The sequence below is a fragment of the Vipera ursinii genome (genome assembly GCF_947247035.1).
Source record: "Vipera ursinii genome assembly, chromosome: 2".
In the NCBI taxonomy this organism is placed as follows: domain Eukaryota; kingdom Metazoa; phylum Chordata; class Lepidosauria; order Squamata; family Viperidae; genus Vipera; species Vipera ursinii.
This window is the reverse complement of record NC_139513.1, coordinates 134,922,017-135,066,195: the sequence shown is the minus strand read 5'-3', so window position 1 is coordinate 135,066,195 and position 144,179 is coordinate 134,922,017. Positions and strand designations below refer to the sequence as shown.

Genomic DNA, 144,179 nt, shown 5'->3' with positions numbered 1-144,179 from the left:
CAGCTCAACTCAGCTCAGCTTTAATGACATAAAAACATTTCCCCAACAGATGGGAAACGCAGAGACAAAAGTAAATACTTTCCACACCTTGACCTTTGCAGAAAGAACCTATGGATCCGACGTGTGGAACTGACAGAAATCAGATGTAGAAACGTTTTGAGCCACACAGCGCACAATGGAAAGATAAATGCTAAAGATCCCTCTTTGAAATAGAACTGGAAATGAAGAAATTCAACAACAATTTCAAAGATGTCATAAAAACAGCATTAAAAATGGAAATACTGCATAAAAGGGCAAGGCACATTGTATATTTATCTGATACTAAGTGGACACAAAAAGTGACATGATAGTGGATGTATAATTACATAAGCCTGTTTGGAAAACTCATGGATGGCGCCCGATCTTCGCTCCTTTTGCCGCGATCTAAAAACATTCTTATTCGAACAAGCCGGCCTGGCCTGATGGGGGATTGGTGGGGTTTTTTACTGTTGTTTTATTGGGGTTTTAATATTGTATTGATTGTTTTTAGTGGGCATGTATTTAATCCTTTTTTAATTTTTGTAATTCTGTATTTTTATTCTTGCCCTGTTCACCGCCCTGAGTCCTTCGGGAGAAGGGCGGTATATAAATATTATTAAATAAATAAATAAATAAATAAAAATGGTTGGGTGAAACGGATGAGATTCTGCAAAAGGGAGAGATGGTATGTTTAAGGAGAAAAAGAGAAAATGTGAAGAGGTTGATGGACATAGTGGCAGATTTCCAGACATAGAAAGGTATGGAGAGGTAAAATGGATATAATAGCACAGCTTGCATCAGCAGAAGGGGACAAAAGTTACTTTATACCATATCATTCAGAAGTGTGGCAGTACAACATTCCATCAGTTGGAATTCAATATCAAAATGAAAGCTCCAGGAAGCAACAGCAGTAGTTTGGATTGGGAAGAACTGAATTAATTCTTCCTCTAAAAAGTGCAGGGTTTTATTTTTTTATGTGGGAGAGCTCTTGAGCAGAACTTTAATGGTTAGGTTTGGGGGATGAGATTAATTCTGTTGTATCAAATATCAATCCAATAAAGATAGCAACAACTGTCAGGAATCACTGGCACGATTGTTGTCTAGTAAGGGAGAATGCACTGACAACAGTTGCAGCTACCAAAAAAAAAAAGAAGAAGCTAATGTTTAAATAGCAAATGCCACTTTGCATTGAGTCCAAAAAAGAGATATGCTCCAAGTCTATATTTTAAATGCCAAAACAGATACTGTGTCTGCAACTGCAAAGACACATTAGCATCAGCACAACTGACTTGCAAGCCTCAAGGACTGTAAAAGTAGAAAGAGGGTGTGAAAATCCAGTTTACCAAACTGACTGATGTCTAGAAAATAATAATAATAATAATAATGAGGTTAATTTGAACAATGCCATCATTAAATCTTTAATGAAGTCTAATTCTCTTCAGGCCTCCTTCCCCTCTGTCCCCGCTGGCCACAGCTTTCATGAAAACTCTTAGCTGCAGTTGAAACACACATACGCAGGCATGCACATGTGTGCGCACGTGCACACACACACACACACACACACACACAGACAAGTGTCTAGTTGTTTAATATTCTCGGCACATCTTCCATATTTATGCTTCAAACAGGTTATTCCATCCATTGAAACTTTACTGTCTCATTGACATGAATAAGAATTGCAGATGTTTTCACGGTGGGCCACCTAAACAAGGACAACAATTGGCTATGAAAAGGTCTGTTCTTGCCTTCAGTTCAAGAATTTCACCCCAATGGATTCATATTCGTTCACCCCAAGACCTTAGATTATGATAGAAACTGCAGGAGAACATAGGGCATTGGTTAGGCCAGGGGTCGGCAACCTAAAAAAGAAAAAGAGCCACTGGGAACCGGTTCCATCACAAATTAAAAAAAGAGGGAGCCGCGTGCGTGTGTCCATGCACGCGCATGCGCAAAAAGGTTTTTTGCGCATGCGCGGACGCACGCGGCTGCCATTTTTTTAAAAATGAGATGGAACCGGTTCCCGGTTGCCCGATGGCGACGGCCCGTCTGCAAAGCTGCCGCTTTCGGCAGCTTTGCAGATGGGCCGTGGCAGCTTCCTCAAAGAGCGGCGCCCCTGCCCATTCCGAGGTGCGCGCGCACCTCTCCGAACGACCGGAGTTGCGCGCGCACCTCCCCAAACCTTTGGGGAGGTGCGCGCATACCTCCGTGCGAAGGGGCAGCGGCGCCGCAGCTTCCTGAAAGAGCGGCACCGCTGCCCGTTTGCGCGGAGGTACGCGCGCACCTCCCCAAAGGTTTGGGGAGGTGCGCGCGCACCTCCGGTCGTTCGGAGAGGTGCGCGCGCACCTCTCGGAATGGGCAGGGGCGCCGCTCTTTGCGGAAGCTGCCGCGGCCCGTCTGCTAAGCTGCCGCTTTCGGCAGCTTCACAGACGGGCCGCGGCGGGCTTCCTGAAAGAGCGGCACCGCTGCCCGTTCGCGCGGAGGTGCGCGCGCACCTCTCCAAAGATTTGGGGAGGTGCGCGCGCACCTCCGCCCATTCGGGGAGGTGCGCGTGCACCTCTCCAAACGGGCGGTGCCACTCTCCATTTGGAGAGGTGCGCGCGCACCACTGCCCGTTGGAAGAGGTGCGCGCGCACCGGGCGGCTGGGAGCCGCAAGAGACGGCTCAAAGAGCCGCATGCGGCTCCGGAGCCGCAGGTTGCCGACCTGTGGGTTAGGCCAAGCAAAATGTCTCCTTTGCTGAATTACCAGTCCAAGGACTTGTAAAAGAACCAGCTTATCTGTCTGGCCACTCATAAGGCCAAGGGATGTTGACAAAGCTGGGAGAAAATACTAGGAGATGAGCAAAGGCTTGCAGAGCAAAGGCCAGCATAAAATAAATCCATGGAAATAACTTCTTAGAAAGTAAAAGTGTTTATAAAATATTGCCTCATAGTTCTCTCAATACACAATTGCTTTTAATTCCACTTCATTGTCTCAGAGATTTGCTGCCATACGTGACATGTAGCAATCACATGTATGTTTAGCCCAAACATACATACATATCTCTGTGTGTGTGTGTGTCTGTGTGTTATTCTAACCTGTATATCTCTGTAAGAAGGAGTTGAATTCCCACCTCTTTTGCTGACTCCAGTGCCATAATAAACTCTTTGTGCTTCATTGGATGGGTGTTCCAGTCTGTTATAACTGAACTCTTGGGGAAATCTAAGAAATTTTTCTTACAAACCAGTGTAACATCTTCTATCAAGAGTCAGAAAAAGCCTCCAAGTACCAACCAACTCTCAAAAACAGAATTATAGTCTGAATTTCCCAAAGTGTACCTAGCAATCTGAATTCTTCCCTGGGAGGGGATACAGCACAACTCTGTTCATCCTGGGTTATATGTGACGAGGGATGAGGTGTTAGCAGACAGCCCTGCTGGCAGCAACTAAGCTTGTTTATCCTTACGAAGCCAAGGAGAATGTGGCACTCGGACAGGTGCTGCGGCTGCAGAGACCAAACCCGCTTTTGGCTCACAGCTGAGTCTAAAGTATCCTGTTCCTCCTACATAGTCGAACACATGGATGGCGATTTCACAAAGTCCCCCTGGCACATAATTAGCACATGACAGCAATTATCGAAGGGCAAAAACATCAGAGAAAGGAGAGGCAATAAAGGCAATCCTCAAGTTACGACCACACAAATTTATCTTGCTCAATGAAACATTTGTTTAGTGAGTTTTGCCCCTTTTTACAACCTTTCTTGCCACGGTTGCTGAGTGGCTCACCGCAGTTGATAGGTTAGTAACACGGTTGTTAAGTGAATCGGACTTCTCCATTGACTTCGCCTGTCAGAAGGTCACAAAAGGTGATCACATGATCCCGGGACACTGCCACCGTCATAAATATGAACCAGTTGCCAAGCGTCTGGATTTCAATCATGTGACCATGGGGATGCTGCAACAGTTGCAAGGGAGAAAAACGGTCAAAAATCACTTTTTTCGGTGCCGTTGTAACTTGGAATGGTCACTAAATGAACTGGTTGTAAGTCGAGGACTACCTGTATAACGTACTGGTGTCAGGCACTCTAACACTCACAGAACCAATCTGCATTGGGGTGGGTTTTGTTTGTCAAAACCGGCTGAAAGTTAAAGTAAAGCATTAAAGAAATATGCTGATGCCAGACTGAATTATTTTGCTGCCTGAAACGAGGAACCAAATGTCGCTGTTTGATACCCTGTCCAAAAGCTACTTGAGAGCTGAGCCCTTCTTCGACAGTGCTGTTGGGGCAGGGTCTCCCTCCTTACCCCCACCCGAAAAGGCAGTACAATGTGCTGACTGACCACGACATCATTCCCTCCTCCAGCACCTGGGTAGGGGATGAGCTTGCCAAACGCTTTCCATACAGGAAAATTCTCAAGAGTGATACGGTGCAACAGGATCTCTGTACATTTCTGAATTGCCAAGGCGCCATAGATGGTTTTCACGAAGGGGCTGGGGGAGATATTTGTGAGGGTGGGGGGAGATATTTGTGAAGAAGGCAGGGCCCTTTCAAGCATGACATCAAATATCCATTTAGAAGGAACTCAGGGTTTTTCTACAGGGTGGAGAATACTGGGTTACTGTCCCTGGAGTTTGGAAATTTACATTACAATTGGCAGAAGTGGACACTGGAGAGAAGGAACCAAGAAAATCTATGGGGGTGTTTGATTTGCAAAGTGCTAAGTTAAAAACTCCATTGAAAAATGTACAGGTAGTCCTCGACTTACGACCATTCAGTTAGCGACCGTTCAAAGTTACAATGGTCTTGAAAAAAGTGACACGAGTGTTTTTCACACTTATGACTGTTGCAACATCCTGTGGTCACAGGATCATAATTTGGATGCTTGGCAACTGGTTCCTGTTTATGACGGTTGCAGTCTCCCAAAGTCATGTGATCACCTTTTGTGACCTTCTGACAAGCAAAGCCAATGGGGAAGCCAGATGCACTTTACAACCATGCTACTAACATAACCACCAAACTGATTCACTTAACAACTGTGGCAAGAAAAGTTGCAAAGTGGAGCAAAATTCACTTGTCAACTGAGCAACAGAAATTTTGGGCTCAATTGCGGCCATAAGTCAAGGACTAGCTGTATTGTTTGTTCTTCCTCCTTCATATTTCTCTGTCTTTGTGAGGGTCCCAAGAACTGGACACAGCACAACATAGAAGATAATGGCACCCAATGTTTTATTGCAGCACACACCCTTCCTGTTGCCCTCCTAGGCTTTGCAAGTTGATGCAGCTATGTAAATAAGTCTTTGATGGTTAGTCCGTAGAACAATTAGAAATATTAAAGGCACAGGTGTCAAACATGATCATGTATTGTGATGTATTGCAATGTTTTTTACCTTTGTGAAGCTGGGGTGGGCATGGCCTGCATGTGAAGCATTTGACACACCTGGCTTAAAGGGTCACACAGCTGTTGCTTCCCTCCAATGTTCGTGCACTTGTTGGCATTAGGTGCTGCCTCAACATGGCTGCTCCTCTTCTGGTTGCTGCTGACCTCCAGGCTAAGTTCTAGGACCAGCTCCAGGAATCACACCACAACGGGCTGCTTACCATAACTTGTGGACTTGGCAGTTGATTGACAGCCCTCTTGCTTATGTGTAAAAAGTTGTACATTCCAGATGTTGCTTCCTACTGCCACGTCTGTTTGCTATTTTCAAAGGAAATCTCCTACACGCCCCCCCTCTTTTTGTAAGCGTGGGTGGATTGAAGCTGGACATGGAAATACTTGAAGGTACTGGGATCCAGCAAGAACCCCTCTTGATCTTGGAAGGTCAAATTTAAATGCCACTCAGAGATGTATGGCTTTTCTTTTATTTCTGCTATTGGTTGTTTAGTTTCCCCTACTGCAAAAATAACAGAATAACAGAAGGGACCTTGGAGGTCTTCTAGTAGTCCAACTGCCTGCTCAAGCAAGAAACCCTACACCATTTCAGACAAACAACTGTCCAATCTCTTCTTAAAAACCTCCAGTGTTGGAGCACCCACAACTTCTGGAGCCAAGTTGGCCCATTGATTAATTATTCTAACTGAACAATTAAAGAAGATGAAAAACCCTTGGTTGTTTTGCAAAGCCAGTCTTCTGAAATTTAACAAGCAGACTTCAAATACTGAACAATCTTGTCTGGAGCAGTAGACAACTTGAATACCAGATTTAGTTACATGTGAATGGAAGAAGTCCCAATTATTTAAGCTCTCAAAAATTAGGACTGATGAAAAGATGGTCCATCTAAGCCTTGACAAAGGAAGCCCAGCCAGATTGTGAAAGAGTGACAGACAGTAGATGGCTTGCAGACCCAGCATCCTTAGGGCTGTACTGCTCATTTCAAACGTGTGCCAATCCTCAGATAATAAACCATAGAATCAATCATTTTAGCCAGACTAAATGTTTCTTTCCGCTAGCATGTTGAAATTTGGTGTGCTTTCCACATTTCATAAATGCAGAAATTCAGGATGCTTTAGGCATATTTGCCAGTCTTCACTGCTATTTATTGTCAAGAATTTTCTATCTACCTAACTCATGTTGATAGTTCCAAAACTCTCTCTTATCTTGAATGTTGGAAATATGAATTCTCCATATTTTAGTTCCAGGTTAGTTTATTCAAACATTTCCAAGCAATCCTATATCATGCATCTCAGGATAGAAGGTAAATTCTGTGGGTTGTTTCACATAGAAACCTAGCCTTATACATTCTGCATAAGCTGTAGTTTCCACACCAGTTTCAAAAGTAGAGAGTGAATTGTAAAATAATCTAGATGAGATGCTCCCAGAACATGAAGTACTATCACTGTCCAGGAAGATTCATAGCTGGTAGTTATCCAAAGTAAAAAAAAAATATTTATGGCCACCAAACTTACTTCGCTCGGGTAACAAAGATGAATCAGAGTGTTTCCATGCTACATATTGACTCCATCAGTGAAGGTGAGCTACAGATCTATTAAGAATAAATTTTACCTACTATTTGGAACTGGGAGCTGTCAATCCTTGGTCTTTGAGGGAATCTGCTTCTATTCCTTAGTCCAAATCATGGCAAGTAGGATACCACAGCACTAAGGGCAGGGAGAAATAGGGTTAAGCTTCATCTGTATATTTTATATTGATGACTTCTGAAAGCTTCTGCAGTTTCAAATAAATACCGTGTTCCCCGAAAGTAAGGCCTACCCTGAAAATAAGCCCTAGCTTGGTTTTGTGGGGTGGGCCTAATATAAGCCCTATGCCAAAAATAAGCCCTAGTTTTGGGGCAAGGCACACACCTAAAAATCAAGCTAGGGCAGGGGTGGGTGTGTAGAGTTACCCCACGTGCCCTGCACTCATTTACCTCACAGACAGGCCTCTCCTCGCCAGCCCACATCTTCTGCAGTGTCTTCTGCAGCCAGGCCTGCATTTCTCAGTCACAGGCCTTTCCTGAAGGCCACTGCAGCCAATAACTGAGCTATGGATTGAATCTGAAAAGGCCTGACTGCAAAATGCTGGCTGGGATGCAGCTGCAGAATGAAGCTGCTCCGTTGGCTGCAGAAGAAATGGACCAGTTAGGTGTACATTAGAACATTGACCCAATGATTGCTGTTATAAATCAGCCTACGAGCATCACTGCAACTCCCAGTGGGCCCTTGTTATGCCAGTCTTCTCCATAGCTCAGAAGGGTTGCACACTCCCTGGGGATTCTGGGAATTGCATTTTCAACCCACTCCCCATGGCAGTGACAAACACAATCATGCAACCCCTCGATCAGTTCTAAATCAACCTGGGCCCCCCAGGCCCTGGGGCAGAACTACAGATAGTTCCTCAACTTATGACCACAATTGAGCTCAGTGTTTCCAGTGCTAAGTGAGACAGATGTTAAATGAATTTTGCCCCATTTTATGACCTTTCTTGCCATGGTTGTTAAGTAAATCACTGCAGTTGTTAAGTGAATCTGGCTCCCCAATTGACTTTGCTGGTCACAAGGTCTCAAAAGATGATCACATGACCCTGGGATACTACAACTGTCATAAATATGAGTCAGTTGCCAATGTTGCTCATGTGACCATAGAGATGCTGCAATGGTCGTAACTGTGAAACACGGTCATAAGTCACTTTTTTCAGTGCCGTTGTAATTTGAAAGAGTCACTAAATGAACAGTTGTAAGATGAGGACTACCTGTAGGTCTTCAGTCCTTCCAGAAACGCAGCAAGGAGGGGGCCAGCCTTATTTCCAAGGGTATGATGTTCCGAAGGGAGGGAGCCACTACAGAGAAGGCCCTTCTTTTATTATGCATTAAAAGTTGTGTTTTCCAACACAGGCAGAAATGGCGCTCTCAGTTCACCTGCTGTGCCCCATTTCACCTAGGAAAATCACTCTGCTCAAATTGGCTACACTGTACTGTAGCAGGCATATCTCTCCCTTCCAGTCCCTGTTGCTGTCCTCCAGGGGCATTTTGCCCTGAGCTACCAGAGTGAACTTCACTTTATTTCACTGGTGGATTGATGAAACAACCTTTATTCTACAATTTCACCAGTGAAAAAGTGGGGAAAGTGGTGAAAAACTAGGAGTTCCTTTCTGTACAATTTCTGTGATGGAAAAGTGACATGGCACGGACCTTTTCAGTATATGAAAAGTAGGCTAGAAAAATGCAACAGCTTTCATGAATATATATGTTTGCTGAACATGGTAACAGTAGTTTAGGGTAGAAAAAAAAGCATGTGTGAAAATAATTGAAATGCTAACAAAAGGTTCAGCATTGAGCTGGGAATAACACAAAAATGTGTGATGTCTCCTTTACTGTTTAATGATTTATGGAGAGATGTACAAGCTATACTCGTGGTGACATTCAAGATGCGTCGGTTGGCAATGTGGATGAGACGAGTGTGTTGTTCACTCTGAACCCAATTAATTTGTAGTGAATGTTGTATCTACTGGATGATATACAGTAATGAACAGTAAGAAGCTGAAACTCAATTTTCCAAAAAACGTAGTTGTGCCTGAAAGGGAAAACTTCAACTTATACATTCACTGCAAAAATCTAATGTGAGTAGATGAAAATAGGTATCTTGCTTTGCTAAAGAAGGAAAGATGATGGAGACATTTTAAAATGTAGTCTGTTGCAGGAACTAGTTTGTTAAAAGAAAGGAAAAAGTCTATATACACCTGCTCATTTGGGTAAATGGACGTAGGAGTTGGGTAGCTCAGAAAAAACATAAACGTTGAATAATTAGGAAGCAGGGACCTAAATCTGTGGTACAGAATGTAAATTAAGACTGTAAGACTGCAGAATGAATGAAGTAAGCACAGATCTCCACAACTTCTAGATGGCAGTCAAGAGATGGCAAAAAAGTCTAATTCATTATTGCCACCCAGTGGCTGATAGATCAACCAGTCAATGGATTAATAGGCCTATAATCAGTAAATAGAAATTATGTGGATATCCCTCAGAGTACCTCATTGCTGAACACTACTATCATGTGCATCAAATTCCTTTCTTCACACACACAAACACACACACACCCCTCTTAAAGGTCCAAGAACATTTATGTAGCAGCAATCTCTTTACCTTGGAGTTAAGAGACAAACTTCCCATTTTGTAGCTGTTAGATTAATATGTCAGTGGTTCTTTGGGGATAAAGCAGGGAAAACATTGATTGGATAGGGATTGGATGGAGCTCCTAAATCTTACAAATACCACAGTACATACCTTTCAGGGCAAATGGTGATGTTCAGCTTTCTGCTGAAGAGATCATTGTCTTCATAATTTTGTAAAGAGAGTTGAAGAGGCAGCAAACCACTATAGCCCACTCCGACAAGTGCTGTGGAGACAGTAGGATTATGGCTCCATAATTTCCCCTGGCTCTAAACCCATAACAGTTGTGTGTATGAGCCCATAGTGTTTGGGGAAGGAAGAAGTTGCCTTGAACTCTGGAACATACTGTAAGTCTCCATTCCCAAGACTCCAGTTCTCACTATCTGAGATTTCATTGTCCACATTTTTATGCCAAAATAGTGAAGATCGTCTGTATTATTGTTGCTTAATGTTGTTGTTATTGTCTTGTATTGATTTGTTCTAGATGTCTGCAAATGTGGGGACCCCACCCAGGAACTGTGGTTCCACTGTCTAGAAATAATTTGTTTTGCAAGTCTTCTATGGTACAGAGTTAACTTCTGCCTGCTGTGCTGCCACTGAAGATGTTTTCTTAAAATAATAATAAAAAAACGAGACAAAACCAACAGCATTTTATTTTCTACTGGTTTTAATTGGCAAGAGGAGTAGGCCTGGCCTTCAAAAACGTAGTTCAGAAGGGAGGCTGATGACTAGGAATCTGAGCTTGCTAATGTCAGATACAAGCAACCTGTGATCTGAAGGTACTCAACGGACAGCTGGTGAGGAGAGAGGCAATACGCTTTTAACAGAATAACAGATTTGGAAGGGACCTTGGAAGTCTTTGAATCCAACCTCATGCTCATATAGGAGACCTTACACCATTTCACAAACACTTGTCCAATTTCTTCTTTAAAACATCCAGTGTGGGAGTACCCACAATTTCTGGGGAGAAATTGTTCCACTGATTAATTGTTCTGCCAGGAAATTTCTCCTTAGTTCTAGGTTGGTTCTCTCCTCGATAAATTTCCATCCATTGCTCCTTGTTCCGCCTTCAGGTGCTTTGGAGAATAGGTTGAGCTTCTCTTCTCTGTGGCAGCCCCTCAAATACTGGAATACTACTAACATGTGACCTGAGGTCTTTCTTTTCATTATACATACCCAATTCCTGCAACTGTTCTTTATATGTTTTAGCCTCCAGTCCCCTGATCATCTTTGTTGCTCTTCTCTGTACTCTTTCTAGAGTCTGAAAAACGTTTTTATATTGTGGCAACCAAAACTGGTTGAGGTTGATGAGAAGGTGCTAGGATTCAAAAACCTGTGACTTACTGAGTGTTAGGAATTTGACATTGTGCAGCAATTTAACAGGTTTGTAATTTTAAAGCAGAATGGGGAAAAAAAGATGGAAAAACAGGTGGTTCCCAATGGAAGTGAACTTCAGGGGAAAGCTCTACCAGATCCCATGAACAAGAGGAAGCAAAGGCATAATAAACCTTTTATTGAGAAGTACCCTTGGTAGCCTCTTCTATGACTGAATTTGGAAAACTGTTCACGAAAGCAGGCAAATGGAGTTTCATGTGCAGCCATTTTGATGCCAGCCTAGAAACCAGAAGATTCCGAGTTCTTTTTTTTTTATTTAAAAAGTTTTACAATACATTTTGACTTTAATCCCCCCCTCCCCCACCCCTATCCCTCTCCCCCACTCCCTCCTCCCCCCCCCCCCGACTTCCCAGAGCTAAATACAGGGCATAAAATCAAAAAACAAACATAAACACCCCTATATTATCAACAATAAACTATAAATTCTATCTCTCTCTAGCTCATATAAACTGAATACAAACAATATTAATATTACAAATAAAGTAGAAAAGAAAAAGAGGAAAACAGAAAAAGATCTTTACTCAAAATAAATTTTCTTAATCCCAGTCCTTATTCATATTAATTTCAAAAAAAAAGGGAAAAGAAAAAAAAACTTTCACCTGCTATTTGCATTCTCCCACCTTTCTCTAATTTCCAAACAAATTCTCAGTTACGCACCAAAAGCGCTTATCTCTGTTAATCTTAATAATCTCCAACCAAACTAAACTATAATCTAAAATAGTTCTTGCGTGTATCACGCCAAATGTCTCACAGTTCCAAATCATCCTTAAGTTCAAATAAAAGTTCAAATAAAAAGAGTATATATATAAAAAAAATTTTAAGCAATCTCTAAGACAACTTGTTATTAATTAGGAGCTTACATACCCACTCTTAGTTCAACACATACTTTAAGTCCGTAACCCTAATATACTTTTCTAACAAGCAAATAACATCAATCTTAAATTGTATAAAATATTAAAAAAAAAGAAAAAAAACCCTTTCTTTCTCCTCTATAATAATTTTACTCCATTGACATTCTAATCTAAAAATTTAATCAGCAATCTTAACGCCCCAAAACTTTTGGAGCACCTCTGTCATGACCCCCAAAACTTCTTTAGACCGCTCTCCTCCTACATCTTCATTGTAAGCACACTTTGAAGATTCCATAACTTTCCGCTGGTCTTGCTCTTGCTCTCGTCTCGCTCTTGTTAGGGCGGCACGCGTCATCTTCTGGCCTCCTGCAGCAACCGATGAGACTGTAGCTTGATCCCCCTCCACCACCATTGTCCTCTGTCTGTCTGTCTGTAACATCTTGAAACTTTCCCACACCGTGTCCTTTTGCAACTTCCAAAAATGATAGGGGGGTTGCTTTTAACACATTACTATAAAAATCACGTGCCTGAGCCACAGTAACCAAACGATGTCTTTTACCTTCGTGCGTTGTCACCAACCCAACTGGGATCTCCCATCTGAACTTAATATCACGTTTCTTAAGTTCCTGTGCTAGAAATGCGAAATCTTTCCTTCTCCTTAGGATCTTCGGAGGAATCTCTTTTAAAACCAAAACTTCTTGCTCAGCCACTACCAAATTAGTATCATAAGCAGCTTGAATGACTTCATCTCTAATTACTCTCTTTGTAAAATAGACCACCACATCTCTGGGTAACTTTCTCTGTCTTGCAATCCATGAATTTACACGAAAAACTTTGTCCATATTTCCCTCAATTTCAGATGCTGACTGACCCAGTACCCCTTCCAGAGCCTCAGAAATCAGCTGCTTTAAATCTTCTTTACCATTCTCCTTTAAACCCCTAATTCTAATAGCATTCTGCATCTGATTATACTGAACAAGGCTCAATTCTTCATCCATTTTATCCCTTATATTTTCATTTTCTAATACCTTTGCTTCTAATATAGAGTTCTTTTGACTGAGATCCTCCACTTTTATATCCAGCTGTAGCACACATTCAGCTACGGATACAACCTTAGACAAGATGTCCACCCTCATTGCTCTCAGCTTCTCTTCCATCTTCTTCTCCAGTTTCTCCATTTTCTCCTCCATTTTCTCCTCCAATTTCTCCTCCAGCTTTTTCAACTTTTCATCCATCATATCAGACATCAGTTGTGCGTGCTTTCCAAAAGCGTCTTGTAAATCCTTAAGCGTCAATACCGGAGGAGATGCAGGAGGAAGCAAAGCTTGCAGTGAGGTCTCTTGCACCAGGGAAGACCCCGCATTCCGAAGAGCTTTAGAAGTTTTAGCCGCCATCTTCCCCCACTTTCACTTATTACGCACTTTCACTTTAAAGCTATAAAATCCTAGAGTCCACTTCACCTTGACCTCCTGTACCGCTCTGCCTGCATCTTGATAATCAAAAGTATTTCCTTTTGGCAGGGGTGGTTGCTAACGCCTGGCTCTGCTCCAAGAATCCCAGAGCAGAGGCGCTGCGCAGCTCGGAGCAACCCAGGCTTCGGGGGGGCTCATCCTTCAGCTGCCCAAGCTCTCAGCTCAGGCGGCCCCAGAGAGCTCAACCCCTACCTGGGGCCTCACCCCCTCCTCTTCTCCCGAGGAGGGGGCTTCAAATCCATCTAAACAGCTGATAGACGCTGTTTACGATGGAAAAACACAGCTGCGGAGCGGGCAGCCCGAAAACGGCTGTCTTTCGACGTCGCGTCGCCACCGGAAGTCCCAGATTCCGAGTTCTTATCCTGCCTTAGCCATGAAAGCCAGCTGGGTGACTTTGGGTCAGTCACTTTCTCTCAGCCCAATCCACTTCCTAGAGTAGTTGTTGTGTGGAAAATATTAGGAAGGAATATTAGCAATGTCCGTTGCCTCGAGTTACTTATAAAGTGATAAGGGCGGGATAAAAGCCTAATATATAAATAAAAATAAATAAAAGAAATGCAACTGAGACTAATCTTCCTCTTTTGAGTGAAGGGGATAGTCAAGTTGCATCTATAAGGAATGAATGAAGAGCTAGGAAAATAAACTTCATCTTAGTATTCTTGATATGACATACTGAAATTAGATTTTTTTCCGGACAGTCCTGCTGGCTGGAACAGATCAGATAATGGTGAAGGTTATTATAGAGTGAAAATCAATTTCTTACAGGATACTGTAAAAACTTGAAAGAGGGAAAACAATTAGCGCTACTGCTGGCCAAAACTGCATTGCATTGTTCAGATTTAAGGAATGCCATGTCTTTAGCATTGCTGATTCGATAAACATGCATCCAAACATACATCTTAAAATGTTTTTATTTTAAAAATAAGTACAGTGAATACATTCTGATTATACTGAGAAAAGCAAAGCACATTTAAAACATAGAGACTTGGAGAAGAAGGAGCCCTTAGCCATAATACAGATAGTCCTCAACTTATAAGCACAATTGGAGCTGGGACTGTCGTCATAAGTCAGCTGTAAAGCGAGATGCCACCTGACCGCATCAATTTACGATGGCAATCCTGACATTCCCCATTGCAGGCATGAACCGAGATTTGTGGGTCATTTGCAATTACCATATGTACAGAGAAGGAAATTTCAACACTGCCAACCATGGAGCAATGGTTGGTGAAGTTGACAGATTTTGCTGAAATGGATAAACTGATTTCTTTGATTAGGGAAAAGGTATTACTGTACCCATTTATTGATGACCGGAAGCCTCTTATGGGCTTTCTGTGTAAAAATGGGAAAAATAAACTTGTGATTTAAGGTTTTGATTATTAGAAGGATAGATTATTGAAAGCAGAGCATTGTGGTGTCACTTTAGAGACAGAGATTAAAGAGATTGTAAAGAAGATCGGAAGCTACTTCTTTATATTTCCTTTATATTTATATTTCCTTCTTTACTTTTCTTGTACTTTTTGCCTTTAAATTTTTTTTTCTTCCTTACTTTCGATTAGTTTGTGCTAGCTTTTATCTTCTTGTTTAAAAGTTTTGAAACAGGAATGTGAGTTAAACTTAAAATCCACACAGTGCAAACATAAGATATTCAAGAGGATCAAAGACATGAAGGTCATCCACTCCCCATATCAACTCTCACAAATCTATAAGGTTGGTTAGATTTCAGAAATAGTGACCCATCCATATATCATCCTATGAGTTTTAGGGATGTGTGGAGATTTTAGTTGGCTTTATCCAACTCTAATTTAGCTTTTGGAGTCACCCTTCCCCAACACATGTTTTCTAAATGCATTGGAGTACTGTATATATCCTGTCAACCCAAGCCAACATGTCTTTATTAGAGAAGACTGTGCTAAACATCATACCACAATTGCAAACATACATAACTGTGATTAACTTTCTAGAACCAAGACAAACATGTGAAATATTTTTTTTCATATTCTGACTAGCTAGACAGGGAATGGGTGACAGAGTCCTAAACTTTATATTTTCATCTATGATCCTGAATACATATGCTGTACATTATAGCAGAGTTTTTCAACCTTTTCACCCATTGTACCACTTTTAGGATATGGTAACATACGAGTACCACCAGTCACCTAGCAAGGTGTCAAAAACTTGATGACAAAAAAAAAAACTGATGAAGTACAGGTAGTCCTCGAATTATAACAGTTCGCTTAGTGACTGTTCAAAGTTACAGTGGCACTGAAAAAAGTGCCCCCCAAGTCACAGCCAAGCAAGACACCTGCCTGCCTGCCCGACGGCGCTCTTCCTCCTGTCCGAGGTTTTCATTGTTGTGAGCATTTCCGTTGAGGATTGGCTGCGGGGGTGGGGTGGGGGGTGTTTGGTTTTTATTCCCCCTGTCTGCTGGGATGTTGCAGCAGGTTTTGGTCACTTCACATGACCCTGGGACACTGTGACCATCATAAATATGAATCAGTTGCCAAGCATCTGAATGTAAATCACAAGATCCTGGAGATGCTGCAACATTCCAGCTGATCGGCGCTTCTTCTGAGCTCAGCAGAAGTGCCAGGATCAGCACCAAGCTGCAGCTGGAGCTCGGCGCTGATCCTGGCGCTTCCACTGAGCCCTGACAACTCCGAAGAAGCACTGATCCTGGCGCTTTCACTGAGCCCTGACAGCCCTGCAGCTCCAGTCATCTCTTGCTCAGGCTTGTGCGGTGCTGCCACCAATTCAGCTCATTCCCCTCCCCCGCTACCCCTTTTCTAGGATGTTCACGTACCACCTGCCAGGTGCCAATGTACCACAGGTGGTACCCATACCACTGGTTGAAAAGCCCTGCATTATAGCCTGTATCAAAATTGTCAACATGATTAACAATAATTAACAATCATTTCTAAAGCACACAAAATGTGCCAGACATTTTACATAGCATTTTTCATCCTCCACAATTTAACACTCATTCTGATTGTGCCTTAAATGGACAAATTTAAAACAAAAACTACACCAGTTAGTAATACTGCAAATGATAGCAATTTTAGCCTCCAATCCTAAATGTGGACTAAATGTGGATATTATAGCCCCATAGGGTATACCAGTACATCTGTAACACACTTTTTAATAGTAATTTTATTATTACAATTAAAAAGATAAAAACTATTACAAACTAAGAAAAATGATTAGAAAGTGCAAAAAAATAAGAAAAGAAAAAAAGAAAATTAAGAATGTAATAAAGAAAGGAAAAGAAGCATATAATCACAAGTAAAAACATTTTTTAGTAACTTATTACCTTAAAAAGTGCCTTGGTGGAGCAGTGGGCTAATGCCTCCTTAAGTAACACCAGCTGCCTGCAATTAGTGCAGGTTCGCATCCCACCAGGCTCAAGGTTGACTCAGCCTTCCATCCTTCCGAAGTAGGTAAAATGAGGACCCAGATTGTTGGGGGCAATAAGCTGACTTTGTAATAATGCCGCTTGGGGTGTGTGTGAAAGCCCTAACAAGCAGGCATATACATAGAATGAAGGCTACTGCTAAGCTTGTAAGCCGCCCTGAGTCTTCGGAGAAGGGCGGGATATAAATGGAATTAAAATAAAATAAATAAATAAAATAAAATAAAATAAAACAAATGATGTATTCTTCTCATATCTCATCCCTTTTATAAACAAATCCTTAAAACCTCATCACTGAGTCCTGATCAGCAAAAGGTTATAGAGATAATACCATATCTACTTTAACCTTGATCAATTAAACCAACTTTATACTCCTTACTTTTACTTTTTACAATCTTGATCTTTAATTCCTTCAAATAGTGCCCTAGTACTTCATTTCTTTTTTTTCTTTACCCCTTCTCACAAAATTCTTCAAAACTTTAATAAGTCCTTAATATATATGTTTGTTTGTTTGTAAAATTTATTGGCAGCCCATCTTACCACAGGGTAACTCTGGAAAATAGGAAAATAATCTAGGGTTATTTTTTAGTTTGTTTATATATCCCTTTTACTTATTAAAACATCAGCCGGTTTCATTTGTTTTTCCATAGATCATTCCAAGTCCAAGTATTGTCTGGTAAAACTTATTCTTTTTCCATAACATCATTTAAAAACAATTTATCTATAATGGCAGGCATTCTTAATGTCTCGGTCCATTGTTCACAAATATCCCTCAATAAGTTGTGTTAAAATATTTTGCTGCATTCTATATTAGTAAGTCAAATTTAAGTCTTATTCTCCTTTGGTTGAAACCTTTAGTTCCTTTTGGTTCCCTCTGGTTTTCAATCTTCAAAATCCCATCCTATCATTTTTTTTAAAGAATTGAAAGCAACAGCATTTTCTGTAGGAAAGATCCTTATAATTAATTTCAAAATCTTATTTCAAATCTATCTGGACTCTTAGTTCATTTGTAACTTTCCAAAATCAATATTCTAATCACCTTTTTCGTTTTATTAAAAAAACATTGTAAAGTTCCTTAAACTTGCACTTAAAACTTATTTAGCTAATGATTGAAGGAAACTCACCTGGTGTGAAATATTGTCATTTTGAAGGTTCCTAATATCTGAAAAGCAGTTAACAGGCACTGATGGGGAAGAAATGACAAACTGAAGACAGCTTTTTGGGACTTCTCTCTCAACAAGGAGAGGATTTGGGATTGCCCACAAGGGGTCCAGACAGTTACTCATCACGAGGAGACAAGATGATGGTCTTCGGCAAGTTTAAAGCTCTCGGAATTGATTTCTTTCTTGAAATCATATGGCAATATCGTCTTTTCATGAAAGGGATAGGAACTTTGGTCAACTTGTTCAGTAGAGAGTTCAGAGTGGTGGTGGTAACATAGCTCCTTAAAAAATGGACTGAAACACTGCTCACCCATTGAAGAGAAGCTAATCATTACATGATGTAGCTCTCGTATAGATTTCTTTCACTTTAAAGTTTATACGTGCACATAATAAAATTGAAACCGTACATCTGAACATTCTGGGAACTGCAGATCAAATTCCCTTGACAGGTTCTTAGAAGTATGGGAAAAGATTTGAATTTATTTTATTTCCCCCCCACATTGTATAACAAGATTGTGAAAAGGATATTGCAGTACCCTATGCAGGTAGTCCTTACAATCATTTGTTTAGTGACCAAAGTTACAGCATTGGAAAAAGTGACTTCTGACTATTTTTCACATGACTGTTGCAACATCCCTGTGATCAGGTGATCAACATTCGGACGCTTGGCAGTTGGTCTGTATTTATGATGGTTTCAGTGTCCCAGACTCATGTGATCACCATTTGCGACTTTCTGAGAAGCAAAGTCAATGTGGAAGCCAGATTCACTTAACAGTCCTGTTGCTAACTTAACAACTACAGTGATTCACTTAACAATTGTGGCAAGAAAGTTGTAAAAGGGGACAAAATTCACTTAACAACTGTCTTGCTTAGCAATGGAAATTTTGGGCTCCATTGTGGTTGTAAGTTGAGGACTGCCACTTTATGGAATTCTTAAATTTTGTCTACCAGACAGCATTTTGTTTCTCTTGTCATAAACATATCTGGTGGTTCTTTTTCCTTTATAAAAAAAATAGACAACATATACAGTGAGGGGAAGGGAATCACTCCGAAAAAATTATCAATCACACATTTAAGCTCAAGGAGATTTTACTGAAGAGAACCATTGCTAGCTTCCTACATGTTTAAAGAGGGAAAATAGCAGTTTTAGATATGCATAATAATATACAGGAAAAGAGAAAAAAAATACTTCACAGGAATAGAATCATTCCTAAACCAAGTGCAACATCATTAATCTTCTTTCAAGTGTCATAATAATCTCAGTAGCTGAAACATCTGGTGCTGTTGAAGAGTTACAATATTCATTGGATGATCCGTCATCAGACAAAAACCTTCAGAAGCAGCATCTTATCCCATGAGGATTAACTTCTGGCATGGGCAGCTTCCAAATAGCACAAAATACCAAAATATATTCCAATGATTTACAATTTTCAATTACATGATAACAATCAGATTCCATCCAACAGACACATACAAAATATGCAACTGGAAATTCTACAGTTGGGCTTCAGGATACATTTGCTGGCATGTCTATCCAAATTAGTTTTTTTCCCTTAAAGGGAAGCAGTTGATCCATTTTAAACTAAGATTTCAATTTTTCTCTTTCACCCTTGGTTAATTGTTCTTGGCCTCACACTGAGAGAACACTGGAGTTCTTCAACAATACACCATTTAAACTGTTTTGTACAAGGTTATCATGTACACCAATTTATCTGGTCAATTGAAAATTGTTCTTCCTGTTTTACATGCTGTGACATTCTCTGGAAGGAAAAATTAATAACCAGGAAGCTGTTTAGAACAGAGAAAGGCCAGGCTGCTTTCAGGTTGGTAAGATCATCTGTTGAATTAGGACTTCAACTCACTCAGAAGTTAAGTAGCAACCACCTTTTCTCTTTTTGACTATTTTAGGGCTTAACTGGTAAGCAAAGACATTTTCCTCTGTAAAATTTTGATTGGTGATATCTCTCACCTAATTTATGATATGTTCAAAGTTAACAAGAAAGAGAAAACAAGAATGTCAACCTCATTTCTGGAACAGATATTAAACTGAGTTTCTGCTTTCAAAACTGTTTCTCTTGATATATAGGCTTTTAACATAATTTTATGCATATATATATATATATATATATATATATATATATATATATATATATATATTTAAAAAAGCTTATACAGGTAGTTGTCAACTTACCATGCAACCAGCGACCATGCAAAATTACAATGGTGCTGGAAAAAAACTGACTTATGACCTGTGCATGAAGTAATGACTGTTGCAGTGCTCCCTTGATCATGTGATCAAAATTTGGGCACATTGCATGCATTTATGACCACAGGGGTGCTGCAAACCTCCTCATCTGCCTATCTACCCCTCCTCAATCTATGCCCTTTTAGCTGAACTGCACAGCAGCAGTAGCACTAGGGCTGGGCTGAAGTAGAGGCTCAGGGCATTCAGTAGTCTCAGCTAGCTGCCACCTCCTCCGGGCCTCTATTGCATCTCCAGGACCACCTCTTGTCGCTGAGAAATGCCACTTCAAGTCCCACCCTGCAGCATGCTGGCACAATTCAGCATAGCCTCAATTGCCCTCAATTGTCTCCACAGGATCTCCACAAGCTCCAGTTAGCTTTGCTGTTTTCTCCAGCTGCTGACAGGCATGCCCAGCCTATTTGAGGCAGTTGCTGGATGCACCAGGCCTTCTTTCCGAGGCTACCTCACTATATTGCCCAAGAAGGCATCACATTCTCACGATCGTTCCGAAGCTTCGTTCCACAAATAATGTGATATTTTTGCATGATTTCCCAAATCACACCATTTGAGAAATGAAGCTTCCAAAGGTTTGTGAGAATGGAGCCTGCTATCATAGTGTTTCAGAAGCCCAATTCCCCAAATTGCACTGTGCGGGACCAACAAAACGGCATACACAGATGGGGGGGGGGGAAAGATAGGTGTGTGTTTGTGGGGGGGAGGAAATTACAGCCCCTCTCCATTTTGAACTGCTGCTGGGCTGGACTGAGACTTCCAGGGGTAGCTGCAGCTTTGCATTGCATTGCACACACACCCCCAAATCTTTTGTGGCCTGCAGCAGGCCTCTCCCACCCACCCACCGCGAAGGCACCCTTGTACTCCTGACCTGTGATTCCATCTGCTTTACAATCCACAATTCTCATTTTACAACTGCAACCCGGACTACTGGGATTGTGGTTGTTGAGTAAACTGGTCATGTGACTTCTCAATTTACTGCTTCCCTTAACAACTGAGATTCCAACTGTCGTCATAATTTGAGGACTGTCTAAACCAGTGGATGGAGGGGAATACAAACTATTACATGCCAGTGATATCTTATCTTATTGATAGTCATATATTTTGTATACCAAAATTTGCTGATATTGTGCAGGAATTTCATAATTTAATGGGTCAGTTTATTGGAGAAAATATGTTTTCTATAGGTTCCAAAGTTTCTTTAGTAATTTGTCAAAATTGGGGGTTTATTTGTTGCCTCAATTCTTTTAAATAACTTCATTTGAAAGAAACTTTCATGTGTGGATATAAATATATCATTTTCACAAAATCATAATTAAATGTTTCAAAATCCCATTGTGTCTATGGGAAAACCAGTTAGAAAAGTGAATATTGCTTCAAGTTTGATGTATTTATTTAAAGGTACTCTTATGCTAATACCTTTAATTTACTTTAAGCAGATTGATACGAATATATTTTCTATGGAAAAGATAATCCCTTGGGTTCTTTTTAGCTAAATCCAGGGCTTTTTTGTCATAGAACACCCAGAATGGAGTTCCGGCACCTTTTTTGGTTGGAACCTTGTAGGGTAGGCAAGGTGTGCTGTATGACGTGTGAATTCCGGCACCTTTTTCTTTTACAAAAAAAGCACTGGCTAAATCTCACCTGTCATATGATGATGGGTCACATATTTTAAATCTAATTTCTGGATGGAATACAAAGGATCCATATTCCAAAAACTAATATGGTGCAGTTAGAAAGATGTGACCCATCCCAACATCATGGAGGCATCCATGTTTAGCCATAGCTCTCTTGCAATATATCTCAACTTTGGCAACTTTAAGATGTGTGGATGTCAACTCCCAGAATCCCCCAGCCATCATGCTTTATGTACTTCCTACATTAAAGATTGCAAAATAAACTTGGAAGGTGTTGGGGGGAGTGTAATTTTTGACCCATATTCATGACAAGCTTACATCCCAGTTTGAATTTATTAAATCATAAGTAAGTGGGGGTATTTAGATGAGCTTCCTGCAATCAAGTTTTTAAGCCATTTGAGGTTTTTTCCTGAATAATTTGAATTGGCTCTAAATGTGAAAAGTTACCTTTTATATCAGATTTTGGTCCATATGCATTAACAGAATGTAAAGTTTCTGAAGTATTATTAGTTTTGGAATGTATTTTGGACTGTTCTAAGTTTGAAATAATTTTTTAAAACAAAGTGTCTTCCTAAGGTACCATTGGTTATTTGCAAAAATTCTGAAGTAAAAAAGTTGGAATGTTCCATATGAACAAATCAACAGCTCTTAGAGAAGATTACTGGTATGTGTGCTTTTTATGTTCTTAACAAGATTTAAAGAAAATGTTGCCTCTTCCTTTAACATTAACTGTACAATTTAAAAATTCTCTTTTAAAAAGGGGCTGGTGTCAATCAGTATATTGGAAATATAAGGATAAAGAGTTATGGCTATGGCTATTGTTGTTTTGGTATAATGTGCATGTGTTTCATATGGTGTTACAAAAATCAATATAACCTAAAGGTGCAAATGTACTCTTGAATTATAGACCAAAAGCTTTGAACATCACAATATCAAAAATTATGGATTTATCAAATATTGGGAGCTGCAAAAGAAATTCTTTCATGTTAGAAAAAAGTATGAATCCAGATTTACTTAATAAATGTTTATAAATAAGTTTATTGACTGTCTACTCTATCCCAGGAAAGAGCAAGTAGTATTATTCCATGTAATCAAGGTTTAATGGTTTATTTAAAAATTGGACTAAATTATATCCTATATAACAAAAGAAAGCAGAAAGGGCCATTAATTAAAACCAAGTAAAAAGTTTCATCAGCCTCTCTTATAACATATGAAGGATTACCCTCAGTCCTTATAAGTAACTACTCATGTACAATTTTCCCATTTTTAAAATGATAGTAATCCTTCCTTTCAATTTATAATAAGCTTGATGGACGTTTTTTAAATACAGCCTTTTTTTAAAAGTCACTATTACTGTTTGCATGCAACTTTCAGTAATTCTTTCTTCTGGAAGATGAGTGCACATTTTTGATTGAAAAGATTTTCTTCAGTAATAACATCTACCCCACTGTGAAGTCAGATAGAATGACCAATTTCATTTCCTGAGGAATTTATACAGTAGTCTTTCATATCCCTACCTGAGACAATTTTATACTAGTTATTTCTCTGATTTATGGCAACCCAATGAACATATTTTTTTAAGTAGATTGTTGATCAAACTGTTTTTGCCTCAATAATTTTTATTGTATGGACCAAATTAGAATGAACTGTTGCAAATACCTCTTAAAAGAATTATTTTTCCTCTTGGGCAGATAATAATAACTTAAAAGTCTTTGAATTTTTCAAAAGAATACTATATGGAAAAATAATGTATGTTCTTTGCCATCCTCTAAGGATTTTCCCTTCCTTCCCTCTTCTCAGTATTTGAGTTAGGAAGTCAGGCTTTGTAGTCAAAGATTAAGAACTAAGCACTTGAACTCAACCTTGTAAAATTTCAGAATAATCAATGAACACTGCATTTTAATTAAGTTTGTCATAAGCTTTTTCGAAGACTTGCTTTTAGCTGACAATTCAGGCCAAACATTACAAATTGGAAAACCTGCCATTTTACACTCAATTATCAAAGAGCAAGTACAACTGAATTCAACATAAAATAGTTATGGACAGACACACATCAATTTGTATTGGAAGAGAGGAAATAGCCCACATATATATAAAAAAGGATATATGGCAGCATTCCTTCTTTGTATGACATTTTGAGTAATTCTGGGGATTAAACTCTTTTTAAAATTAGCAGTAAGATAAACAAACATTTGGTTTCTTTACTTCTCATGTATAATACAAAGTAGCACAGCGCCAGGCGATATCAATGCACAAAACATGATACAAATATATTCATATATATGTGGAATGGTGCAGGAGCTAGTAAACTATCAACAAAAACATAGCCACTGGAAGAATATGTTCAATTTTACAATGCAACAAATACCCAATCTTAATGCAGAAAATTCTTAGACAGTGCCATCCCACAATATTCAGTTTCAAAGGGGGATAATTTCATTAGATATGTATGGATACTCTAATTAGAGCAAATACACATGAGAACTAAATTCTACCTGTTAGTTTATTAACACAGTAGGAAAACATAATTCAGAAAATCACACTTGATATACAGCAATGAAAAGAGATATAAGCACTTAATAATGACACAGACACAAACTGCTTCTTTATGTACTCTTATCATAGCTTTATACTACCCCTATCAACACTTTATTTTAAGACGTCTCAAAGAAGAAATAACTTATCATTTGTAAGAACATGAACAGGTATACAGACACAAATAACCTCTCTAGTGTTTTAAAGTAAATCTTGAAATAAATGTAACCTTCGTGCAGACTCTTTTGTCACATGAAAAGGGTTAACGGACATTAGCATCAATTTTACATAAGATGTAGTTGCATCCAGTTGTTTAGATGGTTTTGCAAAAGGCCTACAATGGTAGGGTCATGTGTGGCCCTCCAGATGTTGCTGAACTGCACTTCCATCATGCTTTACCATTAAGTGTGTTGGAAAGGGCTGATTGGACGGCTTTGATGTTTGGTTGGCATTCATTGCTGATGCCTGAACTTGTCAGAATCATGGTGGAGACATCAATAGCCATTAACCATAACATCTAAATGAAGCCTTAGTTGCTATAAAAGTAAGAGCAGGCAATTGGTTTGCTAGGCTTTGGTCTTGCCAGTACTGGCTGAAGACTGAATGCTGGAAACAGTGGAGCTTGTTTTGATTTGGAAAAGGTGCTTTTACAGTCTCAAAATACACCGTCCTCCAACATTCATTTCAGTCCCTTCTTTCCTCTCTTTTAAAAAGATCATCTTTTTGAACCGTTAAAGTAGCTTTTTCTTAAAAAAGAAGAAGTTATCTTTACAAATATTTCTAAAATGGGTTCATATCAGCTCAGCTTTCTATTATGAAGTAGAAACTGAATGCAATGCAAAAGGATCCTGTAGTGGTTTTAAGAGAACATAAGGCTTTGCAAGAGAACGGATAAATTTAATTGGCATTAATTATAAACCTAGGAAATCTGAGGTGGGGAATCTCCAATCAGAGGGTGAGAGGGGAAGGTCTTCCACTTAATTCCATTCCTTCCCTCTATCAGTACTTCTGGGAAGTTCCTTTGCCCCCTTAAAAAAGTAGTCATAGACATTTCCAGCAACCTCTTGCATGCCTTTCCAAGAATGTGAGAGATTTTTCCCTAATAAAAGCAGCAAGGGTGCACATGTCTCCCTTCTCAAGCAAGAGCTATAGTACTTTTTTCCCCTCTTGGTCAACTAATGCCCCAACAGTCTTTTTCTAGGCATTAGATAATTATTTTTCAAAAGCTGTAAGAAGTAAGAACCTATAATACAATTAATTAGTATTCAAATGTGGAACTAAATTAATAGCTTGTTCCTGTTTGGAATCAATAGCCCTTCACAGGAAAAAAAAAAGTTCTGCAATTCCTGCCATTAACACAGTCAAACTGCTACTTCCTAACTTTGTTCTAAGCCTCTGGTCAATATTTAAAACATGTAAGAAGGGGTGGAACTACAGTTTAGCATGCTAGAACAGGGGCCTTGTATGTTTCACAGCAGCTCAAAGCAAAGGATTACTTTCAGACAAAGTGCCTAGAAAATTATGGCTGCAAATGATTAGTTTAGTAAAGGCCCCCTTCCCCAATCACCAACACAGGTCTATTCATGTTATGAGTTCTGGATTATTATTATTATTATTTTTTACAAATGTTTGAAATCTAGAATAGGGTTAGCTAAACTTACCCGACACACATTTGCGAAACTTGCTTTACAGATATATAGCATCAGTTCATACCATCTCATCCCCAAATTTTGACTTTGCCATTCACGTTTTTTCAAACCTTTGGGGATGGCTATTCATTTATATACAGTAATAAAGGATGGGCAGTTTTTAAGAAACTGATATTCTTCACCTAATCACAGTCTTTACTTAAGAGTGTGCAGCATAAAAAGTCAAAAAACTACTGGGCAATCCAGTAAACAAGGAAGAGAAGTCAACGGAGCCTACGTCTAGATTCTCAGCAATATTATAGGGTATTTAAAGTCAGAAACCAGATCGTTTCCCAAGAATGCCTAAGGCTCAGGAGCAGAACTCCCGTTTGAATGGTTCCCCTCATTGGTCTTCAAAAGTTGGAACCATCCATACGTTTCCTCCCCACCCCGCTGTTTGACTTTTGCTCTAAAAGAGGGGTACCAACCTTGAGAACTTTAAGGTCTGTGGACTTCGACTCCCAGAATTCCCCAGCCAGCCATTCTCATTCATGCCTTTTTCTTCTGCTCTAAAGAAACATAAACATTAGGCAGCATTTATGATGAATTTCAGATTGTACCAAAGGGCCAGGTTATAGAAAAAAGTCCACACTGAAAATTTATAAATCTATTTCCACTAAAATATTTTCCAGGACACAAATTACACAATACATACTACAAAAGTGGAGGGATTGGAATGGCTGATTTTAATTTCTGTATGTATTTCTTCAACGTTATTTTCTTAATCAAATTTTGAAAGAGCTTATAAAAATCAGCTAAAAAGGTATTGTTCCATCTCTCCAGGTCATTGTGTTATGTCTCTGTCTGCAACTTCATTCTGGGATTCTTATTCCTGAAGTATGCAAGCACATTTTCAAAAGACATGCTTTTCACATACAGTATAAAGGATCTGGATTTCGCTTCCCCTGCTTTGTTTCAGAAACGCCCCCCCAACAAATCCCTTCAAACGGGTGTTGTTCTCCTGTTGACCATATTGATATGAAGTCCCTCTTTGAATTCCTTTTGAAGGAAATTGTGGACTTGAAGAAAACCAGCGTCTTGTTCTATATTGTAACTTGCTGCTGTGGTGACTTTCAAAGGTTCCCTGGAGAGGGTGTACATGGAGATTTCATTCATCGGAAGAGAACCTGCCATTTTCATCCCAACTGGAGAAATGTCCCTGGATGGAGAAGGTTCTGTGGATCGAGAACTGGATCTGGATCTTCTTCTTCTGTATCTGTAGCTTGGCATCCTTGCGTAAGGGGAAGCAGAAGTCTTAAGGAACTGCTTCTTGGTCTTAAACCTCAGCTCTTTGTTTTTATCAATATAAATGTTCACAGCCAGCACACCAACTGTTTCTGCCACAATAAAAGACAAGGCTCCAAAATAAAAAGACCAGCCGTAACTGTATTGGTTCTTTTTATCCTCATCCCGCTTGTCACTAGGATCGCCTGCATTGCTGGAGATGTAGACAATAATTCCTATTATGTTACTTAATCCTGGAAAGAAATAGCGGGGAGAAATCTAGTTAGGAGAAAAGCTCTAGGAGACAATTATCACGATAATTTTTTTGCCACATCAACTTGCATCTTACTCTTAATTACTCCGTAGGCTAATTCATTTTCACACAGTTCTGAGCATGAGTTTATTTGCTTTATATTGTTGGACTGTAACCGTAACTATATATATATAAAATGAATAGCTGCCTAGACTTGAAGTACAAAATACTCGGAGGGCATCAAGAGCTTTAACTCTGCTTATGTTATCTATGTGGTTTAAGGCAATATTTTCCAACAAACTCTAGGAATGTTCAAGAATGAAATAAATAGTATGAGATAAGTCACAGATAACAACAGTTACTAAAGTATGTTCAATATGTTTGAAGGCTTGTCTTACTTAAGGTAGATAAAAGGTGAAACCATGGGAAGTGCCTCCAGTGAAATCATGGGAAGTGCCTCATGTTATTTAAAATTGTGTTTAGATCCAGTAGAATATATCTTGTACTACACAGGATACAGTGAACCATCTGCTTAGTTTGGAAAGAATGTTGTGGCAAAACTCAGAGAAGGACAAATCCTGATACAGGGTACACCTACTTTATGATGATGAGAGACAGCATTCTTTTTTTATGTGTCAATAACTGCTATGAAGGAGCTGGACATCCGGTGACCATCAGGGAAGATTCTCAAGATTCTCACAAGTGGAGGAGAGGACACACAGTGTACATGTGCGTGCGGATGTGCACGTGTGCACACACACACACAAACTATGCCTCAAAAAAAATCTGTAATAATAAGTTTGAGCCTGGGTAAGGTAAGATTTAATTTCCAAGGTTTCACTTGTTAAAACAAAATGTTTATTGCTCTGTGACTCTAATTAAAATTCCAGGTCTCTTTGGGGTTCACATTATAACAACAGTAATAATGGAGGTTGTCTTCACATTTATTATTGGTCTGCTCCCTAGTTCTCTTCTTCATACCTGTTGATTAAAAAAACCCTGCAATATTTTATGCCCTTACTTCTGAATGAGAGATGACTGAAAACAGTCCATGGAAAAGGCTGAGTTAACACTTGGAAGGTTACAGGATTGGGGTTACCTAATCAGATCTCATTATCTTCTGAACAAGAGGCTAGTTAGAAAAATGAGCACAATAAATGACACCAAAAGGGCACTAACTCTGTTCTGTTTACCTCCAGTCTTGTCAATCAATCAAGAGTCAATCAAGATCATGTGAGGTACTAATACTACTGTATAAAGCCTTGGTACGACCACACCTAGAATATTGCAATCAATTTTGGTCCCAACACTATAAAAAAGATGTTGAGATTCTGGAATGAGTGCAGAGAAGAGCAACAAGGATGATTAGGGAACTGGAGGTTAAAACATATGAAGAATGATTACAGGAATTAGGCATGGCTAGTCTAGTGAAGAGAAGGACCAGGGGAGACATAAGAGCAGTGTTCCAATATTTGAGGGGCTGTGACAGAGAGGAGGGGATCAAACTATTTTCCAAAGCACCTGAAGGCCAGACAAGGAATAACAGATGGAAGCTGATCAAGGAGAGATTCAACCTGGAAATAAGGAGAAATTTCCTGACAGTGAGAACAATCAACCAATGGAACAGACTGCCTTCAAATGTTGTTAGTACTTCATCACTGGAGGCTTTCAAGAAGAGACTGGGCTTCCATCTGTCAGAAATGGTGTAGGAACTCCTGCTTAGGCAGGGGGTTGGACTAGATCACGAGTCGGCAACCCGCAGCTCTGAAGCCACTTCAGTCCTCCTCCGCCATTTGCAGAGAGAGAGAGAGAGACAGAGACAGAGAGAGGCACTTGCACTTCGCTTCCCTTCTCTCTCTCTCTTGGGGCTGATTGGCCTTGTGCCCAGGCACCCTGGCCCCTGGAAGAAGTGCGGCCAGGAAGTCCCTTTCCCAGGCTGGCCCCGTCCGAGGCACACATGACTGGGGAGCTGTGCGGGGCAGCCCTGGGATCCCCCCTGGGAGCAGCCTGCCGGAGCCTCCGCTGAGCAGACCAGCCCTCCCACAAGCTACAGCCCCGAGGGAGCTCAGCCCCTGCAATCTCCTGCCGGTGCTACTGTTGGCCCCACTGACCGGAAAGGCATGCTGGAGTCCTGGCTGCTGCAAAGGCGATCAGCCTGCTCCTCTCCCATCACTCCTTTGGACTAACAAACTGCCTGCTAGCTAAGCACTCGGATCTGGCATCCTGGCAAGCAAGTCTGACTGCACACCGCAGTTGAGCTGCTGCCAAAAAGGCCACTCCCATTTCTCCTCTGCCCCTTGCAGCAGAGCCGCCTTCTGCTAGCGGCGTGATGCCCGCGGCACTTCCACCCTCCCTGGCCCGCTTGCCTTTCCCTCGCTCCCCCTTTCCCGGGTCCCGCTTCTTCGGCAGCACTTCCGCCCAGCGGAGCTCCTCCATCTCCTGCAGTTGGGATGCCACTGCCTCCTCTGCAGGAGGCAAGCAAGAGAGTGCACGAGGCTGTCCCAGGAAGGGCAAGCAGCAGAGGAGAAATGGGGGTGGCTTTTTTGGCAGCAGCTCAGCCGTGGCCTGCAGTCAGACTTGCTCACTAGGCTGCCAGCTCTGAGTGCTTAGCTAGCAGGCAGTCTATTAGTCCGAAGGAGCTGCCCCAGATCCCAGGCTAGACGTTGGGAGTGAGCCCTGCCTGCTCCATCTGCTGCCTCCGCTTGCTTTCAATGCCAGCGTAATGCTGCTTTATCTGCATATTCTGATCACAGCTATTTTGGCTACAGCCTGGGGACCTCGGTGAGATACAAAGCAGTTGGTTGGAACCTGCAAGAAGAGGGAGATCCAGAAAGTCCGCAGCCTTAAAGAGAGAGGGGGGGGGGGAATAAAGGTAAAAAAGAATATATGCAGTGTTTTCTTCATTTTAGATGTCAAAAGAGTTCTGTGGCTCCCAGTGTTTTCTTTTCTATGGGAAATGGGTCCAAGTGGCTCTTTAAGTGTTTATGGTTGCCAACCCCTGGACTAGATGATCTACAAGATCTCTTCCAAATCTGTTATTCTATTCTTATTCTATTCTATCATGTTTCCCTGACAGTAAGCCCTACCCCCAAAATAAGCCCTAGTTCTGGGGTAAGGCACAAACCTAAAAATCAAGCTAGGGTGGGGGTGGATGGAGCTGCCACATGCACCCACACCCACTTACCTTGCAGCCAGGCCTCCCCTCGATGGTCCACTTCTTCTGAGGCATCCCCAGGCCTGCATTCTGCAGTCACAGGTCTTTCCAGAAGGCCATTGTAGCTGAGAACTTTGCTATAGATTCAATCCATAGCTCGATTCTGCAAGGCTTCTGCAGGGGACCAGATCACGTGCCTTCCCCCGCCCCCTGTGCCTCTTGTCTCTGTCTGTTGCTTGGAGGACTGGCCCAGCAGCCACAGTGCTTGGAACCACCTGCGCTGGGTGGGCTGCGGGATCCCGGGGTGTGGCGGCCAATGGGTGGCTGAGGGGCTGCTGGGCTGCGGCTGCTGCGCTTGTTACTTGCTGTGCATGCACCCGGGGGGGGGGGACACCCAGCCAGCTGGGCCGGGACTGCAGGGGCCACTCCCTCACTGTCTCTGGGGCAGCCCCGCAGACTTCGAGTTTGACATCTCTGCTCTAGAGTTACCCTTTCAATGAAGACCTACCAGCATTCCTTCAAAAAGGATGGCTGTTCTTTTAGGTGTTCATAAAGAGGAAGAAAAGAGAGAAGTACTATGATTTGTCCTTGAGTTTTTAGAGGAAGACAATGGTAGAAATACCGTGAACGATTTCATTTTGCTTCTCTAGAAACCTAAGGCCTCCTCCGATTCCATTCAAAAAGCTGTGTGAAAATTTGGAGGAGGGTTTTCCATCAAGGTGTTTAGAAAGTGAGTGGACACCTCCTTTCATTGCCTCCAGGCTGTTTAATTGTTTTTACATTTTTACATAAAGCGAACTGTCAATTACATTGTCGCCTTTCAAGGTTGATTCTTGATATCCTGATTTGATCGATGAGCCTGATGGATGGTTTAGCTTAGAGCTGATTTGGAAATGTGTCCACCTTCCCCTCAGGAAGAATAAAAGCAAGCAGGGGTCGTAAAAAAGTGTTTGGGGATGGGGACTCCAAATGCCAATCGGTAGTATTCTGCTAAATCCATGCTTTGCAATTTATTCCGTTACTCCAATCCTCCTTTTTATAGCCACGTTGGTAGAGAGACAGGTTTGTAAAACACTAATTGTGCTTCCCAGCCTGAAGTCTGCTAACTTTATACGATGGCACTTGGGGCTGTGGGAGAAGGGCTGAAGAAAATAACATTTTTTTTCAATTGCAGCAGAATTGGCTCAGTGAAAGTCTGAACCCAATCAGTAATCATAAGATCCCTTTGCTGATATTATTTGGAGGACATGACCTTTTCCATTCCCAAAGTCCACTGAAAAATTAAAGAAGAAGCCTATAAAATAAAGAGGGTTACCTGCTGCTACAAAAAGAATTCCAGCACTAAGGATAATGTTGTTTTTGCTGCTATAAATCCTCCCAGCTCCAATGCAGAGCCCTCCCAGTAACAGCAAGATTGTGCTTAGGATGGGAAACACGCTGGAAGCACGTACTACACCTGAGAAAGAAAGGGGGTGGGAGAGACACAGGACCGTAAGAGTGCAAGGTTGTTTTATTATGGGTTTTTAAAAGAACTGTAGCCATTAAAAAACAAATTCATATGATCAGAGACAATTTATTAATCAAATAATGTTTACCCTAAGCACTTTGAGCATGTTACTGAAGCTTCCAAAAAAAACCCTACATCATTGTCATCAACATAATCAGGCATTCATAGACGCTGTAAAATTGTGGCATCGACAGAATAACATAAAATTGCAGCAAATACTCTCAAGAAAGGTGAAAAAAGCCAAATGGTTATCAACATCCTTGAACCTGGAGCCCACCAGATAATTTGTCCAGCAGTGCTAGAATCACCCCAGCCAATATAATGATAGGGAATAATAATGCAATTGGACTACAAGTTACCAGAATAAGGAATGTTTTGTATTTAGGCAAAATGTTTGCCTCTGGAATGGGGAAGCTTCCCCCAAAACATTGTATCTTCCATTTGCTTTTTTTTCTGATGAAGTTTTACACTTCCTGCTGGAAAATTTATGAGGTTATTACCATAATCAGCTTTCTACAGTCACAATATGGGGAAACATCTTCTGACAAGCTACCAGCTAAAGGGGTTATAAAGAATAACCCAGAAATTAATGCATGGAAGAGTCATGAAAAATGGATGAGCAGATGATGGCAGAATGCCAGACAGGCAGTATTATGAAGAGACACTTGCAGGCATGTGGATTTGGATAATTTAAGACTACTGACTGTATGGGAGCTGTCCTGCCCCATCCAGCCTTCTCTGGGGCTGAAGCATGAAAGCCCAAGCACCCACATTTTAAGGGGGAGCTTAGAGGAGAAGGGGCACTGGATAGCCACTCCCTTCTGAGTCACAGCAATAATCAGCCTTCTTTGTCACCCCTTCAAGGTCTGGGTTGATTGATCCATTTGCATGGCTTTGGCGTTCTTCTTCTTCTCTTTTGGTTCCACAGAACTCTGTTCCTTTGCTGCATGTTTGCTGATTTACTTATTTGTTGCTTTGAAAGTCAGGCACTTTTCTTCCTCAGCAAAATCTCCAACAGCACTGGGTGAAAAGCCGTAAAAGTAAAAAGAATCAGAGAAGCCACAGAAGAAAAGAGGGAAGGGAAGAAGAGTAGTGCTGAGGAAGATTGACAGGGGGGGGTGTCTTTGGAAGTGGAGAAAAAAATTAGATTTCCAGCATCTTGGAAATTGGCTCTGTCAGGAAAGATCAGCACTAGAGCTTGTTTCACAATGTCTCTTTTGCAGATTTTACCGTTAAGTAATGGCCATTTTTTATTCTACACTAAAGGATAAATTGCAATTACAGTGAGATGCTTGCTTATTTGCAAGAGAATTACCTCAGGCAAGAGCTTCAGAACAGGCTCACAATTACCTAGAGACAAAAAAAAAAAAAAGAACAGTGGTGCTCATAACTTGGTTTGGCATCCTAGGATGAAATGGATTGAGGACACAAGGCCCAGGTTTATTTAATATGATAGAAGTTGACGTGGGTTTGTTTGTCAAAGGAACTATTTTAGTATGGTCTTATACAGATCATATTAATTATGTTGGTTACTTAAGCAATAATGGGGCATGCTTTCCATCCTCTGTCTAAAAAGCTAAATCTGTTAGGGGGAATGAGTAGGTAAAGGCTTAGGTAAACATTATTAGCCTCAAGCGCAGAAGGGCCCAGATTGAATCTTATGCTTCTCAGGTGGGACTGAAAAATTCTTTACCTGAAATCTAGAACTGACGTTTACAATCACGTTGACCAGGATGGGTAGCCAAATTTTGCCAAAGTACAATAATAAGGAAAACTGGGAATTGTACTTCAGTGTAGGCCACCAGTTCCCCATTACACTAAAAACAATGGATAAATAGCTGACTTACTTTAAGATATTTTTACACCAGTCCCCCACTATGCTACAAACAATACTGAGCTAAATGTACTAGTAGCCTGACTTAGTTTGAGATATTTTTAAATAAGTGTAAAGATATCTTCTTGGTTAATACTGTTTGTAAATGTCAGATCCAATTTTAGGGAGACAATTTTTCACTTCCACCTGAGAAGGACAAGACTTAATCAGGATTCTACTGTACTTGGGGCTAGTAATCTTTATCAAAACCAGTCTTTTCTTATTTTATAGAACATTTTATATTATTTTGTGTCACATAAGATAAATGCTAGAATAGTCTCCTTCCGCTAGATCTTTGTTTAGGCCATAACCTAACAATGTCCAATCAATTCTCAAAGTTTACCAAGTTTTGCTTGGACAGCAAGGGGAGGGTAGCCTTGTTCTGAATCTGGATTAATACCAGCTGTGTGAACATGTCTAAATTTAGTATGGGCAATATGTGATCTTCCAAGTATTGGGGAATTCCAGTAACAATAAGTCCTAACCAATATGGCCATTTGTGAAGGATATGTGCAATATAACAAATTCGCAATCTAGTAATTCATTGTAATTGCTAGGAGAATGTGTCTTCAGAGAAAAAAAAAATCCTCAAGTATTAAAAAAGGAAGCCAGAAAGAAAATCCTAAAGACCTGGTTCCCATATAATTGTGACTGAAATGATTGTGTTCTATTTTTTTTTAATCCCATTTATATCCCGCCCTTCTCCGAAGACTCAGGGCGGCTTACAATCTAAGAAGCACAAATCAATGTGCTTAGCAATAGCCTTCATTCTATGCATATGCCTGCTTATTAGGGCTTTTGCCCCCACCCCCAAGCAGCATTATTACAAAGTCAGCTTATTGCCCCCAACAATCTGGGTCCTCGGAAGGATGGAAGGCTGAGTCAACCTTGAGCCTGGTGGGACTCGAACCTGCACTAATTGCAGGCAGCTGGTGTTACTTAAGGAGGCATTAGCCCACTGCTCCACCAAGGCTCTATTTAACATCACACTGGAAATCTATGGAATGTTTGCTCTTTAAACTCAGCACTTATTTTCTGATTTGTGATCGTCAGTACAACTCTCCATAAATATACTCACAGCACACTCCACTGTGTTTAATGGTCTCTATTCTAAGATTCATAACTGTACTTTGATTTAATCCCTTTGCTGCTTCTCAAACATTTAAAAACAACTTATAACAGGAATAGGTGACAATTAATTCCCATCAGTTGTAGATGGCAAGGCCACCTGCAAGGAATATGGGAAGCTGCAGACTAGTAGAATATAGAGAACAATATAATATTTAAACTTGTTGCAACAGCAAACAACCCAGTGTCATTCTTCCACATTACATTGGATTACTGGTCAGTCTAATGCCTGACAAAAAGTTAAGTATATTCCTATGATTCTTGCCCCTTACATAAGTATTTTCAATAGTGGAGATTCTGTCAATTGAAATAAGAATAACAGAGATTTAAACTCGGTCATCAGCAGCATTGTCATGAAAATCTTAATAATGTTGCTTTAGCTCTGAAGCTAACAAATGACAGGCCTCTATGATTACAAACTTGATCTCTCATCTGAGAGCCATGGAATGCTGGTAGAGATATCTAATTCCTCCTGTTTTAATTAAAATGTTTATAAATGAGGGAGGGACGTACCTGTTCTGGCAGCACTGTTTACACATATTGATAAATCTGGCAATGTTTGTAAGAATTAATGCACAGCAATTGTAGTCACCATCTTCAAAAAGTAGAAGAGATGTTCCTGCCTGCCAGGCGTCTCCAAGGGAAATTAAGGGATTGGGAAATGAAGAAAAATTGGTAGCATAAGCACAAGCTGGTTTCACAAAGGGTCAGTCTACTATGAGTCTTTCCTGCTACTCAAACATCTTATTGAGAAATCCCAAATGCTATAATCTCCTCACAGGTAGCCTCCACAGACTTGCAATCAGTACTTGATTCTATTTCCAAAAGAGAACATTGATAGTCCATTGGAAATCTTTGATTGATCCCCATTCATTATTTCTTATTTGGATTCTTAACAGCACCTCTCTGAAGATGAAAGGAGATATTTATGAAATGCTGTTCCAACATATAAGGGTGTTTAAACAAGGCTGCATGCTTGCTCTCCTTTCATTTAATAATAGTATCCATGCCATGGTGGGTCTTTTGGCAACCCGAATGTTCATGTCCTAAGCTGGCAGATATGCTTATCTCCATTTTACTCTATATGGATAACACAATGATGTGTCAAGCTCCCAAAACACTTTAGAAGAGCCTTGTGTGTCCTGATTCAGTATTGCCAAGTCACAATTAATTGTAACTATATTTTTGCAAAGACATAGTCCATAAGTGCAATATTTTGTCATATTTCTAGTTATAAATTTATATAGAGAGTTATAAATTGAATATTAAATAGTTTCTTATTTGGAATTTCTCCTTTTATATACTGAAGTATTCTTCATTGTAACCTAAGCTGTAACCTAAACATAGCAGAGATGATATTCGTATATCCAGGCTAAAAACCATAATAATACCTTCTTGTAGTGGTTTTCTTCTTCTTCTTCTTCATCTAATTAAGTTATTTCAAGAAATAATGCTTCCCCTTTAATAATAAGGATCTGTTTTTTCTTCCTTCCCTGCAAATGACAACTGCACCCAATGTTAATTTTCTAGAATTGCAGACTTGATTCTGATTATCATGAACAGAGACAAGTGAGAATGTAGCTTCCTCTTGAAAACTGCCACAGAATATAGGTTGTGCTCCACATGTCCAGAAATGAAGCAATGTGAGCAGATCATGCTCCAGTAAAAGTCCCCATAAAACATTGCTATTCATTATGCAAGAGTGGTAGAATGTGGCAGCTGTTCATTCCACTTGGTTTCTTTCCAGGCTCTAGGAAAAAGGGAAGATTAGCAACCAAGACTTGCTATCCACTCAGTCACGCAAGCTAAGACATTTTTTGTGCTAACTATAGTCTCTTGATGCCTGAATATTTTCAGACAACATCATACGTGAACGAAGATTGATTTCAGCAAAGTTGCACCTGCTGTAATGAAAAGGATAAATTGGTCTCACTCTTCTGGATGTCAAGGATCAGCTCAACTTCTTGGGCAATCTCAGAAATCATATTACAGTCAAATGAATATTTCAGCATGACAACAAGTTGCTTTCGTGTTAGCTAAAGTTCTGGGCAGAGCAGAACATGGAGTATCTTATATTTTTACTGATGATGCCACATAGCAAACTCTTAGTCAGAAAGATAGTATATTTATGCTCCTGTGCACATTTATGTTACCCTCTTTCCTGAGGTCCAAGAAAGCTCTTAAAACCTGGTTTTCATCCCAGAGGTCTGGATTTAATATATTTTTGGGAGCACTGTTGTGATTTCATGTTGCTGTTATGATTGTTTTAGTCTGGGATATCTGTCCGGTTTTATTTATTTTTAATTGTTTTTACTTTTTTTGGTTCTTTATGCTGGTCTGAGTCCATCTGAATTGGGTGGCTATAACAAAGGAAAAAAAATGCAATCACAGTTGCCAGTTCTTTAGCTGGCTTTTATATGCATTGAATTCTTCCCAAGAACCTAAGATATTGTAATGTATCAGCACAGTATATATGTGGAACTAAGCAAGATGGCCATTTGTAATTGACAGACAGAAATTCTGTCAATGTACATATTTTCTAAGTGCCATCCAAGAGTTTTTTGTATGGCACCCAGTGTGCTAATACCCACTGGGGCCACTTTCAGTTTCAATTTTGGGATCTTGATACTCTGTGATCTTCTCCAATTATTTGTCTTCTATTCTTCTACCGTATCTCCTGATATTGCCACATCTATTATCCACACTTTATTATTATGAATCATTGCAATCAGCCAGATGTTCTGATTGGATTTGGCATTTTTGTCTACCTATTGAGGACCTGGGATAGGCAGATGTTGATGTTGTTAGAGGTATCATCACAGGATGTAAGCTGTTCTGAATAAAGCTGCCTTTTGCAATTGACTGATGGTGAATTTGTCAATACCAATGTTGTTGAAATAATGCTGCAATTGTTTTGGGATTGCACCCGAGGTGCCTATTACTACTGCCACTATGTTTGCTTCATTTTGCCATAGTCATTCTATTTCCATTCACAGGTCTTTATATTTTGTGATTTTTTTCTCCTGTTCTTTCATTTCTATTCTGCTGTCTTCAGGTACTACCATATCCATTATCCAAACTTTGTTTGTCTTTCTTATCTACAATTGTCAAATCTGGGGTATTATGTGGGAAGTGCTTATCTGTCTGATTTCTAAAGTCTCAGAGCACTTTAGCTTCTGGCAGCTGTGATCTCACGTTGTTGTGTGTATCATAATATTAATACCTGGCATTTTTCTTTCATTTTGTGGAAGCATCATTAAGTAAAAGAATGAGAGAGTAATAATGGACAAAAGGAAATAAGGAACAAAAGCCTCCTTTTCAAAATAATTGAGGAGTGACTGACACTGAGGTCCAGCTGTGTATGGGCAATGTAAGAACAATAAGTTCCAATAATATTCATTCTTTAGTGCTTAGTTAGAGAAAAAAGACTTCTCATAAAAAAGGTAACGAAAGGCTTTATTACTATTGTCTATTTCAACCATTCAGCAAAGGTTAAGTAGACTCATGTTTATCATAATTTCTTGATGTCATCCTCTAGAACAGCATATTTCAACTAGGCAATCTCTGGATACTTCATTATTACATTTATATGCTGCTACAAATGGGATAATAATTTCCATGTCTACCCACTGGCTATGCTAGCTGGGAGATTTGGGATTTTTGTAGCCATAACTCATTTGGATGGGAACTAAGCTGAGGAAGGTTGCTCAGTTAATATGTAAGTATTTTTAAACTTTTAAGAAAATTAAAAAAACCTATTCACTAAAAGACTAAGCTGACAATATACAATTTTTTAAATCTCATGCAAGACTAATTAAATCTTGGAATTCAAGTCTTTGCATCTTAAAAAATGAAGAAACTAATCCACTCTGGTCTTTTTATGAAGAATAATACCAGAACATTTAATTATTTACAGTTTAATTCTTTTTACTGAGGAAACAATCTTCTAATTTGTCTTAGCATAAAAATGAGAACCAGGTATCCTACCATTGTCTAACTGGTATATTTTACTGTGAGGTTTCCTGCTAAATAATTTGATATAGGACATACCAAAAGAGTTACGTAGTTGTACATAGCAAAACCTGCTATTCAAGCTTCCTTTACTGCCTGGGTGGCATAGAGGTTTGTTTTAATTTGTCTGCAGAGAAGGTTGTTTTTTTTTTCCATTTTGAATTACAATTCCCTCATTTTCCTTAAACCTGAATCTTGAAGACTGCTGGATAATTTGAAAACAGGGGAGGGCATGTTGCTGTCAGCCCTTCTATAGTTACTCCATTAGATCAGTGGCCTACAGCTGAACTGATTAATGAACATGTGCTTTGTATCTTAGCACCTTTTTGTTCTAAATACCATGACAGAACATAGTATTTGCATGTCACTGCCTGTACATTTACATTTTTGTCTAGTTGCTTTATTTTATTTATTTAAAATGGCTTTAATGCTACCTCAGTCTTTCTCACTACAGAGCTAATGGCAAAAAACAAAAAAAAAAAACAAAACAAAAAAATAAAATAAAATACATCCCCCAATAAATAATACATATAAAAATAATATCCGTGGTATTATAACATAACATCCTTAATTTAAAACAATCTATCAGAATACTCAATAAATTTCATCTATTCTGATTGTGCTAACATATATCTCAGATAATCTGTTCCTTAATTCTACCCTCCCAGAGCATCTTTGAAAAAAGCAAAATTTTAATAGCTTTGTAAGAATCACAAATAGGAATATAGTTCTAGCACTAGAGCTCCTGAAAACAAGTACCTTCCTGCTTAGTGTGAGAAGATACGGAGAGACTCAGCAAGCATCTTCTGCAAGTACAGTATGCCTTGGGATGGGTAGATTCTCTTTGTGTCAACTCTATATGGTAGATCAAACTAAGAAACTAATGCCATATTGGCCAGGAATACTTTTTATTGTCACATCTGTAGTAACAGCATCTTGCAAGTCTGAAAGTGCTACCCCCTCCTTCATCAATTTATCTTTGTGTAAATTAGGGACAGGCCTAGATCAGGAGTCTTCAAACTTGGCCCATTTATGACTTGTGGACTTCAACTCCCAGAATTCCTCAGCCAGCATGCCTGGCTGAGGAATTCTGGGAGTTGAAGTCCACATGTCATAAAAGGGGCAAGTTTGAAGACCCCTGGTCTAGATCTATCTAATTAGTTTCTTGGAATGGGCTCAAGACCACCTTATATGACTGTTGCTTTTGTAGCAGCTCTTCCTTCTCTCCTTCAAGACCATTGCCAATGCCCTCTACAGCATGGGTGTCAAACTCAATTTCATTGAGGGCTGCATCAGCATTGCGGTTGCCCTCAGGGGGCCGGGCGGGTGTGGCCTGGGTGGGCGTGGCCTACTGGGTGGGCGTGGCTAAAGTGCATATGGCCTACTAGGTGGGCATGGCCAGCTCTACCTCGTTGGCATCAAGGGTGCCTATGGGGGCCTGGGCAGGAGTGGGACAGATCTGAGGGTCTCTGGCAGGAGGAGGGTCTCTGGGCCAGGGCGAAGGCAGTGGGGGCCGTTCCCTCCCTGTTTCCAGGATGGCTTCGCGGGCCGCATGAAACCACTTTGCGGGCCGGATTTGGCCCCCGGGCCTTGTGTTTGACATGCCTGCTCTACAGTTTGGAGAAAACCAGACTCCTTAAGCCTTGTAACTCTTTCTAAACTATTACCAATGTCCTGCACTGTGCTAAAAAAATAATTGGGCAGACAATGCAGCTGCCACAGTATCATGTTATATTGGCTACAGCTAGTAGATCCAGTTAGCATGTAAGCAGCTAATTCTACACCCATTGAGGTTTCCAAATGGTCTTCATATGGAGTGCATTACAATTGCCCATACATGTGGGGGAAAGGGCATTGCCAAAATCTCCTGCCCCAAGAATGCTAGTGAAGGGATTTTTATTATGCTTAAGGTTGATGTTAGTAATATTGATATTAGTAGTGATACTTTGTAATCATCTTTATGTGCAAGCAGCTTTGTAGGTGCTTTATATTGGGAAATTAGTTATATAAAAGCAAATGTTTCATGCTTTAGGTACAGGTGATTGCTTACATGAAAAGAGCATGGGGAGGGGAGGGGGGGAAAGGAGCTGTGGTGGAGCCTGGGTTGTTGTGCATGAGTCATCATCTAGGAATTATTTTTCTGTACCTTTTGGTTTCTAGTACCAAGACCAGATCTCTTTCTTCTGGAAAGGTATAAAAGGTGGAAGACATCTTTCCTGGTTGTTGCCTTCATCTCTCTACCAGCCACGAAGAGAGATGTGGCCACCCAACTCTATTTTGATCAAAATAAAAGTTGTTTGCTTGCTGAAACCTCGGCTCAGGAATTTCTTTTGGCTCTTTTAAATTCCTGAGTAATGCTGGGGCAATTGTGAGGCTAAGTGTAAAACCTTACACTAGCAATTGGCATCCCAGCTGTGGTTATTTAGCATCTTATTGTTACAAGTGAATGTTAAAAGACAATTCCTACACTTCTACCATTTATATAGCTCTATATAAACTTGACTTCTAACAGTTTTATAGTATAAATGTTTTCAGCAGCATTAATGCATGCAGCTTTTCAAGTAGCTGTTAACTCTTCCAATATGAGAAAGCTAAAAAAAAATAGGTTTAGCTATCATCTGCAAATCATCTCTCTTCTTCCCTAGGCAGAAAAAAATGGGTGATTTTCTAATTTTTCTGACGGATTGGCCAGTATTTAGAAAATTGAGCTGAAAAATCAGCCGGATAACCAGAGAAGCTTTTAAGCAGAGATTGAAAACACTGGGGAGAAGCAATATAGATCATGGTTGAGAAACAAGAGTTCACAGAGAAGAAAATTAGATGTAAGATAGGAGAGGAAAACAGTAAATGGAAGCATGCAAATGTGGATAAATCGGGGAGAAAAGAAGGAGGTTCACCGAGATAACATGAAGGTGATGCTGTGTTTACCCATTTGTAGGGAAGTCAGAATATAAATGAAAATAAACAAGTAGCAGAAGCAATAAATGATTATTAATCCGGAAAGAAATGTGTATAAGCAGCAAATCTAAGAAGAAACCAACTGACATTCAGGAATAAGTAGTGGTGGGATTTTGCAGATTTGCCCCTAACTGACCTGGATCAGTGAGAAATAGTGTATGATTTAGATCAGGGGTAGGCAACCTTGGCTCTTTTATGACTCATGGACTTCAACTCCCAGAATTCCTGAGTCAGCTGACTCAGGAATTCTGGGAGTTGAAGTCCATGAGTCATAAAAGAGCCGAGGTTGCCTACCCCTGATTTAGATATATGTAGTCATGACTTGGGGGACGTGGTGGCTCAGTGGGTTAGGACACTGAGCTTGTTGATCAGAAGGTCGGCACTTTGGTGGGTCGAATCCCGAGTGCCGCGTAGCAGAGTGAACGCCTGTTACTCGTCCCAGCTTCTGCCAACCTAGCCGTTCAAAAGCATGTAAAAATGCAAGTAGAAAAATAGGGACCACTACAGTGGGAAGGTAACAGCGTTCCGTGTGCCTTTGGCATCTAGTCATGCCGGCCACATGACCACGGAGACGTCCTCGGACAAGTGCTGGCTCTTCGGCTTTGAAACAGAGATGAGCACTGGCCCCTAGAGTCAGAAACGACTAGCATGCATGTGCGGGGGAACCTTTACCTTTTTAGTCATGACTTGTTGGTCAAATTCACTTATTACCCTCACTACCTCTGTTTGGTAAGACACATCCTCTCTTTAAATCAGCTTCCATGAGTTGTCAGCTTCATATCCTGTCTCTGCAAACTGAAGTTGGGTCTACCTCCCACACAATACCTGGGAATAATCTCTTTTGGATGCTCTGCAAACTTTCTTGGATGGAAGAAAGCTGGAAGAAGGTTGTGGTAACAATTCTTTGGATCTTTAGCAAATGGGGCACTTCTTTAATGAGTGGGGAAGGCACTTAATAACAAGGACTGTTACTTTATTCTCAGGATCTTGGAATATAAGAATAACATTTAGGGACTTAAAATGTACGGTGGAATCCAGCAGCAGAAACCTGATAGAAACTGTGTAAAATCATTGCAAAACAAAGGGAGCCAATGGAAACCACGGTGGTGCTAAATAGCCATATTTATTCCCTCTCTTGTTGCAGACTGTTACACTGAGGCATTGCCGGTTACTTCTTTTATAGAACTTCATGGGAGATTCTGCCAAAACTAAACAGACCTAGCCATAGAAATTTGGCAGACAAATAGGTAGAGACTCCAGGGGCTGCCCAAAAACTGATTATATTTTATGGACTATTCACCTTTGGTACAGATATACGTGGGTTTTCAACTGTGTAAAATTGAAATCTTGTTAATTAAAATAGCAAAATGATTGATTCAAAATTTCTGGGGGGGGGGTAATACAATGGATCACATTCATGTATGAAAATCCAAACATTGTTTCTCTAAAAAGAAACAAATCACACAAAAATCCTTTTCTAACCACCAATGCCCATTTAGATAGGCTTTGGGTTTTTCACTTACGGAGAAGATATTCAGAGCTATCATGATCATAGTCGTTGTCTTCGGGGAAATGGTTGATTCGAAAACAGTGTCCCTTGTATAGCCCTGCAAAATAAGAAAACATCCAAAGAAATCAATTGAAGGAGGCTTTCCTGGAGATTTATTCAGCCAAAAGAATCAAGATTTCTGAAATATTTGAATTCTCCCCTGATTTCAACAAGTGATTTATAATAATATTTTGGGAGACTTATTAAAAAAACAGAAAGAACTCTGTTAATGCAAACATACCTCATCTTGTTGGCTTTGTCCAAAAGCAAGACTAGAACTCATAGCCTCCATGTGTCTAGCCCTGTGCCTTTAACCGCTATGCCAAACTGGCTTTCAATTTCATTATATAATGTTTGAAAAGTTTTGATTTTACAGTAAACTTTTTGAATTGATGGTGTATCTGGCCCATAAACTCTTCATAATGCTCCCTCCCTTCCAATATATGAACATTCAGGAGTCTTAAAGTACAATTTTTTTCTTTTATTTCCTGTCTTTTTTTAAATTGGATTTGTACCGTCGTCTACATTAAACTTCCAGACTTGTGCCATAGTCCAGGGCCCATTTGACTGACATACTTAAATTTTTTCTTGAACAGAACAACATCTGCACAAGATCTTTTAATTCCTTTTCACAATAAGGCAAGATGGAATTGGTCTTTTCACAGCCACCTCACATATAGTTGATGTGCAAACCAGTGAATGCCTTGTCATATTGTGCTTCAATGTGATTCTGCCATCTAGGAACACCTACCTAGTTAAGAAGAATATAAATAGAAAATCCTGAAGCACAATTTATTTGTCCCCATAAAAAGAAATATAGTTTTATTGCACATTTTTCATGAAAGAAGAGCCAACTTGCTTTTCACTTTTTAAAAACTAGCTGATAGGATCTTCACACATATTCATTTTAGATTAGAACATATGCAGAATTGGTTTATATTAGCAAGCAATCCTGTATCTGTCTTTTCAGAAGAAAAATCCCTCTCATGGACAAGGTAAATTGCATAGGATTGAATTCTTGATATACTTAATAGCTGTGCCATAAACAATTAAATTTTACATTGTGTCAAAACAGGCAAGCCCATAACATAACCAGCCAGTCCTTTGGTTGCAAGTAACAATAAATTTAACAATAATAATTATAGCAATAACAACTCCCGGTTTGGAGGCCCAGTACATATTGTGCAGGGTCCAATTTCCTCAAACCCTTGTTTCCAATCTTTCTCAGGCAATCTGCTGTTATAATTTGCACATTGTCAGCTCATAAGCAACAGGTCTCTTGATCTGAGCCTCTCCTTCTTGATCTCTTACAGAAGTAGACCATCTTTCCCCACTCTCTCCTTCAAAGGAGGCTTTAATTTAAATGTCTTGATGAAATTTCAGTTTTGTGAGATTCTGTAAGGAGGTGTCGTAGGCATGGTATGCACACCAAGGTAATTGGCAGGATGTGCTTTGTGGAGATTGAGGCACCACAGATTTGATCTTTGGAATAACAAGGGGAAAACAGTGGTTGGAGGGAGATGAAATCTGAAAGGAAAAACAACTACTTGGAGCAGATAAACACTCACACATTTGGTTTTGAGATGATGAAAAGAGGAAGTTGCTCTGTGAGTTAGGAAATAATATTTCCAGGAGGAAAAATGCACAGAAGGAAAGAAGTTGCATCAACCAATTATTGCTTGAGATCCTGCAAGTTGGGATAATTATCCAGATGTCTGACCACATGCTGCTGGTTGGCATATGGTCCATCTTAAAGTCTTAGCCATACCAGAGACAGGGTTTTTACTGGAAAGAGACTGTAACTGCATCTGTGTGCAATGACAAATGTTACCATATATTTCATGAAAAAGCCTTGGAGCATGTGCTCTCTTGCCCCTCCTGCTCCTGCAAGGCTACAGGAGGAGATAATCCATCTTTCTCTTCTATTTTCAGTTATATTTAATACATCTGAATCCTAAAATGTCTGTTGAAACAAGCCAGTTTTGCAAGTCATTGAAATGGGCTTGCTTCTTCTCCTAAGCTAGAGACTTTCCTGTGAGCCCATTCAGACAGCTTAATGGCTGATCAATCCATTCTGCAAATGCTGATAACATAATTATGAAAATTTGTTAGTAAGTAGATATCAGGGAAGATAATTACAAGCATTTGGAGTTATATCAATCAGCTTCCATTCTTGCTGTGTTAATAACTCGACTGCATTTCAAATAAGCTCTTTTCTTATGGCTGCTACTCCCAAGTGTGATGATGTCATTGTGCTTATTAAAAAAAAAGGAAAATCACATCCCAATCCTTTACCTTGTTATGAATCCCCTTTCCACAGATAAATGTGATGGAAAGGATTAGTCTAATTACAAAAATTCTCATTTGGGGAATAGGAGTGACATCAAAATAAAAACTCAGTTGCAAGTGACCTGTTATCTGATCAAAACAATGTGATGATCTTAAGAGGCAACCTACATCTGTCTCAGAACCAAAGAGGAGGCTGTTAAAACTAGAGCATTTGCAAAAGAATTATAGGAAAAAATAGAAAACACTGTAGGCTGGAGTAAAGGAGAACAAAAAATCCCAATCTTACATATTCTCCAGTTGATTGAAGGATGGTGCCCATCATAACTATTGATTTGAAGATTTCCCTGTTGAATTTATACTGTTTTTTATAGTTACACGTTATCCAGAATTCACCAAGAAAGGGGCAGATTATACATACCATAAACAAACAAGCAAATAGAATTTTTTTTAAGTTTCAATATGTCTTTTTATTATTTTCAACTGTTATCCTCCTTAAACTACTGGTGCTTATGTTTACAGAGTCCTCCTGTCACAAGTCTCTACCTCTACCCTTATTTCTTCCTACAATCCTGTCTGTTCCTTATGTTCATCTGAACAGAGCTTTGTTTTGGTTTCTCACTCCAGGTTGCTGTATCCAGGATTTTAGCCTTTAGAATCTGGACCTACTATTCTGGAAACCAGCACCTTAACGTCAGGCCCAAAGAACCAAGCACAACACACGCAGTTACTATTGAATAGTTTCTGTATTGTTCTTCATTTACAGACAAAATCTTGCCAGACTAAAGCAATTAGCTGCATAACTATAGATGTACTGTGCGAATTGCAAGGGATGGTCTATCCTTGCCTTCTTCCTGCCTACCAGATATTCCACGTTCTGCCTTCTAGGAAAGAGCCCCTCCCTTCTGGGACTCCAGACTACACCCTACCACACCCTTCTCTGTAGAAATCTGATGGCCTTTAAAATGGACTTAAATACATTTTATTTCATTAATGTGTTAATGAAATGTCTGTTTGTTCCACACCCCTTTTATTTATCTGATGTTCTAGGTAATAACTGTTTACACTAGACGTACATTCATTCAATTCTATCCCCAGGATGTTTTTAAAATTTATCGTGATATTGGTTTGCTTTATGTTAATATTTGTTTATTGGAATCAAAATTGTTTTTATGGCTCGATTTGTTATCATTTAGTAGCACACCTGGATAAATGAGGACCCAGAGTGTTGGGAGCAATATGCTAACTCTATAAACCACTTAGAGAGGGGCTGTAAAGCACTGGGAAGTGGTAAATAAGTTTAAGTGCTATTGCTATTAGTATGGTTAATCACAGAGTCAGCCAAATGTTTAGACTGGGTTTGGCATTTTCATCCACCTACTGAGTCCTTCCCAAGGATCTGGGGTAGGCAGACATTACTGTTTGATGATGTTAAAAGTATCATTGCAGGACATAAGCTATTCCAAGTAAATATGCCTTTTCCAATTGACTGATGGTGATTTTGTCAATGCCGATATTTAAGTAATGTTCAAGTTGTTTTGGGATTACAAGGTGCCATCACTGTTCATATTTGTCTTTGCATTCTTTTTCGGTTTTATTTTTACTTGCAGGTCTTTGTATTGTGATTTTTTTTCAGTTCTTTCTTTTCTACTCTGCTGTCTTTAGGTTTGACCATATCCACTATCCAGACTAAAGGAAAATAAATAAAGGTTATTCTTTTATAAATTGTATAAAATGTAACACCAATGAATTGTATAAAATGTAACACTAAGATGTGGGGCTATCTACAGTATTTCCTGCTTAGAGAATTCACACATGGTAATCAACAAAGTTCTTTTGAAATGTTAAAAAGGATACTCACCTCAAGAAGGTGAGTAAAACAAGATAGTGTAGTGACGGATGTAAGGAAGTTGCTACAATAAGTCTTTTGGATGTAAAAGTTCAAAGAAGATATTTTAGAAATGTAAATGACTTCAAAGACTAACTGAAGTTTCTTAGGGGGGCATGTATCGAGAAAAGAAAGTATAAATGCCTAGTTTGAAACTTGCTCAGGGCGCTCTTTGAACTCAATCCAACTTGGGAAGGGTCTAAGAGGCCGCGTTTGCAAACGCTTTCTTTCTTTCTTATTTTCTTTCTTATTTTCAATTTCTTTTCAATAAATCTTTGTTTTTGTTAACCAGACTTGTCTTTGAGTTGTGAGTATCAAAAATTGGGTTTTTAAATCTCACAAGACTTTGACAATTGTTATGCCTGAGGTGATGTTATCATCATCATCATCATCATCATCATTTTATTTATAAGTAGGCTTGATTTTTTTTATCTCCACCTGAGCTTGAATTTCGATCTGAATAAAATTCTGGGTTCCACAACAGATAGTCTCTTAGTGATATTCTAATAACTTTGAGCTAGACTGAATCCAGTCTTTCTCAAGTTGGTGCCTTCCATTTGCACTTAGATTACTATTCTCATTAAATTCAAGATGTCATGAAAACAGCCAATGTGACAAACATATATTTATCTGTTTGTTGATATTGCTGTCAAGTCTGGCATTATAATAAACTAAACAAACTGGCAATACTATAAAATAACCCGTGCTCTGAGTATCAAAAATTTCTTTATACTGTTTGCTCAAATTGGCACAATCTAAAATATCTGCAATTTGAATACAATTTTGGTCAAATCTATGATACTGCACTTTGCATTTTGCCTTACTGGAAGCATGCAGAAGCACTTAAGCAAATTTTCACTCTCTGTACGTGATATGTCTGTAGTCTGAATTCTGGTGGCACAAACTGGTCACCACGCTGTGGCTACAGCAAACAATGCAACAAAAAGGCTGCAGATTCAACTTTTGGAATCTTTACAGTCTGAAGTATTTCAGTTCTAATCCAGAGGATCCATCAAATCTTTTATAATACAAATGAAATACAACTTTTGCCCTGTACCAGGGCTTTATATAATAGCATTCCCTAATAGCCATTTTGTTTGGTGGGTCGAATCCTGAGTGCCGCGTAACAGAGTGAGTGCCTGTTACTCGTCCCAGCTTCTGCCAACCTAGCAGTTCGAAAGCACGTAAAAAATGCAAGTAGAAAAATAGGAACCACTACGGTGGGAAGGTAACAGCGTTCCGTGCGCCTTTGGCGTCTAGTCATGCCGGCCACATGACCACAGAGACATCCTCGGACAAGCGCTGGCTCTTCGGCTTTGAAACGGAGATGAGCACCGGCCCCTAGAGTCGGAAACGACTAGCACGCATGTGCGGGGGAACCTTTACCTTTTTAATAGCCATTATAAATCAACGTAACTCAGTGATATATATTGTTTTTGTTGGTTATACTAGATGGAGCATTTTAAAAAATTCCTTTCATTAGTTCTTTCATATGCCAAGCATACAAATTTCAATATGCATTCTATTACTTAGGAATGCCTTTCATAAAATTCACAGTTGGAATATAACTATGTCAGGTTTCAGACAGACAGAAACTTTTGTTCCATCATTTTCTTTACAGATGCACGTTTTTTTTCCATCAAAATTGGCTTCTCTATGAACATAAACATCCATCCCTTTTTATTTGAAAAATAAAATACTATTTTTCCTGATGATAGCAAAGATAATATCAGTGTCCCAAAATATTTAAACTGATGAACATTTCAAATGTTCTACAAGTAGAGCAATGTTGCTGTTAGTAATATAACTATAACTACACTATATTCCCCCTCCTAGGTATTTTTCTTCTACTCAGCATGTTGTGTGCTTATTGGACTACTAGGATCCTGCCCATTTACTTCAATGTTTTTGTATTCTATATTTATGTATCATGGTTGTCCAAGCTTTTGGCTTGCCTTGGCTGCATTGAATAAAGAGGAATTGTTCTGGGCCACTTATAGAATATATATTATAGTTAATGTATAGTTAATGTACATTATATAAATAACAAACTTCCTTTATGTTTTTGTATTTTTTTATTATCTTGTGGGGATGCATCACTAGCTGTTCAGGGCTTCACGTAGCCCAGGGGGTTTAGGATCTTTAGGTTCCCACCATTGGTCATGCCTCCTTCATCTCCAGCCACCCGCCTCGGCCCATTTACAGCCAGCTTTCCTTCTCTGCTGGCCCTCCCGCGGGCCATTGTCCCTGGGTAATGGGCTGCTGGTCTTCTGCCCCTGGCCCATTTGCCCAGACTCCCTTTGGCTACATGGGACAAATAGCCCCCAGGCAATCAGATGGCAGGCAGCAACAATGGTGCTGGGAAGGGCAAGTGAGGGGGCTGTGAGCAGGCTGTAATTGGTGACAGGTTACAGGAGAGAGCAAGATCTTCTGAGGGGAGCGGCAGGCAAGCGTTGCCTACGTGCGGCTGCTGGGAGTGCCTGGGGGGCGCGGTGGGCAAACAGCAAGGGCGGCATGGCTTCTGGTATTGCAGGGGGGCACCGGTGAACGGCAACGCCAGAGTGGCTTCTGGTGTTGCTGTGGGTTGGACATGCCTGGTATATATGATTATACCTTCTAACCATTATTAGTCTCCTTGATAGCTAAGTAGCCATCATATCTATATTAATCTACAAGGTTCCAAGCCCTGTACTGCAAATAAATCATTTTATGACTGAAAGTTACAAGGTGAATGAATATCATTATTAAATATCTGCTGTCCACCAAGTTTCTAGTAATAGAAATAGACACTGTGGACTATGCTACAGGAATGGTTTCCATGAATTAGAGAGACCTAGTTCATCCACTAGTGACAAATTAGTAATGTGTTTCTACAAATTATGATATTTATTTACTTATACAGAATGCAGTATTGCAGGCTAACTGAGCTCACTGCCAGGAGTTCCATTTTCACTGGCTCAAGGTTGACTCAGCCTTCCTTCCTTCCAAGGTCAGTAAAAAGAGCACCCAGATTGTTGGGGGCCATATGCTGACTCTGTAAACTGCTTAGAGAAGGCTGTAAAGCATTAGGAAGCGGTATATAGGTTTAAATGCTATTGCTATTTGTATCCCACCCCCTTTCACACATAATTCATTGTGCATCTGAAAAGTATAAGAACTATACTCATCTAACATTTGCCCATCCTAAAATTCTAAAACAAAACCATCTATTTCAGGGGTGTCAAATTCGCAACGTCACGTGACGTGTCACGACGTATTGTGACTTTTTTCCCATTGACGGCAATAGGGTGGATGCAGTTTCACCATGACGCATAGAGCCTGTGGGCCGGCAGTTTGATATCCCTGATCTATTTCATTTGAAATAATCAAAGTTCCTGGCTAACTCTTGTCAATATGCAAATCAGGGTATTTTGGAAAGCTGTTTTATCTTGAGAAAAGTATCAATGAAATTTATTCATGATGTTTGCTGAGAACACTTTATTCCATGCTCAACAATTTCAATTTACTGAATGCTTATCATGAAACTGTTGGTCCTGTTCAGAAACCAGTTATGGCTCACTGCATATAAGGAGATTATTGACTTTATTTAAAAGTAAGCATATCTATATTTCTCCCTTTTAACTTTTTGCAATGTTTTCAAAACTTTACTTCAGTCCAATTTTTTTTAAATTAAAAACGCAAGCAGTTTGAGGCATGGATGGAAAATGGTGGCAGAGAAGACAACATGAGGGCCATTGTAATATTGGCTTTTAAGAAATATTATCTGGAGGTCTATAGGCAGTCATATTTTAAAATCTTCTTTCATCCCTCTCCTTATCCCATGATTCAGTCAAACGGAAGTAACTCACTGGATGCACCCATTATACCAAGTCCTATTTTATTTAACTATGCTTTACCGAATAGACTGCAACTGGCAGGGTCCATGTAGGATACTTGGCCTTAAATGTTTGATTACATAGCATAGTTTCATAAAACGTGTTAAATCCAGTTCTCCATACTGTAATTTAATATTTTGGGAGAACCTAGTCATTCACTCATTCACACTTACATCAAAACAGTACTTTGCTTTCCACCTAATGCCCAGCTAGATAGAGTAAGGAGATTTCAATCCCACTGTAGCCAGGAATTCATGTTGAAAATTAAGCAATAGGATAACGATAAGGATGAATTAGTCATAGTGACAATAATCTCATTGTTTTCTATCTGATGTCTTATTCAAAGCCAAATTATGAACTGAGCCAAATCTTGGGCAATTCAGAGGACCCAGTGCTAATCAGCCTAAAACTTTCCTAACCTTCTGTACAATTAACCCTGGTTAATAAGTGACCAGCAGTTTCCATTTATTATCAAAGTTAGCAATGTTTTCAAATTGCTTATTTGATAAAGAATCCCAAAATGCAGCTGTTTTTCATATTTTCTAGTCTCCTATATCTTTCAGAATACAGCCTTGCTTTTTAACTATGTTAATTGAGACCCCAAAATGCCTGATCTGTCCTGTAGAACTACTTTTAATGCTGATCCATTTCCTTCCTTCTGCTTCTTCTTTGTAGTTTTGCGAAAGGAGGTGGAAAGAAAGTCTTCTCTCATTGCTGGATTGAATTCTCCTGATGAACCTTTTCTGCTGCTGAGCCTGCTTGACAGAAGCTGTTTTATCTTCATTCCTGTTCTTTTCACTTCACATCTTCTTCCTTTCTTTACAATTCATAGACTTCAAACACTCTTTAGCCTCTCACATTGACTTTGCCTGCGCCAGCTGGATTGCAGCAGGATGAAATAACACATCAGGACTTTTATTCCCCTGCACACAGGCAACAACTATCTTTAATTTTTGCTTCTGGCTTCCAGTTTGTACGATGGCTGATTCTGGCAGTGGCAATCTCTCTCTCTCTCTCTCTCCCTCTCTCTTTTTAAACAATTTTCATCCTTTACTAGGGATTCTGATACTTTTCCTTCCTTCCAAATTTGATGTAGCCGCAACAGATTCCAAATATGTCATCCAAATAATGCTGGATAAATGGAAGGTAGACATGTCTCAACATGTCCATCAAGAAGCAACAGATGGAAACTAATCAGGGAGTGATCCAATCTAGAACTAAGGAGAAATTTCCTGACACTTAGAACAATTATTCAGTGGAACAACTTGCCTCCAGAAGTTATGGATGCTCCAACAGTGGAGGTTTTTAAGAAGAGATTAGACAACCATTTGTCTGAAATGGGTAGGGTCTTCTGCTCAAGCAGGATGCTGTACTAGAAGACTTCCAAGATCCCTTCCAACTCTGCTATTCTGTTATGCAATGGACTTACGGTATGGCGATTGTCTGTATTAGGTGCAAATGAATCGTCTCCTCCTCCTCACCCCACCATCCCTCCACTCCTGTAATGGCTTGGATTTCCAATAAGATAGCCCATCAGAGGTCATAAGTATCACACCAATAGTCCTTGAGAAAAAGCTTCTTTTCAATGGCATGTTGTTTTATTAGGATGTGTTGTCTTAAGGGAAGGGGAAAATAATCTTCCTCTCCTCAAGACTGGTGCTGGGAGAAAAAGTTAGGGATGTTTGGGGCTGGGTTAGATTAAAATGGGGCCACTTCTAATATAAAATCTAAGCTGGAAAAGAACTTAGGTTGCCTTATGAGCTCCTTTCCCTCCTGATCTCTGGATATGGGAGTGCAGCTGATACCCCATCTGCACTTGTCGTAAATGAAAGTTATAAAGCAGTTACTAGACACAAATATCTAATAATCAGTTGGGGAGAATAACGTAGCGGAGTTGTCCTTTCCACAATTGTCTCAGAATACAGCAAAAAGGGTTAAGATACCCATTCAGCAAATATTTTTTAAAGTCATATTTAAGTCAAAAGACATATGAATCTCTGCCGTATGTACTGAATTCGTGAGTAGCCGTTGATGGAAAAAAAGATCTCTGTCCAATTGGCCACAGTGCCAGGGCTTCTATACTCCGCCTTCCAAGTGTGGGTCATTGAGAGATATACCTGAATCATTCCAAGCACAGTGCACAAAAGCTGTCATAATTCTCATTTTCTTGAAAATGATTGCTTTGAAATGGTCTTATAAATAAGGTGAACAACAGTGATGAGATGTGGAATCCAGCCAGCTTTTCAACAGGATATTTACATGCTTCCCTATCCAATCCCTCACCCACCCCTCCACCAGAACTGAAGTTTTATTTCCTTGGGTAACATCGGCACTAAATCTGAGTACAAGCTGACACCCACAAGGGGATGATGGTAAGGGGAAAAAATACTACAAAAGCATTGCCCTGGAATAACTCCACCTTTTCCAATATCTGCATGATGTGAAAGCTTTTCTCTCTAATTAAGCCTAGAGAGCCTGTTTGTTGTAATAAAGATGTTCAGTTGGGAGCAGGGCAATCAAGTTTTAGTCCAGCCACAGCCTGCTTGAAACTTTTGAGGCAGAGCAAGATCATATTCTTTCCAGATTATTCTCCTTTATTTGAGTTCAGAAAGATAAGTAAATTCGGAAAGCAAAGCAAATGAAGCAAAGCAAGCCATTTGGACATTAACCAAGCCTTATCAAAGCAGACAAGTGCTTTCACTTTTAATCAGCTTCAACATTAATTGTTTGCATTATTTAGCACACAGTTTCTTGCCTGCCAAGTGATATTCTGATAGTCTAAAAGTACCAAACAAGCATAAAACGGCTTGCTCTTAAAAGCATTCTATTACCTAGCATATCTCCCTGTAACATGATGTGTATCTAATATATGGTTGTTCCTAACATTTGTTCACCCCCACAAGACCTAATTAATACTTTTGCTTCTATTTACCACTCTAGTTCTAGGAAAAGGTGTAATTAATTGCATGGTACCATCTGCTTGCAGACTGTAGTGATGATGATGGCTAGTTATTCTGATAGGTAAGCCTTTGATCTTATTTGCTATCATCTTCAAGCCTATCCTTAGGATCATAAAGCTCATATCCCCAAGACACTATCACTCTTCAGTACTTTTCTTCCTAGGATGTAGTCTTGAACTCTTTAGCATCCTAGCCATGTTCTAATTCCTAATTGGAGTCAGCAGTTTAATCCATGTTTAGATATACTAGCTAATGTTACTCTGGATAAAAACCAATTGATTAATATTTTATTTTCAAAAGCTAGTAGAGTTGCCTAGCCCAGGGGTTGGCAACCTTAAACACTCAAAGAGCCACTTGGAACCGTTTCCCAGAGAAAAGTAAACACTGGGAGCTGCAAAACGTGTGCATGCATGTACACGGGCAAGGGGGGGAAACTTGATTGAAGAGTTTAATTAAAAAGAAATAGAGGCTGCTGTGCATGAGTTTGTTCTCTCTCTATCTCTCTCTCCCCCTCCCTCCCTCCCTCCCTCCCTCTCTCTCTCCCTCTCTCCGATCTTCTGCTCACCTGGCAAGCTGGCCTCACACTGTTCTCTGACAAGCAACACACATTCTTATTGGGCTGGCTCTCTCCTGCCCTTGGTCTGCCAGTTCACTCAGTGTGAGTGTGTGTGTGTGTGTGTGAGAGAGAGAGAGAGAGAGACAGAGAGAGAAACTCAAGTGCCTCTCTCTGTCTCTGTCTCTCTCTGCAAATGGAGAGGATGACTGGGAGTCGCAGGAGAAGGCTGAAAGAGCCGCATGCAGCTCCAGAGCCGCCAGTTGCTGACCTGTGGCCTAGCCGATTTCAGCCATGGTAGGACTGACTATCCACCAGCAAATCCATTACTCAACTGCTTCTTTCCAGAATCCTCTCTCTGATGGTAGCTGTAATGTATTGGGTTTTTGTCTTACTAAAGAGCATCACGTGGGGTTAATTGCGGGAAGGTTGTTTAAGCAGGGAAGCTGGCTAACGGCTCCCAGCTCCTCAGATAACCGTCTCTAGAGCAACCATTGGCTGCCTGTAGGGTGGCAATAGGTTGCTTTAAACCTATTGGCCACCACCTAGAGGCCAGGGAATAAATAGCTGCATTTGCAGCCCTGTTTCTCCGTTCAGTTCCTGCAACCAAATAAAGAATGATTCTTGCTGAACTCACTCGCCTCGTCTCATCAATCAAACAATGAACCCAGTATATAATACTGGCGACGAGGATGGGATCCTGCTTCTCCAACAGAGCTAAGAGTCACTAGGGGAAAGGCCAAACACGCCTGGCAGGAAAAGCAATTCCCCCCCTACAGTTGGCCTAGCACAGCCACGCTAGCGACCACGCACCCAGAGGATCAGTCCCTGGGCATACAGAGGAGCAGGATAAGAAGACGATGAGCCCCAGCCACGAAAACCAGCAGAAATGGCAAAGGTCGGAAAGCTGGAAGAATTTGATATAGCTCAACTGGAAGGGTGGTCTTCATATCTATTGATGGTCGAGAACTATCTACTCACGAATCAAGTCGCCGAGGACAGCCTGAAGGCCGCTACACTCCTGTGTGTGTGCGGCCCAGCCACATTCGACATCGCGGAGAACTTGTTCGCACCAACGCCATTGGAGTCCGTAACGTTCGTGGACTTAAAGAAACAGCTCGGTGACCATTTCCAGCCCAAGCTGTCAGTAATCGCTTGGCACCACGCATTCGAACAGAGGGTTCAGCAACAAGGTGAAACAGCGTCTGAATTCATCGTGGCATTGAGGCAGGCGGCACGCATGTGCCAGTTCTCCAACGTAGAGGAGAGGCTCCAAGACCAGCTTGTCTGCGATCTCCAAAATCAAGAGTTACAGCAAAAACTCTTCACCAAAGAGACTCTGTCGTTCCCAGATGCGCTGAAAGAGATCATGGTGGATGAAGCCATCGGTGGAGCCGTTCGAGCCATGCGGCCCGCCAAAACAGCACTGCACAAGGAAGCCATCCACCACGAGGACGCCGAACACGTGGAAGACCCCAAAGACAACACGGAAGTTGACAAGCTGCAAAGGCACAATGACCAACAGCGTCACAGCAACAAACAACAAGGGTCAACTTACAAGGCAGATCCCTTCCTTAGGTGCCCAGGGTGTGGCGGCTGCCACCAATGCATGGACTGTAGGTTCTGGACAGCCACGTGCCAGGCCTGCAGAAAGACCGGCCACATCGCGTCCATCTGCAGAGGTCACTAGAGGGACCGGCAATCAAATCGCCAGTCAGACATTCTGATTAGGAGAGGTACTGGGGCCCCAGGGCAGTATAGCGTAGGTGTCGGGCCTCGGCAGCCCGACACACGAGGGGGGGCCCCTCCACCTCCCCGGCACACCCGGCTTCCCTCCCGCCGACCCCACCTGGAACCAGCATGGCCCGGAGGGTCCGGAGGCCCGCGACGCTCCTCTCGCCGCCTCCAGACGCGCCGCGGCTGCTTCCTGCGCCCGGCGGCACGTCGACACGCGGCTCCCCGGCTCGGACGGCTCCGGGGCCCGCGTCGCCTCTTCCGGTGCCTCCAGACGTGCCGCGGCTGCTGGCCTCGCTCGGCGGCGCGTCTGCGCGCGGTTCTCCGGCTCGGACGACTCTGGGACCTGCGCCGCGGCTTCTGCTCCCTCGGACTGCGCCGCGGCTGCTGTGCTCGGCCGGCGACACGTGTGAGCAATGGACCCCGGCCTGCAGCCTGCCCGGTGGAGGCCTGAGCCGACTCAACGACTCTGCGGCCTGGGGGGACTCCGACGCCATGCCTGCGCGGGACTGTGTGGCGACGCTGATGGGGGATGGGTCCCTCCCCCCTATGATGTCCGGGTGGCTGGGTGACAGGGGGCTTCGGGGGTGGGTGCAGCAGGGAGTGGGTGAGGGAGAAGGGCACGGTGGTGGCGACACGTTGGGGGGGTCTTACCTGCCTGAGCGACGGGCGAAAGGCCTTGTAGGGGAGGGGTGGAGAAGTTATAGGGAATGGGAGGGCGGAGGCTTGTTTGGGTGGAGTTTGGGTGGGGTTTTTGGATGTGTATATAGCAGCGTTGGATGCAGATAGCAGCCAACGCTGGCTTTGAATCTCGTTGCGGCTATTGCTCTGGAGAATAAAGCGCTTCTAGACTGCATCAGAAGTCTCTCGTTCCTGTGTTCGGCATCTACCCTGCTTGTTGCAGGACGAGCTTTGACAGAAAGCCAGCGTTGTACCAGCATTGCGGCCCTATTGCCTTTCAGCTGTGTTCCGTTTGTGCGCCATGGCAGAGGGTGTGCAAGGGGCCGCGTTGGAGACTGCTTCGGAGGAGGCTGGTGTGGCTGGGGCGGAGGTGACAACCCCTGTGGAGAGGGACGAGGAGGACGTCCAACCTGTTGTGAGGCCCAAAGTGCGGGACGTGCAACCAACAGACCCTGCGGTGGAGTCCCAGGGTGTTAGTAGCCAAACCCAGGGAGGGGAGTGGTGGCTGAGCTCGATCCTGGGGCGCACGGGGCTCGAGCAAGGACGAACGGCCCGGCCCGGTGGGGCTCCACTGGGTTGGAGGGAGCGTCGGCTTACCGATGATGATGGCGAGGAATACAGCTATTCAACTGCACCCGGGAGCCAAACCATGGATGTGCTGCGCGAAAGGTTCGGAGAGGTCGGGGCACGTGACGGCGGTTCCTGGGGAGCCGTGGCCCCTGAAGAAGACACGGGACAGTGGTCCCTTGGGGGGGCACCCAGTCAGTCAGCAACGTCCCGTTTCCGACTGGCTAGTCCAAAGTTCAAGGTGCCTGGGGAGGGAGGCGTTCGGGGCCCATCTACACGAGCACAAGGGGGCCGTGAGGCTTGGCCAACGCCTGACCGGGGCCCTGGACGTCCCGCACCCAGGTCGGTGGGGGTGTCCCAGGCTCAGACCCGTCCACCTGTTGGGCATTGGGGACCGGGCGTGGTGTGGGGACCCCCACCACTCACTACAACCTATGATGGGCATCCCGACCGCCTGGCCATGTTCCTAGGGCAGGTGATTAACCATCTGGACGGGTACGCCCATACCTATCAATCACAGTGGGCGATGGTGGTGGCGGTCACCGCGTGCCTTCAGGGCGAGGCTGCAACCTGGGCAGCGGACCTCTACAGTGACCACGCCCGCGAGCTCGGGGACGTGGGGATGTTTCTGGAAGCCCTACGCGTCCGCTTCGAGGATGTGTCCCGCTTACACCGCGCGGAAGCCGAAGTGTTAGCCATCAGGCAGCGGGGACGGCCGGCAGAGGAGTACGTGCTTGAGTTCCGCAGGGTTGCGGGCAGGCTACGCTCGTGGCCCGAGCGCTTGCTGGTGCACCACTTCCGGGCCGGTCTTGACGGAGCCCTCCGGCGGGCATGTGTGGTGCGGGGGGTTCCTGCACGGCTCCAGGACTGGTTCCGGGTGGCGGTGGAGCTAGACATTGGGTTGCAGGATACCCGGGGCAGACCAGTAGTGGCCCCTGGAGCTTGGAGGACCCCGGAGGGGCCGAAGACAGAGAGCCGGAAGCCCGTGGCGGTGGCGACACAACCCGGGCCCCCACCGCCGCCCCGTCCAACAATCCGCTGCTTCCGCTGTGATCAACCGGGCCATCGGGCGGTGGACTGCCCGTTACCTCCGCCGCGACCGGGGCCCAACCCTCCGGAGGCGCGGGTCTTGACCCCCAGAAGAGCTGCAGACCGCTCCAGAACAGCGTACCAGGTGGCCGACAAAACACCCCGAACATCGACACCGATACGTCCAGTGGGCCCGGCGGATGGACGAACGGACACGTCCGACGGCTCTGAGGATCACGAGTACGAGGAAGACCCGATGGTAAGCGCACCGGTGTGTCCTTTTGTGCTGCCCGTGGTGTTGATAAGCCCACGAACGGGTGAGAGGAGGGAGTGTAAGGCCCTGATTGATACAGGTAGCACACGTTGCCTTATTAGCCTCACGATGGCAAGGGAGGCCGGTATTCCCCTTCAGCGGCTCCCCAAGCCTATCCGATTTCAGCAGGTAGACGGGTCTCTTCTGGGTGGAGCACCCATTACGCATGTAACGGCACCGGTGAGGATGGAAATGGGTACACACTGGGAGACTCTCCGGTTTGTCGTGGTGCCGTCTATGACGGAGGCAGTCATCCTGGGGCTTACGTGGTTGGACAGGTGGGGCCCCACGGTTTGGTGGGAGGGGGGATGCCGACACCTCCGCCTCGGGACAGGGCCCCAGCCTCCTGAAAAGCATTCCTTCCTGGGTCCGGAGGGGATTGGTAGGCCAGAGGGGGCCGCAGGGGTGGGTACCGGGTTTGAGACACAGGTACCTCGGGAGTACAGCGATCTTGCAGACGTTTTTGATGAGAAGGAGTGTGACGCCTTGCCACCCCACCGCCCCACGGACTGCGCTATTGAACTGGAGCCAGGGGCAAAATTGCCGAAACCCCGCATGTACGCAATGGCACCCCGGGAGATGCAGGAGCTCCGTCAATACATAGACAAGAACCTGCGGAGGGGGTTCATTCAGCCCGCTCGGTCTAGGATGGCGGCCCCTGTCTTGTTCAGAGAGAAGAAAGACGGGACCCTAAGACTGTGCGTTGATTATCGGGGGGTCAACGCGGTATGTGTGGAGCACTTGTACCCCCTCCCTTTGGTGAAGGACCTTTTAGCTCATTTGGCCACGGGCCGGATATTCACCAAGTTAGACCTAAGGGAGGCGTACTACCGTGTCCGGATAAAAGCCGGTGATGAATGGAAGACGGCTTTCAACTGCCCGTTGGGGAGCTTCCAGTTTAGGGTAATGCCGTTTGGCCTGCAAGGAGCCCCCGCGGTATTCATGCAGTTGATTAACCAGGTCCTGCATGACCATCTGTACCGGGGGGTCCTTGTCTATCTTGATGACATCCTCATATATACGTCTACGCTGGAGGAGCATGTCGCTTTAGTGCGGAGTGTGCTGACCAAGTTGAGGGACGCCCGGTTATATGTGAAGCTCTCCAAATGTGAGTTTCACAAGCCCCGGCTGGACTACTTGGGCTATCGGGTGTCCTCCAGCGGGGTGGAGATGGACCCGGGAAAAGTGGAGGCTATCCAACAGTGGCAAGCCCCACGGACCCGGAAACAGTTGCAGAGTTTTCTAGGCTTCGCTAATTTTTATCGGCAATTCATTCCACATTTCGCTGCCATCGCCCTGCCGCTCACGGACCTACTACGGACTAAACAGATGGCAACGTCGCCGCGGCCAGGGCAGAAGCTTGCGTGGACCACTACATGCCAGCGGGCCTTTGAGGCGCTCAAGGCGCAGTTCGCCAGGGAGCCCGTTCTGCAACACCCGAACCCTGACCTGCCCTACGTAGTACAGGCTGATGCAAGCGACGTGGCTGTTGGAGCTGTTCTTCTGCAACGGCATGCAACGGGGGGGTTGCGGCCTTGCGCGTACGCCTCCAAGAAGCTAACGACCGCGGAGAGGGCTTGGGCTATCTGGGAGAAAGAGGCCTTTGCGGTCCGCTGGGCTCTGGGGACTTGGAGACACCTTCTGGAGGGGGCTAGCCAGGAGTTCGAGGTTTGGACGGACCATAAAAACCTGGAAGCCCTGCAAACACCCCGCCGACTATCCCCGAAACACGTACGGTGGGCCCAGTACTTCCAACGCTTCCGGTTTCGCCTCAAGTATGTGCCTGGGGGTAGGAATTTCCTGGCGGACGCCTTGTCCCGGCTACCGCAGTACGATTGCCGGAAGGAGGAGGTAGTGCAGGCACTGGTACCACCGCCCCGCCCGGTGGAGGAGACAGAGCACAGAGCCAACACCGTGACAGACGATTTCCTGCGGACATGTAAGGGAGCGTTGGCGACTGACGACTGGATGCGGGCGCACCCCGACACCCTCTCGTTGCGGGATGGTTTAGCTTGGCACGGGGCCAGATTGTATGTGCCTGCAGCGGCACGAGATCAGGCACTCTACCAATGCCATGACGCCAGGCAGGCAGGTCATTACGGGTTCGTGAAAACCCTGCATCTGGCCCGCCGCCAGTTCTGGTGGCCAACCATGAGACGGGACATTGAACGCTATGTACAGAAGTGCCACATTTGCGCAACCACTAAGCCCTCTACCAAGAAACCGGCAGGCCTCCTGCAACAGGTGGCAGACCCCGTACGACCTTGGCAGGACATTGCAATGGACTTTGTGGTTGAGCTACCGGAAAGCAGGGGATATAATGTGTTGTGGACAGTGATAGACTTGTTCTCGAAACAAGCCCACTTCATCCCCTGTAAGGGATTGCCCTCGGCCCGTCGGTTGGCCTGGCTGTTTGTCCAACATATCTATCGTCTCCACGGGGTGCCACGACGCATCATCTCCGACCGTGGGGTACAGTTCACGGCCCGGTTCTGGAGGGAGTTCGTGCGTTATATTGGAGCAACACAGGGTCTGAGCTCGGCGTACCACCCAAGCACGAACGGAGCCGCGGAACGTGCGAACGCGGCGGTGGAGCGATACCTGCGCTGTTATGTGTCATACCAACAGTCCGAATGGGTGGACTTGTTGTCCTTCGCGGAAGTTGCCTACAACAACGCAGTGCATAGCAGCACTGGGTTCTCCCCCTTTAAAGTGGTATCCGGTTATGAGTTTGTTCCTATCGCAGGGTGCGATCAGGGGCCCCCGGCATCCTGCACACCTGGGGCGTGGATGCACCGGTTAGAGGAGGTGTGGGGGGTAGCTAAGAAAGCGTTAGAGCGAGCAGCAGAGTCATACAAAGAGCAGGCGGACAGGAAAAGACGGCCGTTTGCACCTCCCAAAGTAGGTGATCTCGTCTACCTCTCTACGAAATACCTGCGGCTGCAGGTGCCATGTAGAAAGCTAGGACCCAAATACCTCGGACCCTTCCGAGTTATACAGGTAGTCAATCCCGTCACCATCAGACTCCGGCTACCTCCCCTACTTGGAAAGATACACCCCGTTTTCCACAGCAGCCTGCTGAAGCCTGCTACGACCGCCTCTGCGGCGGCAGGGGAGGGCGGCCCGGGACCTGTACAAGGTAGTCACTATGAGGTACAGGAGATCCTGGACTCCCGGAAACGAAGGGGGCGGGTGCAATACTTGGTGCTCTGGAAGGGGTACCCCTTGGAGGAGGCCACCTGGGTACGGGATGAGGATGTGTGTGCACCACGCCTTCTCCGTGCTTTCCACCGGAAACACCCGGGGAAGCCGGGGGAGACCCCGGGGGGGACAGTTGATCATGTTACGGATTGCTCACCTCTCTCTCCTTGCATTCCAGGTGGGCCCTTGGTAGAGGGGGCGGCATGTCGGGCCTCGGCAGCCCGACACACGAGGGGGGGCCCCTCCACCTCCCCGGCACACCCGGCTTCCCTCCCGCCGACCCCACCTGGAACCAGCATGGCCCGGAGGGTCCGGAGGCCCGCGACGCTCCTCTCGCCGCCTCCAGACGCGCCGCGGCTGCTTCCTGCGCCCGGCGGCACGTCGACACGCGGCTCCCCGGCTCGGACGGCTCCGGGGCCCGCGTCGCCTCTTCCGGTGCCTCCAGACGCGCCGCGGCTGCTGGCCTCGCTCGGCGGCGCGTCTGCGCGCGGTTCTCCGGCTCGGACGACTCTGGGACCTGTGCTGCGGCTTCTGCTCCCTCGGACTGCGCCGCGGCTGCTGTGCTCGGCCGGCGACACGTGTGAGCAATGGACCCCGGCCTGCAGCCTGCCCGGTGGAGGCCTGAGCCGACTCAACGACTCTGCGGCCTGGGGGGACTCCGACGCCATGCCTGCGCGGGACTGTGTGGCGACGCTGATGGGGGATGGGTCCCTCCCCCCTATGATGTCCGGGTGGCTGGGTGACAGGGGGCTTCGGGGGTGGGTGCAGCAGGGAGTGGGTGAGGGAGAAGGGCACGGTGGTGGCGACACGTTGGGGGGGTCTTACCTGCCTGAGCGACGGGCGAAAGGCCTTGTAGGGGAGGGGTGGAGAAGTTATAGGGAATGGGAGGGCGGAGGCTTGTTTGGGTGGAGTTTGGGTGGGGTTTTTGGATGTGTATATAGCAGCGTTGGATGCAGATAGCAGCCAACGCTGGCTTTGAATCTCGTTGCGGCTATTGCTCTGGAGAATAAAGCGCTTCTAGACTGCATCAGAAGTCTCTCGTTCCTGTGTTCGGCATCTACCCTGCTTGTTGCAGGACGAGCTTTGACAGTAGGGTTTTGCTCCAGCCGCAGAACCATTTGCCGCATAGGAGCTCGCCGCCCTATTAAGCTGTAGTTTAGACTTCAAGTGGAGCTGCAAGGGGTCCCTTGCAAGATGGAGCTGGACACGGGTTCAGCCGTATCCATTATATCACTTGAGACATTTAACTTTGTCTGCAATCGCAGCAAGAGATGGGCCAAGCTGAGGCCATCTGACATTATACTGACCAACTTCCAGAATGCCAGAGTCGCAGTCAAGGGTGAGGCCACACTGGCCGTCAAATTTAAGGGGTTTTCTAGGCACCTGGACATTGTTGTAGTAAGGGGTCAGCGAACGAGCCTGATCGGGCTCAATTGGTTTGATGCACTAGGCATCCAAGTAACCGGAATCAACCGGATGCAAGTCACGAGTCTAGCAACAGTATGCGAGGAATTCGCAGATGTGTTTGACTCAGGTCTGGGGACATACATGGGCCTGCCAATAACATTTAAACTGGATCCTACTGTAGTGCTGGTCAGGATTAAACCTCGTAGAGTGCCATTTGCTCTTAAACACATGATAGATGCTGAGAACAGGGAGTACTTCAGCCCGTAGATGGGGGTGAATGGGAGACCCCAATTGTCACACCACTAAAAGTCAACAGGGAGGTCAGAATATGTGCCGATTACAAATGCACAATTAATCATGCCCTCAAACAGCATGTGTACCTGGTACCAGTAGTAAGCCACATCCTGGCGTCCTTGCAAGGTGGTAAAATTTTTGCAAAATTAGATTTGGCTCAGGCCTACCAACAGCTTCCTGTTGACGAGAACACAGCCGCGGCACAGACAATTGTAACCCACAGGGGGGCGTTTAAAGTAAAACGCCTGCAATTTGGGGTCAGCGTAGCACCTGGATTTTTCAAGGCATTATGGAGCGAACGCTCAAGGGCATTCCGGGGGTTTGCCCCTATTTCAATGACATGCTCATCGCCAGTGAATCCACTGAGGTGCTGGCAAGGAGGCTTAGAGCCATCCTCCAAAGGTTGCACAAAGCAGGCCTTAAGCTCAAGAATAAGTGTAGTATTGGAGGCCCTTCAACTGAGTTCTTGGGTTTCCGTATCAATGCCGATGGCATCCACCCTGCTAAGTCAAAAGTAAAAGCCATTCAAATGGTACCCAGCCCCAAAACGAAGGGAGAGCTTCAGGCATTCCTAGGCCTCCTAAATTTTTACCATGCGATCCTTCCTAACAAGGCCGCAGTGGCAGAGCCATTACACCGGCTCTTGGACAAAAATACTGCGTGGAAGTGGACTAGTGTTCACGAAAGAAGCTTTCAGGAATTGAAGGCTCTACTGTTTGTCAGTTCCACGATCACTCACTTTAAGGAATCGATGCTGGTATGCCTTGCATGTGATGGGGGGACGCAGGCTGTCCTAAGTCATTTGGAGAGTGATGGGACTCAAGTCCTGATTGCTTTTTATTCCAGGGCACTATCCTCCGCAAAGCATAATTATGCACAAATTGATAAGGAGGCATTGGCCATAGTAGCTGGAGTAAAAAAAATCCATGACTACTTGTATGGCAGGGACTTCATGATCTTTACAGACCATAAACCACTACTGGGGTTATTCACTACAGACAGACAGACACCCCACATCTTACCCCCTAGAATGTTAAGATGGTCCATTTTTTTTATCGGCTTACAGCTTTAAGCTAATTCACAAACCCGGCAAGGATATGGGCCATGCTGATGGCCTGAGCAGGCTTCCACTACCTCAAATTGAGCCAGATCCAGCCCCAGACTGAATGGCAGCAGAGGCCTCTCGCCCAAGACCCCTGAGAGGGTTGCAAGTGGGTGAAGGGGTGTGGGCCCGGAAATATGGGCATGGGAACTTGTGGGTGCCAGGGAAAATCACCAAAACGTCGGGCCCTCTCTCATACGAAGTGGGCCTAGAGGGCGGGCGAGTCGTTTGTCACCATATCGATCAGCTTAGGAAGTGTTTTCCAGAACAGCCACAAAGCGAGGACTTCATCCCAGGTCCCATCCACGGACCTCAAACTGGCAGCCAGGCTGATCAAGCCATATGCTCTGAGGTCCCAAGCAGTCAGAGCAACGGGAAGGTGGTTGTAGAGGGGCAAAGCCCGGGAGAGCAACATGGGGCCCCTGATGGAGAAAGTCAACCAGAACACTCCAGCCACTGTGCTAATTCTGTGGAACGATTAGACTCTGGGGTGGGCCGACCTGGAATGGCCAGCCAGAGAAGTCCGAGTCAGCCAGACTCGCTTCAACCTATGGAACCTGGTCTACCCAGCCTGGCGAGCAAGCTGGTAGACCGGGGAGTGCCCGGCTCTCCCAGGCGTTCCACGAGGGCTCACAAGCCTCCTGCGTATTTACATGTTTTTGTTCCAAAATAACTGAGCTATAATGTTGTGTCATTGAATTGCTACTAGCCAGGAGAGTCTCTGTATTAGCAACGGAAAAGGTGTACTTTTGCATACTTCTTTTGTATCTCTGTAAAACTTGTAATTGCTGTAATCATCCCTTTTGTTATTATAATGTGCATGATAAAATGGGCCCAAAACATTCAGGAAGTTATTACAATGGACACCTGGGAAAAGATTTGGGTGAGGAATGTAAAATTTACACAAGCTCAAAATTTAAGAGAGAATTTTTACAAAATGTTTTATAGATGGCATTTAGATCCTAAAAAGCTTGCAAGTATGTATCCGAATTATCAGCCTAAATGTTGGAGATGCGGTGATGAAGATGCAACATATTTTCACATATGGTGGACTTGTAAAAAGGTTAAGGCTTTTTGGATAAAAGTCTGGTGGAATATGCAGAAGGTTTTTAAACGGAGGATAAAGTTTTGCCCACAATTTTTTTTGTTGGGAATAATTGTCGACGCTACAGTTGTGGACTCCAAGTTGATGTTGAACTTAGTTACGGCAGCAAGACTTTTGATAGGTCAATATTGGAAGAAAGAGGAACTGCCGACTATACAAGAGTGGATTTTAAAGGTTTCCGACCTGGCAGAGATGGCGAAGATTTCGGCCTATTTGAAAGATCATTCGCAAGAACATTATATTATGGAATGGAGAAAATGGATTGAGTTTATCCAGAACAAGTATAGGGTTAAGAAGTTTTACGTAGCATTCGAATAAGTCTTCCTTCGCTTTGTTTTTTCTTTTTTCTATTTTAGTTTCTTATATATATTTAATATTGCTAAGGCTTGTTTTATCCTATACAAGCTAGAGAGTAATGGATTTTAGAACTTGTAATTGCTAGTATATGGTTGTTTATGATTGCTTTTTTATATATATATACCTTGTATTTAGCTCTGGGAAGTCGGGGGGGAGGGGGGGAGGGGGGAGGTAGGGGGGCCAGGAGGGAGGGGGGAGGGGGGGAGGTAGGGGGGAGGTAGGGGGGGAGGAGGGTGGGGGAAGGGGGGGTTCTTTAAAGGAAAACTGTATTGTAAAACTTTTCAATAAAAAAAAACTTGTAATTGCTGTAATCATCCCTTTTGTTATTATAATGTGTGTACACATTATAAAAGACGCGGTGGCTCAGTGGGTTAGGACGCTGAACTTGTCGATCGGAAGGTCGGCAGTTTGGCGGGTCGAATCCCGAGTGCCGCGTAGCAGAATGAGCGCCTGTTACTCGTCCCAGCTTCTGCCAACCTAGCAGTTCGAAAGCATGTAAAAATGCAAGTAGACAAATAGGGACCACTACGGTGGGAAGGTAACAGCGTTCCGTGCTAGTCATGCCGGCCACATGACCACGGAGACGTCCTCGGACAAGCGCTGGCTCTTCGGCTATGAAACGGAGATGAGCACCGGCCCCTAGAGTCGGAAACGACTAGCACACATGTGCGGGGGAACCTTTACCTTTACCTTTTTTTACATTCTAGGGGGGAGGGGTGTAATGTATTGGGTTTTTGTCTTACTAAAGAGCATCACGTGGGGTTAATTGTGGGAAGGTTGTTTAAGCAGGGAAGCTGGCTAACGGCTCCCAGCTCCTCAGATAACCGTCTCTAGAGCAACCATTGGCTGCCTCTAGGGCGGTAATAGGTTGCTTTAAACCTATTGGCCGCCACCTAGAGGCCAGGGTATAAATAGCTGCATTTGCAGCCCTGTTTCTCAGTTCAGTTCCTGCAACCAAATAAAGAATGATTCTTGCTGAACTCACTCGCCTCGTCTCGTCAATCAAGCAACAAACCCAGTATATAATAGTAGCATAACATCTTGGAAGTTTGAAAGACTTCCCCTTTTGCCAACTCTATATCTTCCTCTCCTTCTATGAAAACATAAAAGTCTTTTCCCCTATTCTCAGCAAGCAAAACACAGAAGAAAAAAAAAGAATTCGGTGTCATTTCCTTCCTCCTGACACAGCTGCAAAAAGTCCGTAAAAAGTCACAGCACCAAAGTGGCTGATTGCTGGCTTCTAACACTAAGTTTTAGGTGTACCGGCACACCAAGTTTTATTCTAGGTGTTTGTCTGATTTCCCCCCCCCTTTTATATTTACCGTAGTATGTTGGTTTTGAACCATAGTATATTATGAGGCTACAAACTAGAAAGAAATAATAAAACCCACTTCACAGCCTTTTTAAAAGAATGGTTTTAGTTAAGCTATTTATTATTCAGAGAGGTTAGGAGTAGATGAAGCTGTGGCACTAACTGTCCAAGGTACAGTATGTAAATTCTATCCTACATCAAAAGTGCTTGAAGAAGAGACATTAAGACAGAAAAATCTCTAACTATGGAGGTGGACAGGTTTAAACAAAGCCTTTCATTTTTGGTTTCCTTTTTATATGATATCTTTGTGATGACCACATGAGTATGGAAACGTATGCAAGGATTTTTGGCCACAACTCTCTGCCTTGATAACGTCTTGCTGTGTTCTCATGAATCACTAGATAGATCTGCATATGCTTTGTCCCTGCACATACGGTAGTAATTAACAGTCTGCAATTCCAGCCTTCAGTTCCCTAAACCTGACAGTGAAATTAAACCATTAAAGTTAACAAGGGAAACAACAGCTGACTGCATACTATCATCAAGTCCTGTTTTAAAGGACCCTATTTTACTGGAATCCTTGGTCTGAAATATGCTTTTTTTAATGCAAGCTTTGATGCTGAAAATATGAACAAATGGCAGCAAAGAGGCAGCATGTGCCCTTTGAGTTTTAATTATTCATCAGAGGAGCTTCCTTTTTCGTGCAAAGCTTCAGAGCAGAGCTTTTAAGCATGCTATTTACTCATTGGTCTCCACACTAGAAGCAGCATAGAGTTATTTAATTTATTTACAGAAACATTTCCGATTTTAGTTAATGCCTATAAAATGATTTCATCCATCTAACTGCCAATAAGCAACACAAGAAAAACTAAGTCTAATATGCTGTAGGGTAGTACAAATGCTCTTAAATGCTTTTTTTTAAAAAAGTCTTTCCCCACCTTACTAACTTACATGGTGCTGGAACTGTTTCAACTATCAAATGCTTTCAAACTGAAGAGAGAAAAGTAAGTGGGTGATATATTATTGATGGATTTTGAACTAAAATGGCACCACAGGAGCTCTGATCTTTAACAGTTTCTTCATGCTTCAGATAAAGTACCTATCTATCCAAACCTAATAATCAAAAGAAATGAAGGAACAGCTCCGTAGGTATCAATGAGCAGCGTCATTGTTTTCAACACTGTGATGCACTAGAAATGATACCAATTCAGTATTTAACAAAGCATCATTAAATCAAACTATTGATCTTGATACTTTTGTTGGGTGTCTTGCTTAACATTGGTCTTAAAAAAAATCTTTGATGTTAATCTTGTGGAGTGATATTTCTCATTCATTTCCCATGATAGAAAGTGACCCTTTAATCTACACAGAGTATAGTATTGATTCCAATGCAGTGATGCATTTTAAAAACTAGGTCATCCTAGTTTTGGGAAAGAGGTTTATTTATTTTTTTTTATTGAAAAGTTTTAAAATACAGTTTTCCTTTAAAAAAAACCCCTTCCCCCTCCCTACTCCCCCCCTACCTCCCCCCAACCTCCCTCCCTCCTCCCCTCCCTCCACCCCGCCCCCTCCCCCCCCCCCGACTTCCCAGAGCTAAATACAAGGTATATATCTATAAAAAGGCAATCATAAACAACCATATACTAACAACTATAAATTCTAAAATCCATCACTCTCTAGCTTATATAGGATAAGACACACCTTAACAATATTAAATATATATAAGAAACTAGAATAAAAAAAGGAAAAAAAACGAAAGAAGACTTATTCGAATGCTACATAAAACTTCTTAACCCTATACTTGTTCTGGATAAACTCAATCCATTTTCTCCATTCCATAATATAACGTTCTTGCGAATGATCTTTCAAATAGGCCGAAATCTTCGCCATCTCTGCCAGGTCAGAAACCTTTAAAGTCCAATCTTCTATGGTCGGCAGTTCCTCTTTCTTCCAATATTGGCCTATCAAAAGTCTTGCCGCCGTAATTAAGTTCAACATCAGCTTGGTGTCCACAACTGTAGCGTCTGCAATTATTCCCAACAAAAAAAGTTGCGGACAAAACTTTATCCTCTGTTTAAAAATCTTCTGCATATTCCACCAGATTTTTATCCAAAAAGCCTTAACCTTCTTACATGTCCACCATATGTGAAAATATGTTGCATCTTCATCACCACACCTCCAACATTTAGGCTGATAATTCGGATACATACTTGCAAGCTTTTTAGGATCTAGATGCCATCTATAAAACATTTTGTAAAAGTTCTCTCTTAGATTTTGAGCTTGAGTAAATTTTACGTTTCTCACCCAAATCTTTTCCCACGTGTCCATTGTAATAACTTCCTGGATGTTTTGGGCCCATTTAATCATACAATCCTTAACAAGCTCTGTTTCCGAGTCAATCTCTATCAATGCAAGATATATCCGTTTAATATGTGCTGGTCCCTGATTTCTAATCTGCTTTATCAAATTTTCATCAGTCATTGTAAATCCATTTTTCTGGTCTTCTTTCCACCTGGCCTGTAATTGGATATATTGAAACCAAGTTTGAACAACCTTCTCTTCTCGCAAGAGGCTATATGATTTCAAACACCAAACATTCCTTTCCAGGCTTAAAATTCCCTTATACGTAGTCACATCATGTTTGAAACCAGCATGTATATTTTCTATTGCGTGTTTTGGAATTGCCCACAATGGTATCTTGCTGCTTAGCTTATGTCTATACTTCTTCCAAACTCTCAGCAATGCCTGTCTTAAAATATGCATCCTAAACACAGTATCTACCTTCTTATCATACAACAAATATGCATGCCAGCCAAACAACAAATCATGGCCCTCAAGATTTAATAACCTCAATTGCGTCAAATTAATCCAATCGCTTATTCCTACTAATGCAGCAGCTTCATAATATAATTTAAAATTAGGCAATTTAAGGCCACCTCTCTCACGAGTATCCTGCATAATCTTAAGTTTAACTCGTGGCTTTTTCCCTGCCCACACAAATTTATTGATACCACGCTGCCATTCCTCCAAATTAGAATCTTTCTTAAGAATCGGTATCATTTGAAACAAAAATAAAAATTTGGGCAGGACATTCATTTTCACTGCTGCAATCCATCCCAACAAAGACAATTGCAATTTTTGCCAACTCTCCAATTCTTTTTGAATTTTCCCCCATAGTTTTTCATAATTATTTTTATATAGCTTTGTATTAGAGGGCGACAAAATCACCCCCAGATATTTAACCCTCTTAACAATCTCAAATCCAGTTAATCCTTCTAAGAGAGCCTTCTGTGAAACTGTCATATTTCTAGCCAAAATTTTAGTTTTCTGTGTATTTACTTTAAATCCAGAAACCTTCCCATATTGTGTTATTATCTCCATCAGGTCCACAACAGAGTTCTCTGGCTGGGTCACTGTAACAACCAGATCATCTGCAAATGCTCTCAATCTATAGTCCTGATCTCCAACTTGTATCCCCTTAATTTTTTCCGAGCTCCGAATCTTAACCAATAGTATCTCTAATGTTAACACAAATAACAAGGGCGATAACGGACACCCTTGCCTTGTGCCCTTCTCAATGTTACATGCTGCTGTCAGGCTATTGTTAACTATGATTCGGGCAGTTTGTTTTTGATATAATGCCCTAATCGGCTGTAAAAATTTTTCCCCAAAATCCATTTTATCTAAAACTTTCAACAAAAATTGCCAATTCAATTGATCAAAGGCCTTTTCAGCATCTAAAAAGATTAGCGCTGCAGAGATCTGGTTGTGCCTTTCCAAAAACTCTAACACATCAACTATATGTCTCACATTATTTTTCATTTGCCTACCACTAATAAACCCCGTTTGATCCCCATGAATCACCTGTTGCAGAACCCTCATCAGTCTATTAGCCAAAACCTTAGCAAATATCTTATAATCTGTATTTAAAAGCGATATTGGTCTGTAATTTTTAACTTGAGTAGCATCCTGGTCTTCCTTCGGAATCAAAGAGATAAAAGCTGTTCTCCAAGACGGTGGCACCTTTCCCCCCCTCTGAAGGTTTATTTTTTTTTATATCCCACCCTTTTCCTAAGGAGATCAAAGCAGCAGATACAGTTCTATTTTCTTTACCTTCTCAATAATACTGTCAGGTACATTATCTGCAAGGTGGCTGTCTTAAGACATCTAGAGAAGTTCACGGCTGGATGAGGAATTTGGTCACTTTGTTTAATCAGAAATGAAGAAGGAAAGCACATAGGAATCAAATCTAGAAAAGCATATCCCAATAAAATAATATTTGATAGACTCCTCTGAAAATAATTTGTCATTCAGTATAGAATCCTATTTCTAAATTAATGAATACTGTTTTCTTGTCCTTAACTTCCTCACCAAAACTTCCCCCAGATAATTGTTGCTGAATTGGGGTCTAATTTGTATATGCTCTGATTGATAGAGGACAGGTGCAAAAGAAGCTACGAGAAGGAGGATAAGAGCATAATTCCTTCTTCAAGTTATTCATCACATTTTGCTTTCTGCTATAAATACCAGAAATAGAATGTGTACATGCTGAAGCAGGAATACACATCGGCCATCAACAGATACATAGAGATATGCAACTTTTACATACCATTCAAAAGAGACAATCAAAAAGGAAACACAAAGACCAAAACACCTCCTCAACAATAATCAACACTCAGATAACCAGAGATTAACATCAAGATTAATACTAGACCAACAACTAAGCTGTAAACAATACCCCAATCAAGGAACCACCAACTCAGACAAAAAAAAGCTAATAATAAATAACAGTCTAATCAAGGAACTCCCACCAACCCTGCCAGGGTAGCCAATAATATGTAAAATGAGAGTATTCTAACACTGATGATGCTACCTAGTTTGGTAATGAAAAGTCTGCAAGAAAACAACCAAGCTCAAAGAACACCAAGGACTCCACAGGAATACTCTTCAAAGGCTACCTTAATTGTTTTAAAAGACAATTTTATTGGGAAGAGTCAGGAGAAGTTATAATTCCAAATTCTGAATCCATTAAAAAACTCTTCAGCCTGTAAAGCTACTAGAACGTAACTGCTCACTGCTGGAACCCCTCAAAGGACTATTTGTAGTACATCAGAATGGTCAGATACATACTCCTAGCCAACATATTTTATCCCCAAAGATGGGTTACAATAAGGATTCATAGTTGCTCTTAGAAAATAAAAATGGTTGGCAGTCCAATCAATGTTTTTGGGAGGTGACAGACTATGTCCACCTGCTTCTAAACATGATAGAGATACAACAGCATAGGACAGAGCATTTTGGTTGGTTACAGAGGATCCTTATCAACACATTTGCATTTTGGTGCTTCATAACAGGTCAATCCACCATGGCTGACTTTTTTTTAATGTTGACACTTCTCACATTAAAATGTACTCACCAGCTAAAATACAGAGACTTCTGACATACTGTTAGTATTTTACTGGGACAATTGCAAGATCTGTAATTTTCAAAAGAAGATGGAAGTTTGAATGGATTTGCTTAGTTGCTAAGTGTGGCCATAACAAAGCACATATAACACATAAGCCAAAAGAGTTGAGTCCAATGTTCTGTTTCTAATAACCTTTAGAGAATTCAGAACACAGATCTGACGGATGTATGGCAATCTTCTCCAAGCTCATAATGCCTTCCAGTTATGTAAGGAATTCTAAAGCCCAACCAGGAAAAGATTGGAATATGGTAGGAATAGGAAATCTGCATTCCACCAAACACTACAGAATTACACTGTTTTTCTTCACCATTGGACATGCTGAAAGGAGCTGTTGAGATTTCTATTCGCTTAGCAACTGAAAGATTTCTGAGTTCTATTCTAGTTTTTCATTAGCAGGGAAATCCATACATAGCTACTAGGAAGATATGAAGTCAACATCTTCAGTAACTAGATTGCTACAGTATACCTAGAAAAGTTTGTCACAGTAACTACTGAGGTTGAGGAACTACAGTATTTACTCAAAATGAAAACAGCCTAAATTTAAGAACATCCGCCACCACCAGGAGACAAAACAGAAGCAGCCTTCAACTCCCTCCAATATCACAGTCTGAGATGATTCTCCAATTTTAAACATAAATCACTTAGGGAAGAAAATTAGCTTTCTTTCCTAGTATATTCAACCATGTGTTTCATTGATTAATCTTTTTATAGAAGCCAAGAAGCTACAGTTTCCATGGTCAGAGAGTAGTATGCTGTCTCATTGGTTACCTTGGAATTACAGCACAGAACAATATGAACATAATTAGAGAGGATAGACAGAAATTGTATTTGCTCCTTTTACAGGTAGCCCTTGACTTAGCGACTGCTCAGAGTTAAGACAAGACCTACTGTACCTGTTTATGACCTCGATCCAAAGTTCTGACTGTTGCCCTTCCTCTGTGGTCATGTGGTCAATTTTGGGGCTCTTGGAAACATAGCTGCATTTGCAGCCATTTGACTCATCCCAAGGTCCTGTAACTGCGTTTTATGGTGGTTTTGCCCAGAACCAGCACTTCCTTCCAGTTTTTAGCAAAACCGACCCCATATTTGAACCACTGGTTTGCTTAATGACCATTGTTCACTGAACATATGTTTTGATTGGCTTAACAACTGTATTATTTTCTTAACAACTGCTGCAAAAAAGGTCATAAAATTGAACCAGTCACGTGACCAACTCGTTTTATGACCATCATGACTTACAACTGTGATGGGCAAGTTCCATGAAAATTGGAAGTCAAGGGCTACCTGTAGTTAATAATACTTTTCAATTATTCAGAGGTGCACATGTCTGAACATTCAGGAAATAGTGTCATACTGGATCATGCAATAATTTAGTAACTGTCATTGAGATTCCTACAAAATCCAGATAATTTGCAGTATTGACATTATCTTCTCTTTGAATTCATTCATGACATATAATCTTTTTATGCTGAATCTCCCATAAGAATAGAGATGAAGAGGTACTATTCAGGAAACCTGACATGGGAAATATGTCCTCTACATTTTAGGGACCTTCCCTGTTACATAGTGGACATCTCTCCCTCTCTCTTTCTTTGCATAGATGCTTCTTCTCTTCGGGTAGGAAATCATCAGATGATGGAACAAAGTTCAGAGAATTCCATCTGAGTATGGCATAGTTCTGGGAGAGATACTATTCAATTTGATTCAAGTAATTTAGTAAAATGACAAGATGAAAAGGAAAACAGAAAGCATGACCTCAATAATCATTCATGCAAACCAACGGGTGGAGAAGAAAACAAAGGCATCTCAACTTGAAAATAGATAACTCTTTTAAAAATACCATAATGATAGATATTCAATATTCTTTTATTAAGGCATTTGCTTAATAGTTCAGAAAGGTGTGTTGATTTCACTTGTGGGAACAAGTGGCTGAGAGGTTGTGGGCATCTCTTTGAATCAGGAAAGGTAGAAACAATGTAGAACACAGTGGTGGATCATTCTAAGTAAATGTAACCTATAGCAGCATGCATTGGTCTCTAGCATAGGAAGTAGTACATAACAGAAAGCCTTAATTTTTCATGCATAGTGAATATTTGACCATCCTTGTTTAAAGTCCTTACTGATTGCACCTTGATACAATTCCTCTAGATATATGCCGGGAAACAGGATTATATGCTGTTAGAAAAGAGGGCATTTTAGAAAAGTAAAGCAAGACATGTGGTAATTGTTAGCATTTTGGACTTCAAGGTGCATCTCTCTGAGCATTGATGTTGATGGGGAGGAAGAAGAATTCAGATCCACTGCCTAAAAGAAATACCTATTGTTTTTGTCCAAATGCATGGCATCTTGTAGAAAAAAAAACATGAAGATTGCTGAAGTGTTTTACATTTGTCATCCATAGGTTGCCAAGTTCAAATGATTCATCTTTTGGAACTGTCCATCAATGGGAAAGACAAGGAGCTTGTAAGAACGCTTTCTTTTATTTAAACTTATTAAGAATTCAGAATTTAAATCAAGGGTGTTACAATTGCTTTTATGGTATTCAAACTTTCCCTCTTGAAGACCTCTGTGATGTATAAGAAAGAAGATACAGTCCTCAATACTGACAGGCTGACCTCCGTTGAACATGTAGACCGTAACTAAGAAGCTTTTGCTGGCAAACAGCTGCAGTTTACTATGGAACCGTATCATTCTGTGAAACTATTTGGGTGGAGAAAACACATTCATGACTTCCATCACTAACTAGAAAATACAATCTCACCCTCACCCAGAACATGGCAATTATAGATCCCAATTTAAAAACAGCAGATAAAATAGTCTGTAAATTATAGCAAAACAAATCTGTGCTTGAAGAGCAGAAAACCAAAGATAACAAGAAACTTAGTCCAGTAGCCCAAGCACATTTCTCAGCAGTGCAACTAGTGAACGATCGCTTCTCATTCTTTTGGCGAAGATCAAGTGTGGTGTAGTGAACAAAGCTGCATATTTACTCTGCTCGTCAGTACAGTTCTCAATTTGTATTGCTGCTTATAATACTTATAGTACTATTATTATTGTAACCTGATCACCTTAAAAAAGAAATGAGAGCTTCTGTCACAAACATTTTGCTGGCAGTATAATGTGTCAGCAAACCTTAATCTATTTTCCTATCCAGAAGACATCAGGTAAGCGGTCCCCAAGGGGCTCCAAACATCCTGGGTACATCATCTCCCTTCCAAACCCACTCTGGTGAGTCCTTTTTTCTAATCTTTTTTCAGCCCACACATTCTCTTCTCTTTATCAAGCAGCTGTCTATCACCATTTCCTCCTTTTAATTTTGATTACTTTGAATGCAGTTATGAGAGAAAGACAGACAGACACAGTGGCGTAGCGTGGGGGGTGCAGGGGGGCCCGGCCGCACCGGGCGCAACATCTGGGGGGGAGCGCTCGCACTGAGCTGCTCAGGGAGCCCCAAGGGCTGCACAGAGTTGGCTTGGCTCCGCTCTTGAGCTGCTCTTTCTTGCAAAGCGAAATGAGTCCGGCAGGTGAGATGGGCGGCCACATAAACTGAATAAAATAAATAGAAGCGGCCAACTCTCCGCCCAGGCTCAGGCCAACCGCAAGCGCCCCGCAGGCGCCCCGGCAGGCTTGGCCGAGCAAAGACGGACCCGCCGGCCGGCCGGCCTAGCTTCGTGCGCATGCGTGGCTTTATTTAGCAGGGCTCACGTGCGAGCTTGAATGCAGTGGCTCTTGCAGGTCGGAGCCCCGCCCAGCCGCCCTCGAGGGGGACCCGGAAGCATCCCGCATGCGCGCGACTCTTCTTGGAAAGTCTACGCCGCTGCGGGGCACGTCTTTTCGGCGGTGCCGTGACGTCACCGCCCGCCCGCCCCTCTATTTCCGCTTCCGGTTGCCTTGCCCCGGGTGCTGACAACCCACGCTACGCCACTGGACAGACAGACAGACAGACCCCAGCAGTATGGCTCCAGCAGCATCTTTGAAAATGCTTTAGCTTTATTCCCTTTTCCTTCAGTACATTTTTAAATCAGATTGTAATATTATATGAGAATGGGGGAGGAGAGTACACAAATACAGATTCAAAGATCAGCAACAATTTTTTTAAAAAATAATCCTACATAATAGATTGGCTTTAAAAACACTGAAGTATTATGGTTTGTTTGTTTTTTCCAAACTATACTGCAGATTTTATTTTATTTTTTACAAATTGTGTTTCAGGAGCATCTGATATACATTTGGTGGGGCTGCCTTTTTTATTTTTTTAAATCTAGTTGGATATTCACCAATCATATATCATGTTGAATATACTTCAAAGTTAACCAGACAATTGAATGCATTATATCCTTCTCTCTCATAGGCCTAAGTAACTTTTATCTGGGGAACAAATATATCCCGATGACATATTTAGCCCTGTCAAAACATACGTATAAATAACTGGAACTGTGTGGAATTCTGTTCATCAACAGCTGGAGGAGACTTATTTATTTATTTATTTATTATTGGGACTTATATGCCGCCCTATCTCCCGAAGGACTCAGGGCGGCTAACAACAATAAAATACAATGATACAAAAGTTTAAAAAGAAATTAAATTAATAGCCCCAATAGAATAAGTTAAAATTAAAGTTAAAAATTAAAAAACATTTTAAAATCCCTGTCAGTCCAGGTCAGCCAGATGGAAAAGAAGTGTTTTGAGGCCGCGGTGAAAGGACCGGAGATCCGGGGCCATCCGGAGCTCAAGGGGGAGTTGGTTCCACAGGCTGGCGCTCCCACAGAGAAGGCCCTCCCCCTGGGGGTCGCCAGCCGACATTGTCTAGCCGACGGCACCCTGAGGAGGCCCTCTCTGTGTGAGCGTACTGGGCGATGGGAGATCGTTCCCGGCAGCAGATGGTCCTGCAAGTATCCCGGGCCTAAGTCATGTAGGGCTTTAAAGGTAAGTACCAGCACCTTAAATCTGCTCACGTGCCAGGAAGTCACCATGAAATAATTCAGTGGCCACCCTTTGGGGAAGGAAAAAGTGCATCATAATATGTGTGGTCATATGGCTACAAAGATTGACTTCAAAGTCCAAGATCAATCTGTGGATCATGGTACCCTTAACCGTACGGGTTGCAAATGAGTTGTTGGTGTTTAGCTAGAACGCCAAGTAAAGGATTCACATAACCTGTCAGCTATGATTTACTTAATAAAGGTTGACTGAATTAATGGGGGTGGGAGGTTGCATCAATCCTGACTCCAAAACTACAGCAGGGAATAGATTCTTTACTGGCACAATATAATACAAATGATTTGAGAAGTTTAAAAGTTGGTTCAAGTATTCAGAGAAACACACCCAGTCAGTCGGTGAAGTGAGGAAATGCCTTTTCAATTCTATTGTCCTTTTGCTTGCACAAATTGAGTTCTAGGAAAAGAAAATCTGATTTAAAAGGGAAGAGACATCACAAGGCTTTGCAATACAGAATAAGAAGAAACAGAAACTTCTGAAATGATAAATGGAGGACTGTATTCAAAGTCACTGTTTGTGCTTAGTGTTCACTTGTTTTTTTCCTGATGTTATACTTCTGACAAATCTTTGCAACTAATTCTTTCCAGGCGTCTGTGAAAGAAAACAGACCTGTGTGCTGCATCAATAAGGTACACCAGTGTAGTATAGACCGACTTCTCAGAATCTCAGACAGATAATTTGGGTTTGCACCAGGAAAGAAAATTGGATTTGTTCTCACAGCTTTACTCTGGCCCCCTTTCAGTGTTAAGCTAACAAAGCACACTAGACAACATAATAAAAGAAGGCAACTTGGGTATGTAAAAAAATGTTGTATGCAATGAGAATGGGGTATTTGAGAAGTATATGTGATTAAAAAAAGGAGACAGAGTCAAGAATGCAGAAATTAATGACCAATGAATGTGGACTGGGTTGTTCTGTACCAGCCTGCTACCGGCCCTGCAGAAAAGGCAGGGACAACCCCTTTTACAAGAAGGCAAGAGGCTGGAATTAAGCCTGCCAAATTTATTAACATAAAAACACAGAGCAAAGACAGCAAACACGAACCATGAAACAGGAGCTTTTCAAGCGGTTGCCTTCAGCAAACCAGCCCTCCCACGCATTCCCCTTTTATACAGTTCAGGGCGTGGCTTCTCTCTGCCTCCTTCTGAGGTGCCCCATTGCCTTCCTCTGTTTACTCCTGATTGACTGCCTCCTGCGTCGGGCGTCCTTGAACAGGGCCAGCTGTGGGTCATCTTCATCCACGCTGTCAGGCTCACACAGCTGGGTCTCCGTCGTGACCAGGTGGGAGGGGCCTGGCTGAGGGCTCTGCGGAGCCTCAAGGCCATCATCAGCAAGCTCTTCAACACCCCCCTCCTCCTCCTCTGAGTGGTCAGACACAACTGCCGAACCCACAGGCTGACCCTGAATCACAACATGAGTACAAAAATGAGTGGTCAGTAGGAAAGAAGGATGAGATCTGGTGTAGTCATTCTGGGGTAAAGAATTAGGGTTGAATTGCAAAACCAGTATTAGTGAATGGGTTAAGAAGTAGGCCATGGAAGCTGTGAGTTACAACAGAATAGAATTCTTTATTGGCCAAGTATGGTTGGACACACAAGGAATTTGTCTCCGATGCATAAGCTGTCAGTGTACATACAAGCAACAGGTGATAAATCATGATCACAATCAACATAAAAATATATTCATCATAATCATAAGATACATAACATGCCATAAGACTTAGTTACAGAATACAAAATAACAGAGTTGGAAAGGACTTTGGAGGTCTTCTAGTCCAGCCCCCTGCTCAAACAGGAGACCCTTTACCACGCTGGAGAAATGGCTGCCCAATCTCCTCTTAAAAACCTCTGGTGATGGGGCAGCAACAACTTCTGAAGGCAAGCTGTTTCACTGATTGTTCTCACTGTTAGTAAACTTCTCCTTAGTTCTAGGCTGGTTCTCTCGCTGATTAGTTTCCATCCATTGCTTCTTGTTCTGCCTTCAGGTACTTTGGAGAATAGGTTGATCTTCTCTTCTCTGTGACAACCATTCAAATATTGGAAGACCTCTATCATCTCACCACCTAATTCTTCTCTTCATTAGAGTAGACATATTGTATCCACCTTCTGCAACTGTTCCTCATATGTTTTAGCCTCCAGCCCCCTAATCATCTTTGTTGATCTTCTCTGAATTCTTTGTAGCATCTCAACATCTTTTTTGTATTGTGGTGACCAAAATTGGATTCAGTATTCCAAGTGTGGTCTTACAAAGCAGTGTAAAGCAGTACTAACACTTCATGTGATCTTGATACTATCCCTGTTGATGCAGCCTAGGACTACATTGGCTTTTTGACAGCTGCAGCACACTGATGGCTCATATGTAAGTGGTGGTTCACTAGGACTCCCAGATCCGTCTCACAGTTACTACTGTTGAGCCACATACCACCTAATTTTACACCTGTGCATTTGGTTTCTCTTGCCTAAGTGCAAAACCTTACTTTTCTCACCACTGAATTGCATTTTGTTGGATGGGGTCCAGTGTTGAAATCTGTCTCAATCCCTCTGAATCTTGAGTCTGTCTTCTAAAGTGTTGGCTATTCCCTCCAGCTTGTTGTCATCTGCAAATCTGTGAGCTCCCCTTCTATCTCCTCATCTAAATCATTTATGAAGATGTTGAAGAGTACTGAGCCTAAGACTGAACTTTGGGGGGGTGTGCGGGTAGGGGAGGAGATATCCCACTGTGTGGTTTTCTCCATGTAGATGTACTTTCATTGAGGTCTACATGTTGAGTGTGATTGATCAGCCAATTACAAATCCATCTTATGATGATGGTGCCTATTCCAATTTTTTATCTTACCAAGAAGTAGGTTGTAGTGTACTTTGTCAAATACAATTTTCACAGCATTTCACTAGTCCACTAAGTTAGTTACTTTGTCAAAGAATGCTGTTTAGTTTGACTGGCATGATCTATTTTTGAGAAAACTATGATGTCATCCAGTAACCTTGTTTGCTTCTAGGTGCTCGCAGATCCATTGTTTATCTTTTCCATGATCTTCCCAGACATTGAGACTGATAGGTCTGTCGTTTCCTGGATCCACTTTTCCCCCCTTTTTTGTCAATGGGTATCATTATAGTGGATGGTTGACCATTTTAAAGAAACTCAGGAATTGTATAAAGTGGTGCATGGTTATAGTGTAAGCTAAGATCATTTCCAGCTCTATGATTCTATGATTTTCTAAGCTATTATGAAGAAAAAACATATTTTAAAAAATAATCTTTAAAAAGACGCATCATGTTTATGTCACCATATTAATTTTGAGGAATAAAAGCCCAGAAATGACCAGCTGGAATTATCTCTGATAAAACATTATCTCCAGAATTCTTTTTTGCTAATATATCATGTGCCAAGTAGCTGGAATGTCTAACTATCTAAGGGTATTATGTTCTACATAGCTTTGTCTGCTCTTAGAGTTAGAGTTAATATTCCAAACCAGGTAAGATGGTCTGGGGGAAATGGTTCTCGATTTCTAATACAACAAAGTATTGTAAATTGGAGATGTTACACTGCATTTTTAATGGAATTTCTAATCTAAATGTCAATTTTAAAAAACCCTCAAAATAACTTGGAAAAAATTGTCAGCTAATATTTTTGAAACATTAAGACCTGCCCGCAACACAGAATGTAACTAGGAAACCTCATTTAGAAAAATAGTATTTTACATTGGGAGTGTGTAATGTATTGGGCCTTTTACTTGAACTGTTTTCAGGTGTCTTTTGAATGCTGCTTAAGATTGCTTAATTAGGGTGTCTATGTAACGGCTGCTGACTGCCCAGACATGCAGTCTCCAGGACGATCATTGGTTGGCTCTGGGGCGGGAATAGGTTCCTTTAAACCTATTGGCAGCCGCCTAGTGGCCAACCGTATAAGTAACTGTGCAGAAGCCTCTGATTCAGTTCTTTTCCTATTACTTCAATAAAGCAAAGTTCCTGTTTGAAACCTCTTGTCTCACCTCCTGTTTCCAAAGAACCCACTACACAACAGAGTGTTCCCTCCAATTTTTCTCCCCAAGAATCCTGTGAGGTAGACTGAGCTGAGAGTGACAGGCTCAAAGTCACCCAATGAACATTTGCAGCTAAAAGTCAATGGAGAAACTTTTTTTAACTGGAAAGGGGAACCAGTAACTCCAGATGTTCCTGAATCTCAATTCTCATCAACTCCAGCCAATACTCAGAAATATTTGGAGTTAAAGTTCATTCAAAATCTGGAGGGCCAGAGAGTCCTTATTCTATTTCAGGTCTTGTCAGCAAGACTTACAATCAAAATAGTCTAGTTTTAAAAATGAACAACAGTGTGCCTCTTTAGGAACTGAAACTACTATGGGAAAAAGTCAGAAAGAAATAATCCAATCTTGAGCTCTGTGTGCAATGAATTTTATTCTTTGAGGACACTGGTGTGCAACTATATCATTTTTATTTTATGATTAACTGCTTTGAACTTTGTATTTTTAATGGAAGGGCAAGAACTGATATTCTGAAAATCATGATTGCTTCTAGGACCATAAGAGCCTAGAAGTGACAGAAAGCGATATTACGGCTTCAGCACAGAAAGGATTCTGTACTTACTGGACTCTTGTATAAACAGGGCTTCTTGGGAAATAAGGTAAAGGTAAAGGTAAAGCGGCAGCTCTGCAGACGGGCCGCGGCAGCTTTCCCAACAAGCGGCGCTGCTGCCCATTCCGAGAGGTGCACGCGCACCTCTACGAACGACCGTAGGTGCGCGCGCAGCTCCCCAAACCTTTGGAGAGGTGCGCGCGTACCTCCGCGCAAACGGGCAGTGGCGCCGCTCTTTGAGAAAGCTGCCGCGGCACGTTTGCAGGCTGCCGAAAGCGGCAGCATTGCAGACGGGCCGCGGCAGCTTTCCCAACAAGCTGCGCCGCTGCCCATTCCGAGAGGTGCACGCGCACCTCTGCGAACGAGCGTAGGTGCGCGTGCACCTCCCCAAACCTTTGGAGAGGTGCGCGCGCACCTCCACGCAAACGGGCAGCGGCGCCGCTCTTTGGGAAAGCTGTCGCGGCACGTTTGCAAGCTGCCGAAGGCGGTAGCTCTGCAAACGGGCCGTCGCCGTCGCACAACCAGGAACTGGTTCCATCACACATAAAAAAATGGGAACCGTGCACGACCGCGCATGCGCAAGAAAAAAACGTTTTGCGCATGCGCAAAACTTTTTTGCACATGCACATGCATGGATGCACGCACACGGCTCCCACTTTTTTTTATGTGTGATGGAACCGGCTCTTTTCCTTTTTCCAGTATTTGAGGGGCTGCCACAAAGAAAAGGGCATCAAGCTATTCTCCAAAGCACCAGAGGCCAGGACAAGAAACAATGGTTGGAAACTGATCAGAGAGAAGTAACCTGGAATTAAAGAGAAACTTCCTAACAGTGAGGTCAATTAACCAATGGAACAGCTTGCCTTCAGAAATCATGGGCGCTCCATCACTGGAGATTTTTAAGAAGAGACTAGAGACAGTCACTTGTCTGAAATGGTATAGGTTCTCCTGCTTGAGCAGGGGGCTGGACTAGAAGGCCTCTAAGGTCCCTTCCAGTTCTATTCTATTCTATTCTATTCTATTCTATTCTATTCTATTCTATTCTATTCTATTCTATTCTATTCTATTCTATGTCAAGAATGGCCATGTGATTGCTCTTTATTTACAAGATGGAATTTACCAATAATTTGCCTTCTAGGAAGGAAATTGCAGCTCAAGGGAAGGAATAAATTTACATTTCAGAAAAAAACCATTAAAAAACAGCAGTGAGTGACATCTTGCACTTTTGTCAAGAGACACGACTCATGTTCTGTTTTCAGCTATAAGTTTCTGGTTGATAGCAGGCAAGATTGGTCAACAACAACAACAAAGACTGTGATTCTACTGGTATACAGTAGATTTTCCCATAGTCTCATGAGAACTAGTAAATTATGAGATTTGCGCTACTTCCTGATAAGCAGTCATTGCCCATTAAACTGCTGTCCTCAATGGTTCATTGTGGGTGAAGAGAATTGTATCTGGGCTGGACATCCAAAACCTCTTCAGGGATTAAAGTCACTACTTGCAACTGGGCAACAGAATCTCGTTGAACCATGGATTACATTGCTATGTGATACCTTTCAATAGGTTTCTAATATCAGAAAACAGTAGTTTTTTGCTTACAAAATATATTAGATTATAGACTGTGTGAAAGATACTAGTGAAATAGGAAAGAATTAAGTGATTAAGCATACAATTTCTACTATAAACAGTAACTGAGAAAACTCAGTATAGTTGCTTTCAGTAAATATAGACTACATGAGCCAAGATTAATATCTGAGATTCAGAGGCAGAAAAAGATTTGATTCAAACTGATTTGAAATTCAATTAAAAAATTGACTACAAACTATAATGGGATTATGTAAACATGTACAGCTCTTCCTTCCTTCCTTCCTTCCTTCCTTCCTTCCTTCCTTCCTTCCTTCCTTCCTGCATCCAGTTTTGGTCACCACAATGTAAAAAAGATGTTGAGACTCTAGAAAGGGTACAGAGAAGAGCAACAAAGATGATTAGGGGGCTGGAGGCTAAAACATATAGGGAACGGTTGCTGGAATTGGGTATGTGTAGTTTAATGAAGAGAAGGGTGAGGGGTGACATGATAGCAGTGTTCCAATATCTCAGGGGCCGCCACAAAGAAGAGGGAGCCAAGCTATTCTCCAAAGCACCTGAAAGCAGGACAAGAAGCAACGGATGGAAACTAGTCAAGGAGAGAAGCAACCTAGAACTAAGGAGAAACTTCCTGACAGTTAGAACAATTAATCAGTGGAACAACCTGCCTCCAGAGGTGATGAATGCTCCAACAGTGGAGGTTTTTAAGAAGAGATTGGACAGCCATTTGCCTGAAATGCTATAAGGTTTCCTGCCTGAGCAGGGGGTTGGACTAGATGACCTCCAAAGTCCCTTCCAACTTTATTATTATTATTATTATTATTATTATTATTATTATTATTATTATTATTATTATTATTATTATTATTATTCCTTCCTTCCTTCCTTCCTTCCTTTCTTCCCTCTGAGAGAAGGAAGAAAGGAAGGAAGGAAGGAAGGAAGGAAGGAAGGAAGGAAGGAAGAAAGAAAGAAAGAAAGAAAGAAAGAAAGAAAGAAAGAAAGAAAGAAAGAAAGGTCTCCTTATAGTTTCAGCTGTATAGTTACAAGGGTGTCGTGATAATTTGAAATATTTTCCAGCATTTATTTAAAAGCAAAAAGAGCAAGGATGAAGAAAGGGTAGCACAGCAGTCTCCAAATTCTCCAGAAAAAGAAAACTTGTATAGAAAAGTTGAAAAAGATGTACTAACCTAAAAATAAACTTACAAAAACTGATTTTAAAGTATACTATTATTAAAGATCAATGAACCCACCATTCTGTTTTCCTTCAAAGTATAAAAAGATTATATGGTAATCTCAAAAACCCAATGCTGAATGCCAGAACTATATAATATGTTGGAACTATAACTCCCCTCCTGGCTGATTTCTGAATGATGTTAAACCACACATTTGGGGGCCACAATGCTAAGCTAGCCTCGGAAATGGGGAATGGGAATTTCTGTTAAGTTTTATTAGTGGAGTAAATACAATTATAAAGGGACGCGGTGGCTCAGTGGGTTAGGATGCTGAGCTTGTTGATCAAATGGTCGGCAGTTTGGCGCATCGAATCCCGAGTGCCGCGTAACAGAGTGAACGCCTTTTACTTGTCCCAGCTTCTGCCAACCTAGCAGTTCGAAAGCACGTCAAAATGCAAGTAGAAAAATAGGGACCACTACGGTGGGAAGGTAACAGCGTTCCGTGCGCCTTTGGCGTCTAGTCATGCCAGCCACATGACCACGGAGACGTCCTCGGACAAGCGCTGGCTCTTCGGCTTTGAAACGGAGATGAGCACCGGCCCCTAGAGTTGGAAACGACTAGCACGCATGTGCGGGGGAACGTTTACCTTTACCTTTAAATAAAATTATATAAAGAACACCACCTTTTCTTACATCATCTTCCTGCCCACTGAAGTGAAAACAAAAACAAAATCAGGGAGATTTTGTGATAGCTCCCTGTCAGTGTTTAATATCATCCTCTCTTGTTTGTTGTACCTTTTACAAGTTATTTTAAGTTGTGACTGTTTTATATGTATTTATTGTTCTATAAGTAAACGATGCATGCCAACCAGAATCACTTTTTGTGAGATGGGTAGCTAAATTAAAAAAAAAAAACAGATGCTAAATAGATGAGAGCTTCTAGCACATTAGTTGGTGACTTCTAACATTGGAAGCATTATTTTTCTTTCAACCCTTGAAGGTGACATTATGGAAAGAGCATAACTTAGTGTGATAAATTATATATAACTCCCAATATGTATCTGATAATTTGAAATTATGCCTATAAAATAGGGGCACAACTTGAAAAGCTTCCAAAATTAAAGTCAAGGGCATTGAAAGTCATTGTCCTTGTCCATATGTCCGTACCCACAAATCCATCATAGAACAAAAATGCTTCCTTTAAGTTAAGAGATATGTATTTAATATATACAAAGTGTTCTCTGTATATACATGTATGTGTACTGTAAAATAATCTGCAGAACATTTGTAAAAAGGAATTTGTAAAGGTATCATTGAAAAACTGCCAGGTTTTCAGTACTATTTTAGGCTGAACTTTATGTGTTTAACATAGGAAGAATAAGGAAGTACTTCAAGTCCAAGTGATTTGAAAGAGGCTGAAACAAGTAAAGCTTTCCTAATTTTGTTCTTAAAATCTAGAATTCCTCATAGATGCTTTCTAAAACTGCTCACAAGATTCCATAGGGAATCTGTAATTCATATTGTTATGACTACATGGGGTTGCAGAAATTCTTTGCTATTCAAATAATCTTCTGGCAAACTGAATCACACACACATTAAAAACCACTCAAAAATTGTTTTTGAAGCATTATTATTTTGCAATCCTCCCAAGCAGAAGGAAATGTCAACATATTTTGTACTAAAGTATCTTTCTTCTTCATCTTAACTTAGGAAAGAAGTTTTCAGCACTTTAAATATAAGTAATGCAGCAAAAATGTTTAAGAAATATATTTTAAAAAGCTAAAATGGTCTTCATGCTTCCCCCTCCCTCCATATTTCAACACATTCAAAATATTCATATACAGAAAAAAACCAATACCTTATTTTACAACCCTGGATATCATTCTAGGGAAATAAAAAGTACTCTAGTGCTCTATTTCAGTAAATGATGGTGTGCTTATCACAAGAATGCTATAATTGTGCTCTTTTCAAAGCAGGACATCTGATAATGCTAAATAAATGCCATTATTTTAATTTGATCTGAAGCAATACCCTCCATTTCTTTTCTTTTTCCCAAGTTAAAATCTCCAAACACCACTTCTTTTTCAAATATCTACACCCAACACTTCCATGAAAATACGGGCCATGTTTTATTTTATTTTTATTATTTTAATTCCATTTATATCCCGCCCTTCTCCGAAGACTCAGGGCGGCTTACAAACTTAGCAGTAGCCTTCATTCTATGTATATGCCTGCTTATTAGGGCTTTCACCCCCCCCCCAAGCGGCATTATTACAAAGTCAGCTTAATTGCCCCCAACAATCTGGGTCCTCATTTTACCTACCTGGGAAGGATGGAAGGCTGAGTCAACCTTGAGCCTGGTGGGACTCGAACCTGCACTAATTGCAGGCAGCTGGTGTTACTTAAGGAGGCATTAGCCCACTTGATGAAGAGCTCTTTGGGATGCCCTGAGATGGTACTGTAAGGGAGACTGCAAGTCCTTTAATCCTGTTTATGTTCAAAAAGGCACAATGTGCTATTGAGCAATTTCCTCCCTAGCAACAGCAGCATCGTTTCAAGAATTAGATGTCTATAATGCCCCTGAGCATTAGTTTGGCCATCTTCATCATACAGAAGAGAGAATGTGTATGTAAATGACAACATAGTGACGAAAAATAAAAATTATTTTTAGCAACAAAAAAGGTATGATTAGAAACAATATTCCAACCTAGTGTGAAATATTTAATAATCATCTTACACAACGCAAGCTGTCCTGCAGACTGAGCAATGAGCATGAAAATATACTGTAAATACCTTGCTATTAAATGAGCATGCTTTTTAAAGTAATGTCTTTTTCAGTTATTATTTTTTATTAAGTCAACCGGCTTGGTATCTTCATAGAAAGAGCTTCAGGCTGCTTTCTGTATCATTCCACCAGCAACAGTTGGGTTAAACCAAGGATGAATTTGGCCTTTTCAGTAAAGTGTAATTTTCTCCATGGCTAGTTATTAAATGAAATCAAGAGAGCTGGGTTGCTGCTTGGCATGTGCCGTAGAGGTCATTCTTTTCTCCTTTGCAAACAGAACACAAATGAAATCTAGCATCTTCATTATGCTAGCCCATTCATCACTGTGAACTAAGAATGAGAACACGTCACATTCTAGGCTTAAGAATGTTTCCTCACCATGCTAATGTGCTTTCTTCTCAGTCGTGTAAGTTGGGAGGAAAGAATATTTGACATAAAATTGTTCTGTTTCTTCAGCCCACCTTTACCCCATCTCAGCAATACTGCTGGGCAAAATTGTGTGGGGTAGTTTCAAGGTAGCAACTGGTGAATGCCTTGCTGCCCTTTCTCCTACTAGCAGGAACCAGGCATCATTGTTCTCCTGAACATGTGGTGGAACAGGTTCGGGAATTCAAGCCTTAATTTGTTGCTGTTTATTTATTTAAACTCAATTTATTTCAGATTGTTTCATTGGCAGGTATACTGATTGCCCAGGAAAGTGACATTCCTGGGCAACAATTTTACAAGTATTCTAAAAATTTTGTACAAGCACAAAAGTACCTGCAATAATAGAGTCACCTGAACCTTGAGACGGGCAGCAAATAAATTTGACAAACAAACAAAATAGGTCTAATCTTTAGGTGGCAGTATTTATGAAATCTACAATACCTGCAGTATGCAAACCAACACACACCCAATTCTTTCTGAGTGATCGGAAGTGCTGATCTGAAATACAAATACAGGTAATTCTCGACTTACAACAGTGACTCTTCAAAGTTACAATGGCACTGAGAAAAGTGACTTAGGACTGTTTTTCACACTTACGACCACTGAAGCATCCCCATGGTCACGTGATCAAAATTCAGAAGTTTGGCAACTGACTCCCAGGGTCATGTGGTCTCCTTTTGCGACCTTCTTACAAGCAAAGTCAATGGGGAAGGCAGATTCACTTAACAACCGGTAGTAACTTAATAACTGCAGTGATTCACTTAACATCTGTGGCCCAAAATTAACTTAACAAACTGTTTTGCTTAGCAACAGAAATTTTGGGCTCGTTTGTGATCGTAAGTCATGTTGAACATGATAACGGCAGCACGGTTACTGGTGGGACAATATTGGAAGAAGGATAGTTTGCCCACTGTAGAAGAATGGGTGTTTAAAGTTTCGAATCTTGCAGAAATGTCTAAGATTTCTGCTTATCTGAAGGATCATTCACAGGAAAGATATATTTCAGTTTGGAGGAGATGAATAAATTATATTCAAAACAAATATGGGACTAAAAAGTACCATTTAGCTTATGAGTAGATTTTAGTGGGCTATTGTTATTGGTACGTTGTTGGTAGTTATATTAAAAGAGAGTTAAAGCGCATTATGAATTTGGTTAATTGTATATTATGTATAATTTTTATTTAGAATATGATTATTGTAACTATAATCCTGTATTTAGCTCTGAGAAGTGTGGGGGGGAAGTGGGTGGGTTTGGGGTGGGAGGGATTTGGGGATATATTGTAAAATTTTGTTTTTGTAAAACTCTTTAATAATAAAAAAGGACTACCTGTAAATCCAAATCAAAAACTCTCTGTCATATTGTGCTTTGGGATCCTTCTTTCCTTTCTCTCTCCTGAAGCCAATGTCCTCCACAAATAATTTTTGGTTAAGCAAAATTCCAACACCAACACACCCACACCCACCCCGTTCCATATTGTGCATGTATGCATGTCTCTCTGATTCTCTACCTACTTTACAATCTCACCAGCACACAGAGGCACACAAAAGCACACTTTCATAATGTAGACCTACATCAAACAGCAAGATCCTTGATGACAGATCTATCCGTCTCCTGAGAGTTTGATATTCTAGCGCCATGAGAAAAAGACTAAATGTCCGTTCTCTGTGTCAGCCAAAAACCAAAATGGCAAGGGAGAAACAGCATTCAGGGATGGGAGAGAAGGTCTTTCAGATCTGTCTGCAGCAAATCAGCAGATCTCTTTTCTGGAGGGCATCATCCACAGGATCGTCTACAAGGCACCCTAAATTGTTCATAAAGTAAGTTTTGCGTAAGGCAAAGAAGCAAAACCCCAGCTATGAAAGTCTATGGAGATTCTCAGTCATCCAGGTCATAGTTATCCCAAAGATGCCTTTTCAAGAGGCAACTGGACTTTCCACTTATAAAATGACACAACTGATGATGGCTGTGTGCTCTTGCGGTGGGCTGGGGAAGAGATAGTTCCCCACCCCTGCTCCAAGACATCCAGGAGGTAGTCAGGCCAGTTGTACAGTGATGTATCCTGACTGGTCAGCTGAAGCCAACAACCTGGCAACTGAACTCATTATCAGTTGCTTTTATTTAGTAATCTACATAGATCCCATTACTATAATAAAGTGTAATTGATGGAATAAGAGTATGAGTGATTATGACAAAGTATGGCTTATCCTATGTCTTTAAGAAAAGGAGCCTGCTTTTTGTAACTTTCACACACTCTCTTAAAGCAGCAACAGGTCAGAGAATTTGTAGAGGTCTTGGGGCAAGGGTATTTCTCTGGAAGGCAAAAATAAAGGTTAAGTTTCAAATCAGGTTTGATTAGATTTGCTCCACTGTTTGCTACACTGTTCATGTAAAGCAGGGGTGCTGAGGGCCGCATCAGCATTGCGGTTGCCCTCAGGGGGCCGGGTGGGTATGGCCAGGGTGGGCGTGGCCTACTGGGTGGGTGTGGCTAGAGTGCATATGGCCTACTGGGTGGGCGTGGCCAGCTCTACATCGTTCGCATCAAGGGTGCCTATGGTGGCCTGGGCAGGAGTGGGACAGATCTGAGGGTCTCTGGCAGAAGGAGGGTCTCTGGGCCAGGGCCAAGGAAGTGGGGGCCGTTCCCTCACTGTTTCCAGGATGGCTTCTCGGGCCGCATGAAACCACTTCACGGGCCGGATCCGGCCCCCGGGCCTTGTGTTTGACATGTCTGATGTAAAGGCTACTAATATACTTGAAGATTTGAGCTGCTTGCAAAACGTGGGGCTGAAGCCTTCCTTTAATGAAGCCTGTGGGCCTTGTTTGAGACCTGGACATATTTCTGAAAAAATAAAAATTATCCTGGAGATTGATAGTTTGATTTCTTACAAATCTTTTCTCCCTCCTTTTTTTTAATTACAAGTTTTTTAAAGTTAGTTTTTAAGTGGAACAGAGAATTTGATGGATGCCAATGAAGCTGCTTACCATGATACCTGCACTTTTAGGTGCCATGTTAGAGATCCTTGACTTAAGAACTCTTAACTCTCAATCAAGGTTCAAAAGCTAGAAAAAGAAGAAACTGGGATTTCAACTATGGATTCCTTCTTTATAAAATTGTGGTAAGCAAGGACTTTTACAAACCACATCCCTGGATTTCAACAATAGTCTTCTTCATTTTATAGGTCTCCGTTGCTTAACAATGCAATTTGGCAAGAAAACCTGGTTATTAGGCTGTAATTGCAGTTAATGATCTGTTCAATGTTTGGGGAGCCCATGCACCTGGACACACCAAATAAATATGCCTGTATACTAAAACAGAAATCATGTTTATGTCGGAGAGGAGGAACATTACTAAAAATCAGAGAACTCTTTGTACTGAATGCCAAGCTGCTGAAGCAAAAAGAAAAAAAAAGATTTCGGTGAAAAGACTCAAACGCAATCATGTTTCAATACACAGCTCCAGGATGGCCAAAGCAGCAAAGTTGGGGGAGAGGAGGAACCCACTCTGATCATGAATGTGAGCTTGTTATCATTGCTTTTCAGGGGGAAGGGAAGCCGGAAGAAGGATCATGCTGGCTAATTGAAGCTTACAATGCAGTCACATCCAAGCACTACATTTTAATTATAAATTGGTGACAGCACAGTCTCTCACGTTGCGCTTGCCCATTTCAAGTGTAAGTACATATATAGGAATCTTCCTCTTCATTATCTTGTATTATCCCTAGCAGGCAGGTGCTTAATGACATATTTAATGCCAAAAGCAAGTTTTGGATTAAATTCTACAGTAATTAGCAATTAAAACAGGGAGAGTTTAGGGGACAGCAGAGTCCCTGTATTCTGGTCATATTTCTCATTAAAAATTATTACAGATAGTCCTCGACGTACAACCACAACTGAGCTCAAAATTTCTGTTGCTAAGCAAAACAATTTAAGTGAGTTTTGCCCCGTTGATGACCTTTCTTGCCACAGTGGTTAAGTGAATCACTGCAGCAACTGCAGTTAGTAACACAATTGTTAAGTGAATCTGGCTTCCCCATTGACTTTGCTTGTCAGAAGGTCACAAAAGGTAATCACATGATCCTGGGACACTGCAACTACGGGGATGCCACACTGGTCGTAAGTGTGAAAAACAGTCATAGGTTGCTGTTATAACTTCGAGCAATTACTAAATGAATAGTTGTTAAGTCAAGAAGTGCCTTTTTTGGACAATATAACAATAGGGAGATGAGCAAACATCCTAGGGGACACTGTTAAAATTCAGATTTTGATAAGCTGGAGCAAAGGATAGAAGAAACCAATCAGATGAATTTCAACAGAATTAAAAGTTTTGCTAGGTGACCCATAAGTGTCAACAGTATATTGGAAAAAAGTTTGAATATGACCCAGCCGTATAATGTTACCACAAAAAAAAGCAAGCAACAGTCCCAGGATGCATCATCAGAAATACACTGGAAGATCAAGAGAAGTCATTGTTCCTGAAATATTGCATCCAGTTCTAAGCACCACGTTTTAGGAAAGAGACCGATAAACCAGAACATGTCCAGAGAAGAGCAACAGGATGGTGATGAGATGATGACGGAATTCTGGGAGTTGAAGTCCATATATCTTAAACACTGCTAAGTGGGAAACACTGACTTTATGGATTTCTACAGTGGGTAGAGGGTTAGACTAATCACAAGGTCCATTCTAGTCCTTACATGTTATGATTCCATGATTCTTTCAAGATCAATCTAAAGTAGTTAAATAATGCAGATGATGAAGCAGTATGTTAATCTCAGTAAAGTTTTGTAGCTCACATTTTGATTAACTTAATTTGAAAACGTATTTCATCTTGATTGCAATGCTCTCAGAATTTTACAAGTGAGCTGTGCCATTTGTCCTCTGATTTTTATTCTGTAAACTTATGGGACATATTATCCTGATACATTGCTTTTTTTGCTACTTATTCCGGTCATTTAGTTGCTGGTCCTTTGAGCCAGAAAACATTTTCTTCTGCTTTATAATAAAGGCACTCCCCTTCTTCCAGAGAATCGTAAATTGCTAAGACTACAAAATTGGAATTGTGGTCATTAATACTGAGCCCTTGCTTAGCAGTTAAGAAAGAGGAAACTATTGCCTTCATGATCTAGGCTGAAACCTCTCCTGTGTGGGAGGCTTTATGGCAGCAGTTAATTTCCCAAGATACAACTGGACTTTCATAGGAAGGTATAGGAGAGCCATATATGAGAGCTATATACTGTATTTTTCCATCTATAACATGCACCCTTGTATAAGACACCCAATATTCTAATCAAAAATTCAGAAATCAACATTTTAAATATTAAATAAACCACATCTTTAGTTTTGCACATATTTTCTATTTTATTGGTAATCAAAACAATGAAAACAGACCACATCTTTAGTGGCAGTAAAACAAGTGGCCATGCACAGCACTTACTATCACAACAGGCCACATCATTAGTAGCAATCAGAACAAGTGGCCATGCACAGGACCATCCACAGCATTGGTACAATGCTCAGCAGGAGTGGTATGCTCTTTACTCAGCCTCTATTGCAACACTGCTTTGTTCTTCCTCACTTTCAAACATATCACTTTCTTCAACTTCTGTTGCATCACTTTCTATGAGTCATTGTCTCTATAGATGAGATCATCCTCAGTTCTGTCCATGGCATTGCTGATTCCACATTTCTTGAAGGACTTCACAATAACCTCTTTCTTGACGCCATACCATGAGTTTAGAACCCAACTGCAAATCTCAGTAATGGTTGGTTTTTTCACTCTTCCTGTCGGTGTCAAGTTATCACCTGCTTTTTTTAATGCATCTACTCCATTCTTCTCTCATCAGGGCTTTAAATAGCTTGTTAATTGAAACATCCAGTGGCTGTAGCTGACCTGTAAGTCCACCAGGAATAACTGCTAGCTGTGTTCGCAAATCCGATGCAATCCTTTTTGTATTTTCTGTTAAATGTGCTCGGAAACGATCATGGATAAGTAGAGCTGGCTTCTTAAAGAGCCCTCCAGGTCTTCTGGACCAAACCTTTGCAAACCAAATGGCTATAATGTCTTCATTCATCCATCCCTTCTCATGCACTTGAACAATAATGCCAGGTGGTATGGTTTCTTTAGGATAAGGTTTCCTCTTAAAGATAAGCATAGGAGGCAGTTTAGTACTATTTGCGCAGCATGAAAGGACAGCCGTATAATGTGTCTTTTCATGGCCACTTGTTTTGATTGCCACTGTTTTGATTCCTTTCATATCAACAGTTCTGTTGGAAGGCACATCAAAATTGAGAGGCACCTCATCCATGTTACCAATCTGACTTTCTTCATAATAATATTTTGTCTGAAGTTGTATGACATAGGAGTGAAACTGTTGGATTTTTTCCTCATAAACCAGTGGCATTTTCTGTGCTAACTTTGTTCGTGCTCTCATGGACAACCCTTCTCTCTTCAGGAAATTAAAGCACCATTTTGCCTTTCCTGTAAATCCAACAATCTTCATTTCGCTTGCAAACATTCTTGCCTGACATTGAATAAGCTTGGTTGACACACATAAGCCACTCTGGCACTGCTCCATAATCCAAGTCTTAAGCCTCTGTTCCAAGTCTAGCCATTTTGCTGGTTTTCCTCTGAAGGTCTTCTTCTGTTTTGGCATCTTAAGGAGTTGTTCTTCCTGTTTTCTCCGCTGTCTGATCATACACTCAGTGGGAGGCGGCCCAAACTGTTTCTCTGCAGCTCTGTTTCCATGCTCTTTTGCATAACTGATTACATTCAGTTTAAATTTAGCAGAGTAAGATGTTCACTTACTGGTACTTCTTGGTACCATCACACAAGGGAGGTGACTTCCTCCAATCGGATGTGGGCTTAGTCCCACCCACCCTCTCAGTCTCAATCACTGTACTGAGGCGGCTTCCCGGGGCCTCTTGCGGCTTCAGGCCGAGCTGTGCCAGTGAAAAACAAGTCATAGAAGGTGGCTTCAGCAGCATCCTTGGGGCAGCGCGATCCTCCAGCACCAGGCGGCATCTTGGGCTGGCTTTCTCCCCATCCAGGTGGCATCTCGGGCAAGCAATATCTTCCTGCACCAGATAGCTTGGCAGCAGCATGTAAAGTACCCACACAGGCATGCCCTGGGCTGTGGAGGTTACCATTATTTTTTCATGTATAAGACGCACCTGATTTTTGAACAGGGTGTTTGCAGGAAAAAATAGTGTCTTATACACGGAAAAATACGGTAATCAGCAGCATCTGCAGCAAACTGTGAGGATATCAACACAGACACAATGGATATGCATGTGATGACATCATCATACAAATGTCACTATTATGTATTTTCTCTCATCTGATGCTAGGTCCAGACCCTGTAGTTGTGAGAGAAAGAGATGCTATAATGCCACATGTTTTAAACTATTGGTAGCACTACAGGTGCAGACTCCAGACACTAAAATGTTCCTTTTTTATTCTTTAAGTCCAATTTTCTTTCTGCAAACATGAAGAAGTCAAAACCATTATTTCTATGATGCTCATTTGTTTTTCTGGTTTATTTTTTTAAGAGCCACAAGTCTGCAACCCGCGGCTCCGGAGCCACATGCGGCTCTTTCAGCCGTCTCCTGCGGCTCCCAGTCCTCTGCCATGTGCAGTCCAAAAAAAAAAAAAAACCTGGGACTAAAAACCAATCAATTCAAATATGCAGAGTAGGTGCATATCTCACCTTGGCTCCATTCTTCAGTCAAACCCTGTTCTGCACATGTGCGCATGTATGCACATGCACACACATTTTTTGCGGCTCCCAGTTTTTCCTTTTGTGAGGGAACCAGTTCCGAGTGGCTCTTTCACTGTTTCAGGTTGCTGACCCCTAGTATAGTGGTTAAGGAGTTGGCCTAGATACCAGGAGACTTTGAGTTCCAGTTCAGCCTGAGGCACAGAAAAACCAGCTGGGTGACTTTAGGCAAGTCACCCCCTCTCACTCCAACTCACCTCACAGGGTTGTTGTGAGAAAAAATAGAAGGAACAAAAATCAATTATATTCTCCATAATAATAAAGGCAGGATACAAATAAATAAATAAATCCTTTGGCTGACCAATCCCTTGGAGGAGCAAAAATGAGAACGCCTCTTCTTTGACACTCTCTGAGTTATTTGGCCATTTTTTAGTCAATTTCAAGTCAATCAAGTCAATTTGACCATGATCAAATTTCTAATCAATTTTTCCATACAGTACTCACTGAAAACACTCTGGGTTGACTCCTGCTTTCTCCTCTTCTTTAAGTTAAACTCCCAGAAATAAAATAGATAGCACTGCAATTTCGACACACTCAGAATTGACTTAATAATTGACTTAAATAATTGTTGAGGATGTGGGAAGAAGGGGAGGAAGGAATCCGGTGGGGAAAGAAACTAGTTGTGAGGGAAATTTGCATCCAAAGAATCAGTTAGAATGGGTGTGGTATGTTTCTGATAGGATGTAAATTCCATTTGGATACACATTTACAGGAACTATTCCAACAACATATTTAACTCAGTCACTAACCCAGTCAAATCTCCTTAATGCCCGGGTTGTCTTCTGAGGAAAAAAAAAAGACCAAGCTTTCCTAAAAGGCACATTAATCAAAGTGACCCCTTTTTTGGTCTACTGGTTAGTTTGTTAATATACCATATTTTATCAATTTTAAAAATATTTTCACCATGGATGTTCTTAATGCATGTTAGTTTGGTACTAGTTTTTCTGAGATTTTTATTATTATTTTTTACTTTGTTGTTGTTGTTGTTAGTTGCGAAGTCGTGTCTGACCTATCACAGCCCTATGGACAATGTTCCTCCAGGCCTTCCTGTCCTCTACCATCTTCTGGAATCCATTTAGGCTCACGCCTACTGCTTCAGTGACTCCATCCAGCCACCTCATTCTCTGTCGTCAGTGACACCATCCAGCCACCTCATTCTCTGTCGATTTTTTTTACTTACTGTTGATCAAATTTCTCTGTTACCAGACTTCTATTTGTGAAATAAAATGATAACACCCCCCCATGGGCAGTTATATAGTGGAAGGGGAGGGGTGCATGATGTGGGACCAAAGTGAAATATGTGAATTTTAATACCATCCTAAAGATCTTTCGATATGCTGTGTAGAGGGTGATGTTAAAGTTCCTTCATTCCCTGCCTATCAAGAAGAAGTGACAAAAGCAATTACAGCATGGGCTTGCTTACACTGATAACATGACGCAGGAAAATTAGGGCCAAATTAAGTTACAGAAATGATTGCTTATTCTCATAACATGACGCAGGTAAATTAGGGCCAAATTAAGTTAGCAACTTCATTAACTTCAGTTAATTTCATCCAAACGCAGCCATAGTTGCCAATAAAGCATATCGCGGCCATATTCAAAAGGAACAAAACATTTATATTTGGATTCCCCTGGTCCAGTTTAGATCAGCAAGAGTCATTTAGAATAATTCAGAATGTCATTCTGAATGGAAACACAGATCCTAAACCATCTGCTGGCTGTTTATTCTTTCATCAGGCACAGGTGCATTCTGAAGAACAGGATAACATGCAGGACAACATATGTGGCAGTTGAAGAGGTATGAGAAATAAAGAAATTACATAAATCATATTAGGCCAAGACAAAATATGGATTAAAATAGTTAACCAACTGTAGAAAGAAAAAGTAATGAGCTTAGATAAACAGCGATTAGATGAAGTGAGTCCTGTTCAGGTAGTCTTCGACTTACAACCGTTGATTAGTGACAGTTTGAAGTTACAATGGCACTGAAAAAAGTGACATGAGCATTTTTTACACTTTTGGCTGTTGCAGCATCCAGTGGCCATGTGGTCAAAATTCGGATGCTTGGCAACTGGCATGTATTTATGAAAGCTGCAGTGCCTGGGGTCATGTTATATCATTTTTTGTGATCTTCTGATAAGCAAAGTCAAAGAGGAAGCCAGATTATGGCTACAACTACAGGTGAAACTCGAAAAATTAGCATATCGTGCAAAAGTTCATTTATTTCAGTAATGCAACTTAAAAGGGGAAACTAATATATGAGAGAGACTCATTACATGAAAAGCAAGATAGTTCAAGCCGTGATTTGTCATCATTGTGATGATTATGGCTTACAGCTCATGAAAACCCCAAATCCACAACCTCAGAAAATTAGAATACTGTGAAAAGGTGCAATATTCTAAGCTCAAAGTGTCCCACTCTAATCAGCTAATTAAGCCATAACACCTGCAAATGGTTCCTGAGCCTTTAAATGGTCTCTCAGTCTGGTTCAGTAGGAATCACAATCATGGGGAAGACTGCTGACCTGACAGCTGTGCAGAAAACCATCATTGACACCCTCCATAAGGAGGGAAAGCCTCAAAAGGTAATTGCAAAAGAAGTTGGATGTTCCCAAAGTGCTGTATCAAAGCACATTAATAGAAAGTTATGTGGAAGGGAAAAGTGTGGAAGAAAAAGGTGCACAAGCAGCAGGGATGACCGTAGCCTGGAGAGGATTGTCAGGAAAAGGCCATTCAAAAGTGTTGGGGACTTTCACAAGGAGTGGACTGAGGCTGGAGTCAGTGCATCAAGAGCCACCACACACAGACGGATCCTGGACATGGGCTTCAAGTGTCGTATTCCTCTTCTCAAGCCGCTTCTGAACAACAAACGTCAGAAGCGTCTTACCTGGGCTAAAGAAAAACAGACCTGGTCTGTTGCTCAGGGATCCAAAGTCCTCTTTTCTGATGAGAGCAACTTTTGCATCTCATTTGGAAACCAAGGACCCAGAGTCTGGAGGAAGAATGGAGAGGCACACACTGCAAGATGCTTGAAGTCCAGTGTGAAGTTCCCACAGTCTGTGTTGATTTGGGGAGCCATGTCATCTGCTGGTGTTGGTCCACTGTGCTTCATTAAGTCCAGGGTCAACGCAGCCATCTACCAGGAGATTTTGGAGCACTTCATGCTTCCTTCCGCAGACGAGCTTAATGGGGATGCTGACTTCATTTTCCAGCAGGACTTGGCACCTGCCCACACTGCCAAAAGCACCAAATCCTGGTTCAAGGACCGTGAGATTACTGTGCATGATTGGCCAGCAAACTCGCTGGACCTGAACCCCATAGAGAATCTATGGGGCATTGCCAAGAGAAAGATGAGAGACATGAGACTGAACAATGCAGAAGAGCTGAAGGCCGCTATTGAAGCATCCTGGTCTTCCATAACACCTCATCAGTGCCACAGGCTGATAGCTTCCATGCCACACCGCATTGAGGCAGTAATTGCTGCAAAAGGGGCCCAAACCAAGTACTGAGTACATATGCATGCTTATACTTTTCAGAGGTCCGATATTGTTCTATGTACACTCCTTGTTTTATTGATTGCATGTAATATTCTAATTTTCTGAGATTGTGGATTTGGGGTTTTCATGAGCTGTATGCCATAATTTTTTTTTTAATTTTAATTCCATTTATATCCCGCCCTTCTCCGAAGACTCAGGGCGGCTTTACAAACTTAGCAGTAATCATCACAATTATGACAAATCACGGCTTGAACTATCTTGCTTTGCATGTAATGAGTCTATCTCATATATTAGTTTCCCCTTTTAAGTTGCATTAGTGAAATAAATGAACTTTTGCACGATATTCTAATTTTTCGAGTTTCACCTGTATGTTACTAACTTAACAACTGCAGTGATTCACTTAACAACTGTGGCAAGAAATGCAAATCCTAGGGTGTTTTGTTTCTCTTGTCAGTCTTGCCTCTTTTAATATCTGTAGAATATTTTTATTCTGGGGGGACTTCCTATACAGCCATTTACTAGAGAAGGAATTTGTATCTCAAAGGCTATGATTTCCATTAAGATTTGAATGCTAATGCTTCTCATTTGAGTCTTACTGGGATGTTATTAGCTGGAAGGAGTAGGGACTTTTCACCTTAACACAGATAGAATTGTTGAAGGAAAAGTCTTCATCATGATTCAGTCCAAGCCAGGAATAAACAACATGGCGACTGCTTTAGAACGAAGGTTGCAGCTTATTGAAGAGGAGAGCCAGACAGAAAGATGGCTCTAGAAGAAAAGAGAGAGCACATGTAGGAAGTGGGTTTTTATACCCTCGGGGGGGGTGGGTGGGTCTTGAGGTTGTTTGGAATTGTTTCCTGTTCCTGTCTGAGGCTTTGTATTTCCTGTGTCATGTATTTTGACCTGAGTCTGAATGTGCCCTTTGGCATCTGTGGGTTAATCCTATTATGTCCTGTCTTAGAGTTTGGGTGGGTTATGCAGATTTTAGGTGTCTTTGTCTTCTTAATCTTCTTCCTGAATGGTTTACATCTGCATTCCAACAGAGCTGGTTTCTGCTTGGGGGAGGGAGACTTGGGGCTATTATTAAGAAAAACTGGGCATGTTTTTCTGCCTCTTTAAGATCCTTTGAGGAAATATATTTTTCTGTCCGTTTAATATTTCCTTCTCTGGGGGGCTGACTTCTCACAGAACATTACCTTTTTCCTTTATGAAGATCCTCAGATATCTAGCTATTTGAAGGGTTGGCTTTTTAAAAAAAATATATGCCAGGACAAAACAATCACAGAGAATCAGATGGATCTTAACTAAATTAATAAATATTCCAATTCATTTCTTACTTTGTGTTGCTGTAGGATAGTGAAGGATTTCTGTCAACCTCTACACCAATAGAGAGACTGATGTAGATTGTGAAAATCAGACTTTCTAAATAATTATATTAAGCTCCCCAACCTGATACAATCTCCAGGTGTGTTGGAACATCTCTTGATTGGAAATTCTGGAAGATTCAGTAAGTGGGCAAATTAATTACTAGAATTGTTCAGTTAGTGTACACCATATATTTTATTACAAATTAATCATAAAAACATTAAGTTACTTTTAGGTATATTATCTTAAAAATGCAAATAAGAATTTAAATCGTTGAGCTATGGGCCAAATCTCCACTATTTATTGCTTAAGAATGGATAGATGGATAGATGGAAGGAAGAAAAGAAGGAAGACATGTACTCCAACTAATATACAATATTTATAGACATTTGAATTCCTTTTCTGTCTCTGATTTCAGTTTTTTAATTATTATTTTTTTCTTAAAAGCCAAATTCTAGATACTTATACAAATAGTCCTCAACTTATAATCACAATCGAGCCCCAAATTTCTGATGTTAAGTGAGACATTTGTTATGTGTTTTGCCCCATTTTACAACCTTTTTTGCCACAGTTGTTAAGTGAATCACTGCAATTGATAAGTTAGTAACCCAGATGTTAAGTGAATCTGCCTTCTGCATTGACTTTGTTTGTCAGAAGGTCGCAAATGATCACATGACCTTGCGACACACCAATGGTTGTAAATATGAACCAGTTGCCAACATCTGAATTTTGATTACATGGTCTTGGGGATGCTACAAAGGTCGTAACAGTGAAAAACAGTCATAAGTCACATTTTTCAGTGTTGTTCAATGGGCACTAAATGAACGGTTGAAAATCAAGGACTACTTGTATTTGCCTTGTTGTGTAATATATTGTACCTATGGAAGGCATTTTTGCTTAAATTTGCTTAAATTTCTGTTGTGAATATACAGTATGCTGCCAATTTAGCCATTACTGAATATTCTCCAACTCTAACTTCCCTGTCTTGATATCTTCGGAAACATATCTTTCTTCCAATGTTGTGCTGAATTTGTCCTTGGCACCATAACATGCATCTTAACAAATTATGCTATTTTTGTTAATATGTTTTGGGATTATTTATTTTATTTCATTTTATTTATTTATTTATTTAGTTTTCTATACCGCCCTATTCCCGAAGGACTCAGGGCGGTTTACAGGGCAGCGTATAAAAGACAATATAAAAAGATAATATAAAATTAGAATGAATTAAATTAATTAAAGCCCAACAATTAAAACAATATTAAAAAGCTAAAACCCCTTCAGTCCAGGCCTGATAGATCGAAAAGCCAGGTTTTCAGGTCCCGGCGAAATGAACGCAGATCGGGGGCGGTCCGGAGTTCCACAGGTAAATCATTCCAAAGGGCAGGCGCGCCCACAGAAAATGCCCTCCCTCTGGGGATCACCCGCCGGCACTCCCTAACCGGCGGCACCCTAAGGAGGCCCTCTCTATGGGAGCGCACAGGACGATGGGAATTTGATGCTCCCTAAGATAATTATCACTAGCAAAAAGTATTGCAGTTTCATTTAAAATCTTATTTCTAAAGTTTTCTGAATAGTGTTGTATATTTCTTTCCAGTACTTTTGAGGTGTTTTTTTTTACATGTCTATCATTTATGGTAAAATGTTCCTTCTTGTAGCATTACCAATGTACAGTCATGCTCGAAATTGTTGGCACCCCAGAAATTTTTCCAGAAAATCAAGTATTTCTCACAGAAACGTATTGCAGGAACACATGTTTTGCTATACACAGGTTTATTCCCTTTGTATGTATTGGAACACAACAAAAAAGGGAGAAAAAAAAGCAAAGTGGACATAATGTCAAACAAAACTCCAAAGGTGGGCCGGACAAAATTTATTGGCACCCTTAACTTAATATTTGGTTGTACACCCTTTGGAAAAAATAACTGAAATCAGTCGCTTCCTATAACCATCAATAAGCTTCTTACACCTCTCACCCAGAATTTTGGACCACTCTTCCTTTGCAAACTGCTCCAGGTCTCTCTTATTGGAAGGGCGCCTTTTCCCAACAGCAATTTTAAGATCTCTCCACAGGTGTTCAATGGGATTCAGATCTGGACTCATTGCTGGCCACTTCAGAACTCTCCAGCGCTTTCTTGCCATCCATTTCTGGGTGCTTTTTGACATATGTTTGGGGTCATTGTCCTGCTGGAAGACCCAAGATCTCAGACGCAAACCCAGCTTTCTGACACTGGGCTCTACAGTGCGACCCAAAATCCTTTGGTAATCCTCAGATTTCATGATGCCTTGCACACATTCAAGGCACCCAGTGCCAGAGGCAGCAAAACAACCCCAAAACATCATTGAACCTCCACCACATTTCACTGTAGGTACTGTGTTCTTTTCTTTGTAGGCCTCATTTCATTTTCGGTAAACAGTAGAATTTGTGCTTTACCAAAAAGCTCTATCTTGGTCTCATCTGTCCACAAGACGTTTTCCCAGAAGGATTTTGGCTTACTCAAGTACATTTTAGCAAACTGTAATCTTGCTTTTTTATGTCTCTGTGTCAGCAGTGGGGTCCTCCTGGGTCTCCTGCCATAGCGTCTCATTTCATTTAAATGTCGACAGATAGTTTGCGCTGACACTGATGCTCCCTGAGCCTGCAGGACAGCTTGCATTCCTTTGGAACTTGTTTGGGGCTGCTTATCCACCATCCGGACTATCCTGCGTTGCAACCTTTCATCAATTTTTCTCTTCTGTCCACGACCAGGGAGATTTGCTACAATGCCATGGGTTGCAAACTTCTTGATAATGTTGCACACTGTGGACAATGGCAAATCTAGATCTCTGGAGATGGACTTGTAACCTTGAGATTGTTGATATTTGTCCACAATTTTGGTTCTCAAGTCCTCAGACAGTTCTCTTCTCCTCTTTCTGTTGTCCATGCTTAATGTGGCACACACACACACACAATGCAAAGACTAAGTGAACTTCTCTCCTTTTTATCTGCTTTCAGGTGTGATTTTTATATTGCCCACACCTGTTACTTGCCCAAGGTGAGTTTAAAGGAGCATCACATGCTTGAAACAATTTTGTTTACCCACAATTTTGAAAGGGTGCCAATAATTTTGTCCGGCCCATTTTTGGAGTTTTGTTTGACATTATGTCCAATTTGCTTTTTTTCCTCCCTTTTTTGTTGTGTTCCAATACACACAAAGGGAATAAACCTGTGTATAGCAAAACATGTATTCCTGCAATACTTTTCTGTGAGAAATACTTGATTTTCTGGAAAAATTTCTGGGGTGCCAACAATTTCGAGCATGACTGTATATTACTATGTGAATTGTCTATCTTGGCTCTTACTGAAGATGTTGTGTGCTGTACACAAATGAAATTTGGATGCTGGATATATTTTAAGGCACACATCTTATGAAGAACAAGATCAAGGATGGATAATCCTAGCCTGCCTTCTGGACCAATTTAGAATAAACCCAAGGTATATTAATATTATTTTACACTAGATGCCAGAGAGATTTTGGGGGGGGGGGATGGATGGGAACAGACTGATGAATCAAATTTTAAACATATTGCGTTAAGGTGTGATTTCAATTTTATCAGAGCAGCAAGACAAATAACATCATAATTATGGAGCCTACCAAGACCTTACAAAGCACCTGTAGCAAGACTGAAACACCAAAAATCAATGGGAGATGATAACAGGGGTACTGTCCATGGGGGCCATGAACAGCTCCTGCAGATTGTGGAAGAGATGCAACTTATTCACCCCAGGTTTGCAGATGAAATGTTAACGAATATGTGCTATGTATTCATCATTAAAGCCTGATAGCTTTCAAAGAAAGTCTATGTGAGGCAGGAGAAAAGATGATAAATGGGACAATTTGCTATTGCTTTGCCTATATTCTCAATTCTTCTGTGATTTAAGATTTTTAAGACATAGGCAAGGTCTAAAAAGAATTCTCTTTAGGACAGAATGACCAATAACATTTGCTGTACAATATAAATCATAGATCAGTGCAGATGGATTGATCACCCTTAGGTATACTGAGGAGCACCTGCTATAACTACAGCAGGGCTTTTCAACCTTTTCACCCATTGTATCACTTTTAGGATATGGCAACATCCGAGTACCACCAGTCGCCTAGCAAGGTGTCAAAAGCTTGATGACAAAAAAAAGAGGAAAAAAGTGATGAAGTACAGGTAGTTCTTGACTTACAATAGTTCACTTAGTGACTGTTCGAAGTTACAATGGCACTGGAAAAAGTGCCCCCCAAGCCACAGCCAAGCAAGACCGTTGCCTGCCCGCCCGGCGGCGCTCTTCCTCCTGACCGAGGTTTTCATTGTTGTGAGCATTTCTGTTGAAGATTGGCAGCGGGGGTGGGGTGGGGTGTTTGGTTTTTATTCCCCATCTGGTGGGTGGTTGCAGGAGGTTTTGGTCACTTCACATGACCCTGGGACACTGTGGCCGTCATAAATATGAATCAGTTGCCAAGCATCTGAATGTAAATCACAAGACCCTGGAGATGCTGCAACATTCCAGCTGAACGGCGCTTCTTCTGGGCTCAGCAGAAGCGCCAGGATCAGCACCAAGCTGCAGCTGGAGCCCGGCGCTGATTCTGGCGCTTCCACTGAGCCCTGACAACCCCGAAGAAGCACTGATGTTGGTGCTTCTGCTGAGCCCTGACAGCCCTGCAGCTCCAGCCATCTCTTGCTCAGGCTTCTGCAGTGCTGCCACCGGTTCAGCTCGTTCCCCTCCCCCGCTACCACTTTTCTAGGATGGTCATGTACCACCTGCCAGGTGCCAATGTACTACAGGTGGTACCCGTACCACTGGTTGAAAAGCCTTGAACTACAGTATGTACTTCTAACAATTACTGAGATTTTGTTATTGTTCCAACAGAACTACAGCAAAATTACACTAGAAACCAAATCCAAACACTGAGGGTCTCCAGAGCTAACTTGTCATTATGTCATCATGCATTTAGCTGCCTGCTCCCCCCCTCCCCAGACCCGCAATATTTTATGGAGACAAATTTCCATTGATTAAGTAAAAGACTAGGGTGGCATGGAAAACTTCTTTCATAACTTTTTTTATGCCCTCTACATTCTTTCATAGTACACAGCTTGACATCTTTGGAGTACCTGCTTCAGGTTTTTCTGGAACCATGTGTAAAAAAACACACTTGTACAGAGGGACAGAGAATTATTCTGCAGAAAATCATGATATGTTGAAGACAAGCACATTTTCTTGCTCTGAACAACTCAGATACAACCTCAGATAAAGGAATAGCTACTTCAAGTACATGGCATACAGGAATTTGACCAAGATCAGACTACTTTTGAAATAAAAATGGAGAGGCCTTAAAATCTGCCTACTAACAAATCACACATTGGGGAGAATACAATCCTCCTATCAGACAATACATTTGTTCCCAAAGAACCAGTGTAACATAGTGACTAGTTACTATCTTATAATTTCCACGCCTAATGTGGAATGCAGATTGGGAGGTCTTGGATTAATAATTATTAATAATTATTTACAGTATCAGCTTGGCCTTTTTCATGGGGCTTTTGTGAAAATTTAATGATGGGGAGAAACTGTCTTGAGGAAGAGAAAATGAATATGCATGCAACTAACTAATAATATATCTATATAGAGCTTTGGGTTCTAAGGCAAAAAGGTGATTGGAATATACCTATCTGTAACTCTGTAAACCCGGTATGCTTTTTCCCACAGCACAAATATGCCATTGAAAAAAAAGATGGGGCTGCTTTAAGGAGTCTTAGGCAGCTGCAATGTGCATACCCCCCACTCCAAAATACTTTTTTCTCCTTTGAATCCAAAGCAATGTTTCCTGCTGCACAGGAATCAACACAGCAAAATGAGAAGCAGAATAGGGACACATTTAATTGGGACCAGGTCAGCAGACAAATCTTATTACTGATGGTTATGTATCTCTTCGGCCATAATATCTACATCAAATTCATATTAAGATAGCCAAAAACTATCCAGCCAAAGCTTTACTTTACTGTTGCTGTTTTCCTTTTGCAGGGCTTTTTTAAAAAAGGGAGTGAGTAATTTTCCAGGATTCATTTGGCTAAACAAATCTACAAACCTGCTTCTATGGCATCACCTTCGCTGCTAATTCCATTTCATTAGCTTGTCACAAACATTTGTTCAGGCAATTACATTTCGTAAACTAGAACATCTGTGAAAGCAGAATGTTGTGCCAATATTACTTTGCTAACTCATAGCATAATCACTCATAAGCAAATAAAAGCTGCCATGCCACATCAAAATGGGCACACAGCTGTGCCAGTTCAGCACCTCAAACTGTGGTGTTTACCAGCTCTCTGCTTGAGGGACAGGCCAAGGTTTAGAGAGATTGTGGATTACCAGTAGACAATTTTAATACATATTCTTCCTTATAGCTTAGCCCTTGGGAGATTATACCTCTCAGAATTCCCAGCTTGCAGTTGGTTGTCTATTTCATATCAAGCTTGAGTGGGGAGCCAAGTAATACTAGGGTAATACAAATGTACTATAGTACAATTATTTCCAATATAAATAAATGGTGGTACATTTGTGATACCTATGTTTCAAATAGCTGTGTATCCATTAAGTGTATTTATGAATGCTTTCCTTCTGTCCACTCCAATCATCCAGTCAAGGAACAGTAACAATGTATTTCTTTTAAAGAGCTAATTTCAGGGCATTATTAAAAGCAAGTACTACAGATATCCACTGAAGGAAAGTTGCTAGATTGAAATACATTCAGAAGTACTTCACAAATCATTCCAATTCTACAAATTCTGTAGCTCATAGACAATAGTCAGCAATCCTGTAGGCTACTAGATGCTAGGTATGGCCAATACAATATAGCAGCTTTCCAGAGCTGCTATACATTGGGGGTATTCCTCCAAATATGCTAGCGTATAATTCCTGTTGCATCTGGAGGACATAAGATAGGCAAAAATTGTACTGCTAAGCAAAACAATTACAGTTATGTGGAAAAGTATATATGTAGTGAAGCCTGAGGGCGGGTTCAGAGGTGTTATTGGTTTGGAGTTATGTTCCCACATGAGACCTAAACCCAGACCCCTTTGAATTCCATTGAACCTTATCTACTGCCAATTTGGCTTGACCTTTAGATCAGATTCTTGTGTATAACTAGCATGAAATAAACTTATAGAGCTCCGAACTCTACTTCTGTTCTGCTTTCTTGTGCTTGACAAGTATGCCCTAATGATTGTTCAACATATTTCAATATACTATTTGAATAAAAAACACAATAATACTGTATGTCCACATATGATAAAGAAGAAGAAAAAAATACATAGGTTGTACCTACTTTTTCACATGATTGTATAAAGTTGTAACTGAATAAAATAAATTACAAAAAATTGATGTTGCAATCATTTATTCAAACATTTTCTTCGGTGGAAAAAGTAAGTACACCCTTGGCTTTAATACCTGATATTGCCTCTTTGGCAGAAGTCACCTCAAATAGGTATTTTCTGTAACTGTCTACCAGTTTCTGACATTGGCTGGGAGGACTTTCCCCCCCCCCCAGAATTTTTTAGTTGTGTGAAGTTTGAAGGGTTTCTTGATACACAGTGTAGATCCAGGTTTTGACATGGCCATTCCAGAACCACCCAAATGATTTTTCCCCCCAGCCATTTCTTGGTGGATTTACTGGTCATTGTCATGTTATAATTTTTACTTTTGGCTGAGTTTCAATCTTCTGACAGATGGTCTCACTTTATCCTCAAGCATGCTCTGATACAATGAAGAATTCATAATAAGAGTCTACAATATTGAGTTGCCAGACTCCCTATGCAGCAAAGCAGTCCCAAGCCATAACATTCCCACCATCATGTTTTATAGATGATATTAGATTATTTTTTTAGTGAAATGCTGTCTTTGGTTTTTGCCAAGGTTGATTTCTGGTACTGTAGTCAAATAATTCTATCTTTGCCTTGTCTGTCCAGTCTGTTAACAGAATAACCGAAAAACAGATCTGGAAGACACCTTGGAGATCTTTTAGTCCAACCCCCTTCTCTGGCCCCCTTCATGGATTACTGCCTTGTCATGGCGAAGGGGCTTGCGTAATTCAATGAAGCTATGAGCTATGCCATGCAGGGCCACCCAAGATGGACAGGTCATAGCAGAGAGTTCTGACAAAACGTGATCCACTGGAGAAGGAAATGGCAAACCACTCCATTATCTTTGCCATGAAAACCCTATGGACAGTACCAAAAGGCAAAGCGATATGACGATGGAAGATGAGCCCCTCAGGTCAGAAGGCGTCCAATATGCTACTGGGAAAGAGCAGAGGGCTAGTACTAGTAGCGCCAGAAAGAATGAAGCGACTGGGCCAAAGCCGAAAGGACGCTCAGCTCTGGATGTGTCTGGTGGTGAAACGAAAGTCCGATGCTGTAAAGATTCTTTCTCCATAGGAACCTGGAATGTAAGATCCATGAATCAAGGAAAGCTGGACATGGTCAAACAAGAGATGGCAAGACTAAACATCGACATCTTAGATATCAGCGAACTAAAATGGACAGGAATGGGTGAATTTAATTCAGATGACCATCAGGTATACTACTGCGGGCAAGAATCCCTCAGAAGAAATGGAGTAGCCTTCATAGTCAATAAAAGAGTAGGAAAAGCAATATTGGGATACAATCCTCAAAATGACAGAATGATCTCAGTTCGAATCCAAGGCAAACCATTCAATATCACAGTAGTCCAAGTCTATGTCCCAACCACCAGTGCTGAAGAGGATGAAATTGACCGGTTCTATGAAGCCCTACAGCACCTTATAGAACTAACACCAAAAAATGATGTCCTTATCATCACGGGAGATTGGAATGCTAAAGTAGGAAGCCAAAAGATAAGCAGAATAACAGGCAAGTTTGGCCTTGGAGTACAAAATGAAACAGGGCACAGGCTGATAGAATTTTGTCAAGAGAATACAATGGTCATAGCAAACACTCTTTTCCAACAACCCAAGAGACGTCTTTACACATGGACATCACCAGACAGTCAACACAGAAATCAGACTGACTATATGCTCTGCAGCCAAAGATGAAGAAGCTCTATACACTCAGTAAAAACAAGACCAGGAGCTGACTGTGGCTCAGACCATGAGCTTCTCATTGCAAACTTTATGCTTAAACTGAAGAAAGTAGGGAAAAGCGCTAGGCCAGTCAGGTATGAATTAAATCATATCCCTGTTGAATATACAGTAGAGGTGACAAATAGATTTAAGGAATTAGATCTGATAGACAGAGTGCCTGAAGAACTATGGACGGAGGTTCACAACATTGTACAAGAGGTAGCAACTAAAACCATCCCAAAGAAAAAGAAATGCAAGAAAGCAAAATGGCTGTCTGAGGAAGCTTTGCAAATAGCTGAGGAAAGGAGGGAAGCGAAAGGCAAGGGAGAAAAAGAAAGATATGCCCAATTGAATGCAGAATTCCAGAGAATAGCTAGAAGAGATAAGAATGCCTTCTTAAATGAATAGTGCAAAGAAATAGAAGAAAACAATAGAATAGGGAGGACCAGAGATCTCTTCAAGAAAATTGGAGAGATGAAGGGAACATTTCATGCAAAAATGGGCATGATAAAGGACCAAAATGGCAGGGACCTAACAGAGGCAGAAGAGATTAAGAAGAGGTGGCAAAATTGCACAGAACTATACAAGAACAAGCTTAACATCCCTGATAACCACGATGAGGTGGTCACTGACCTCAAGATGGACAACCCAGAATGTGAAGTGAAGTGGGCCTTAGAAAAGCTGAGCAACAACAAAGCTAGTGGAGGTGACAGTATTCTAGCTGAGCTATTCAAAATCTTAAAAGACGATGCAGTAAAAGTGCTACACTCAATTTGCCAGCAAATTTGGAAAACTCAACAGTGGCCACAGGATTGGAAAAGATCAGTTTACATTCCAATTCCAAAGAAAGGCAGTGCCAAAGAATGTTCAAACTATCGCACCATTGCACTCATTTCACATGCTAGTAAAGTTATGTTTAAAATCCTACAAGCTAGACTCCAGCAGTATGTGGATTGAGAACTACCAGAAGCACAGGCAGGATTTCGAAGAGGCAGAGGAACTAGAGATCAAATTGCCATCATACGCTGGATCATGGAGAAAGCTAGGGAGTTCCAGAAAAACATCTACTTCTGCTTCATTGACTATGCTAAAGCCTTTGATTGTGTGTATCACAACAAACTGTGGCAAGTTCTTAAAGAGATGGGAGTACCAGACCATCTCATTTGTCTCTTGAGAAACCTATATGCGGGTCAAGAAGCAACAGTGAGAACTGGACACAGAACCACTGATTGGTTCAAAATTGGGAAAGGAGTCCGGCAAGGCTGTATACTGTCGCCCTGCCTGTTTAACTTATATGTAGAGCACATCATGAAAACGGCAGGGCTAGATGAATCGAAAGTTGGAATTAAGATTGCCGGAAGAAATATCCACAACCTAAGATATGCAGATGATACCACTCTAATGGCAGAAAGTGAAGAAGAACTAAAGAGCCTCTTGTTGCAGGTGAAGAAGGAGAGTGTAAAAGTTGGGTTGAAACTTAACATTAAGAAAACCAAGATCATGGCATCCAGCCCTCTCAATTCCTGGCAAATAGATGGGGAAGAAATGGAGGTAGTGACAGATTTTATTTTCCTGGGCTCCAAGATCACCGCAGACGGGGACTGCAGCCAAGAAATTAAAAGACACTTGCTCTTGGGGAGGAAAGCCATGGCAAATCTACATAGCACACTAAAATGCAGAGACATCACCCTGTCAACAAAAGTGCGTATAGTCAAGGCTATGGTCTTCCCAGTTGCAATGTGTGGCTGTGAAAGTGGGACCATAAGAAAGGCTGAATACCAAAGAATTGAGGCCTTTGAACTATGGTACTGGAGAAGACTCCTGCAAGTCCCTTGGACTGCAAGGCGATCAAACCGGTCAGTCCTAGAGGAGATCAACCCTGACTGCTCTTTAGAAGGCCAGATCCTGAAGTTGAAACTCAAATACTTTGGCCACCTAATGAGAAGGAAGGACTCACTGGAGAAAAGCCTAATGCTGGGAAATGTTGAGGGCAAGAGAAGAAGGGGACGACAGAGAATGAGGTGGCTGGATGGAGTCACTGAAGCAGTAGGCATGAGCTTAAATGGACTCCAGAAGATGGTAGAGGACAGGAAGGCCTGGAGGAACGTTGTCCATGGGGTCGCGATGGGTCAGACATGACTTTGCAACTAACAACAACAACAACCCTTCTCTGGCAGGAAACCCTATACCATTTCAGACAAATGGTTGTCCAATCTTTTCTTTAAATCCTTGAATGCTGGAGCATTCACAACTTCTGGAGGCAAGTTGTTCCACTGATTAATTGTTCTATCAGGAAATTTCTCCTTAGTTCTAGCTGGCTTCTCTCCTTGATTAGCTTCCAACCATTTTTTTCTTGTTCTGCCTTCAGTTGCTTTATAGTATACATTGACTCCCTTTTCTTTGTGGCAACCCCTTACATATTGAAACACTGCTATCCTGTCACCCGAAGTCCTTCTTTTCATTAAACTAGACATACCCAATCCCAGTAACCGTTCTTTATATGTTTTAGCTTCCAGTCCCCTAATCATCTTTGTTGCTCTTCTCTGCTCTTTCTAAAGTCTCAAAATCTTTTTTTACACTGTGGTGACCAAAACTGGATGCAGTATTCCAAGTGTGGTCTTACCAAGGCATTATAAAGTGGTATTAACACTTCATGTGATCTTGATTCTTTCCCTCTGTTAATGCAGCCTAGGACTGTGTTGGCTTTTTGGCAGCTGCAGCACACTGCTGGCTCATATTTAAGCGATTGTCCACTGTTTTGGGACTACAGGGAGTGCAGAATTATTAGGCAAATGAGTATTTTGACCACATCATCCTCTTTATGCATGTTGTCTTACTCCAAGCTGTATAGGCTCGAAAGCCTACTACCAATTAAGCATATTAGGTGATGTGCATCTCTGTAATGAGAAGGGGTGTGGTCTAATGACATCAACACCCTGTATACATATTGAAACACTGCTATCCTGTCACCCGAAGTCCTTCTTTTCATTAAACTAGACATACCCAATCCCAGTAACCGTTCTTTATATGTTTTAGCTTCCAGTCCCCTAATCATCTTTGTTGCTCTTCTCTGCTCTTTCTAAAGTCTCAAAATCTTTTTTTACACTGTGGTGACCAAAACTGGATGCAGTATTCCAAGTGTGGTCTTACCAAGGCATTATAAAGTGGTATTAACACTTCATGTGATCTTGATTCTTTCCCTCTGTTAATGCAGCCTAGGACTGTGTTGGCTTTTTGGCAGCTGCAGCACACTGCTGGCTCATATTTAAGCGATTGTCCACTGTTTTGGGACTACAGGGAGTGCAGAATTATTAGGCAAATGAGTATTTTGACCACATCATCCTCTTTATGCATGTTGTCTTACTCCAAGCTGTATAGGCTCGAAAGCCTACTACCAATTAAGCATATTAGGTGATGTGCATCTCTGTAATGAGAAGGGGTGTGGTCTAATGACATCAACACCCTGTATCAGGTGTGCATAATTATTAGGCAACTTCCTTTCCTTTGGCAAAATGGGTCAAAAGAAGGACTTGACAGGCTCAGAAAAGTCAAAAATAGTGAGATATCTTGCAGAGGGATGCAGCACTCTTAAAATTGCAAAGCTTCTGAAGTGTGATCATCGAACAATCAAGCGTTTCATTCAAAATAGTCAACAGGGTCGCAAGAAGCGTGTGGAGAAACCAAGGCGCAAAATAACTGCCCATGAACTGAGAAAAGTCAAGCGTGCAGCTGCCAAGATGCCACTTGCCACCAGTTTGGCCATATTTCAGAGCTGCAACATCACTGGAGTGCCCAAAAGCACAAGGTGTGCAATACTCAGAGACATGGCCAAGGTAAGAAAGGCTGAAAGACGACCACCACTGAACAAGACACACAAGCTGAAACGTCAAGACTGGGCCAAGAAATATCTCAAGACTGATTTTTCTAAGGTTTTATGGACTGATGAAATGAGAGTGAGTCTTGATGGGCCAGATGGATGGGCCCGTGGCTGGATTGGTAAAGGGCAGAGAGCTCCAGTCCGACTCAGACGCCAGCAAGGTGGAGGTGGAGTACTGGTTTGGGCTGGTATCATCAAAGATGAGCTTGTGGGGCCTTTTCGGGTTGAGGATGGAGTCAAGCTCAACTCCCAGTCCTACTGCCAGTTTCTGGAAGACACCTTCTTCAAGCAGTGGTACAGGAAGAAGTCTGCATCCTTCAAGAAAAACATGATTTTCATGCAGGACAATGCTCCATCACACGCGTCCAAGTACTCCACAGCGTGGCTGGCAAGAAAGGGTATAAAAGAAGGAAATCTAATGACATGGCCTCCTTGTTCACCTGATCTGAACCCCATTGAGAACCTGTGGTCCATCATCAAATGTGAGATTTACAAGGAGGGAAAACAGTACACCTCTCTGAACAGTGTCTGGGAGGCTGTGGTTGCTGCTGCACGCAATGTTGATGGTGAACAGATCAAAACACTGACAGAATCCATGGATGGCAGGCTTTTGAGTGTCCTTGCAAAGAAAGGTGGCTATATTGGTCACTGATTTGTTTTTGTTATGTTTTTGAATGTCAGAAATGTATATTTGTGAATGTTGAGATGTTATATTGGTTTCACTGGTAAAAATAAATAATTGAAATGGGTATATATTTGTTTTTTGTTAAGTTGCCTAATAATTATGCACAGTAATAGTCACCTGCACACACAGATATCCCCCTAAAATAGCTGTAACTAAAAACAAACTAAAAACTACTTCCAAAAATATTCAGCTTTGATATTAATGAGTTTTTTGGGTTCATTGAGAACATGGTTGTTGTTCAATAATAAAATTAATCCTCAAAAATACAACTTGCCTAATAATTCTGCACTCCCTGTAAGCATTCTTTGTCCATATTTAGTCCTGCCCCTGAAGTGCCTTGTTGATAACAAAGATTTTCTCCTGTCATATCTTCCACGTAGATTTAATGGTACACTCATGCATTTCAACATCAATATAGGATTTCTGATCACGGACTGAATTTGCTTGGACAACGTGGCCTGAACAAGTTGGCAGTAGTTTGAAATTTTCTCCATTTTTAGATGTTTTTCCAAACAGATATTCCTCCGGACAGTGAGATGATTAAGGCTCAATTCTTTGGCAACGTCTTTAAATCCTTCCATAGAGTCATAGGCATCTCCAACCTTCTTTCTGGAGGTCTCAGACAGCTCTTTCAATCTAAACATACAATACCACAGACTTCAACAACAAAGAGAAAATCAAATTAAATATCTCAGATTCCTTCTGTGTCCACTCCAATGATGTTTTAATCATTTTCACCAGATCTGGGCACCTGATTCTAATTTTAAATATTTAAGTATTGGAGGTAGTAATAAATCTACTTACTTTTTCCAATGCAAAATTTGCAATTATGTTCATTTAACTACTACAATAAACTATGAAATGTAAAGGGTGCATGTTGTTTGTTATGTTTGTTATGTTAAAGGGAATACCCTTTATCTATAAATATACAGAAAGTCCAGTGGATTGATTATATCCAGAACAAATATGGAACTAAAAAGTTTCACTTAGCATTTGAATAAGTTTTTTTTCTTTTTTTATGTGATATTAGTATTGCTTGTAGTCATTTCATATGAGCTAGAGTGCGATAGACTTAATAGTTTATTGTTGTTAGCATATGGTTGTTTATGATTGTTTTTTGCTTTTATACCTTGTATTTAGCTGTGGGAAGTTGGGGAGGGGGGAGGGGGAAGGGGGGGAGGGTTAGGGAGGGTTAGGAAGGGGTGGGCGGAGGGCGGGGGGAGGGATTGCTAAAGACAAAATGTATTGTAAAACTTTTTAATAAAAAAAAGAAAGTCCATGATTTATGACAATTGGGTCCAGAATTTTCATGGCTAAGCAAGGTGGCTGTTAAGCTAATCATGCCCAATTTTACGACCTTTTTTCACACGGTTGTTAAGTGAATGATTGCAGCTTTAAGTGAATTGTGCAGTCATTAAGCAAATATGGCTTTCCCTATTGATATTGCTTGCTGGAAGCTGGCTGGGAAGATCACAATCGTGATCACATGATCTCAGAATGCTGCAACCATCACAAATACATGCCAATTGCCAAGCATCCAAATTTTAACCACATGACCATTGCAGTTGTAAGTACGAGGACTGTAAGCCACCTATGATGGTTCCCTTGGGCATCAGTTTGGATAACGAGGAAGAGCTGGCTCCAGGAACATCTGACAGAGACTATGGGGAGTATCAGGAGGAAGTGGAAGGCTCTGTGGCAGTTCAGATGGTCTAGGCAAGACCATGCCAGGAATGTCACGGGAAACCTAGGAGAGTGGCTAGACAAACAGCTGACTTCACAGGCAGGAGAGGCACAGCTGAAGCTGGCCAGTGGAGGAATTGCCATTCCAGCCTGATCCAAGGGCACTCAGAGCTGAGAGGAGGGAAACACAATGGCGGTTGGCTGTGATGTCTTCCCCATATGCCATCTTGGGCGAGGAGAAAGAGCTAGCTCTGGGGACTTTGGAGGGGGTGCAGAGGAGGGGCAAGAAATTACTAAGGGCTCTGAGCCAGGAGTGAGAGGCCAGGCTCAGTAGAGAGGTCACTGGAGGGGCAACCAGATGAACAACCAAGTGTCACTGGGAAAAATTCATCAGTTTCTTGCTTTGTCTTCATTCAGGCCATCGTGGACATACACCTGGACCCTGCTACTGGACTTGGGCATTGCTTTCAGAGTTTGGACTTGCTTCATGAACCTTGGATTTGGATTTTGTTTTGGTGAGTTGTGCTTGGACCGTGGACTGGACTCTGAACCTGGTGAGGGGACTTAAGGGACTTGCTGTGTTTCCAGATGGGAAAAATTGGATTCACTGGGTTTTGCACTAGTTCTTGTGGAGATGAATCCTGGGGATTACTATTCGGAGTTGACAAAGTCCCAATAAAGAACACATCAAGACCTCTTGGGCTGTGTGCATGTGTGGAGCAGGACAGGAGCTTATCGAAGCTGCTCATAAGGAGGCAGCCTTGCCCTTCCTAATAAGTTGCACTGGTCTGTGCATTTACTATTTACTTCAGCATTTGGAGCGTGGGTGTTGTCGGAGACAACCGTTCATAATCCATCCATGAACTCTCTTGATTCACTGCCTTGAATTCATTGAGACTATTGAGATTGTGTTCCGTTCATTGTGCCTTGAACTCATAAATACCAGGCTATCTTTATCGGGCCTTAACTCTGCCGAAGTTGTATTGCTATTGTTCTATCTTGACCCCACTGAAGTCAAGCTGCCTTTGTGGTTGAACCCATTAACATCAAGCTGGCTTCATCAATATGGGAATATGCTAGAGTCATGTGGCTTTCATTGTGCCTTGAACCTGTGGAAACCATGCTTGCCTTGGCTGAGCCTGTAATGATGTCAAACTTGGCTGTAAAACTGTACTGATGTTCCTGTGCCTTAGATGCAGAAGAGATTGCAGCAGACTTGCCTCCATTGCCTTTGTTGCATCCCAGTTGTTTGAAACGGATTTTAAAAGACTGCTCATGTGGAATTGGGATCTGGGGAATGACTATAAGGTTGGTTGTGTGAAGTAAACATGCTTACTCCGCTTGTGCTGTGTGTGTGTATGAACTGGGACTAGACACCACCTTTTTCAGTGCCACTATAACTTTAAATGATTGCTTAATCACTGGTTAGAACAGGCATGTCAAACTGCCAGCCCACAGGCCAGATGCGTCACGATGAAACCGCGCCCACCCCATTGCCAGCAATGGGGGAAAAGTCGCGATACGTCGCATGATGTCACGTGACATCATGAGTTTGACATGCCTGGGTTAGAAGTTGAGGATTACCTGTAATTGAAATGAGATCAAATATCTGTACATGGAAATATATTGAAAAAGTCAAAAATGTAAATGGAATGTATTTACTTTTTCATATGATGAAAAAAGAGAAGAAGACAAACTAGGTATCAGAACAATCTGCGGAAACTGCCAAGAAGATAAGAGAAGCCAAAGCCAAGGACAAAAATCTCAAGAACGAACATAACAAAGAGTTTCAGAGTCAGCATTACAGCAGCATCTGTACAGACATTGAAGATTGAAACAGACATAGAGAACCAAGGAAAATTTTCCAAAAGATCTCAGTTGGAGTTTCAGTTGAATTGGGAAAAAGGATGCCAATGGATAAATAGGGTAGTAACAGATACAAAGGATATGGAAGAAGGATGGAAGCTGTACACTAAAATATATACAGGTAGTAGAGATGTCAACATGTAAGATACCTTAGAAGATATTTCCTACTTACAAAATCCCTAACTGTACTAGAAGATGAAGACTAAAGGAAATGAAGCGTTGTCCATTTGATACATGGTCAGCAACAGAAGAAGAATCAATAAAGGCTCTAATCAAACTTTGCTAGCAAATCTGGAGAATGACACAGTGACCAACAGATTGGAAGAGGTCAATCTGCATTCTAATATCAAAGAGAGAAAGAGAGACTTGAATGAATGTGCAAATTATTGTACAATATCCCTAAATCCCTAACAGCCTTGGTGGAGCAGTGGGCTAACGCCTCCTTAAGTAACACCAGCTGCCTGCAATTAGTGCAGGTTCGCATCCCACCAGGCTCAAGGTTGACTCAGCCTTCCATCCTTCCGAGGTAGGTAAAATGAGGACACCGATTGTTGGGGGCAATAAGCTGACTTTGTAAAAATGCCGCTTGGGGGGGGGGGGGGGCGCGAAAGCCCTAATAAGCAGGCATATACATAGAATGAAGGCTATTGCTAAGCACATTGATTTGTGCTTTAAATTGTAAAGCCGCCCTGAGTCTTCGGAGAAGGGCGGGATATAAATGGGATTTGAAAAAAAAATAATATTTACAATTATTCTTAAATAGGTCCATACTATAGAATAGAATAAGGGACGCGGTGGCTCAGTGGGTTAGGACGCTGAGCTTGTCGATCAGAAGGTCGGCAGTTTGGCGGGTCGAATCCCGAGTGCCGCGTAACAGAGTGAGCGCCTGTTACTCGTCCCAGCTTCTGCCAACCTAGCAGTTCGAAAGCACGTAAAAAGGTAAGTAGAAAAATAGGGACCACTCCGGTGGGAAGGTAACAGCGTTCCGTGCGCCTTTGGCGTCTAGTCAAGCCAGCCACATGACCACGGAGACGTCCTCGGACAAGCGCTGGCTCTTCGGCTTTGAAACGGGGATGAGCACCGGCCCCTAGAGTCGGAAACGACTAGCACGCATGTGCGGGGGAACCTTTACCTTTACCTATAGAGTAGAGTAGAGTAGAGTAGAGTAGAGTAGAATAGAATAGAATAGAATAGAATAGAATAGAATAGAATAGAATAGAATAGAATAGAATAGAATAGAATAGAATAGAATAGAATAGAATAGAATAGAATAGAATAGAATGGGACAAGTGGCTGTCTAGTCTCTTCTTTAAAACCTCCAGTGATGGAGCACCCACGATTTCTGGAGGCAAGCTGTTCCACTGGTTAATTGTCCTCACTGTTAGGAAGTTTCTCCTTAATTCCAGGTTGCTTCTCTCTTTGGTCAGTTTCCAACCATTGTTTCTTGTCTTGCCCTCTGATGCTTTGGAGAATAGGTTGAAGCCCTCTTCTTTGTGGCAGTCCCTCAAGTACTGAAATACTGCTATCATATTGCTCCTGTTTCTTCTTTTCTTTAGACTAGCCAAACCCAAGTCCTGCAGCCGTTCTTCATATGTTTTACTCTCCAGGCCTTTGATCATTTTAGTTGCTCTTCTCTGAACTTTTTCGAAAGTCTCAACATCTTTTTTGCAGTATGGTGACCAAAATTGGTTGCAGTATTCCAGCTGAGGTCTTACTAGGGTTTTATAAAGCGGTATTAATACTTCGCTTGATCTTTTTTCTGTTTATACAACCCAGGATTGTATTAGTATTTTTGGCTGCTGCTGCACGCTGCTGGCTCAGTCAAGTGATCGTCCATTAGGACTCCAAGGTCCCACCCACAGTTACTGTTTTTGAGCCAGGTGTCACTTATACTTATACCTATGATTTTTCCTGCCTGAATGTAAAACTTTGCTTTTCTCCACATTAAAATTCATTTTGTTGGATAGGGCCCATTCTTCAGATTTGTCAAGATCTTTTTGGATCCTGAGCTTGTCTTCTGTGGGGTTGGCTATTCCTGCCAGTTTAGTGTCATCTGCAAATTTGATGAGTTCCCCTTCTATTTCCTTATCTAAGTCATTTATGAAGATATTAAAGAGTACTGGGCCTAAGATGGACCCTTGTGGTACCCCATTGCTTACTTCTCTCCATGTGGATGTAGTACCATTGAGGACTACTCACTGAGTACAGTTTGTCAGCCAGCTACAGAGCCATCTGGTGGTGATGTTGTCTATCCCACCTTTTTCTAGCTTACTAAGCAGCAGGTTGTGGTCTATTTTGTGGGATACCTTGCTGAAGTCTAAGTATACTATGTCCACAGTGTTTCACTGGTCTACTGATTTAGTCTTCCCAGGTATTGATGTTAGACTGACTGGTCTGTACTTTCCTGGATCTGTTTTTTCCCCCTTTCTTGAAGATGGGAATCACATCAGCCCTTTTCCAATCATCAGGTACTTCCCCAGTGCTCCCGGATTTTTTAAAAGATATGGTGCAATGGTTCTGAGATAACATCTACCAGCTCCTTCAGAACTCTGGGATATAATCTGTCAGGTCCCAGTGAATTATATTTGTCAAGGTTGGATAAGTATTCTCTTGCCATTTTCTTGCTTATTTTAATTTTTGTTTCTAGTTTGTCTTTTGCAAAAAAAAATTTTTTTGTATGTTGGGTTATAGTTTCTTCTTGTGTGAAGACTGTGCAAAAAATGAATTAAGCAGCTCTGCTTTCTCTTTATTGCCTGTTACTTCCATACCATCTTCTCTCTTTAGTGGACCTACAGTTTCCTTGATTTTTTTCTTGTTATTAATATGTTGAAAGAAACTTTTTATTGTCCTTGATTTCTGTTGCAAGTCTTTGTTCATCCTGAGCCTTTGATTTCCTGACTTCATCTTTGCATGTTCTGGCTGTTTGCTGATAATCAGCCGTAGTTATGGACAGACTTGAACATTGGGCACTATGTAACAGAAAGAAATTCAATGGTGAAAAAAGTAGGCAAGAAAAACCAAATGCACAAGTATAGTATAGGTGGTACCTTGCTCAACAGTAGTAAGTATGAGAGGGATCTCAGACTCCTAGTGGACAATCACTTAAATATAAGCCAGCAGTGTGCTGCAGCTGCCAAAAAAGCCAACACAGTGCTAGGCTGCATTAACAGAGGGATAGAATCAAGATCACGTGAAGTGTTAATACCACTTTACAACGCCTTGGTAAGACCACACTTGGAATACTGCATCCAGTTTTGGTCACCACAATGTAAAAAAGATGTTGAGACTCTAGAAAGACTACAGAGAAGAACAACAAAGTTGATTAGGGGACTGGAGGCTAAAACATATAAGGAACGGTTGCTGGAATTTGGTATGTCTTGTTTAATGAAAAGAAGGACTAGGGGTGACATGATAGCAGTATTCCAATATCTCAGGGGTTGCCACAAAGAAGAGGGAGTCTAGCTATTCTCCAAAGCACCTGAAGGCAGGACAAGAAGCAATGGATGGAAACTAATCAAGGAGAGAAGCAACCTAGAACTAAGGAGAAACTTCCTGACAGTTAGAACAATTAATCAGTGGAACAACCTGCCTCCAGAAGCGGTGAATGCTCCAACACTGGAAATCTTTAAGAAGAGACTGGACAGCCGTTTGTCTGAAATGGTATAGGGTTTCCTGCCTGAGCAGGAGGTTGCACTAGATAACCTCCAAGGTCCCTTCCAACTTCCTCCTCCTCCTCCTCCTCCTTCATTTATTAGTCCCTCTTTCCATTTTTTGTACTTGTCCTCTTTGTCTTTCAGTTTGTCAGAGCGAGCTTTGTGCAGCCCTGCTGGTTTCTTCTTGAATTTTTTCTTTTTCTTTTTCGGTGGTATTGTGCTGGACTGAGCTTTTATGATAATATTTTTCAGAGTTTCCTATGTTTCTTGAGCTGTTTTCCCCCCTTTAGGATTTTTGTCCATAGAATGTTTCCTAGGTTCTCTCCAAGTTTGCTAAAATCATCTGTATGTGCTTCGTTGATTATAAAAAGAGCTTTTGATTGTGTCAAACATGTTAGGTTGTGGAATGTACTTAGAAAATGAGAATCCCAGAGCATCTCAAAGCCATATACAGATAACAAAGCCACAGAAGATCACCTGGCAAAATAGAATGACTCCAGGTTGGAAAAAGAGTTGACACAAGGGTGAATTCTATCATCATCATCATCATCATCATCATCGTCGTTGTTGTTGTTGTTGTTGTTGTTGTTGTTATTATAATATTTTATCCCACCTTTTCAAACTATATGTTGAATATATATTAAGGGAAGCAGGATTGGAAGAAGATGTGGTTCTAAAACTGGAGGAAGACCTGTGCTATATTAATGCCACCACTTTAATAGTAAAAAAATGTAAAGGATCTACTAATAAAAGTCAAAGAACATAGTGATAAAATGGGAGCAAAATTAAATATAAAGACTATCAACATAAGAATGTTGTCAAACTAATGATAACAGGTAAAAATAAGCAGCCTCAGAATTGATAATGAAGATATCAAAATGCTAAAAACTTCTGCCTTTTAGGATGAACTATCAACAAAGAAGAAACAAGAGTCAAAAAATAAGCCCCAGATTAGCACTTGGTAAAACAGTCATGAACATATTGGAAAAGATGCACAGATGCCATGACATATACAAAGATCAGAATAGTATGAGCCATGATACTGATTAGTGTCATGAATGGTGCTAGACTGTGACACTGATTGGAAGTGAAAGTTGGATTTTGATGAAGACAGATATGAAGGCGCTTTTGAACTTTGAGGCTAGAGAAAATTCTTGAGAATATGATAGACAGGCAAAAAAACAAACAAAGGGATTATCAAACAAATCTAACCAAATTTCTCACTTGAGGCACAAATGACCAGGCTCAAGCTACATGAAGATCTAGGTCTCTGGAGAAGCTCTAATGCTGGGAAAGGTGTAAGGAGAAGAGGATTGTCAGTAACAAACTTAGTTACAATGACGGTGCATTGTTCGAAAACCTGAGAAACCAGGTTAGGAATAGACTGTCTATGTGATGGCAAACAGTTGACACTGACTTCATGGTACATAATCAAGGTATCAGGATCAAACTATGCATTACTTTTTTTTGCAATGCAAATTGCTATTTGAATCATATTAGGGAAAGTTATTGCTCAACAGCCCTATGAATGGTTCCTGATCAAGTGTCTCTTCCCAACACCTTCACTGGGAAAAGAAACATCTCTGCAGACAAAGCTAGAATTATTCAGTAAGACAGATTACAGCCTGATCTTGACTCTGTATACTCTGTATACTCGTTCTATACAGTGGCGGGGTTCAGCCGGTTCGCACAACTTTGGCAGAACCGGTATCTAATTTTTCATTGCCCAGGCCCAGAATGGACTTCCGGAAGCAGCATCCACACAGAGATCCGGTTATTCACATATTTGAATCCCACCACTGGTATTGTTACATCATAATAATATATAAGAAGCACATAAATAGTTTTGTATACTTTGATCATTCCAAACCACCCATCATTATCTTATATCTGTGCTATACAGCAGAAAAAGCCAATCTAATATTGTGATTAGATAGGGACAATCTAAGTCTGACCTTGGCTAATCAACTAAGCCTAGATTACAGGGTTATTATGAAGACAGAATTGGTATTAGAGAGAAGCCTAAATGCCTCCCTGACCCCTTGGAAGAAAGATAACACACACAAACACACATTGCTTTGCATATTATACAATGACCCATTTACTAATAATGATAATTAGTACCAATGTATTCTCATTTAATAGGAGTATGATCTATTGGTGAAATACAATAGTCATTAACTTTATTTGGCACCATGTCAGCTTTTAAAACACACCATTAAAATTGCATGGTCTACCTTCTCAGACCTTGCTTTTTGTTATTACTAAGAACTGTAGATATTTTTATTATCATCAGTAGGTCATTACATATAGCATGAAATAAGTATTTCACCTCTGCTGTAACTTACTTATTTAGTTGCAAATGTTCCTTAATGTGAATAGAAATGCTTAATACAAATGTAATTCGTAAAGAGAATTTAACTTTTAAATACTGCAAAACTTTTGTAGCATGATTTTAGAATTCATACACTTGTTAAATTTAAATTTTACAAATATATTTTAGTCAAGCCATATCTGATTACTTAGAAGCCTTTAAACCAGGGGTCTTCAAACTTGGCCCTTTTATGACTTATGGACTTCAACTCCCAGAATTCCTCAGCCAGGGTCTGGCTGAGGAATTCTGGGAGTTGAAGTCCACAAGTCATAAAAGGGCCAAGTTTGAAGACCCCTGGTTTAAACAGAAATACCAGGTGACTGGAAAGAACTTGCACATCCTACTGTTATTCAGGTCAATATCAATTTAACATATAATCTGAGAAATGTTTAGCTAAATACCGAAATTGTTCCTATAGTTGCAAACCAATACACAGGCAGGTCCAACCATACATAATTAGCAGCAAATCTCAGCAAGATCTTTGAGACTTATACCAGAGTAAAAATAATTGAGACAAGGCTTTGAAAGTAACAACATAATATAAAAAAGACAGTGATTGTAAGGAGACAAGTATCAAATCCATAGTTTAAAATGTCATCTATCCGAAACAATTTTTTAAAAGAAATATAGCAACCTCTCATTATCATTTCAGCCACTTAGTTTGACTAATTCAATTATTTCAAAACATTATTTTCTTTACGGGTATACCACAGAACCCATGCAATTTAAACAATACTATGATTTTATTTCATAGAAGCCTGGTTGAAAGGTTATTTATTCAGTGAAAATTGGTTATAATAATTTAATGTCTTTGAAAATGCATCATCATACCGTTTCCTTTCAATCTTTTTTTTGTGGGGGAGGAGGAATTGTGATTTAGGAGGATAAAGTAATAGAAGCCTAAGACTGTGAATCTGTAATTTGATAGGTTGAGATCTAACTTTCTGTAAGTAGCTTCTAACCATGATTAAATTATGAGGGTAAATTTTTGTGTCTTTATATATATATATATATTTCATCTGAAACACTGACTTGCTATCTGGGAGTAATCATCTGCAAAATAGTCTTTGCCTGGATTAGAATATGTTACTCCTACCAAATGACAGTTGCTGAAACTCTGTACCCATCAAAGTTCTTGTAACAATCTGCCAATTTACTAAAACTATTTAAATTTTCAGCATCTGAAAGGTGGAAAGTAATCCTGGAGAAGTTTACTGAATGCAGCAGGGATTTGCTATTGAAAAGAAATTCAGTAAACTGAAGAAAGAAAGGCTTAGAATTCTGATTTCACAAACTCTTTCATCATTTGAGTCAAGTGCTATTAATAATGTATTGAACACGTGTGTCCTTTCTGAAATTAGCTTATTTATTTCTTTGTTTATCCATCCATCCATCCCACATAAGTCTCTTACTGCCCATAATAGAAATACCAAGTCTTCAATACCAAAACAATCTCAGTTTCTCTTATCCTTTAAATAAAAGTACTGAAATAAGATTCTACTCCATTTTCTCCTTCTCACTTCTGAATCCAATAAACTAAGGGCAAATCTTTCTTAATTTGAACATGATTTTTAATAGGACATGTAAGCACCAGCATTCCTGTTGATTCCCCTTTGTACTGATTCCTATTTAACCAAATGGACCAAACTGAAGGAACATATTTACGGAGAAGTTCTCACGAAGAGTATCTTTAAGGAAGTCTTCCTTCAGAACTTGACTGCTGCTTTGGAGCAAAGGCTGAATTCCTGAGAAAAGGGAATTCCTGAGGCATACAAAAAGTGAAATATGCTAAGCCAAAAAGAACCACCTGTATAGTAGATACTTTAGTTACTGAATCACTCCTAATTAGCTCGCTCTGCTGATGTAGCCTTTTAAAAAGGCATATTGTGGAAGAAGGATGCTGCCTGGGTAGCCTGCTGTTAAATTCCCTTGGGCTACTTCTTCCTGATTTCACTGAGATCTTGTGAAACGTTAGCCAAGAAAGCTCTGAGAAAGTGGCTCATTAAGAACTGAGGCTATAGAAATAAGTTCATTTCTCCTTAAACCAAAATGTATATATTATGTTTAATAAAACAGGCATCCAGGTCTAGAATTATGTTTTGTAAATTAAAGTTACAATGACATGAACGCCTACTGGTGTAAACATGCTTAAGCTTGGGCATCTTTACAGCAAACACAACCGAAAGATTATCTTCAGGGGTATCCAAAAGTGAAGGAACGTATGGCATGATGCCGTGACTCAAAACCCAAAACTTGTTTCAAAAACGGGCACACAAGTATGTAAAGGCAGTATTTGTATTGCGACAGCTCCACACTTGTACGATCATTTTGATATAATCTTAGTTTGCTGCTGATGCCCACGAAAGCATTGATTGTTGGGACCTGCTCCTAAAATAAATGAAAGTTTCAGAATTATTTCTGGGTTTTCTTTATGTCACTTCTGTACTATCTGTCATTTAGAATAACCCCAAACATCTGCTTTGTCAAATTCTGTAGGCTACGTTGTGATGATAGAATTGGGGAAACCGAAGCTGCTATGCCACTAATATTGTTTTGGAAAAAAGCACATACGTACCTCAAGCATCAAAATGAAATAAAATGGGAATACATTTTTTCCTCACGCATTTCACATCTATCCACCTGTATCTCATTCTTATTATGGGCAGACTATTGACCAATGATGCTGAAACAATAGCTGCTGAAAGTTGGCAACACGTAAAAGGACTGCAATTACTTTTTGTGTCAGAGATTCAGAAGTCTGATATGACATTTGTTCCCTGTTTCCATGGTTTATTTTGCCAAAGTTGCTCAGCAACTCTTGTATTTTCTTGTAAGAAAGGTCTAGAACACATTCTAGCTTAGCTTGGTGGGAGCAAATTTGCAGAGCCTTGAGGTTGAGATTTTAGATAAGTCTTAAATCAAAGCTTGCACCCTCTTGCTAACATCTCAAAAAGACCATTTTCAGGAAGACTGATTAAGATGCAGTAATCCTTAAGGTGAGCTCTATTTCTGCTCTGTACTCACTCCAGACAAGATTGTTGAGTGAAACATGTAAGTTAATTAGCTGGCCAGTAGGCTTACCCATTATATGGTCATGTCTACTGAGAGTAGAGATCAAAATCTGCTTGCCTGCCTGCCTGCCTGCCTGCTTGATCTATCTATCTATCTATCTATCTATCTATCTATCTATCTATCTATCTATCTATCTATCTATCTATCTATCTATCCATCCATCCATCCATCTATCATTTCCCCCCACACACACACACTTTTGAGGAGGTTGGGTATTTCCATTTTGCAGGGGCTTTGTGTTCCTACTTTCAGCCTCATTTTTGAGTTTTTCAGTCAAAACCCTTTGTAATCTGGTGATTAAATTCCAGTGGCACAACCTCAAGATATTTTGGTGGTTGAATGCAAATGAGGACTGGTAGGCTGCACGGTGCTCTCTGATTGTCCACGCTTGCTTTAGGAGGTATTAGGTTTAGGTCTGCCAAACTATAAAGAAAACATATGTAAGCAAATGATTAAAGAGAAAGTGTTTTCACTTCTTCACTATTACTGTCATTCTATGGAATCCAGAATGATAAGGCAAATGACTTTACTGATACTTCCTTCCATTTGCTTACCTATTACCAAAGAAAAGAAATCTTTACTTTTTAATTTTCACTCATTTTAAATTTGTTCACCATACAATCAGACCAACTCAGACCAACTGTGATTTACGAGTAGATAAAACCAAAAGACCCATAAAATTACAAAGGTTCCATGGTCAATCATCAATATAACAGTAACTATAGACACACACTTCTGCCAACCTAGCAGTTCGAAAGCAGGTAAAAATGCAAGTAGAAAAATAGGGACCACTACGGTGGGAAGGTAACAGCGTTCCGTGCGCCTTTGGCGTCTAGTCATGCCGGCCACATGACCATGGAGATGTCCTCAGACAAGCGCTGGCTCTTCGACTTTGAAACGGAGATGAGCACCGGCCCCTAGAGTCGGAAACGACTAGCACGCATGTGCGGGGGAACCTTTACCTTTATAGACACACAGATTGGACTACAGATCAGCAATTCTTACATCTTGAAGATCTTATAGAAAACATGTTTTGACAACTTCTGGAATGATGCCAAGGTGGGCACCTATAGGACCTCTCCAAGAAGGGTGTTCTACAAGGTGGGGGCTACCATAAATAAACACTTTCACATCACAAATGGGGGAAACTATTAACATCCCCATTTGGGACACTTCCATGTGGAGGAGACAAACCTGAAGTTACCTAGGATCCAAGCTACATAAGACTTTGCATCTTAAAACCAGTGTTTTGAACAGTACACAAGGCTGTTGCATTTTGTATCAACTTTGTCTATGGAGATTCTGAATCATGTAGGTCACGGTTGTCTCAAAGGTGCTTTTTCCAAAAAGCAACTGGACTTTCTTAGTTTTCCTTAGAAAATGTTTTGCTTCTCATCCAAGAAGATCCAATCCAAGAGAACTGAAACAGCTTCTTGGATGAGAAGTGGAACGTTTTCAAAGAAAAAAAAATAAGAAAATCCAGCTGCCTTTTGGAAAAAGCACCTTTGGGGTGTACCAACTCTAGTTTAACTGAATATTTGGAAAAAGCAGCCCATAGAAATATGCTGCAGTAGTTCAGTATAATAGCGATGAGAACATGAGTTACTTTCATCAGGGCCTCCCTCTTCAGATAGGGCACCAGCCAAACATGTGTGAAGGCTACCTTGATCTTGAACTCAACTGTCAAATCCAGCAGGAGTCATGAATATAAGAAGAGTTAGACTTCATTTCATTTCATTTCATTTATTATATTTGTATACTGCCCTTCTCCCGAAGGACTCAGGGCGGTGAACAAGGCACATATAAAAGTACAGAATACAAAAATTAAAAAAGAATTAAATAAGAGCCCGAGCTAAAACAGTAAAATAATATATAAATCCCCAATAAAAACCCCAGCACATCCCCCATCAGGCCAGGCCGGCTTGTTCAAATAGGTAGGTCTTCAGACCGTGTCGGAAGGAGCTAAGGTCAGGTGCCATCCGGAGCTCAACCGGCAGCTGATTCCATAAAGCCGGGGCGCCCACAGAGAAGGCCCTCCCCCCGGGGGCCGCAAGCCGACATTCTCTGGCCGGTGGCACCCTGAGGAGGCCCTCTCTGTGGGAACGCACAGGGCGGAGGGAGGTTGACGCCGGCAGCAGGTGATCCCCGAGGTACTCCGGACCCATGCCATGTAGGGCCTTGAAAACCATTACCAAAACCTTGAACCTCACCCGGAAGACAACTGGTAGACTTCACTGAGACAGTGACATCCCAATCATTTATAACCAGACCTGATAGACAGATCTTAGTAGGATCTGACTTTAGCTTGTTTCAGCCTTTTACAACCTTCAGACACCAGGTCTACATCACCACACCATCTCCAAATTGCTCAGTATGGTGATATGCCAATTAGATATCAACACCTCAAAATGATGGATAACTTCTCTCAACTGTTTCATCTCTATGTTAGAGAATAAGGATGAAGGGCCAAAGCATGCAGTGTTCCCCATGGGAGTGTTCCCTAGGACAATCTCTCTTCTCTGTCCCCCACCACCCACCCTCCAGCCCTGAAAGCTGCTTAGGAAAGAGTAGAGTCATTGCAGAACCTTAAATAAAGCAGCTATCCAGAATGATGCCATGATAAATGATCAAGAAAAACACTGTCAAAAGTACTAAAAAGGTCATCCAAAGTGAGTGCACCCATTTCTGTTCAATGCCCGGGCTTAAACCTTGACTGACTGGGCTCTGGGGAACACTGTAATTAACATCCCACCACCTTTCTTACAAAGTAGAGTTTGAAGTCAGCAGAGTAGTTGTCAAATATATCCTGATCCAGGGAAGGCTTCTCCAGGAGATTCATACCACCATCCTTTTCAAAGCATCCAGCACAACTCATTGTATCAAGGAGATACTGGACACCTTCTTAACACCAGCTCATCCTCACTTCACCCTGCTACTAACTACACAAAGGAGCCCCCTTTGTTTTTATGAAAATTACTCTATCCACTTCATCAGAGTTTACAGACCAAATAAATTGTTCGTGACATTACAAGATGCTATTCCAGTCACCACTTCAGACACTGCCTTGAAAGAATCAAGCCTCTTCAATACGAGTGATTTTTCTTAAGCAAACATGTCACAGGGTAGAAGCAGACCTTTCTATCTACTATTTCCCACAGGGAGCAGGCTAGCTTAAATAAAGCTGCTGGACAAACAACCTGGTGATGCAAGAAGTTCACAGTAGTACTAATGCTTGATCCAAACTCAAATTATTTGGTCAAGTTCAATTCTGCTAAGCTTGTAAGCCGCCCTGAGTCGTCGGAGAAGGGCGGGATATAAATGGAATTAAAATAAAAAATAAATAAAAAAATAAATTCTGGCTTTTATTACTAGTGCTCCAGTCATCTCATCTTTGAGAGCTCCTTGTAAACCAAGAGACATTCCAGATTGGAGACAGATACTACTTGGGAGGCAATTACATCAGATATGCTGGCCATCTTCAACTCCAGCTCTCAACTCTCAGCAGAACTCCCTGACAAGATTACTGGAAAAATGTCCCAGTATTCATTGGAATCTATAAGGTACCTAGTATGAACCATCTTAATCAGCCCATCACCCCCGCAGTGGTCTTAGAAAGGCAGGAAATCTAATATGGGTAAGGAAGTGATTGATCAAGGCAAAGGATCAAAGTAACTTCTTCCATCTTCAGATCAGGACACCAACTACTTGAAACAAAGAAAACAACAAACATAGGACATTTTGTGTGTGTCAGGTAGGACCTTGCCTGAGATAAGCTCACTGCTGCTATAGAGGCCATGAACACCTCAGCCTTCCCAGATTCCTCCCATCTACAGCAACAAGGAAGTGGAAGTCCTCCAGCACCAGCCCAGCAATAAGGTTCAGAAAGGGCTCCTGTAAGGCAGCAAGGCAACCAGTACATAAACAGGATGCTCAACCAGTCAGATTTCAAGTTCACACTCAGCCACTGTCACCCGAAGAAGAGAAGCCAAGCTATTTCTCACGATCCTCACTACCCCATCCTTCCCAGTTTTAGCATCACAGAATTTACACAATTATAGTTTCCAACATCCTTCATTCTACACCACATGGAGTGGCACTGCTGGGAATCATATAATTCAGTGACACTACCCCATTCAGGGAGTATATGAATTCTGAATAAGGCCTCATTTTCTTTCGGCTTACTATGTTGGCTAGAACTTACAGAAGGTAATGGAAAGCCATCCAGAAGACACCAAATTGTGTCCTGCTTCTCTAAATGATGAAACAGAGAGCCCAGTTCCCAACACTGGCAGACAGAAAGTTAAAAGGTAGTAGAACAGGGAAAGGAAATTGGAAAAGAAGGGAAGCGGGACAAAGGATTTTTCTGTAGTTCCACTGTCCTCCAGAAAACCCATTTCTACAATTCTGTCAGAGGTTTAGCAAAATCATAAAAGGTTGTCTTTGGGCTACTCAGGGCAATGGAAAGACCAGCTGCAGCTTCCATTGACTCAGTATTGTCCTAGAGCAGCCATCTCACTCACTCTCCTGAGTTCATCCTTTGGGAAGACCAGACTGAGAAATGAGTTCATTAAGTTAACTTTCCCCTAGTATTCCCATCCAAAGACTAGGGTAAAAGAATGGGTCCAGCAATGAGTCCATTATCAAGCTGGCGTTGATAAATGCTGTGCTCCAAAAGGAAGGGGTAGCCCCATCCTGTTCATTAGGCTACCTTGAAAGAGCACAATCTACTTATCAGCTCCCTCTTTCTGGGATTTTGTCACGTTTAGGAGAAAGATCGGCAGTAAGTGGGAGGCTGACCACCCCCACCCCCAACTGACATGGTGCTAAAGCTACTCCATAATCCATAATCAGCTCAATATTGTTGAAATGACTGTGATGAACTCCACTAATAATTTGTCATGTGCGTAAGGAAAGTGTCACTGAAAAATTAAATACTTGCATATTCTTTTGAACAACCTCCCAAGTCTAATGTGTGTATACCTGAAAGAAACTCATTAGCTGAACCTTCCCCAATGTAACCTTTTACCCCATTGCTTGTTCTAGCTCATGTGAAGGGCACCACGTTGGAGAATATTTTACTAGCGCATACACAGACATGTATACATTCGCAAGGGATGTCTTTAGTATTCTGCAGACACTAGTAACGCCTCTTTGCCTCTTCTGTCCCCAATTTCTTACCCACTTTTTTTTAAAAAAAAAATCCGTTCTTTTGCATTTCTTTCAATCTTTGATTAAGCTAAAGTGCCCAGGAAAAAGGGTTAAGATTCAACAAGGCTGGGTTGAGGCAAAGCAGAAACCTTGGGTTAAGCATCACTCCCTCTGTCCGGTTCCCATAGCAATCAGAGACATCGGTTGCCAAGGCAACAACGTCCTCCCTCCCAGACAGTATCAGAGCAGAAGTAGCAACTCGGCTGCGGCCAGCTGTATCTGGAGGAAAGGGTGTGTGTGGGGAGGCGGGAGAAAGGGGGGGGGTGTGAGAGAGGGAGAGAGAAAGAGAGGGAGAGGGAGAATGAATGAATGATTGAATGAATGAGAATTAACGCTCCACAGCTTCGCCAGGAAAAAGGGGAACTAAAACTCCCAGTCTTTTGGCCAACCTCCGGTCTCACATGAAAGCCTCACATTGTTCCTCACTCGCCATTCCGAGCGAGGAAGTTGGGCACTTTTCCTGAATCTTTTTTTCCTTCGTTTGCCTTACGGTCGCTCCCGCGCAGACGGAGCCAGCCCCTCGACCACGTTCCCGCCTCGCCTCGCCCTGCCTTCGCCTCGCCCCGCGTGTCTGAGGCGCTCGCCCTTCCTGCCGCGGGGCTACTATACCTTCAATACAGCAGAACCTCCAGAGGCCGGAGTGGGTGAGGTCGCCTTTCACTTTTTTCGGCTGGCTTTGCGCCGTCTCGTCCGTGGCGGTGACATTGGTCCCGTTGCAGAGGTTGGCGCTCGAGTAGAGCCAATAATCGGTGCCGATAGCGATGGTCATGAGGCTGAAGGCGGCGAAGGCACCCACCGTGGTCAGCAGCATCTGGATCCCACGGTCGCACCAGACCATGGTGCTTCATGCTCCACCCGACGGGCTCAGGGGGCAGCAAGAGACAGACGCAGTCGAGCACTGCCTCCCCGCCCGCCGCGCCTTAGCGGGAGCTTCCCCTCCTTCCCGCTTCTCTTTCTCCCCCTCGCCTCCCTCCTGCCATTCGCCCTGGACGTGGCAAAGGAGCCGAGACATGGGCGGAGGGGGAAGAAGGGCGCGCCGAAAGGTTCGCGCCAAAACACAGCCAAAAGAAAAGAAAAAAATAAAGGGGAAAAAAAGTGGCCCTCGTAAAGGTCGCCGCCCTTTCGGGAGCCAGAGGAGCCGCCACGCTGCCAGCTGGGGCTCCTTCCCCTCGGGGCGCTCCCTCGCCTCACCAGCGCGCCACGCGCCCGGCGGCACACGCCGCAAATCGCCACTTCCCGCCGCCTAAATTCGGCGGAGGCAGAGGAGGCGGGGCGCCTAAAAGCCCCTCGAGGCTGCTTGGGCTCCGCCCCTCCCCGAGAGAGGGAGAGGGAGAGGGCAAAGGGAGGAAATAGGGGGCGAGGGTCGGTGCTTGGCCGTGCGCGCGCGCGCCCTTCCTCACCGCCTTACTCCAGGCGTCGGCGAACCGAGCGCAGGTGGAAGAGAATGGTCTTTCGGCGCCGTGGGTAACGGCCGAAGGATCTGCTTGAAAGGGGCGGGGATGGGTGGCGGGTTTTTTTGTTTTTTTTTGAGGAAACTAGAAGTCCGTAGTAGCCTAGATTTCGAGGCAGTTTCCTCTGGAATCTCCTTTGGAGGAGCTTGGGAATAAAACCTGGCTGGTTTGGGTCTCAAACTGACGTTCTTATCCGTGCTTCACTGTGGCCACTGTTTTCTTCTGGCTAGAAAGTGCCCAAAAGAGGGAGTAGGTTTACTCGGAGCAGGGATTCAAAGATCATTGTACAATCCGTAGTAGCCAGAGGATCGCTCTCTCTCATCTGTCTTATCATCTATCATTTATCTGTTTAAATTCATATGCCGCCCATCTCATCATCTCTGGGCAGCAGTACTGAAGCTTTTCTCTAGGTTGTTCAAAAATCTCTGTAAATCAAAAAGATTATCACATTATGCGCTCAGGCATAAATGAACTTTACTATGAAACAGCTATTTTCCCATCACTTCATTTTGGCCACTTACCTGGCAACCTTTTTCATTAACCAAACTTATCAGTATTTAGTTTCGTTGCTGCTGAATGACCACCTAAACCCCATGAAGTTAAAACTTCTAAAATTTGACTGGCTTCCTCGCCTCACAAAAAAACCCCAATTATGGGCAGAAAATTTATTCCAATTCTACCAAACAATTAAAAATGGAATTAGCAATTAAGGAAAGAAAAAGTCAAATTTTGTTTTCATGTTAGTATATTTTACCCTCTCATAAAAGTGCAGTTATTTCGGCAAATCCAGCTCAATTCCAGATGGCTTTGAATGCAAAGTAAGCTAAAACAAAATTAAAATGTGACCCATGAAAAAAAGCAATTTCCATTTGGTACTTCTCACTTATAATTAATGGGAAAAGCACTATAAGCCATTCCGGCTGGGGTGTAGGGAAAGAACTGCTGGGAAAGAGGAAGATTAAAAGTTGAAGGTGGAAAAGTGGAAATCACCATGGCAAAGCTTCCCACAAGGGGCCTCTTCTCTCCCAGTGGCTTCTTTCCCCCCCAATCAGCGAGATGGGGAACAGCAGGAAAAGAATGGTATTGCTCAGGGCCTCTTTGTGCTCTGTAGCTACCTTAGGTAAAGGTAAAGGTTCCCCCGACATGCATGCTAGTCGTTTCCAACTCTAGGTGCTCATCTCCGTTTCAAACCCGAAGAGCCAGCGCTTGTCTAAGGACGTCTCCGTGGTCATGTGGCCGGCATGACTAGACGCCAAAGGCTCACAGAACACTGTTACCTTCCCACCATAGTGGTCCCTATTTTTCTACTTGCATTTTTACGTGCTTTCGAACTGCTAGGTTGGCAGAAGCTGGGACGAGCAGCTACCTTAGTCAAGGCCAAGAGAATGGCAAGAAGGAGGGCAGAGATGGGAAGCTGCAATGAAGTGGTATTGTTGGGAAACGCCCAGCCAGACAGTAAAGAGGGATCAAGTGTGAATTAGTCTTGAGTCATTGTGCAGCTGCAAGAGATCCAGAACTGACTGCCCAGACAAGCTCACTGTAACCTTATCTATCTGTTCCCAAGGGAAGGAAAGCAGTGTGTGGAGATTCTTGTATTCTAGGCAGAATACAATAAAGTAGTTAGCTTGAACCTTACTCTTGTGGGTCTGGTTGCTTGTGCCTGACATATCTCAATAAATCCTAGCAAACCTGACTAGGAAGAGAATACACTTTCAATTAAGAGGATAGATTGTTATCCTAGCCCAAGTGGCAAGAGCTAGGATATGTTCCTGGTTCAGCCCAGGGATGGTGATATGTTGGACTCTTAAGCTATAGGTATCTGCAGGAAATAGGTGCTTTTATAAGCTCCTCCTGTTCCATCTGTACTTGTGATGTTGTAATACACATACAAAAGGGGTGCGGCTTGCAGCACAACACCATAACACTGTTTTTCTCATTCTGTCCCCCTCCCTTGCCAATTCCTCTCCCTTATCACTCATGGACACTATTGTCCTAAGTTGTGACTCTGTTTTGATTCAGAGCGTGAGCCCCACAAAATGACCACCTGGAGCAGTCATGTCAAACACAAGGCCCGGGGGCCGGATTCGGCCCGCGAAGTGGTTTCATGTGGCCCGTGAAGCCATCCTGGAAACAGTGAGGGAACGGCCCCCACTGCCTTGGCCCTGGCCAAGAGACCCTCCTTCTGCCAGAGACCCTCAGATCTGTCCCACTCCTGCCCAGGCCCCCATAGGCACCCTTGATGCGAACAATGTAGAGCTGGCCACGCCCACCTAGTAGGCCATACGCACTCTGGCCATGCCCACCCAGTAGGCCACGCCTGCCCTGGCCATATGCACCCGGCCCCCTGAGGGCAACCGCAATGCTGATGCGGCCCTCAATGAAATTGAGTTTGACACCCCTGACCTGGAGGGTCACAGGCAGCCTGTAGACTATGAGTTTGACATTCTGAACTCAGGCCTTTGACAAGGTTTGGACTAATTTAGGTTGTGCTAATTTTGTTTTAAATTCAGTGACATCACTTTCACTGTTAGCATATAGTGGCATAAAGAAAACTAGGCTAACTAAAATTGGGGAAAATCTTTAGATAGAATAGTAGAATGTTTTAGTGAACCATTTCTTTGCTCTTCCTACTCATTGGAATATTTAGAGGTGGTGCCTGCAAGGAAGGTCTCTGAATAATGAACTCAGCAGCGCCACTTCGTGTATGAATGCGTTGCCCAGTACATTACTGGAAACATAGAAGTCTTCCTTAGTCTCATGCATACCAGATGTGCTGGCAATGTGTTGGCAGGGGCATCAGGAATCTAGCTGTAACCTTAATACAGCTGGCACATGTCAGTTTGCAGAAGGCAGGTCTTTACTATGAAAAGCATATTTTTATTTTTATTTTATTTTAATTCCATTTATATCCCGCCCTTCTCCGAAGACTCAGGGCGGCTTACAAGCTTAGCAGTAGCCTTCATTCTATGTATATGCCTGCTTATTAGGGCTTTCACACACACACACACACCAAGCGGCATTATTACAAAGTCAGCTTAATTGCCCCCAACAATCTGGGTCCTCATTTTACCTACCTCGGAAGGATGGAAGGCTGAGTCAACCTTGAGCCTGGTGGGATGCGAACCTGCACTAATTGCAGGCAGCTGGTGTTACTTAAGGAGGCATTAGCCCACTGCTCCACCAAGGCTCTTTCCCTTCTTCTGATGAACCAAATTCTTAGGTTTGATAAGCCACTTTTAGATGTCTATCACATCTGTCCACTTTTTGAGAAGTCCAGACTTGGTGAGATAGGATGGAGAAGTCCTTCCTGTATCCCTCCCCCTTTTCCCTCTTTCAGGGAACAAGTAGTGCTTTACCAAGCAGTAGACTAGGGAAACTGCAGAAATAAGTAGAAATGAACAATAGGAGCCGGGTATGAAAATTTGATCAAAGGAAAATACTTCTACCTTTTACAGTTCTAGAAAAAGAGAGATGAAAAAATAAGACAGCATCATCTAGAAACACTACAGAATGGATAAGAGTAAAAAGAAAGGTGATGGGGAAGAGGAAATCAGCCTAATAAAGTCATTTATAAAATATGTCATAAGGAGGTAAAATAGGAAAGAATTGTCACACAACAGATGGATAAATTTCCTGATTGAACACTTAGATTCTTGCCATCTCACAACTTCAAATGACCTTCCATTTAATTTAATCTTTGTTATTTTATCACATTTCTTTGCCCTTCTGTTTTGGGGGACAAGGTTATTTTCACTAAATCTGTTGCTGAGGCCGATTCATGAACTGTCATCAACACATTCCCCCATACTGTATAAAAACTCAAAATCAATACATGCATATTTTCTCTCTCTGCTTTTCTATCAGTGATTTCTTCCAATGTTATCTAGTATCACCCAACCCTTGTTGGATCAAAAACAGCATGAGCCATGAAGACAGGATTCATATACTTGGGGAAATGGGCTTTCACTCTTAGACATTCACAATCAAAAATTTATTCTCCACAGCCACACCAAGCATAGCACTTTTAAAAAACATTGATAATTTATCACGCACAGGTGAATGAGTGGGGAGGATTTATTTAGAAGGAGAGTAGTATTTCTTGTTACACATTTCTAATAGCTTCCTCTGTTTTTCAATATAGCAATACAGGTAGACCCCGACTTAACAACAGGTTACTTTGCGACCATTTGAAATTAAAAAGCATTTTCCCAGAGTTACTATGACCCGGATATGAAGCTCCAACAGCTGCCCCTCCCAGTCATGTCATTGCATTTTAGGCACTCTGCGTTTACAGCTCTTTGCATTGTCCCAGAGTCACATGACCACAATCACAATTTGCAATGGTTTTTTTGCCAGAAACCAGTATTTCTTCCAGTTTCCATCAAAAAACACTCTGTTTAGATAATGATTTCCTTAATGACTGTGGCAATTGATAGCCACAAAAAAGGTTGTAAAATCGGGCATGCTCACATGGTGGTTTGCTTAACCAGCGGCATAACTTACAGCCATAATTCCGAGATCTATTATGGATGTAGGTTGGGGACTACCTGTGATCCTGTAGAAAATAAAGTTTTGTACAATTAGTGCAATTAGGAATAAATTATTATAATTAGTAAAGGTAAAGGTTCCCCCGCACATGCGTGCTAGTCGTTTCCGACTCTAGGGGCCGGTGCTCATCTCCGTTTCAAAGCCGAAGAGCCAGCGCTTGTCTGAGGACGTCTCCGTGGTCATGTGGCCGGCATGACTAGACGCCAAAGGCGCATGGAACACTGTTACCTTCCCACCGGAGTGGTCCCTATTTTTCTACTTGCATTTTTACGTGCTTTGGAACTGCTAGGTTGGCAGAAGCTGGGACGAGTAACAGGCGCTCACTCTGTTACGCGGCACTCGGGATTCGACCCGGCAAACTGCCGACCTTCTGATTGACAAGCTCAGCGTCCTAACCCACTGAGCCACCACGTCCCTTACAAATTATTATAATTATGATTAGCCAAGTGACATTGTGTTATAATGAGAATTGAAAGGATATTTGAAAAACCTATTCCGAAAGTATATCAAGCTTGTGTTCATATAGTATATTCAATTTGGTTACTGAAGTTGTTCATTTACTGGGTTCATACAATAAAGTAACCAAACCAACTGGGATTACACAATACACTAAGCTTGTTATTTAAAACTAATTAAAAATACATTTTTAAAAATGAACCCACTCATATTAGTTATGCGGTCAGAAAGTGGACGTCTTGGGAGTGCTATTTAGAGTCCTACATACTTTTCTTCATCCTACCTGAGAAAAATGACTAGGGGTATAACAAAAAAAAAAAAAGAATCCAGAAACTAAACATCTAAGCAAGACCCTAGATACAAATTGGATATTCTAAGTATCAGATAATATAGCTGAGATTTGGCCTGACACTGGATAAAGGGGGAGTGAGAGCTGAATTCTATGCATGTAAAGTTAGAAATAGGTAAAGGTAAGGTAAAGGTTCCCCCGCACATGCGTGCTAGTCGTTTCCGACTCTAGGGGCCGGTGCTCATCTCCGTTTCATAGCCGAAGAGCCAGCGCTTGTCTGAGGACGTCTCCGTGGTCATGTGGCCGGCACGACTAGCACGGAACGCTGTTACCTTCCCACCGGAGTGGTCCCTATTTGTCTACTTGCATTTTTACGTGCTTTCGAACTGCTAGGTGGGCAGAAGCTGGGACGAGTAACAGGCGCTCACTCTGCTACGCGGCACTCGGGATTCGACCCGCCAAACTGCCAACCTTCCGATCGACAAGTTCAGCGTCCTAACCCACTGAGCCACCGCGTCCCTTAAAGTTAGAAATACTTTCCACTATTTTCAGTAGGATTTCTCCCCCAGAAAATTGTTTTTAGGATTGAAAAACTAAGCCCTGCATTCAGAAACATTGCCAGCTGATTGGTTATCAACATAACAATGATGAAAGATGAAGGCTGGCTGGCCCTAACAGAGTTTCGATGGAGACAATGATGTCCAGCAGCCAGAGGGCCTTCACAGTTCAAGTTAGAGAAATAGAGAATAATTCCCTATTTATAGAAGGAAAGCTTGGTGACAAACACTCTGTATTTGCTTTGCATATTTAGACTTGTCAAATGAGCTAATCTTGTTTCTTCCACGTCAGTAGAGGTTTATTTGTCAGTTTGGGTCTTGATCATTTCAGAGAGCAGGAGCAGAGCAAGCATGCACACTGGCTAGAACTGAAGAAAAGCAAATCAGAATAAACAACATGGATCTGTTAATCATTCGGAAGTTATTTTAGAAGGTCACTGGCAAGAATGCTTTTACTATTTGTTGCACAATTTTTTATGGGCTGAGAGCCCCATTTGACTTAAAATGGGTCGTGGTATAGGATCAAGACAGAGAACGACACAAAGGGAAGACCAAAACTAAATATGACCTGATTTAAATTTACATAAAATCAGATAATGTAATTAATATGTATTTATAGTTAACACGTTTTTAAAAAAATCTTCTGATCCATAGAAAAATATAAATTAGCACTCAGTTTTGAAAGGAGTCTGGGTCTTATTTACTAAGGCTTCGGAGATGTATTGATTGTTATTGTAGACATTTTACATTTATTAGCTATTTTCTTTGCTTCTTTTATATTATTACTTGTACAAGAGATATTTTAATTTCTGTGAATTATTATGTGTCAAATGAAACTGGTGACTTCCACATCTGATAAATAAATAAATAAGCACATGGTGAAACCCCTTTTATCTCTTCTCAAGAACATAATGAATGAATTTCTGTCCTATCCAGCTATATAACTAGATTTTCTTCTCATATCTGTAGTCAAAAGATGGAACAAGAATAAAATTGTGTGATTCTTTCCCCCCACAAAAAAGAGTTACCAAGCTTCGATTTAATATCTATCTATCTATCTATCTATCTATCTATCTATCTATCTATCTATCTATCTATCTGTCTGTCTGTCTGTCTGTCTATATCTATCACTATCATTTATCATTTGCATTAAAGATTTTGATTATAGTAATAAAAGTTAATGCAAACTAAACTTAAAACAGAAAAGAAAGAATAAAAAGTATAAGAAAAAAGACTGGGTAAACAAAGACTATAATAAAGAAAAAGAAAAGACATATATAAGGAAGTGACTTGTAACCTTCATTACAACTAATTCAGTAACTTTTCATCCTGTTGGATTATACACAGATATCTCTTTATCCCGTATCCCATCCCTAATCTATAAACAAATGCATAAAACCAACTTTTCAAGCCTGATGTCAATAAAAAGTTCATTAAGGGTTGCCAGAAGTTTGCAGAAAAAGTAGCTTATTTAAATCTTGATCAAATAAACCAATTCCATATTTCTTCATTTTATTCCTAAATATGGTTAATAGGTAATTTCCATAAATGGTTAGAAAATGAGGCCTATGAATTACCTTTACTCTTAACTCCATGTGGTTGTGAGCAACATGGATAATCCCTTTGTCTCCTAGTGCTCAAACCCACTGAAGACCACCGGTGTCTTTTCATGAGGAACCACCATCTGAAGCACATATGAGTGATCACCTATCTTCTCATTGTCCAGAGAGATTTCGAAGAATCGGTCTACTCACTGTCTTTGATCCTTGCTACGGTTATCAGATCCATTTTTGTGAAGACATCTTCAATTTGCCATGCCTCTCCTAGAAGTCCGATTACCTACTGAGTCATCACCAAGTGAGCAAAAATTGAAATATATAAGTTCTTTGCCCCAGTTTTCTTTAACACACATACAGAGAGACACACAGTGGTGATGATTTATTTATTTTTGCCAAGTTGCAACCTTTCCTAGATCAGGAAGTACTGGCAACATGCCTTGTTACTTTCAGGACAGTTTACTCCAGTTAGAATCTGCCTGTCCAATTCTTACACTCCAGGACAGCTTGTTAAAGGAATGGGAATGTAAAAGCAAGCAGGTCATCTTGGTTGTTGCCTTCTAGCTATAGCCTCCCAGAGTTAAACAGACCACATTATCTTGTCCACAATATGAGAATGTTAAAACTGCTTGAACTGTGCTGCCTTGGATTGTTATATGAATTGTATATGTATAAATGGATGCATATGTGTACTTGCACACACAGATATACACAGACATACATACAAATGAACATACATACAAAAAAAGCAAAAACAGAAATGCGACATTTGTGTTTCAATCAGTGTGAATGGACTACATTTGTTCAGTTGCTAAGTCATGTCCAACTCTTTGTGACCCCCATGGACCACAGTACACCAGGCTCTCCTGTCCTCCATTGTCTCTTGGAGCTTGCCCAAATTCATGTTCATTGGGTCAATAACACTTATCTAACCACCTCCTCCTCTGCTGCCCCCTTCTTCTTTTGCCTTCAATCTTTCCCAAGATCAGGGCCTTTTCCAGTGAGTCCTCATTTCTCATTAGGTGGCCAAAGTATTTGAGCTTCAGCTTTAGTATCTGTCCTTCCAAAGGACAATCAGGGCTGATTTCCTTTAGGATTGACTGATTTGATCTCCTTATGGACTGCAGTGCAGGTCAGCAAGTGTATTTATTGGACTGACTATGGCAATTTAGCATTTCTGCATCTGAATCAGAGTCAAAAGCCTTGAGTTGGAGAAAGTATGTTAGGCTGTCTTATAGAAAGGCACAACAGGATGCTTTTAAAAATACTGAGATTCCAAGTTTCAGCTTGATAATGTCTTTCTTCTTGTTAAAATGGTTGACCTTTCATTAACATTTATCCAGTTTTAATGTAGAGCACTTTCAGTTCAAAACATGTTTTTGAATAGATTTCAGCCTTTTTTTTCTCCCCCGGATAACTTGCAGGTTATCACAAAGAAACACAGAGAGAAACAGAGTTGGCTTTGAACAATACATTTTTTTCCTACACTATTATTAAAAACTGAGTAGTTTATTATACAGAAATGTCATCTTACTATTATTATTTAAACTTACCTTTCTGTCCCTCAGAGATAAGCCCAAGGCTTATAAGAGCTAAACGAATGCTGTTTCAAAAACAGTGGCCACATTCACACAGCACGGTAAGCTAGGATCCGGAGATTTGATGGCATGCTGCCCATTGACTCCCATTAGCTCTGGGAACATCTATATAACATATCCTTCCTTCCAGTATCTGCCATATTGTTTGCTCAATTCTAATTTTTACCTCTTTTTAAAGAATATTTTAACTTTGCACAATTTAACAGGAA

At 41.7% G+C, this 144,179-nt stretch overlaps 1 protein-coding gene across 1 annotated transcript; it reads right to left on the bottom strand.

Annotated features, from left to right (window-relative positions):
• Positions 1–26,944: 26,944 nt before the first annotated feature.
• CACNG4 (calcium voltage-gated channel auxiliary subunit gamma 4) lies at positions 26,945–134,818 on the bottom strand (the record flags this gene model as incomplete). The annotated part of the gene is made up of 4 exons (XM_083355459.1): positions 134,125–134,818; positions 43,634–43,717; positions 31,949–32,089; positions 26,945–27,480 (listed from the first exon to the last, which is right to left on the bottom strand). The coding sequence occupies exons 1-4, from the start codon at positions 134,351–134,353 to the stop codon at positions 26,945–26,947; spliced, it is 990 nt and encodes a 329-aa protein (XP_083211585.1). The 5' UTR covers positions 134,354–134,818.
• Between the last annotated feature and the right edge of the window lie 9,361 nt (positions 134,819–144,179).